This window comes from Crinia signifera, chromosome 3 (assembly GCF_055691185.1).
Source record: "Crinia signifera chromosome 3, ASM5569118v1, whole genome shotgun sequence".
Taxonomy (NCBI): Eukaryota; Metazoa; Chordata; class Amphibia; order Anura; family Myobatrachidae; genus Crinia; species Crinia signifera.
The window spans coordinates 266,287,847-266,432,025 of NC_139219.1; the positions used below are offsets into that span (position 1 = coordinate 266,287,847).

General features: G+C 44.6%; 1 protein-coding gene across 1 annotated transcript; it reads right to left on the minus strand.

Moving 5' to 3' along the window:
• Positions 1-51,579: 51,579 nt before the first annotated feature.
• Positions 51,580-102,896, minus strand: LOC146064480 (phospholipid scramblase 2-like). The gene is made up of 9 exons (XM_083178006.1): positions 102,555-102,896; positions 83,851-83,883; positions 80,269-80,454; positions 68,246-68,394; positions 66,254-66,296; positions 58,681-58,901; positions 57,535-57,696; positions 56,409-56,570; positions 51,580-55,350 (listed from the first exon to the last, which is right to left on the minus strand). Exons 2-9 carry the CDS (start codon positions 83,861-83,863, stop codon positions 55,309-55,311), a joined length of 978 nt encoding a protein of 325 aa, XP_083034132.1. The 5' UTR covers positions 83,864-83,883; positions 102,555-102,896; the 3' UTR covers positions 51,580-55,308.
• Positions 102,897-144,179: the final 41,283 nt, after the last annotated feature.

Below are 144,179 nucleotides of genomic sequence, written 5' to 3' on the forward strand. Positions count from 1 at the left end.
AACCAACACCAAGCAAGGTGTGATCTTACTATGGAGTGTTTTATAATACTCGGTGTGAGGCCGTCAGGTCCTGGGGCTTTATTGGGTTGTAGACTAGATATGGCCTCATTGACTTCCTGTACAGTTATGTCTTTGGTCAGGTTATTGCTTTGTTCTAATGTTAGCTGGGGTAGGGGAAGATTGTCCCAGAATATAGATGCTTGGTTGCTGTCAGAGGAGGGGTGGGATGTGCTATAGAAGTCATTTAAAACTTGGGCTATTTCTTTATTAGTTGTGGTGAGAGTGGAGTCTAGTTTTCGTAGTGGGTGAATTGTGCATGGGGTTCTCTGACCCTGTAACAAGTTAGAGAGTAGTTTAACGTAGGCATCTAACGGTGGGTATATTGTGGATACATAACAGGGAAAATAGGAAGAGGCACACAAGTCAGTGCGCAATTGCTGCTCAACCCCTCATATGGTGCAGTGAGAGCCCATAATCAGTATTTGTCTCATATGAGAGAATGTTGATGGTGATGGGATCAGCGTAATAAGTGGGAGAGTGTTGGCACTTGTATATGTGAGGGGGGGGGGGGAGTGCGGGGGGGGGGGGGAGTTCATTGATACCAGTCTCAGAGATAGAACAGGATGGTGGTATAGATTGCTTCAAAAGAATGGTCAGATCTTGCTTCTCGCAGCAGGTGAGAATAGGATCAGAGGTTACATGAAGTCAGTCGCAGTCAGACATGCGTGTAGGGTCCTCGCTGGCTGTAATGTTTTCCTGTAGGTAGGCTTCTGTATCACGTGGGGATAGAAAGTCCTTAAAAGAGGATCCATCAAACAGTCGAAGACTTGCAGGATATAGGAGTGCAAACTTACGCCCATCTCAGATGAGACCGGCGCAGATAGGTGAGAAATCCTTACTTGCTTTCGCCAGCTCAGCCGAATAGTCCTGAAATATAAGTATTTTGTTTGCCTCCCAGGACAAGGATTTTATTTTGCGAGAGGCCACCAACATTAATTCCTTATGAAGATAGTTCAATGTCTTAAAGATTATTGCACGGGATCTGGCGCCCTCTTGTGTCCTCTGTGGGTCTAGCCTGTGTGCGCGTTCAATGACCAAATCGTTGCACCTGTCTTGTACATTTAATAAGTCTGGGAGAGTGATCCTGATGAAATCATATAATGCTTGACCTTTGACAGTGTCTGGAAGTCCAATCCAACACAAGTTATTACATTTTGACCTGTTCTCCAGGTCCTGGATTTTGTTTTGTAGCTGGCTAATGACCTTTGTATGGTCCTCAGAGACAAGTTTAATTTCTGCCACTTCTGCAGATGTCTCCCCAACCCTATGTTCAGTTTCTAACATGCGCTGCTGGAGCTGTGCGATTTGTTTATTGATAGTAGCAGTCTGCTCCCTCATGAGGGGGGACATGGCTGCCCACACAGCTATAATGAGTGCCCAATATGTGACTGGGGCTTGTGGATCGGGGGTAGAGGATTCACTATGGGGCTTGTGTGGGGTGCCAGGATAAGTGGATTTTACTTGCAGCCCTTCACTCTCTCCGGCGTCATCCTCATCCATTCTCCATACACCGCGGGTGTCCAGGAGTGTGGCAGCATGTGGGGTGAGCCATTTGTAGAGGCACAATTCCTTTTAAAAGGTTAGATGGAGCTGATCCTCCTAGCCGCCTCTCATAAGACCGCCGGAACCGGAAGTCCAACCTTTGAAATCTTATAGGACCACTGGCAATATGTAGCATGAAATTTCTATTAAGATTTAGATTTGCAACCTGTGTCTCTCTTAAATCTGTCTGTGCTTTTATTTATTCTCAATTTATACTTTTTTGTTATAAATTATAGAGTGCAATAGAATATGCTAATGCTGTATGAATTAATAAATAGATGAAAATAAATACGGTTGATAAGGTCCAGCCTGGGGTTTAATCCTTTTTTCTGATAAAGGGCAGTATTCAATGAGAAAAATGATCCGTGTTTTATGGAGAATTTTTGCTTTTTTCGCCTTGGACGGAGCATTTTGCTCTCCAAAAGTGAACCACCCTATTCAATGTGAAATATTCGCCGTCTTTCTAAGTGATTTTCGCCGTCTCTCTCCGTGTAGAAATTCTCCATCTTTTCATGGAGAGCTGGAATGTGAATTTTTAATCTAAAAGGTTTTTTTTTTTTAATTTTGGTGTAAAAAAATCAGTTTTTTTTTTCTGTGAAGGGACATGTTATTTTTATTCATGTGCTTATAGCACATGAATATATATTTAATAAAAAAAAAAATATTTTTTTTAATTATTATTTTTTTTTTACACAGAGGGCGCTCGAGCCGCTCATTAGATATTCATATATTCACATTCGTTAATATGCACGTTCGGGTGCAGTGAATACTGGGTCCCCTGCTGGCTATAGGGGGGGGCAGCCTGTGCTGCCTGGGTCCCGGGGGGCCCCCTACCCTCCACATATGTTCTGGGGCATCCAGGGAGACTTTAATCTCCCTGGATGCCACCGTCCCACGGCTCCCTGTCAGCTCCCTGCCGCGGACGCTCGTCCGCTGCAGGGGTTAAGACTCGCCGCGAGTGGCGGCGAGTCTTAAATACATTGAATAGTGGGAGCAGGAGGCTCCGGAACACGGAGAGTGCATGGCGAGAGAAAAAATCTCTCGCCATGCACGGAGAATTTTCTTCATTGAATACTGCCCAAAGAATCTGTTCTATTCCTTTCCTGCATGCTTCTGACATTGGTATATATTCAATGGATGCCTGATTCTTCTGAAATTATTTTGCCGGAATGGATCCAGCATCCACTACTCAATGCAGGGGCCAGATCCAACGTCAGATTTGGTCGCTGATTGATGCTCACCTGGCCGGCGCAGGGACCAGGTGAGCATGGCGGCGAGAGGCAGCTGGAGCCGGGACGGAGACTGGACGGAGCCGGGTGAGCTGCTCTCACCCGGCCCAGCGGTGGGTGGGTAAAGGAGTCGGTGGGTGGGTAAAAGAGACAGTAAGAGGGTGTGGGCAGCAGCGGGAAGGTGCGGGCAGCACTGTGTAAGCTGCTGCTCCTCACCCAGCCCCATCCTCCCTGCCTCAATCCAGCATTTTTTTATGTCAGATTGTGGTTGACAGAAATATAGCCAAAATATTTCGGTCTTGGCTGTGGTTCCATCAAAAGAAGGTGGATTAGTGGCTATTCCGTCAATCCACCTGGTTTTCGGCAGGTCTAAACATTTCGACCTGCTGAAAAAAACAGCTAGCATTGAACAGACCAGAACCCCTTCCAATCTATTTATGTTGAAAACTGACGTCTTTGATATGCATTAAATATACCCCATTGAGTCCAGTGCATTTCACAGATATCTGCAGATTTTCACCATGGTATTCATGTGCTCATGGGTTTAGAGTTAAAGATGATCTGTGCAATGACAGTTCTGACTTTTCCTGAAATGGGCTTCTCTGGGCGCTGACAGGGAATGTTATGGGCAGTGGTGGTGACAGTTCTGCTTGGTAAAATGAAGGGCATTGCCAATGGGGGCAGGCATGGCCAGATTTCCTTTATAAGAAAAGACAAATAACAGCTTGTGCAGTCGTAAAGCGTATGGGACACCGGTGTCTAATCCAGCAGGTGGCGGGGTGCGTTTGTGTTCACACTACCCTACAGACGAAGAGAGAGGATAGACTGCTGCTGAATCTGCCTCTATCTTCCCAGCTCAGCACACAGCACTGAGGCAATATTTACTATGCCTTGAAAAGAGATGTAAGGGATAGTGATAAACAACCAGGCAATTGGCTCCTAATTGCCATTTTCAACCACAGCCAGAAATGTGTCAGTTAGGAGCTGATTGGCTGGTACTTTATCACTTTCCATTTGATCACTTTTCAAACATGGTACATCTGGACCTGAGCAAAGTGTGCTGGTCTGGAAGAGAGTCTACTGCAGAGGCAGTTAGTTTTCTCACTCTCTGCCTAGCTCTCTGCAATGGGGAGGGCATTAGTAAGATCTGGGCCCCCACTGGGCCCCTCCATATGGCTTGGGCCCAGGTAAAGCCTACCTGTGCTGTGAGAGCTGCTGGCCATGTTCCCTGTCCCCTCTGACTGCCTGAATAGACTTGAATATTACCAGTAACGCAGGACAGTGCTGGTCATGGCTGGGAAGCAGGACAGTCCCCAAAAAAACAAAAAACTGGACTGTCCCGCAAATATCAGGACAGTTGGGAGGTATGTCTATACTTAGGTTTTAGTCATGATTAGGGGTGAGCAGGTTCGAAACTCCAAGATTCAAGCCCCCCGAACTTCATGTTCCGAGGCAGGATCCAAACCTGGTTCAGGCTTTCCCACCAGACTCGGATCCCAGGACAAGGCAAAACTTGTTGGATTCTCCCAGGTTTTGGATCCTATATAAATCCCAGCTGATCTGGGCAATCTTCACTCCAGCATTGGAGACCGTGCAGATTGTGTCTGTCTGTGGGTGGTGACATCGGGTGGGTCCTTGCTGTGTCTGCTCTGCTCCATCATGGCCTGTCTGTCCTATAATTGGGTGCTGCCTGTATGCCCTATAATTGGGTATTCCCTGTCTGTGAAATAATTGGGTGCTGTCTGTCTGCCGTAAATTACAGGGCTGTAACTAAAAAAAATGAAATTACAATGAAGACACACTGGAGTATGATACAGATATTGTAGTATATGGGAGCTCACCCTGCTATAGTTAGCCACCACCCTGCCAGAGTATAATCCAGCCCACTGCAGATGAAAAATAGAGATTATGAGAAATAATTAGCAGGTCTTGGACACTTGTATTAAATATACCCCTTAAGCCAGTGGTGTAAGTTCATCCCAGTTGCCCGGAGGCAAGATAAATATTGGTGCCCCACCCCAACACACACACTATCTTATATAAACATACAGTATGTATGTACTGTATGTATGTATGTATGTTATGGATATTATGTTTAGAATAGAGTGTGACATCTATGGTCCTGTTAGGAGGGGAGTCAGCCACAGAATCAATATTGATGGCTTTCAATTAACTGATTCAAACTCACAGAGAGGAGAGGTGCCCCCTTGGGAGCAGGAGCCCGGCGGCAGATGACTCCATTGCCTCCCAGAGTTCTGCCTCTGCCTTAAGCTGTTCTATTCTCAAACATACCATGGAACCCAAAACCAGCATTGCTCAGGGTTGCCTACCTTTGAAAATTCATTTCAGGGAGAAAAGTAAAATGCATGGGACGGGCTTTTGTTGTCAGGGGGCGGACCTTGTATCACCATGGGGGCGGTCCTTGCATCACCAGGGGATGGGCTGGAAGTCATCAGGGGGTGGGTCATGTGTCATAAGGGGGCAGGCCATGACAAGGGGGTGGGCCATGCATTGCCAGCTGCTCATTTTGGTGTGTGTGTGTGTGTGAGTGCAATACAAAATGTACTAATCATAAGTTTGGATGCATGTTATATGTCATCAGTGCTGTCCAGTGTCCCAGACTAGGGACAAGAGTACAGAAGCCAGTGGTAGCAGGGTGGCTGGGAGACACCTCCTCCCTCCTCCCCTGCTCAGGACGGAGCAGCCAGCCAGGCACTAGTGTATGAGTGTGTGCTGCTGGCTGAGTGAGTGAGTGACGTTCCTGCACATACTGTATCTGTGGGAGTGTGCCCTGCACCTGGGAGAAATGCAGAGAGTGAATTCCTTGCCCTGGCTCCTGTGTGTGACGGCGGGTGAGAGAAGTACTTCTTACCCCGGTAAATACATGAAGTTCTTCTTGCCCTGCAGTCCCGTCTGCGGCATCATCGCGCTGGCAGTGTGATCTAGCGCATGCGCAGTATGCATGGTGGAAGATCAAGTTGCAGCTGCTGGAGAAAAGGGTCCTCTCCCGTCAGTCCGTGAGATGTCCCAGGATTCTGGGAGTCTCACGCACATTCCTGGAGAGTCAGCAACCCTGGCATTGCTGTGTCATAGATTCACATAGCCTAAAGAAGAACTTTCCTAGTATTTATTTTTACATATGATTTCCTGAAAAGTTCTGGGAAACACTACCACCTGCTGGATTACCAGACAAGTACATCAGAGGTACAGTAAAAGCAAATAGAATTTGATAAATAATTTAGAGATTATCTGCTCACTAAGACAAGTGTGGTTTGGATTTGCAGCTGGTAATGAGAAAACGGCTGACCAACTGTATTTTAAATATTATTTAATTATGTGTACTATTAGCGCTCTGTCCCTTGTGCGTGTAAAATTATGGATTGCAATGAGATGTAAAATAGAAGATTTTTTACTTCATAACAATGCTTAAAAATGTGTACATACAGGCTGTTCTGTAATACATAAAAATAACATACTGGATACGTTCCCAACGTTTCGAGGCGGTGTGTTGGGAATGTATCCAGTCTCCTGGTGATTATTTGTTATTTGAGATGAGTGCCGCCGTGATCAAGCCCAAAATACCCTGAGCTCCTCTCAGGTCATTTATACACGGGGGGCACCGCATCATCTGTTCAACACAGCCAGCACATCTGTCGGAGTGCCACCCCACCATACCTATATATATGTATATATATATATATATATATATATTCACAGTGTCCCTTGTTACAGAGAAACCAGCACCAGTCCAAGTAAATTCAATCCATTTTAATCTTTTCCAAAAGATATCATATCCTCATAGCAACGAGGTAGTAGTAGACACCCAACAGGCTATACATTACATAATCCGCCAGACATGAAACATCATCCTCGACGGCCGTTTCGGTGCTATGCAGCACCTTCATCAAGAGGGGTCATTCAAAGCATGCATTGAGGACAGGTATTTAAATAGGGTCTCAACATTAGCACTCACCTGTTGTAATCAGCGCCGCTCACCGTCATGATCCACCTATTCTCCCGCCTCTCAGCCTCACGCCGTCAGTTCGGAATCGCCGCACCGGAAGTGACGCCAGAAACGGAACCAAAGTGCCGGCCAGAGTGCAGGGGAAGGAAGAAAGGTTCCATCAGCCCGGAAGTGCGCGTCATCGATAACAGGGTTGCCATGGTGACCTAAAGCAACAACATTTGAATATGTTGCGCGCACCATATTGACAAATCTAAATATAAAAATACAATTACAAACATGAAAATATATATATATAATGACGATCTTCAAATAAATGAAAACAGGAGGCGGCACTCAAATCAAACGTGATGAACTTGTATTAAATCATAGTGGTAAAAACGATGTCAGTTTGCATGGTCGACAGTTTCGGAGCAACACGCCCCTTCCTCAAGACCACTGACACATCAACTTAAACAACAGCAAACAAAAAGTAAGGTGCAAAAAAAGAAGAAGAAGAAGAAAGAAAGAAGAAAGAAAAACCTTACTTTTTGTTTGCTGTTGTTTAAGTTGATGTGTCAGTGGTCTTGAGGAAGGGGCGTGTTGCTCCGAAACTGTCGACCATGCAAACTGACATCGTTTTTACCACTATGATTTAATACAAGTTCATCACGTTTGATTTGAGTGCCGCCTCCTGTTTTCATTTATTTGAAGATCGTCATTATATACTTATTTTGTGGAAGGCACCTCATTATTTACTTTGCTGGATGCTCTAAGTGCCGGTCCTCACGACCCCTATATATATATATATATATATATATATATATATATATATATATATATATATATATATATATATATATATATATATATATATATATATATATATATATATAAATATCCAAGTAAGTAAAGCAGCACTCCATTCATATAAAAGAGTGCTTTCATAGCGGATACAGCTATTAAGGTGCCCATACATGTACTGATTACCCGGTACTTTTTGTGCTAAAATAGCATCGTTGTGCATGCATTGTGCATGCGATGCGATGCTATTTTAGCACAAAAAGTACCGGATAATTGGTACGTGTATGGGCACCTTTAAAGCACTATTTTATAAGGATGTGCCGCTTTGCTTACTTGGATGTACAAATTTTCAAGAAGGCACCCACACAGTTGCTGGTCTAAGGGAGTTTGCCAGACAGAATTGCTTTTGTTTAGTGCATCCCACCCAATGTTCCCTCTAATTTTACGAAGCCTGTGTGCGACAAAAGATTTTGGCTGTGCAACTTTGGGAGGAAATTAAAATTTTTGTGCGTCACTTATATATAACTGGAAAATGACGTTCAGCATTTGTGTTAACTTTACTTCAAAATGATATTAAACATTTAAACATTCAAAATACAGCACACAATGTAGTTAATGGGTGAAACACACATTAATTGAGTCCACAACTGCAAAAAGGGACCACTGCTGCTTTGTGCGCTCTGTTGTAATGTCTGTGCGCACGCTCGTTGAGGTGTGTGCGCGCGCACGTGCGCACAGCTTAGAGGGAACACTGATCCCACCCTATATATAAGATACTGCACTTCCTAATTAGGAAATGAGTGCAATATGACTAACTTAATTCAAATCACCATATAGATTTCTAAAGAGCAACTTTATATTTATTGTTGCTAATACGACACATTAATACACAGATACACAGCTACAAACCACATGAATAATATACATAACACGAACACATGATTCTAATTATGAAAACAAGTAGCCACCTGTAAAGAAATTTTATTCCAGATCACTATATATTCTTACTTGTCACCAAAATAAATAAAAATAGACTGAAGAAGTAAAAATCACGATAAAATGTACTGAGTTCCCAGTATGGATTTGTTTCCTTTGACATCAAGACCAATGGCAAGAATATTATGAATTAATGTATTCTTTGTAATTAGAGGACAGGTTCTCAAATTCTGTCCTCAGGACCCCACACAGTACATGTTTTGCAGGTTTCCTAACAGAATCACAAGTAAAATAATTAACTCCACCTGTGTTGTTTTTTTTAAGTGTCAGTGAGTAATGAGTGCACCTGTGCTCCTGCCGGGTCACCTGGAAAACATGAACTGTGTGGGGTCCTAAAGGACCGAGTTTGAGAACCCATGAATTAGAGGAATCCAGAAGGCTGAACTGCGGCACCAGTTTTGTTTATAACAATATAGTAACTGAAAGTGTATAATAACATCTCTTGGTTAGATGTAGGATGCCAAGGTTTCTTCTTTCCAGGGAGGGAAGAGTTAATGAACCAGATTTGCGGAGACTAGGTCTATGCGTGTTTGGTTGAGCACCGAAGCCTGCTTGTCGGCTGCCCCTATTCAGAGGCTCCATCTTGGGCCAGACATGAGCACTCAACACAGGATGATGGCCGTAATGCAGGATCATGCTGGACTTCAAAACAACAGCTGAACGCAAACTACTCAGAGAGGTGGAGTTAACCTACCTAATATCAAATATTACAATTTGGCATGTATCCTTCGTTTTGCTGTAGATTGGATTGCTAATACTAACATTTTTACGGATGTTTCTTTAGACTCCCAACTCTCCCATCCCCTTTCCCTCAGCTATATTCTACACGCTAAACCATCCCACCTAAAGTCAGCCCAATACGATAACCTCCTCTTATCATCCACGATCTACGCATGGAGACGCGCTAGGAAATCATTACACCTACAGTGTTATCACTCCCTATCCCTACCACTTGTCGGCAGTCTGGAATTCCAGAATGGCGAAACCTCCTCCCCTTTCACCACCTGGCGTTCCCAGGGCATTCTGGCATTACGACATTTACTAAACACCCTACATACCCCGTTAACCTTTGACGAAGCTGTATCACGTTATCACCTGTTGCCACACCATAAATTTGCATACTTCCAAGCAACACACTACTTGCAATCCATACTCACCAAATTGCAGCCCCAAGATATCACAAATCCCCTTGATTCCGTCATCCGCACCTGCACACACTCCATATCCACATTATACGCACGCATACGTCCCGAATTGGACCCTGACTCGGACATCCAGGGACTTCACAAATGGTCATCGCAGACCACGACTCTAGAGCCTGAAAACATTTTAGACACATTCTTATCCAACCTCAAACTTATTCCGGCTAGTTCCTATCAGGAAATGTCTTACAAAATTTTACATAGGGCTTACTTCTCCCCTAAGCGCTGCCACCTGATGGGCACCGCTGACTCTTCTGACTGCCCCAAATGTCACTCCCACGATGCTGACTTATTTCACTGCTTATGGTCCTGCCCACATATCCAAACTTTTTGGAACACCCTACACAACTTTGCCACCTCTTCATTGAAACAGTTTTTTCAATGTAATGAGGCATGGGCGTTGTTTGGATACGTTGCAGACCAATCCTCTGTCCCAAAGCACGACAAAAAACTCCTGGTGATCCTATCTGCTGTCGGCAGAAAAGCCATCCTGCAGCAGTGGATACACACCGCAGCCCCCTCCCTAGAGATGGCGACATCTAGGCTGCTCTTCCTATTTACCATGGATTGGCTAGAGACGTCTCTTAATAAGGAATCTTTGACCGCAACCCTATTCCAATGTTGGGATAAATACATCCAAATCGTACAATCTAGGACCAAATCGGCAATTCAACTGTGCTTCCAGTCCACCTCATGGCATAACCTACAACTCCTCCAGAATAAGACCCCTGTCACCATTTAGACGCCATATCTCCTGAGACCCCCCCTCCATGTGCACTCTTACTCCATACTCTGTTCCCACTTTTTTCTTTCTCTCCCATGTATTCTCTGCTGGATGGCTGGATCGGTCCATGGATGGGTAGATGGCCTGGGGCTAGAGGCGGGCTGTTATTTGTTTATTTGTTTAGTTAGTTATTTGGATATTTTGAAGTCAATATCTATTAGGTACTACCGAATTAGTATTGATATCATTTTTGGGGCTTGCTTTCTGATCTGAATGCTAAGGCTTTACTAATTATTCTTAGCAACTTTCTTTTTTTTATAAACTACTGCTCAATTTACTGTTCACCACTACCGAAGTTGCCAGGTCAGGCTCCTTGTACCATCTCTTTCATTACCTATAATATGTTAATTATTTTTGGAAAATTTTGAAAATTGTGAATTGACCCTCATAAAATACTGTCATGTTCCTAATCCTGATGTCTGTAACAATGGTGATATATGAGGCTCAATAAAATATATTTTGGAAAAAAAAAAAAACAACAGCAGGGCGGCGGACGGATTAGCCTCACATCTGCCTGACACGTTTCATTGAAAAAGCCCCCAGTGGAGCGAAACGCCTCAGTGGTCATCACATACACGCTGTGGATCCAAGTCACTGTCCACCTATTGATTTCCAGGAGGCTTCATCTTCATACCTCCAAACATGACCCTCTCCAGGAGGGACACAGTGCTCTGCTCCTGCACTTCCCTCTTAATGCATGATTACATCCCATTGGTCATTCAAACCTTCCAGGCAGATGTGAGGCTAATGCATCAACCACCTGGCTGTTGTTTTGGAGTCAAGCCCGATCCTGCACTACGGCCGCTGTCCTGTGATGAGTGCTCATGGCTGGCCCAAGACTGAGAGCCTCAAAATAGTGGCACCTGATGATCAGGTTTTGGTGCTCAATGAACACACCGGGACCTGGTCCCTGCAAAGTTGTTTCATGAACTCTTTCCTCCCTGGATAGAAGAAACCTTAGAATCCTACATCTAACAAAGACACGTTATTATACACTTTCAGTTACTATATTGTTATAAACATAACTGGTGCCGCTGTTCAAACAGCCTTCTAGATTCCTCTAATTACAAAGGATACAATTATTCATAATACTGTTGCCATCAGGCATGATATCAAAGTATACAAATCCATACTGGGAACATGGTAACTTTTATCATGATATTTACTTCTTCAGTCTATTTTTAGTGATCTGGAATTAATTTTCCTTATAGGGGGCTACTCGTTTTTATAATTAGAATCATGTGTTTGTGTTATGTATATTATTCATGTGGTTTCTAACTGTGTAAACGTGTATTCACTTATTACCAACAATCAATATAAAGTTGCTTTTTAGAAATCTATATTGTGATTTGAATTAATTCAGCCATATTGCACACATGTACTAATTCGGAAGCGCAGTATCTCACATATCTGGCCAAATGTCATAGGGGGAGAGTTTCAAAAAGTGAGATATTTTGGGAGACTTTTCCCATTTTTCTAAAGCCCCAAATCTCTCACTTCCTGAAACTCTCACCCTATTACATTTAGACCATAGTCTTGTTCCAAAATTGAACAATATTCTGGAGAGATACTTAAAATTATAGAAATAAAGGATACAAATTGACTCTTACTACTAAGCTGAGTCACACTCACTTGAACAATATTTGAGCAAATCGCGGGCCTGGTGATTTTCAGTATATCATCCCCATTTTCATTCTGAATTTTTTTTTAACATTTTGTGTGGGCAATGTAGGCCATGGGAACTCCAGAAGGTGTCCGCATTTCTACCTATATAAAACAAAACCTATAGATCTAAAGCATTTTATTAATTGCAGTTTGTAGTTTAACTATCAAAGCTTGGAGAGAGTATTAACCAATCAGCTACTAACTGTAATTTTCAAACTTAGCTGGTTGCAAGGCAGTTAGGGGCATATTTAAGTCTCTTCTGTACCCTCCCCCTCCTCCCCCACCGGCTACCATCAGTGCACAAGAACTTGCCTCCTACTTTAAGGACAAAATTGATAACATCCGAGATGAAATGGTATGCTCCACAACCTCTAACCCTCTTTCTTTCCCACCTGAACCCTCTGGCACTTTCTCTTCATTTGAGCCCACAAATGAAAAGGAAGTATCCGCACTCTTCTTATCCTCTTACTCTACTACCTCTCCTCTCGATCCTATACCTGCGCAAGTCATTAAAAATCTATCTCCTTGTATTATTCCAACCTTAACTAAAATCTGCAATCTCTCTCTTACTACTGGTACTTTTCCTTCTCTGCTCAAACATGCAGTGATAACTCCTATTCTAAAAAAACAGAATTCTGACCCTAACTCTCTCTCTAACTATCGTCCTATATCTCAGCTCCCATGCCTCTCCAAGCTACTGGAGAGACTTGTCTACACTCGCACTCACAAACTTTCTTAACTCTAACACCCTATTAGACCCGCTTCAGTCAGGCTTTCGCTCTCAACACTCCACTGAGACAGCACTGACTAAAGTGGTGAATAATCTGGTAACGGCTAAGTCTAAAGGCCATTACTCACTACTTATTTTTCTTGATCTTTCTGCTGCATTTTACACTGTCGATCACTTTCTTCTCTTACAAACACTACACTCCCTAGGTCTTAATGATACAGCCCTTTCCTGGTTCACATCTTATCTATTTGATCGCTCTTTCAGTGTTCGCTTCTCTAACTCTACTTCCTCTTCATTACCTCTGTCAGTCGGAGTTCCGCAAGGTTCAGTCTTAGGTCCTCTGCTTTTCTCAATCTATACCTCCTCTCTTGGCAAACTAATCAGCTCTTTCGGATTTCAGTATCACTTGTATGCTGATGATACTCAAATGTATCTATCAACCCCAGAGTTGTCACCAGTGGTTTTGGGTCGAGTCTCTGATTGTCTCTCTGCCATCTCATCTTGGATGTCTTGTCGCAAACTCAAACTCAATATTTCCAAAATGGAATTACTTATATTCCCACCAACTAAGAACAGTTACCATCCTGACATCTCCATCGCTGTTGACAACTCAATAATCCACCCTACCCCACAAAATACGACCCTATCTCACGCAAGACACTACCAAATCTCTTATCCATGCACTCATTATATCCCGCATTGATAATTGCAATAGTCTCCTAACTGGTCTTCCCAAGAACAGACTCTCACCACTGCAATCAATTTTAAATGCTGCTGCTAGGCTGATCTTCCTTGCAAGACGCTCATCGTCTGCTGATCCGCTCTTCCAGTCCCTCCATTGGTTGCCTGTATATTACCGTATTCAATAAAACACTTCTGCTTGCATATAAAGCTATTAACCATACTGCACCAGCATATATCTCTGCACTTATCACAAAATATCTCACATCTTGACCACTACGCTCTACACAAGATCTGCGTCTCTCTTCTGCATGGATCACTAGCTCCCATTCACTATTACAGGACTTTCATCGGGCATTCCTATGGAATGCCCTTCCACGCACATTAAGACTCTCCACCAGTCTCCAAACTTTCAATTGTTCCCTGAAAACTCACCTCTTCAGACAAGCCTATCACATTTAAGTTTTACATGCATAACCCTCCGAGGCACTTATGTATTATATAGCTTCCCTTCTGGACTTGTAACTGCTATGCTATTACTGGTGCCTGTCCTTGTGTTTCCCCCCTATATCTCTATAGATTGTAAGCTTGCAGCAGGGCCCTCCTACCTCCAAGTCTGTCTGTTGTTGCCCAGTTTGTCTTATCACTGTCTACTATTGTAAAGCGCAACGGAATCTGCTGCGCTATATAAGAAACTGTAAATAAATAAATAAATAAATAAATATTGGTTGCCTTTGATACTGTTCACTCTTCACTTTATCTATCACCAAGCTTTGATACATATCTTCCATGGTGTTCCGGTGACAACTGTGTTATCCAGAGCTCACTCTGATGGCTTGTATAAAAAATAGAATTCAATGAAATACTAAAGATACGATAAGATACACTTTATTGTCATTCAAAAAAACAATTATAATCAAGGTCACAAAATAATTATAGGTTGACAATTTTGATTGAAATCAACAATTGCAGATGAAAAATAGGCTGTTTTTTACCTGGGATGTTCTTGCCTTGATACACTTAAACCGTCTGTTTGATGGAAGGAATTAATTCATGAATAGTGGAGCACTGCTGGGATACAAAGCTTGTATTGTACACGTACGTTTCCATGTACTCACCAGACCAGTAGTTGTGAACTGTATGGTAGTAGAGTCTAGAAACAGTTGAGGAACTAGGATGGCTGCCAGAACCTTGTCTTATCTCACTCAGTCCAAACAGAGGATACTAGAATGCATCATTAAAGTGATAAAGTTGAGCTGGATTTAGCACTTGTCCACTCTATGTTACCTCGTAAGAATATCAAAAAGCAAAGTAGATTGTATTCGCACTACGTCTTTTTTCGGGCATAGGCACAGACCTACAAAGTGTTAGACAAAGGGGGATATCCAACTAGTAGCAGTAATTTACTTCTGAAATGGATTTGTGGTCGACTTTCCTATTAGCCCCTATACTGGCAAGCTTACAGTATCCCGAGATGCCAGAATATATTGGGAATTATTCTGTGTAGGTATGGCACAAACACTAAAAAATGTATATATAAACACTAATTAATTCCCCCTGCATTGCTGGTTTAGGCCCTGCTGGGCCCTTTTACAAGCCTGGTCTTGAATCATTTGTACGCCTTCCCCCTCTCAGCTGCAAATTCTTTGGAACTGGTGACAGTAGCTTCATTGAATGAAATGCTTCTCAGCACTGTAGCAACAGGTTGCTCTAGGAGTCTCTTAGCTGATAGATAAAGATTAAAAAGGAACATGGGGGCAGATGTATGAACCAGCATTAAGTGCAGAAATGCACTTAATCCTGGTTAACTGGGGGGGATTACAATTTCCCTAATGCATTACTAGCGCACCTAACGTCCGCTAGTGACAGCCTGCCGAGTTACGCTCGGCGGGGCTGTCCCCTGCAATCCCCCCCAGTGTTTAGCGGCTGCTTTGCCATCTCAGGGCTACCGTTGTCCTATCCCCCACTGTGGGGACAACGCTTACCCTGCCTCTGGCTCGGGCTGCGCTGGAAATCTCGCAGTTTTAGCGAGATCTCGCACATGCCCAGACAGACAGCAGGGGGGAGGAAAGCACAATGCGCATGCGCAGGACGCCGGGGGAGCCGATAAGGAGAGCCGTTAACACTAGGCATAACGGCTCTCCTTATCGGCTTGCAGGGGGTTAATACATTAGCAAATAACAGGTGCCCGCTTCTCCTCGTTATGCAGGAGAAGCGGGACCCGTTATTTGAGAAGCGCTAAGGGGGGGTTAGTACATCTCACCATAGCATCTTCAGTAAAAAATGATATACTAAACATCCTGTAGATAAAAGCATGGTCCAATAAAACTTCACTAAAAAGAAGTATCTCCTTAAATTGGGCCAGATGTATCAAGCTTCAAAAAGTGATAAAGTGGAGATTGATAATCAACCAGCCAATCAGCTCCTGACTGTCATTTTTCAAACCCAGTCTGTAGCGTGACAGTTAGGAGCTGATTGGGTGGTTATTTATCACTCTCCACTTTATCACTTTTTTAAGCTTGATACATCTGGCCCTAAATCACTATCCCTAATTCCTAAGAACATATGCACCCACATAACCAATTGGATCCTATTACATAAATCCTCCTGCAGTTTTTGGACGGGTACACACAAATATTGGAACATTAGGGTATTATTTGTTGGCTCCTATAGGCATGGGTTTCCAACCATTGTGACAGTTACCACAACTCAACTCCTTAGCCCCCTACCCACTAGGTGACCCTGGTCACAGCCAAAATAGTTAATAAAATCGGCCTCTATTGATTGTACACAATGAATGATATCGGTAAACAATATTGTTCAGTGATGTCTCTGGGACCCGCTGAACAAGTGGGTTGTTGGCTATAAAGTGTCACTGACTGGGCTGGTGAATCCACCCTGGGTGAATGATCTGGTACTGAAAGATTGGCTGGCGTAAATGTAGCTGGCTGAATGTATTGCCTACTCATAGACGGAACCCTAAAGGTGTTGGGTCAACTTCCAATCGGAGGCGCGGAGTAGGAAGGCCCAAATATGGCCTAAATAATGAAACAAAAGGTAGCACTTCTCGGCAAAACTGAAGAGGGCCCTCTTGGCGTAATAACGGTAACAAAGTATAGTACTTCTTGGCAAAACTGAAGAAAGCCCATTTGGTGTAACAAAGGATAGCACTTCTTGGCAAAACTGATGATTGCCCACTTGGCGTAATAGTGGTAACAAAGGATAGCACTTCATGGCAAAACTGAGGACGGCCCATTTGGCATATTCTGAGGTTCAGGATCGGCTGCTGGAGACGGGGCAAAAACCCAGGAGGTGAGGCTGATGCAGGGGATTCTGGTACATGCAGGGGATTCTGGGAAGTTGTTCCAGCAACAGGAAGCTCCAGGTCCAGGAGCTTTATACCTCCTGCAGGGTTGCAATTAGCTCAAACGGCTACCAGAGGTCATAAGAAAGCATGGAATTCAAATCCCTGCCAGACTCAGGCAAGATTGCGGCACCCATACCCGGAGCCGGCAGCAGATGCACGGGACCCACGGAGAGACGCCGCAGCCTCCATGCTACCAGCCGAGGACTCACCGCTGAAGCAGCAGAGGGAGCGAAGACGCCGGACAGGTAAGTATGGGAGAGGACCCCTGCGGTGGGCCATGACATAAAGCCAAATTGACGTGCATGTTCAGTCAATGGCCGGGTCATTAACAAAGAGCTGGAGTGTGCATTGTTAATGATATGGAGTATACACACTAGAAGATATAGTAAAAGAAAGGAATTTCTGAGTGATATCTTTTACTATATCCTCTAGTGTGTATGGGGCTTATGTGTACAGTATATGGCGGGGGGATCTTTTCGGTAAACTTTGTGCTAGGATAGTGAGTTCCTTCCATCCATTAATTCATATTTCAACATCTACATTGGGGGAAAGGAAAGAAATTATAACAGTGATGTCATAGATCTACCAAACAAATATATCCACTCAGCCAACCAACCCTTCAAACCTCTTTCCAAGATATTTATTTGACAGACCACATGACATTTTTCAATCATTTACTGTCCAGTCCCTCTATTCCTAGGCAAACTGAGGTTTTAGACAGGCCTCCTACTTCTCTATCCCTTTAGCTGTAATAATCATTGGTAGGCCATCTCAATAGGTCACTAGTTCAGATTATCCATAATTTGATGCACTGTGGGATTCAACATTCTGCCCACTCTCTATTCAGCTCTAGCATCCAGTAGCCATTTACAACCACAGCACTTGCCTTTAGACCCAGTGTGTTATCCGCTAGTCCACTCTGTGGGCCTGATTCAGTACTGCACGCTAAGCAGTGACAAATTTCCCATTAGGCACGTGAGGCACTTGAATGCATGTGATAGTACTATCAGCCTGAAATGTACCAGTAACTGCAAATTGTTTCCACTGTACTGCACCAGGTTCCATCTTGAATAGAGTGTACATGGATAGAACATGCAATTATCGCCCCTGCAAGTTGTCCTACTTAGTATGTATACATAATAAAAATAAAAATGTTACAGTTGGTGGCTTTTTTATTATTCTATTAAGTAGCTGCATTATCAGAGAAAGGCTACTAGGCGTCAGTCCATATTTAAGTTGTAATTGGTTAAAAGACATCACTCGCCCCAAAATAATGGGTTACCCCATTTGGGTAGCCAATCCGTGCGTAATGTAGAGCATTGGAAGATTTTACAGGCATATCATATGCCACATAAGTGTCCCTGAAATGAAGGTGAATTGTGATGTGTTTTGGGATTTTGGCTTTAGGGGTGTGAAGCAGGGCGCCCGGGGAAAAGGGGTAAAATATAGCACAATCCAATTTATATACTGTGAAATTACTAGATTCCAGTAGCCAGTCCATGGCATACCTGATTAGCAGCGCTTTGCTATAAAGATTTAAATTTGGGAATCCCAGGCTGCCCTCAGATTTGGGCATCTGGAGTTTGGACATAGATATTCTAGGCTTTCTAGACTTCCATATAAATTTTGTACATCATTTCATCAGTACAGCTATATCTTTCAAGGTGAGTTTGACCGGTAGTAGCTGCATTAAATATGTAAGCCTGGGGAAAAGGATAGATTTCACAATTTCAACTCGACCTAGTAATGACAGGGGTAAATCATGCCAAGTTTCTATAGATTGTTTGAGTTTCGCGATAGCTGCCGTGAAGTTAAGTGCGTAAAGTAGTTTGGGTTTATTTGGAACTTGTATTCCTAGGTATTTAATATGGGTGGGTTTAATTTGTATTGATCTGAGTTCAGGGGTAGAGGCAAAGCACAGGGTGGCCCCATTTATTGACAGAAATTCTGATTTGTTGACAATTTTATATCCTGAAAAGCTACCAAACTGGGCTATAATCTGAAGGGCTATGGGGATAGAATGTTTTGGGTGGGAAAAGAAGAGCAGTATGTCATCTACGAATAGAGCTACCTGCATGTCCACGCCCCCTACCGCAATCCCCTGATATAACGGGGATTCTCTCAGGGCCACTGCCAAGGGTTCTAATGCTAGTGCCAATAGGAGCGGGGACATGGGGCACCCCTGCCTCGTTCCCCGCAGAATCGGGAACGGGTCAGAGGTATTCCCATTGCAGAGAATTTGTGAGGAGTAGCCCATACATAGGGTTTTAAGCCATTCTATAAATGTGGTTGGGAAGCCAAATTTGCCTAGGGTGTGGAATAAGTGCCCCCAATGCACCATGTTGTCAAAGGCTTTTTCAGCATCTAATGAGAGTATGGCTTTAGGCGTGTTTGACATGGCGCATAGGGAATCACAGACCACTGACAGCACTCTCCTGATATTTGTTACTGGTTGTCGGCCTGCCACAAAACTGGTCTGGTTTTCATGTACCAGTGACGGAACAAGGGGCTTGAGTCTCTCCACCAGGATTTTAGTCAATATCTTATAATCAAGATTGAGAAGGGATATGGGTCGGTATGAGGCAGGATCCGACCGAGTTTGGGTAGGACTCTGATGTTAGCCATGTTGAAGCAAGAGGGGACTACGGAATTTTTTAGCATGGAGTTGAAAACCAACACCAAGCAAGGTGTGATCTTACTATGGAGTGTTTTATAATACTCGGTGTGAGGCCGTCAGGTCCTGGGGCTTTATTGGGTTGTAGACTAGATATGGCCTCATTGACTTCCTGTACAGTTATGTCTTTGGTTAGGTTATTGCTTTGTTCTAATGTTAGCTGGGGTAGGGGAAGATTGTCCCAGAATATAGATGCTTGGTTGCTGTCAGAGGAGGGGTGGGATGTGCTATAGAAGTCATTTAAAACTTGGGCTATTTCTTTATTAGTTGTGGTGAGAGTGGAGTCTAGTTTTCGTAGTGGGTGAATTGTGCATGGGGTTCTCTGACCCTGTAACAAGTTAGAGAGTAGTTTAACGTAGGCATCTAACGGTGGGTATATTGTGGATACATAACAGGGAAAATAGGAAGAGGCACACAAGTCAGTGCGCAATTGCTGCTCAACCCTTCATATGGTGCAGTGAGAGCCCATAGTCAGTATTTGTCTCATATGAGAGAATGTTGATGGTGATGGGATCAGCGTAATAAGTGGGAGAGTGTTGGCACTTGTATATGTGAGGGGAGGGGGGGGGGAGTGCGGGGGGGGGGGGAGTTCATTGATACCAGTCTCAGAGATAGAAACAGGATGGTGGTATAGATTGCTTCAAAAGAATGGTCAGATCTTGCTTCTCGCAGCAGGTGAAAATAGGATCAGAGGTTACATGAAGTCAGTCGCAGTCAGACATGCGTGTAGGGTCCTCGCTGGCTGTAATGTTTTCCTGTAGGTAGGCTTCTGTATCACGTGGGGATAGAAAGTCCTTAAAAGAGGATCCATCAAACAGTCGAAGACTTGCAGGATATAGGAGTGCAAACTTACGCCCATCTCAGATGAGACCGGCGCAGATAGGTGAGAAATCCTTACTTGCTTTCGCCAGCTCAGCCGAATAGTCCTGAAATATAAATATTTTGTTTGCCTCCCAGGACAAGGATTTTATTTTGCGAGAGGCCACCAACATTAATTCCTTATGAAGATAGTTCAATGTCTTAAAGATTATTGCACGGGATCTGGCGCCCTGTTGTGTCCTCTGTGGGTCTAGCCTGTGTGCGCGTTCAATGACCAAATCGTTGCACCTGTCTTGTACATTTAATAAGTCTGGGAGAGTGATCCTGATGAAATCATATAATGCTTGACCTTTGACAGTGTCTGGAAGTCCAATCAAACACAAGTTATTACATTTTGACCTGTTCTCCAGGTCCTGGATTTTGTTTTGTAGCTGGCTAATGACCTTTGTATGGTCCTCAGAGACAAGTTTAATTTCTGCCACTTCTGCAGATGTCTCCCCAACCCTATGTTCAGTTTTTATCATGCGCTACTGGAGCTGTGCGATTTGTTTATTGATAGTAGCAGTCTTCTCCCTCATGAGGGGAGACATGGCTGCCCACACAGCTATAATGAGTGCCCAATATGTGACTGGGGCTTGTGGATCGGGGGTAGAGGATTCACTATGGGGCTTGTGTGGGGTGCCAGGATAAGTGGATTTTACTTGCAGCCCTTCACTCTCTCCGGCGTCATCCTCATCCATTCTCCATACACCGCGGGTGTCCAGGAGTGTGGCAGCATGTGGGGTGAGCCATTTGTAGAGGCGCAATTCCTTTTAAAAGGTTAGATGGAGCTGATCCTCCTAGCCGCCTCTCATAAGACCGCCGGAACCGGAAGTCCAACCTTTGAAATCTTATAGGACCACTGGCAATATGTAGCATGAAATTTCTATTAAGATTTAGATTTGCAACCTGTGTCTCTCTTAAATCTGTCTGTGCTTTTATTCATTCTCAATTTATACTTTTTGTTATAAATTATAGAGTGCAATAGAATATGCTAATGCTGTATGAATTAATAAATAGATGAAAATAAATACGGTTGATAAGGTCCAGCCTGGGGTGGAATCCTTTTTTCTGATAAAGGGCAGTATTCAATGAGAAAAATTATCCGTGTTTTATGGAGAATTTTTGCTTTTTTCGCCTTGGACGGAGCATTTTGCTCTCCAAAAGTGAACCACCCTATTCAATGTGAAATATTCGCCGTCTTTCTAAGTGATTTTCGCCATCTCTCTCCGTGTAGAAATTCTCCACCTTTTGATGGAGAGCTGGAATGTGAACTTTTAATTTAAAAGGGTTTTTTTTTTTTTTTTTTTGGTGGAAAAAAATCAGGTTTTTTTTTCTGTGAAGGGGCATGTTATTTTTATTCATGTGCTTATAGCACAAGAATATATATTTAATAAAAAAATATATATTTTTTTTAATTATTATTATTTTTTTTTTTTACACAGAGGGTGCTCGAGCCGCTCATTAGATATTCATATATTCACTGCACCCGATCGTTAATATGCACGTTCGGGTGCAGTGAATACTGGGTGCCCCGCTGGCTATAGGGTGGGGCAGCCTGTGCTGCCTGGGTCCCGGGGGGGCCCCCTACCCTCCACATATGTTCTGGGGCATCCAGGGAGACTTTAATCTCCCTGGATGCCACCGTCCCACAGCTCCCTGTCAGCTCCCTGCCGCGGACGCTCGTCCGCTGCAGGGGTTAAGACTCGCCGCGAGTGGCGGCGAGTCTTAAATACATTGAATAGTGGGAGCAGGAGGCTCCGGAACACGGAGAGTGCATGGCGAGAGAAAAAATCTCTCGCCATGCACGGAGAATTTTCTTCATTGAATACTGCCCAAAGAATCTGTTCTATTCCTTTCCTGCATGCTTCTGACATTGGTATATATTCAATGGATGCCTGATTCTTCTGAAATTATTTTGCCGGAATGGATCCAGCATCCACTACTCAATGCAGGGGCCAGATCCAACGTCAGATTTGGTCGCTGATTGATGCTCACCTGGCCGGCGCAGGGACCAGGTGAGCATGGCGGCGAGAGGCAGCTGGAGTCGGGACGGAGACTGGACGGAGCCGGGTGAGCTGCTCTCACCCGGCCCAGCGGTGGGTGGGTAAAGGAGTCGGTGGGTGGGTAAAAGAGACAGTAAGAGGGTGTGGGCAGCAGCGGGAAGGTGCGGGCAGCACTGTGTAAGCTGCTGCTGCTCACCCAGCCCCATCCTCCCTGCCTCAATCCAGCATCTTTTTATGTCAGATTGTGGTTGACAGAAATATAGCCAAAATATTTCGGTCTTGGCTGTGGTTCCATCAAAAGAAGGTGGATTAGTGGCTATTCCGTCAATCCACCTGGTTTTCGGCAGGTCTAAACATTTCGACCTGCTGAAAAAAACAGCTAGCATTGAACAGACGGACCAGAACCCCTTCCAATCTATTTATGTTGAAAACTGACGTCTTTGATATGCATTAAATATACCCCATTGAGTCCAGTGCATTTCACAGATATCTGCAGATTTTCAGCATGGTATTCATGTGCTCATGGGTTTAGAGTTAAAGATGATCTGTGCAATGACAGTTCTGACTTTTCCTGAAATGGGCTTCTCTGGGCGCTGACAGGGAATGTTATGGGCAGTGGTGGTGACAGTTCTGCTTGGTAAAATGAAGGGCATTGCCAATGGGGGCAGGCATGGCCAGATTTCCTTTATAAGAAAAGACAAATAACAGCTTGTGCAGTCGTAAAGCGGATGGGACACCGGTGTCTAATCCAGCAGGTGGCGGGGTGCGTTTGTGTTCACACTACCCTACAGACGAAGAGAGAGGATAGACTGCTGCTGAATCTGCCTCTATCTTCCCAGCTCAGCACACAGCACTGAGGCAATATTTACTATGCCTTGAAAAGAGATGTAAGGGATAGTGATAAACAACCAGGCAATTGGCTCCTAATTGCCATTTTCAACCACAGCCAGAAATGTGTCAGTTAGGAGCTGATTGGCTGGTACTTTATCACTTTCCATTTGATCACTTTTCAAACATGGTACATCTGGACCTGAGCAAAGTGTGCTGGTCTGGAAGAGAGTCTACTGCAGAGGCAGTTAGTTTTCTTACTCTCTGCCTAGCTCTCTGCAATGGGGAGGGCATTAGTAAGATCTGGGCCCCTCCATATGGCTTGGGCCCAGGTAAAGCCTACCTGTGCTGTGAGAGCTGCTGCCCATGTTCCCTGTCCCCTCTGACTGCCTGAATAGACTTGAATATTACCAGTAACGCAGGACAGTGCTGGTCATGGCTGGGAAGCAGGACAGTCCCCAAAAAAACAAAAAACTGGACTGTCCCGCAAATATCAGGACAGTTGGGAGGTATGTCTATACTTAGGTTTTAGTCATGATTAGGGGTGAGCAGGTTCGAAACTCCAAGATTCAAGCCCCCCGAACTTCTTGTTCCGAGGCAGGATCCAAACCTGGTTCAGGCTTTCCCACCAGACTCGGATCCCAGGACAAGGCAAAACTTGTTGGATTCTCCCAGGTTTTGGATCCTATATAAATCCCAGCTGATCTGGGCAATCTTCACTCCAGCATTGGAGACCGTGCAGATTGTGTCTGTCTGTGGGTGGTGACATCGGGTGGGTCCTTGCTGTGTCTGCTCTGCTCCATCATGGCCTGTCTGTCCTATAATTGGGTGCTGCCTGTATGCCCTATAATTCGATATTCCCTGTCTGTGAAATAATTGGGTGCTGTCTGTCTGCCGTAAATTACAGGGCTGTAATAAAAAAAAATGAAATTACAATGAAGACACACTGGAGTATGATACAGATATTGTGGTATATGGGAGCTCACCCTGCTATAGTTAGCCACCACCCTGCCAGAGTATAATCCAGCCCACTGCAGATGAAAAATAGAGATTATGAGAAATAATTAGCAGGTCTTGGACACTTGTATTAAATATACCCCTTAAGCCAGTGGTGTAAGTTCATCCCAGTTGCCCGGAGGCAAGATAAATATTGGTGCCCCACCCCAACACACACACTATCTTATATAAACATACAGTATGTATGTACTGTATGTATGTATGTATGTTATGGATATTATGTTTAGAATAGAGTGTGACATCTATGGTCCTGTTAGGAGGGGAGTCAGCCACAGAATCAATATTGATGGCTTTCAATTAACTGATTCAAACTCACAGAGAGGAGAGGTGCCCCCTTGGGAGCAGGAGCCCCGCGGCAGATGACTCCATTGCCTCCCAGAGTTCTGCCTCTGCCTTAAGCTGTTCTATTCTCAAACATACCATGGAACCCAAAACCAGCATTGCTCAGGGTTGCCTACCTTTGAAAATTCATTTCAGGGAGAAAAGTAAAATGCATGGGACGGGCTTTTGTTGTCAGGGGGCGGACCTTGTGTCACCATGGGGGCGGTCCTTGCATCACCAGGGGATGGGCTGGAAGTCATCAGGGGGTGGGTCATGTGTCATAAGGGGGCAGGCCATGACAAGGGGGTGGGCCATGCATTGCCAGCTGCTCATTTTGGTGTGTGTGTGTGTGTGAGTGCAATACAAAATGTACTAATCATAAGTTTGGATGCATGTTATATGTCATCAGTGCAGTCCAGTGTCCCAGACTAGGGACAAGAGTACAGAAGCCAGTGGTAGCAGGGTGGCTGGGAGACACCTCCTCCCTCCTCCCCTGCTCAGGACGGAGCAGCCAGCCAGGCACTAGTGTATGAGTGTGTGCTGCTGGCTGAGTGAGTGAGTGACGTTCCTGCACATACTGTATCTGTGGGAGTGTGCCCTGCACCTGGGAGAAATGCAGAGAGTGAATTCCTTGCCCTGGCTCCTGTGTGTGACAGTGGGTGAGAGAAGTACTTCTCACCCCGGTAAATACATGAAGTTCTTCTTGCCCTGCAGTCCCGTCTGCGGCATCATCGCGCTGGCAGTGTGATCTAGCGCATGCGCAGTATGCATCGTGGAAGATCAAGTTGCAGCTGCTGGAGAAAAGGGTCCTCTCCCGTGAGTCCGTGAGATGTCCCAGGATTCTGGGAGTCTCACGCACATTCCTGGAGAGTCAGCAACCCTGGCATTGCTGTGTAATAGATTCACATAGCCTAAAGAAGAACTTTCCTAGTATTTATTTTTACATATGATTTCCTGAAAAGTTCTGGGAAACACTACCACCTGCTGGATTACCAGACAAGTACATCAGAGGTACAGTAAAAGCAAATAGAATTTGATAAATAATTTAGAGATTATCTGCTCACTAAGACAAGTGTGGTTTGGATTTGCAGCTGGTAATGAGAAAACGGCTGACCAACTGTATTTTAAATATTATTTAATTATGTGTACTATTAGCGCTCTGTCCCTTGTGCGTGTAAAATTATGGATTGCAATGAGATGTAAAATAGAAGATTTTTTACTTCATAACAATGCTTAAAAATGTGTACATACAGGCTGTTCTGTAATACATAAAAATAACATACTGGATACATTCCCAACGTTTCGAGGCGGTGTGTTGGGAATGTACCCAGTCTCCTGGTGATTATTTGTTATTTGAGATGAGTGCCGCCGTGATCAAGCCCAAAATACCCTGAGCTCCTCTCAGGTCATTTATACACGGGGGGCACCGCATCATCTGTTCAACACAGCCAGCACATCTGTCGGAGTGCCACCCCACCATACCTATATATATGTGTATATATATATATATATATATATATATATATATAAATATCCAAGTAAGTAAAGCAGCACTCCATTCATATAAAAGAGTGCTTTCATAGCGGATACAGCTATTAAGGTGCCCATACATGTACTGATTACCCGGTACTTTTTGTGCTAAAATAGCATCGTTGTGCATGCAATGCGATGCTATTTTAGCACAAAAAGTACCGGATAATTGGTACGTGTATGGGCACCTTTAAAGCACTATTTTATAAGGATGTGCCGCTTTGCTTACTTGGATGTACAAATTTTCAAGAAGGCACCCACACAGTTGCTGGTCTAAGGGAGTTTGCCAGACAGTATTGCTTTTGTTTAGTGCATCCCACCCTATATATAAGATACTGCACTTCCTAATTAGGAAATGAGTGCAATATGACTAACTTAATTCAAATCACCATATAGATTTCTAAAGAGCAACTTTATATTTATTGTTGCTAATACGACACATTAATACACAGATACACAGATACACAGCTACAAACCACATGAATAATATACATAACACGAACACATGATTCTAATTATGAAAACAAGTAGCCACCTGTAAAGAAATTTTATTCCAGATCACTATATATTCTTACTTGTCACCAAAATAAATAAAAATAGACTGAAGAAGTAAAAATCACGATAAAATGTACTGAGTTCCCAGTATGGATTTGTTTCCTTTGACATCAAGACCAATGGCAAGAATATTATGAATTAATGTATTCTTTGTAATTAGAGGACAGGTTCTCAAATTCTGTCCTCAGGACCCCACACAGTGCATGTTTTGCAGGTTTCCTCACAGAATCACAAGTAAAATAATTAACTCCACCTGTGTTTTTTTTTTTTAAGTGTCAGTGAGTAATGAGTGCACCTGTGCTCCTGCCGGGTCACCTGGAAAACATGAACTGTGTGGGGTCCTAAAGGACCGAGTTTGAGAACCCATGAATTAGAGGAATCCAGAAGGCTGAACTGCGGCACCAGTTTTGTTTATAACAATATAGTAACTGAAAGTGTATAATAACATCTCTTGGTTAGATGTAGGATGCCAAGGTTTCTTCTTTCCAGGGAGGGAAGAGTTAATGAACCAGCTTTGCGGAGACTAGGTCTATGCGTGTTTGGTTGAGCACCGAAGCCTGCTTGTCGGCTGCCCCTATTCAGAGGCTCCATCTTGGGCCAGACATAAGCACTCAACACAGGATGATGGCCGTAATGCAGGATCATGCTGGACTTCAAAACAACAGCTGAACGCAAACTACTCAGAGAGGTGGAGTTAACCTACCTAATATCAAACATTACAATTTGGCCTGTATCCTTCGTTTTGCTGTAGATTGGATTGCTAATACTAACATTTTTACGGATGTTACTTTAGACTCCCAGCTCTCCCATCCCCTTTCCCTCAGCTATATTCTACACGCTAAACCATCCCACCTAAAGTCAGCCCAATACGATAACCTCCTCTTATCATCCACGATCTACGCATGGAGACGCGCTAGGAAATCATTACACCTACAGTGTTATCACTCCCTATCCCTACCACTTGTCGGCAATCTAGAATTCCAGAATGGCGAAACCTCCTCCCCTTTCACCACCTGGCGTTCCCAGGGCATTCTGGCATTACGACATTTACTAAACACCCTACATACCCCGTTAACCTTTGACGAAGCTGTATCACGTTATCACCTGTTGCCACACCATAAATTTGCATACTTCCAAGCAACACACTACTTGCAATCCATACTCACCAAATTGCAGCCCCAAGATATCACAAATCCCCTTGATTCCGTCATCCGCACCTGCACACACTCCATATCCACATTATACGCACGCATACGTCCCGAATTGGACCCTGACTCGGACATCCAGGGACTTCACAAATGGTCATCGCAGACCACGACTCTAGAGCCTGAAAACATTTTAGACACATTCTTATCCAACCTCAAACTTATTCCGGCTAGTTCCTATCAGGAAATGTCTTACAAAATTTTACATAGGGCTTACTTCTCCCCTAAGCGCTGCCACCTGATGGGCACCGCTGTCTCTTCTGACTGCCCCAAATGTCACTCCCACGATGCTGACTTATTTCACTGCTTATGGTCCTGCCCACATATCCAAACTTTTTGGAACACCCTACACAACTTTGCCACCTCTTCATTGAAACTGTTTTTTCAATGTAATGAGGCATGGGCGTTGTTTGGATACGTTGCAGACCAATCCTCTGTCCCAAAGCACGTCAAAAAAACTCCTGGTGATCCTATCTGCTGTCGGCAGAAAAGCCATCCTGCAGCAGTGGATACACACCGCAGCCCCCTCCCTAGAGATGGCGACATCTAGGCTGCTCTTCCTATTTACCATGGATTGGCTAGAGACGTCTCTTCATAAGGAATCTTTGACCGCAACCCTATTCCAATGTTGGGATAAATACATCCAAATCTTACAATCTAGGACCAAATCGGCAATTCAACTGTGCTTCCAGTCCACCTCATGGCATAACCTACAACTCCTCCAGAATAAGACCCCTGTCACCATTTAGACGCCATATCTCCTGAGACCCCCCCTCCATGTGCACTCTTACTCCATACTCTGTTCCCACTTTTTTCTTTCTCTCCCATGTATTCTCTGCTGGATGGCTGGATCGGTCCATGGATGGGTAGATGGCCTGGGGCTAGAGGCGGGCTGTTATTTGTTTATTTGTTTAGTTAGTTATTTGGATATTTTGAAGTCAATATCTATTAGGTACTACCGAATTAGTATTGATATCATTTTTGGGGCTTGCATTCTGATCTGAATGCTAAGGCTTTACTAATTATTCTTAGCAACTTCCTTTTTTTATAAACTACTGCTCAATTTACTGTTCACCACTACCGAAGTTGCCATGTCAGGCTCCTTGTACCATCTCTTTCATTACCTATAATATGTTAATTATTTTTGGAAAATTTTGAAAATTGTGAATTGACCCTCATAAAATACTGTCATGTTCCTAATCCTGATGTCTGTAACAATGGTGATATATGAGGCTCAATAAAATATATTTTGGAAAAGAAAAAAACAACAGCTGGGCGGCGGACGGATTAGCCTCACATCTGCCTGACACGTTTCATTGAAAAAGCCCCCAGTGGAGCGAAACGCCTCAGTGGTCATCACATTCACGCTGTGGATCCAAGTCACTGTCCACCTATTGATTTCCAGGAGGCTTCATCTTCATACCTCCAAACATGACCCTCTCCAGGAGGGACACAGTGCTCTGCTCCTGCACTTCCCTCTTAATGCATGATTACATCCCATTGGTCATTCAAACCTTCCAGGCAGATGTGAGGCTAATGCATCAACCACCTGGCTGTTGTTTTGGAGTCAAGCCCGATTCTGCACTACGGCCGCTGTCCTGTGATGAGTGCTCATGGCTGGCCCAAGACTGAGAGCCTCAAAATAGTGGCACCTGATGATCAGGTTTTGGTGCTCAATGAACACACCGGGACCTGGTCCCTGCAAAGTTGTTTCATGAACTCTTTCCTCCCTGGATAGAAGAAACCTTAGAATCCTACATCTAACAAAGACACGTTATTATACACTTTCAGTTACTATATTGTTATAAACATAACTGGTGCCGCTGTTCAAACAGCCTTCTAGATTCCTCTAATTACAAAGAATACAATTATTCATAATACTGTTGCCATCAGGCATGATATCAAAGGATACAAATCCATACTGGGAACTTGGTAACTTTTATCATGATATTTACTTCTTCAGTCTATTTTTAGTGATCTGGAATTAATTTTCCTTATAGGGGGCTACTCGTTTTTATAATTAGAATCATGTGTTTGTGTTATGTATATTATTCATGTGGTTTCTAACTGTGTATACGTGTATTCACTTATTACCAACAATCAATATAAAGTTGCTTTTTAGAAATCTATATTGTGATTTGAATTAAATCAGCCATATTGCACACATGTACTAATTCGGAAGCGCAGTATCTCACATATCTGGCCAAATGTCATAGGGGGAGAGTTTCAAAAAGTGAGATATTTTGGGAGACTTTTCCCATTTTTCTAAAGCCCCAAATCTCTCACTTTCTGAAACTCTCACCCTATTACATTTAGACCATAGTCTTGTTCCAAAATTGAACAATATTCTGGAGAGATACTTAAAATTATAGAAATAAAGGATACAAATTGACTCTTACTACTAAGCTGAGTCACACTCACTTGAACAATATTTGAGCAAATCGCGGGCCTGGTGATTTTCAGTATATCATCCCCATTTTCATTCTGAATTTTTTTTGAACATTTTGTGTGGGCAATGTAGGCCATGGGAACTCCAGAAGGTGTCCGCATTTCTACCTATATAAAACAAAACCTATAGATCTAAAGCATTTTATTAATTGCAGTTTGTAGTTTAACTATCAAAGCTTGGACAGAGTATTAACCAATCAGCTACTAACTGTAATTTTCAAACTTAGCTGGTTGCAAGGCAGTTAGGGGCATATTTAAGTCTCTTCTGTACCCTCCCCCTCCTCCCCCACCGGCTACCATCAGTGCACAAGAACTTGCCTCCTACTTTAAGGACAAAATTGATAACATCCGAGATGAAATGGTATGCTCCACAACCTCTAACCCTCTTTCTTTCCCACCTGAACCCTCTGGCACTTTCTCTTCATTTGAGCCCACAAATGAAAAGGAAGTATCCGCACTCTTCTTATCCTCTTACTCTACTACCTCTCCTCTCGATCCTATACCTGCGCAAGTCATTAAAAATCTATCTCCTGTTATTATTCCAACCTTAACTAAAATCTGCAATCTCTCTCTTACTACTGGTACTTTTCCTTCTCTGCTCAAACATGCAGTGATAACTCCTATTCTAAAAAAAACAGAATTTTGACCCTAACTCTCTCTCTAACTATCGTCCTATATCTCAGCTCCCATGCCTCTCCAAGCTACTGGAGAGACTTGTCTACACTCGCCTCACAAACTTTCTTAACTCTAACACCCTATTAGACCCGCTTCAGTCAGGCTTTCGCTCTCAACACTCCACTGAGACAGCACTGACTAAAGTGGTGAATAATCTGGTAACGGCTAAGTCTAAAGGCCATTACTCACTACTTATTTTTCTTGATCTTTCTGCTGCATTTGACACTGTCGATCACTTTCTTCTCTTACAAATACTACACTCCCTAGGTCTTAATGATACAGCCCTTTCCTGGTTCACATCTTATCTATTTGATCGCTCTTTCAGTGTTCGCTTCTCTAACTCTACTTCCTCTTCATTACCTCTGTCAGTCGGAGTTCCGCAAGGTTCAGTCTTAGGTCCTCTGCTTTTCTCAATCTATACCTCCTCTCTTGGCAAACTAATCAGCTCTTTCGGATTTCAGTATCACTTGTATGCTGATGATACTCAAATGTATCTATCAACCCCAGAGTTGTCACCAGTGGTTTTGGGTCGAGAGTCTGATTGTCTCTCTGCCATCTCATCTTGGATGTCTTGTCGCAAACTCAAACTCAATATTTCCAAAATGGAATTACTTATATTCCCACCAACTAAGAACAGTTACCATCCTGACATCTCCATCGCTGTTGACAACTCAATAATCCAACTGGTCTTCCCAAGAACAGACTCTCACCACTGCAATCAATTTTAAATGCTGCTGCTAGGCTGATCTTCCTTGCAAGACGCTCATCGTCTGCTGATCTGCTGATCCGCTCTGCCAGTCCCTCCATTGGTTGCCTGTATATTACCGTATTCAATAAAACACTTCTGCTTGCATATAAAGCTATTAACCATACTGCACCAGCATATATCTCTGCACTTATCACAAAATATCTCCCATCTCGACCACTACGCTCTACACAAGATCTGCGTCTCTCTTCTGCATGGATCACTAGCTCCCATTCACTATTACAGGACTTTCATCGGGCATTCCTATGGAATGCCCTTCCACGCACATTAAGACTCTCCACCAGTCTCCAAACTTTCAATTGTTCCCTGAAAACTCACCTCTTCAGACAAGCCTATCACATTTAAGTTTTACATGCATAACCCTCTGAGGCACTTATGTATTATATAGCTTCCCTTCTGGACTTGTAACTGCTATGCTATTACTGGTGCCTGTCCTTGTGTTTCCCCCCTATATCTCTATAGATTGTAAGCTTGCAGCAGGGCCCTCCTACCTCCAAGCCTGTCTGTTGTTGCCCAGTTTGTCTTATCACTGTCTACTATTGTAAAGCGCAACGGAATCTGCTGCGCTATATAAGAAACTGTAAATAAATAAATAAATAAATATTGGTTGCCTTTGATACTGTACATATCCTCTTTGATCTCTCTTCACTTTATCTATCACCAAGCTTTGATACATATCTTCCATGGTGTTCCGGTGACAACTGTGTTATCCAGAGCTCACTCTGATGGCTTGTATAAAAAATAGAATTCAATGAAATACTAAAGATACGATAAGATGCACTTTATTGTCATTCTAAAAAACAATTATAATCAAGGTCACAAAATAATTATAGGTTGACAATTTTGATTGAAATCAACAATTGCAGATGGAAAATAGGCTGTTTTTTACCTGGGATGTTCTTGCCTTGATACACTTAAACCGTCTGTTTGATGGAAGGAAGGAAAATATGTTATAATAAGGATGATAACAATCTTGGACAGTACAGTTTTTCTTTTCCGATGACAGTTCTGAATATAAATTTCCTCAATGGACAGCAGTTTACTCCTTATAATACATGCGGCGTTATGTACCACCAGCTCGAATTGCTTGCCACTCTCCCTTAGTACTATTTCCATACCAGACAACAATACAATATGTCCAGCGGCGTAACTATAGCACCGCAGCCCCCGCCACCGCGGGGGGGGGGGGGGTGCTGTGCATGTGGGGGCGCCGGGGGCTGCGGTGCTATAGTTAAACCCCCCCCCCAATCCCCCGCAAACTTACCTATCTCGCTGGTCCCGGTGGCTCCGTTCTTCTGCTGAGGACCACCACAAAATGGGCGCCCCATATAGCACACAGTTCTCTGAAACTGTCTGCTGTATGGGGGCGGCCATTTTGTGGTGGTCCTCAGCAGAAGAACGGAGCCGCCGGGACCAGCGCGATAGGTAAGGCTGTGGGGGATTGAGGGGGGGTTTGCATGGGCGGCGGGGCAGCGCGGCGGGGTGGGGGGTGGTAGGGGTGCTTGGCGGGGCGGCAGGGGGGCGCCCAAAACGTAGCTACGCCACTGAATATGTCAAAATACTAAGAAAAAATAACCGCTGCTGAGCCTTCTTTGCCATAGCTGTAATATTAGAGGACCACATAAGATCATCCAAAATAATTATTCCTAACAATTTAAAATCCATAACACTTGTTACTACCAACCCATTAATATATAAAGGCAACAGCTCTATGTTACTTTGCCGTCTAAAATCAATAATGATCTCCTTGGTTTTGGCCAAGTTTAAAACTAGGTTATAGGTTGTTTGCATCACTCCATTTAACTAACCTATCCACCTCTTCTTGATGTGCCCTTTCCTCACCATCCGAGATAAGGCCCACCACAGTAGTATCATCCGCAAACGAATTATCTGATTTGTATCTGTCTGCGAATATCAATCATAAGTAAATAAATAGAATAAAAGGGGGCTTAAAACACATCCCTGTGAGGTACCCGTACTAATCCTGGTTACAGGAGACATCAGACCCCCTAATATAAGCTGTTGGGGTCTATTAATCAAAATATCCAAGATCCAATTATATTGAGTTGCCAAAAAACCTAAATTACACAGTTCAATTAATAATGTATTCAGGAGAATAGTATTAAATGCTAAGTTATAGTCAATAAAGAGCAATCTAACATATGTGTAAGGCGTATCTAAATGAGTAAGGGAAGAATGAATCATGGACAGCAAAGCATCCTCAGTTAACCTTTTTGGCTTAAAGGCAAATTGGTACTTGTGTAGTTTCATGGTGCCATGCTACTTCCGGGTTCTATGCTCGGCACAAACTATCTAAAATAAATTACTTAACTCCATGCCAACATGGATAGTTCATACCCCTACTATCCATGTTGGCATGGAGTTGATTTGATTTTGATTTAGATAGAGTGGCTCCGCAGTGTGGAGCGAGTGAAGCGAGCCCCGCAAGGCTCACTGGCGCCGTGAAACTACACAAGTACCAGCAAATCGATTGTTATCAAAGCCATCTGGTAATTGGCTTTTAATATGTGTTAAAATAATCCTCTCAAAGCATTTTATTATAAGGGGCAATGGGTCTAAAATCATTAAGACTCTCCACTTTAGTTTTTTTCAGACTAGGAACAACTGTGATAAATGTAAACTTATATTTTGACAAAGGAGAAAAAGGCTGTATAGGGGAACGCACTGAAAGTTAAAACGTAACTTTTATTGGTTATATATTTTTTAAAATGCCTTATATCATAGTATGGGGCGGCATATAAACAGCAAAAAATATTGGAAAGATTAAAAATACATACAAGTTACACACAGAATAGGTGATGAGACAAAAGATAAAGAAATAAGTGTTTCTAAAATACACAGATGTTGGTTAGGGAGGAAAACTGTAATATAGTAGAGATTGGATCTCTATCTAATTATAACTCCTAGTATTGTGTATCCAGGTATTCTTCGGAGGGAGATATCACAGGGAGTATGATATTAAATCTTATGGATACAGAGTAAATTTTAATCTCAGTATTGAGAGTGATGTTTGGCTTAATGGCAACTGCCCGATGTTAGTGTAGACTGTATAGGATATATATTTCTGGTCAATGACCACTTTCACCTAATCGATTGATTCATTGCCCCTGATGAAGTCCTAAGGGACGAAAAGCGTCGGGCCGCGGATCTGTACTGTATGTGCCACTTTTGGAAAACCCAAAACTGTGAATTAAATCTTATTGCTGGATAAACCTCCAATAAATGTACACTTGTTTTTACAAATTTTCATTGATTTATTATATGTACAGCCACTAAGTGGTATTTTTAGTATAGCGCACCTCTATTCTCTCTATCTCTTTCCCACTTGTGCCTTTACTAACAGCGAGGTACTATAGAGGTGCTGCTCCTTTAAGCGCATTATTGGGGCCACTACTTCTCTCTCTCTCTCTCTCTCTCTCTCTCTCTCTATATATATATATATATATATATATATATATATATATATATATATATATATATATATATTTATTTATTTATTTAACCCCTTCCCGACATTTGACGTACATTTACGTCATGGTCGGGATGTACTTCCCGACACATGACGTAAATGTACGTCATGACTTCAAAGTGTCACCGCGTCTAGAGACGCGGTGACAGAGGGACGATGTCTGCTGTCCCTGACAGCAGACATCTTCCCTCATTGCCCAGGGGGGGCAGCGATGCCCCCCGCCGTGGGCGATCGCTGCGATTGGCTGTTCAAACGTGAACAGCCAAAAGCAGCGTTTACTGTGCTATGAGTCAAAATTTTTACTCTGCTGCCCCCTAGTGTCCAAAAAAATTAAAGGCGGTTGAAATAATGATGTATTAATAAAGTTTAGATATGGTCTATGTTAGTTATTAACTATTTTGAGTGGTATGATTATTTGTCTCACAAGCAGGTAAATGGGTAACAGGACGGCACTCCAATGATGAAGCTTTCGTCGGTGCCAGGTCATAAATAGAAATGCAGAACACTTACCCCCCCGTAGAAGGATGAAGACCAGCACTCGGACGCAGGTAAAGGTGAAGAAAAAAACGTGTTTATTCCATAAGTACAGGTGATAGCAACACGGGCTGTCCCGACAGCCGTTTCAACTGGGCATCAACCAGGGGTGACAACTGGTTGATGCCCAGTTGAAACGGCTGTCGGGACAGCCCGTGTTGCTATCACCTGTACTTATGGAATAAACACGTTTTTTTCTTCACCTTTACCTGCGTCCGAGTGCTGGTCTTCATCCTTCTACGGGGGGGTAAGTGTTCTGTCTCACAAGCAGAAAATGTAACATTTTGCAAATTGCAAAATGTTCCATTTTTTTACGACATTTTGGTATTTTTCACAAAAAAAAAAAAAACTGTATCGACCAAAATTTAGCACTAACTTAAAGTACTATGTGTCACGAGAAAATAATCTCAAAATCACTGGGATAAGTAAAAGCAAAAAAAAAGTTATCCCCACTTAAGTGATACCTGTCAGATTTGAAAAAAAGTCCTCTGTCAGGAAGGCAAAAACATGCTGCGTCGGTAAGGGGTTAACTTAAAAAAAATGTAAACAAACAGTACAATATTTATACAGCATTTTACTGTTATGTATAATTCTTAACTATGTTATTGTAAATTAGCACAATAGAACAAAAGTACCTGGCTTAGGTATTGCAGTCCTGGTGAAGAGCTGGGGTGTGGCGCTGCTGGAGGTGTCCATGGAGATACAGTTGCACTACAGCTTGGCTGAGTTTGCTGAACTTGAACATTTTGTTGTTCTGTGTAAGTGAGACACAATCTCGGCAGTTAGAAATTACAGACATGAATAATGACTTCCCGTTAATGTGGCTCAGGGGATTGCCATATATAATTTCTTATTTTAGCTTTCTGCACCTCTTGTGACTAAGCTAATAAAAGGATAGAGCTACAGTACATAAAAGGAGTAAGTTTTAAAATCTGGATCCAACACAGGCTTACAAAGGTACTTATCACTTTCAAAATAAAATTAGATCATACCTTACATAGGATAAATGGGAAACATTTAACAAGACCAGTACAGTTTAATAAATGTTGCTCATTATGGGCCTGATTCAGGGCCACATTGCATGCTAGAAGGTAGCCACTGATTTCTGCTGGTTTATAGAGTTGAATGAATATGGATACGAGATGATTCTCTTTCTTGCAGAAGGCTTCATAAGCCAAGTGTTACCCTTGCTTTAAATATACATGCCAATCATTATTTGTACAGTATATAGTTTAAAACAATCATGTGTTCATCATGTTGAGATTACATGCCGATAAGTCATTGTGTATACAAGCAAAAAGTCATGCCAAGATCAGATCCGGATGTCGGACGGTCTGCACATAGGATTAATCATGTGCAGCCGTCCGGGGGAGTGACAGGAGCAGGCTGGGGGCGGGGTTCGGTCCTGGGTACCTGTAGGTACAGGCTGTAATCTGTATTGTGCACTGGGAGAGCCTCAGCCTCTTCAGATGCAGCGGCGCTGCGTAAGGCAGTGTCGGGAGCGGGGACCGCAGATGCAGAGAGACCGGGTGCGCGGCGGGAGAATAGAAACCATCCTATTCAAAAGACTGGGCAGCCGCTGATTGGCTGAGTTCTCAGCCAATCAGCGGCCGCCCAGTCCTTTGAATGGGATTTCTTTCTATTCTCGCGCCGCGCACCCGGTCTCTCTGCATCTGCGGTCCCCGCTCCTGACCCTGCCTGCCACAGCGCCGCTACATCTGAAGAGGCTGAGGCTCTCCCAGTGCACGATACAGATTACAGCCTGCACCTACAGGTACCCAGGACCGGACCCCGCCCCCAGCCTGCTCCTGTCACTCCCCCGGCCGGTCCCCACTCCCATCCTGCCGCTCCCCCCCCCCCCCCCCCACCTGCAGCTCCCCGGATTTTTCATGTGATAAATCGCAACCGATTTATCACATGTAAAATATGGCACATCAAGTGCCAAATGTTATCAAGCTCCCCCGGGGAGCTGCCGGGGAAGCTCAGGGTAAATCGGGGTAAATCAAGTCGCCCTAGTGTATGGGGGCCTTTATATATTTAGCCAGATCTATCACTCATCCCCTGTGTATATAACGTTCCCGCCCAGCGGGATACACAAACCCGCCCCCCTAGGGAAAAGACCAGTGTTCTATGTGTATAACATTCCTGCCCAGTGTTATACACATACCCGCCCCCCCCGCCCCACGATTCACGGCACCCCTGCGCCCCCCCTCCCATGATTTGCGCACCCCCGAGCCCCCCTCCCGCGATTTGCGGACCCAAGCCCCCTCCCGCGATTCACGGCACCCCCCACGGACCCCCTCCCACGATTCACGGGCCCCCCGCGATTCACAGCACCCCCTCCCGCAATTCGCCACGCCCCCTCCCACTATTCGCCGCCACGCCCCCCCTCCTGCGATTTGCGAACCCCAGCCCCTCCCGCGATTCGCACCCCCCTCACACAATTCTAGCCCCCCTGCGGTTCGCGTCCCCCGCGATTTGTGGACCCCTGCCCCCTTCTGTGTCGTGACCTCCGCCAGTGGGGAGCCGCTGACCCAAAAACACCCTACTATACTATTGCACACACACACCTAAACAACCACCTTTTTAATTAAACAAAACAATACACACCCCCTTCCAAACATATGCTCTCTATTTAACACATTTCACCTATAACTCAAGTTGCAATACAGGGCATCTTTCGTACAATTCTAACCATATTTCTCACAATACAAACGTTCACAAATTAAGGGGGCTCAGCCCCTTACAACGGTGTGAATCACCTTGTATACTATACATACCTTAATCTGATAGCTGGCTAATGCCAGTAATTCAGCACTCACACAAATGCAATCTTAGAAGACTGAAACTTTATATACAGAAATGAGATGCCAATAAATTAGAGGATAACAAATGAAAGAATGCTTATACAGGGAAGTAGGATATATATTTACAATGAACATTGCTTTAAAGGATAAAGAGACCATGGAAACGCATAATACTTTACACAGTACGCAAGGATTTTGCTTTGTGGTTATATATCTATAAAAACAAACATGGAGACTGTAGCATGACTCATCACACCAGTGCATGTATATACAGATTGTGTGTATAGTGTATAGTACATAGCAATGGCCAGATACGTACCGCCTCTCTGTACGGGCCGTTTGGCTGGCCTCCCTGTTGCCGGTCTCCTCCTTACACTCACCCCATCCCCAGCCTGACACCTCTGCTGCAGGCATCACATAGCTGGCCCCACCCACCTGACATCACTCCACTCCGCTCTACCGGGCGGCATGGGGGCGTGGCTAAGGAAGCAGGACATCGACCAGGCTGATGTGAATAGTATAGGTCATGAAAGGGCTGCTACAGGCTCAGCTGCAGAGAGCTTCTCTGCCTGTGAAGCAGGTCTTTTCTGCTTATGCAGGTGGTGGCTCCCGTACCTGCCTGTCCGTGCAGCAGCATCCCAAACCTGGCGCTCCCAGCAGACAATGCTGGCACAGTGCATATTGAATGCATTGGGTCCCCGCTCATTAGATATGTACAGGTCGGGGACCCGCTCAGCGCTCGCTGCAGCCTGGGCAGTGGTGCCCACCACAGACCCCGCTCCCCCAAGCTGCTGCAGGGTCTGCCACATAGTAGCTACACCACTGGATTTGTTGTATTGGCTTAATAGGTCAAGTTTTTCAAAGCATCTTATTCTAATTTATTCATGTATTTGAGAATGCATAATATAGACATATACATAGACGTTAATATATTCTACGTTATATCTCCCAACATTGAGAGATGACAAATCTAGAAGGAAGCAATGACTTCAGCATAATGTGGGCCCCTGTTGGTCATGCATACACAATGGAGTGTCCAAAGTTTGGCTTATCAAAGCTGCTGCTTTTCAGCAGTTCAGCCTACAGGATTTAAAAGGTCAACAATATAATATGCAAATCTCTCCTGGTTTTGTATTTGCCACTGCCCTTTTAAATCCCTCAGTGAGAACCACCAGCCAGCATCTGTTTTAAAATTTGCAGTAAATATAACTCCAGGATTTTGCTACACACAGGCGGTACTATATCTGCCTCTGCTGTGTGCAACAAGCTAAATATCTCTTAAATTGAAACAAATGTGTCCACTACTGGACAGTAAGGCATTCCCCTCAAAATGGGACTGTCCTGACAAAATTGGGATGGTTGAGAGGTATGGCTATGTCTTGATCTGTTGTCCTATATTTAGATCAGGGAATGTTATCATTATTGTGAGGTTGTAGGGGAAGTGCAGACTTCAAGGCTTAGATCCAACACAGTGTTTGCAAATTCCCATAGCAGCATAAATAACTTCAGTTTTTACCCATTCACTAATATATTGTATATATTGGTACAAACTCTAACCAGCATGGTATATTATATTTCATCATTAGCTTTCTAAAATTAGCAATTAAAACTAAAAGTCAACATTGGCAGACCCTCCAGTACAATTGGCCACCCTCAGTGAGTACAATGACTTCAGATTGGAAGTTCTCTCTACTAATCCCTTACTGGAGAGGCAGTCCCAGGGTGTCTCTACTAATCCCTTACTGGAAAGACAGCCCCAGAGTGTCTCTAGTAATCCTTTACTGGAGAGGCAGTCCCAGGGTGTCTCTACTAATGCCTTACTGGAGAGGCAGTCCCAGGGTGTCTCTACTAATGCCTTACTGGAGAGGCAGTCCCAGGGTGTCTCTACTAATCCCTTACTGGAGAGACAGTCCCAGGGTGTCTCTACTAATCCCTTACTGGAGAGGCAGTCCCAGGGTGTCTCTACTAATCCTTTACTGGAGAGGCAGTCCCAGGGTGTCTCTACTAATCCTTTACTGGAGAGACAGTCCCAGGGTGTCTCTACTAATCCCTTACTGGAGAGGCAGTCCCAGGGTGTCTCTACTAATCCTTTACTGGAGAGGCAGTCCCAGGGTGTCTCTACTAATGCCTTACTGGAGAGGCAGTCCCAGGGTGTCTCTACTAATCCCTTACTGGAGAGGCAGTCCCAGGGTGTCTCTACTAAAATTGTAGACAAATTTAGAATATTAAAGTCCATGAAAATTGATTAAAACACCTATGTAGTAGGGGTGAGCACTGGGTATTTTTTTGTGTTTTGGATCTGGATCACTTTGTTTTGGATCTGTATTGGTTTTGCCAAAACCACCCATGTGGGATTTGGTTCTGACTTTTTAAAAAAAATCATAAAAACATCAAACCAATCCCCAAGTGTATCAGATGAGGCAGCCATGTTGGGTACACTACAAAGTTTACACTGTGGGAGGTGAGCCACACAAGGACCCAATGCAGATATAGGAAAGCGGGTGCTTGTGTAGTAGTATGATATACGCTGCACAGACAAATCCACGTGAAGCACATCCTGCCCAAAGAGGAAGCAAGGCAACCATCTTGGGTGCCCTGCGTAGGTAGGTCACCACTGGCAGGGTGTACAGTCTATGGAGGTACACATAACAGTAATATCTTGGGGGAGGGGCAGAAGTACACTGTTGTAAATATTTTAATAGTTAGGAGGGTGTGAGAAAGTGGGGAGCACATTCAACTACACTGGACATGTTGCTACGTAGGCTGGCCCTGGTACTTCCCCCAAGGGACGTCGGAGCCGGTGGAGCACATGCTCCAGGCGCCGAAAGATCACATGGCACCAGAGCCATGCACCGACGGCTCTCCCACCAGGTCCCCCGCCCTGCTCCCTGCACTGTCCTCCGACGCCTCAAAGTCTCCGCTGGACAGAACTACCACCGGTCCCTGTTGCAGCAGTGGACCATCATGCAGACAGGGAGCACAGCCGCTCGCAGGGAGTGGAGGAGGGGGAGCTTCACACGCGGGAAGCAGGGGAGGGTTAGCCGCACACACAGGAAGCAGGGCGGGGAGGGGAGCCGCGCACTTGGTGAGTGGACGGAGCTGCAGTGCCGGGACCCAGAGGCTGTCAGCCCTTATCAGGACTCAGGAGAGCCTTCACTGCGGCTATTGGAGCAGGAGGCGAGAACGGCACTGGTAAGAATTAAACTTGCGTCCTCTCCTCCTCGCCACTTCCCCTGTCACATCACCCCCTCTCTCTCAGGCACCTTAATCCCCATCACCTCATTCCATCACCTCACTCTGTCACCGTAACCCCTCTCACCATGCCTCCTGTCACTTTACACCCTCTCATCATGCTTCCCATCACCTCACCCCATCACAACATCCCCTGTCACATCACCTCAACCCCATCACCTCACCCCCTCTCTCACCCTATCACTTCACCCTGTCACCTCATTCCCTTTCACCATGCTCCCCATCAAACCTCACTCTATCCCCTCACCCCTAGAGCTCTCACCTTACCCTGTCACCTCACCCCCTGTAACTATACGGTCACCTCTCTCCCTGTGACCTTACACCCTCTCTTTTATAGCCCTTGCTGGTCCCTGGTCTACCCCCTCCCTCTGCAAAAGGTACCTGTAGTAATTGAGTGTGGTGGGGGGGGGGGGGGGGGGACATGCCCTTGCTCTGGGCATCGGGACTTGTAGCTACACCACTGCTTCCCCCCACTGCTCCATGCTCACCATGAAGGGTAGGCTTGGGAACATCCCTGATGTTCTCAGCTGGAGGGGTGGTGGGCCTAGTCCAGGTGTTCTTATGGCAAAGGTGAGGAGAAGCCACATAATGATCTAGAATTTTGTGCTTGTAATGCAGTCCTTCTATAGTAATCTTGGTTTGTTGTTTGCCTCCTGGTTTCCTTTGGTTTAATGCAGGGCTCAACAAATACCTGGCACCAGGTTGCCATGGTTACCAGATTCTGCTTCCTGGCGACCAGATTTTTTTTTTTTGCAAAGCTAATTTTTATTGGGTTTTCAAGGGAAAAATAATCAAACTGAGGACAATGTGTATGGTAAAAAGAAGAGCAAAAATTGCCTATATGTAAATACACATGGTACAACATTCTGTATAAAAAAAATAGTACGAATGAAACTTATTCACACATAAAAGTCTAGATATAAATAAAGATGTCTTGTTATTTGTCAAACAGGGAAGAGAGAGCAAAGCCGGAGAAAGAAAAGAAACAGAAAGCAGGAAAGAGAAGGGCCCCCTAATTACCAATAACATAGACATAAAAGAAAACTGTTTTTGTAAAGCGCAAACAATAAATTAAAGTAAGGCTTTATAGTGTTCCGACTCCTTGAAGGACAACAAGGGCAGCCAGATTTTTTTTTTGTAGGGAGGGAGAAAGCAGAATCTGGTAACGGGCAGGCCCAGACCCCCCACTCCCCCTCCTGCTAGCCTGGAAGTCAGCTCAGCAGCAGCACCTCTCCCCCTCCTAACTGGCCAGCGGCAGCACAGGATCCGGTGCCTGACCCCTGCTCTCTCTCTCTTGCTGGAAGTCAGGCAGCAGCAGCGTCAGCATCGGTGGCCGACCCACCCTCTCGCCCTCCTAACTGACCACTGGCGGCGTAGGCTCAAGTGCCTGACCCCTCCTCTCTCCCTCTCCTGTTGGGAGTCAGGTAGTAGCGTGGATAGCGATGCCCGACCCCCCCCCCCCTCTCCCCCTCCTAACTGACCAGCAGCGGTGCAGGCTACAGTGCCCAACCCCCTCTCTCCCTCTACTGCTGGTAGTCAGGCAGCAGCGCCTGAGCACCCTCTCCCCCTCCTAACTGACCAGCACCGTCCCCTCTCCCTCCTGCTGGAAGTCAGCTCAGCAGCAAGGGCAGCGGTGCCTGCCCCCCCTCTCCCCCTCCTAATTGACCAGCGGCCATGCAGGCACCAGCGCCACCTCTCCCAGCAGACCTGCCTGATAGCCTGGCAGGTTCAGTGCAGCCTGTTGACACTAGTGCTATTGTAGGCCTCCCTATACTGTATGCTGGTTCTGCACAAGGTCTAGTCACCAGGTGCGTGGCAGCCAGTGGTCTGGCACAGGAGTCAGCGGTGTGTGGCAGCCAGTAGCCAGAGTAAATCGTGGCTGGAGAAATATGGGAGCCTGTCCCTACTTTTATACACAGGCTTCCCTGCAGTTGTCTTTCAGTAGCCAGCACTGTACCAATACTGTACCACTGTCTGTGGCCTGGCACAGTAACAAAGCAATGGAGGCAGGGCACTGTGGGGGTGTGGGGTGGAATCAGCCTGCTGGATGGTGGCACAGTGCTAAATGTATAACATGGCTTATCTGTGTAACGTATAAAGTTCCCTTAGATGGTATCATGTTCTTCCACCTAACCACCTGTCGTCCCCTCATCCTGTCACCCAGCCCTCTGTCACATGTCAATTGACCCTTTCAACCTCACCCACTCTCCTCCCGTCACCTCCCCCCCTAGCTCATCTGACCCCCTCTCACCTCACCCCTTCCTGTCACCTCAACCCCTCTCAGTGGTGTAGGAACTGTAATGGTAGTGGCCAAACCCCCCTCCTTGCTTTTATTTGTGGGTTAGTTATGCTGCCTATACACATACATGGTACGTTTTGTACCATGCACTAGCGCTGGTGAGAGAGAGAAACTGAGCCGGCAAGGCGTTGCATGCTCCTGTGTGTTCCATGGTACAAAAAGTATGTGCAGCACAGATTATATTGCATCTAATTCATAATGCATTCTGCTGTAGCAATTCTCATGCATTTTAAACTGGATCCGTTGCAATCCGCACAGTGCGCATCACACCGTGTATGGGCACCGTCAGCATGTCTGGCTCCTATACTTTCCTCCTGGCTCCTAGATTTTTTTAAAAATTGTCAAGCCCTGGTTTAATGTCCATATAACATTGCTATTAAAGTAAAGCGGATCCTTTCTAATTAGACCCTTCATATACTAGACTCACAGCATCCTAAGACTAGCGTCCAAACCTATACTGAATAAATAAGGTTACAGAAACACGTGTCCATCCTGATTACTACCCCACCTAGTAAACCTCCCCATGCAGCAAAAAGGTAAAACCAATCAATCAAATAGAAGGTTAATAACACGATCCCTATAGTCAGGGCCGGATTTGAGGCACAGGCCTAGGGGCAGCACCTATAATGGGCGGCAGCTGACAAGCCCCCCCCCCCCTGCACCCGTTCAAGTTTTTTTTTTCAATATAGTAATACGGGCAGTCCTGCACTCCCCTCTTCAGCACCGCAGACACAGACAGAGGCAGTATATTGAGTCGCCCCCTCCAGCACTGCCCCAGTCCCATGCTCATCTTGCAGTGCGGTCCCAGTGTACTCCCGCCAGCAGCACCTTCCCGCACTCCCCCTGCCTTCAGCACCGCAGCGGAAGTCAAGATCCATGTCCATGCTCCCTCCGCCGGCGCTGGTGAGAGGGAGCTACCAGAGCCAGCGAGCCGCGGTCCTAATGTACTCCAGCGGCGTCACTTCAGTCCTGCACTCCTCCCTCCAGCATCGCACGCGCCGTTCCATGCTCCCCCACCAGCGCTGGTGAGAGAGAGAAACTGAGCCGGCGAAGGAAGGCCCGGTGACCCTGAGCGACCCCAGCGACCCTGTGCTGCCATGGCTTTCAGGTACAACGTAGTGCGACCAATACTACTGTGTACTGTGGGGGGGATCGGTGGCATGGGATATTAAGAAGAATAAGGTGTTCCAAACCCCTGTGTGCTCTCATCTTCCTCCTCTGTCTCCCCCAAGTCCTCTTCTCTATTTTTCACTCCTCACATACCTGTCTCTCATCTCTGCTGTGCTCTCTCCACCTGCCCTACCTCTCTCTAACTCTTTCTCTCTTCTCTTGTCTCCTCTCTTTCCCTCTATCTACCCCCATCTCTCCCCCAGCCCCCCTCATGCCTAATAAGGGGGGGCGGCCAAAAGAGTTGTGCCTAGGGGCGGCTTGACCCCTAAATCCGCCCCTGCCTATAGTTCAGTTTTTAACATAGCACAAATATAAAACCACATGAACACCTTTTTACAGTTTGTCCCATGCAATATAAATCACTACTGTGATATAAAAAAACAGCAGTTCACATAACTACCTAATATAATATCAGTACAAACAGCTACGAGTCTGCAGTCTGAACAAGGTTACCGGTTAATCTGTCAATTCATAATCGATATCCATTGAAGTTATAACAAATAAAATGCCAGTATAACATTGCTATTGATTTAAAGGTGGCCCTTTCTAACTAGACCCTTCATATAATAGACCCCCTAGCATCCTAAAGGACTAGCGTCCAAACCTAATTCTGAGCTGAAAGGTAGATATATTGTTTAAATCTATAACAATTATTATAAATCCCCATCTTGCTGGTTGTAAATGAAGAATTGATTCATAGTTTTCAAAGCTGAATGGTGGAGCCCACTTTGTGACAGCACAAAGTCTATCGGCCGGACTTCCGACCAGGTTATTTGACCTTCATTGTGCTCTCATGACAAGAACAGTATTCAATGGGTATAATAAGAGCAATAGCAATGCAGCTGTTGCCACTTGCACATTCTCTCTGAGATTTTGAGTTCAGAAAAGTAGTATATTATGTCATGTGTTGATATGAATTTTATAGACAACTTTATCATACAGTGCTTTTTATGATGAATAACCACTAGAGGGAGCGAAGAATATTAACAAAAAACAAAAACAAACAAACAAAAAAAAACCACTATAACAGAAACTCCTGCTAATACTGGTAAGCCCTCTCGAAGCAAAAGCTTCAAAAGGTAATCTACTACTTTCTGTGTTTGTGCATGTGTGAGAAAGAGATTAAGTTTCACTCTCAGCCAGCAGATAGTAGTGTTTCAGAGATGCACAGATTATATATATATATATATATATATATATATATATATATATATATATATATATATATATATATATATATATATATACACACACACACACACACACACACACACACACACACATAACCATATATATACACATATAGTCCATAATGCTGGCACTCACATCGGAGTGAAATAATTTGCTGGGGTGACAAAACAAAGTATAAGGCTTGCAAGAAGTCTACTGGATGTATAGTAACAATAAGCAGAGTCACTCACCAGTCTCAGCGTTATGCAAGGAGTGGCAGAAAAACAGGCATCGACGTTTTGACACACACACTACTCAAAAAAATAAAAGAGAACACTAACATAACATCCTAGATCTGAATTAATGAAATATTCTTATTAAATACTTTGTTCTTTACATAGTTGAATGTGCTGACAACAAAATCACACAAAAATTATCAATGGAAATCAAATTTATTAACCCATGGAGGTCTGGATTTGGAGTCACACTCAAAATTAAAGTGGAAAAACACACTACATGCTGATCCAACTTTAATGTAATGTCTAATGTCCTTAAAACAAGTCAAAATGAGGCTCAGTAGTGAGTGGCCTCCACGTGCCTGTATGACCTCCTCTTTACAATGCCTGGGCATGCTTTTGATGAGGTGGCAGATGGTCTCCTTATGGATCTCCTCCCAGATCTGGACTACAGCATCCACCAACTGCTGGACAGTCTGTGGTGCAACGTGGCATTGGTGGATGGAGAGACACATGATGTCCCAGATGTGCTCAATTGGATTTAGGTCTAGGGAACGGGTGGGCCAGTCCATAGCATCAATGCCTTTGTCTTGCTGGAACTGCTGACACACTCCAGCCACATAAGTTCTAGCATTGTCTTGCATTAGGAGGAACCCAGGGCCAACTGCACCAGCATATGGTCTTACAAGGGGGCTGAGGATCTCATCTCGGTACCTAATGGCAGTCAGGCTACCCCTGGCGAGCACATGGAGGGCTGTGCGGCCCCCAAAGAAATGCCACCCCACACCATTACTGACCAACTGCCAAACCGGTCATGCCGGAGGTTGTTGTAGACAGCAGAACGTTCTCCTTGGCGTCTCCAGACTCTGTCACGTCTGTCATATGCGCAGTGTGAACCTGCTTTAATCTGTGAAGAGCACAGGGCGCCAATGGCAAATTTGCCAATCTTGTAGTTCTCATTCAAATGCCAAATGTCCAGCATGGTGTTGGGTTGTAAGTACAACCCCCACCTGTGGATGTCGGACCCTTATACCACCCTCATGGAGTCTGTTTCTGACCGTTTGCATTGACACCTGCACATTTGTGGCCTGCTGGAGGTCATTTTGCAGGGCTCTGGCAATGCTCCTCCTTGTACAAAGGTGGAGGTAGTAGGCCTGCTGCTGGGTTGTTGCCCTCCTACGGCCTCCTCCACGTCTCCTGATGTACTGGCCTGTCTCCTGGTAGCGCCTCCATTCTCTGGACACTACGTTGACAGACACAGCAAACCTTCTTGCCACAGCTCGCATTGATGTGCCTTCCAGGATGAGCTGCACTACCTGAGCCACTTGTGTGGGTTGTAGACTCCGTCTCATGCTACCACAAGAGAGAAAGCACCGCCAGCTTTCAAAAAAGTGACCAAAACAGCAACCAGAAGGCATAGGAGCTAAGAAGTGGTCTGTGGTCACCACCTGCAGAACTACAACTTTATTGGGGGTGTCTTGCTAACTGCCTATAATTTCCACCTGTTTTCTATTACATTTGCACAACAGCATGCAAAATTGATTGTCAATCAGTGTTGCTTCTCAGGGCCGCCGACAGGGGGGTGCCATGGGTACAGCTGTCCCTGGCCTCTGGAGGGGCTCGGGCAGCTGCCCACAGTGGCATGCCCCCCTGTGAATGCCTTCCCCACCCGGCAGACCCCAGTCAGGCACGCACAATACACAATGCAGCATGCACAGCGTCGAGCCTAGGACACATAGGTCCAGAGCTCTGCAGGCTGTACTGTGCAGTGTGCGCTCCGGACCATGAAGGAGGGAGACAGAGATGCCACCACCGCTGCTGCTGGTAAGTAATAGGGGCAGGGGCATGTGGGTGCGGGCGGAGGGTGGTGCTGTGCCGCTGGGGGCCCGGACTGAAGGTCAGTCTCGGACCCCAACATTTCTAGCGGCGGGCCTGTTCCTTTTAAGTGGACAGTTTGATTTCACAGAAGTGTGATTGATTTGGAGTTACATTGTGTTATTTAAGTGTTCCCTTTATATTTTTGAGCAGTATATCTATATCTGCTACTGCAGTTGTTGAGCCTGCATTCAAAGTGATTATATTGCTTCTATTAGTGGATATTTATATAGACATTGGTGGTTCTTGTTATTATTAATGACATTTTTCATTATTACTTCTGCCCACCAGCCGGTCCCTGACAAACACCCACAGATGCTCTCCGGTCCACACGGTCCCGGTCCAGCTTTGCCTTCAGTAGAAACTGTGTCTACCTGGGAAAAACCACGGAACACAGTAAAGTGGAGACCCGACAAAATCTCAGGTAAAAGAATTTTGTTGGAAAAGTGGTATAGGACATCTCTCACCTGCCTCTAGATACTGCCTGCTGCACTATGCACATTGCATACATACAGTTCACTAATTAACTGCAAAAATAAAAATTGTATAATCTCTAGTGCATAATTCTGTAATGGAGCAATGTTATCTGTCTCCAGATTGTGGTTAAGAATTTGTGTGTCTACAGCTATTTAACGTTACCCACAGAGTCAGAACAGCTACTGTAGGTCAATAAGTACTGTATGTCACATTCATTTTACTGCCCAATCTCACTTTAAGACTACTGCATTCCCAATTATCCCTCATGCATGCCTAATGTTAGGGAGGGAAAGGATACATGGGGACAATGTGCACTTGGGTGAAAGTGGTGGCTACAGTCAAGTCGTACCAGAGGTGGAAGAGCCTGAGGAACCTGGATGGAAAAAAATACATTGTATAGTAATGAATTATCTTATTACTATAAAAGTGTTGCACCACTGCCTCCACTTCATGCACTGAACTGCTGTTACTACTTTAAGTTAGTAATAAATATATTGCTAATATCCTCAGGCCCATAACTGTGTGCCAGCCCAACCTATGCAGCCACCACCCATTAGGGTGGAAAGGCTAATGCGCCACTTCACTTCTACACCGCTCTGAGTGCGCCAAGAACACACTGGAGCACTGAAACCGGCTGTTTGGAACCCTACTAGAGAGACAGCAAATGTTCTGGTCCCAGGGTGCACGGCCCTGTATGACAGCACTGGCCACAACACTCTCCTTAAGCCCCTACTCTAAAGGTTTATATACATTAGCATTCAAAGTTTACTCAAAATAAATCACCCCCTTACAACCATACCAGTTCCGACATGCTGGGGGCTTTTGAAGTAACTCCCTAACACATGCAGTAGAGGCAGGCGCCTTCACGGTGTGCAGCATAAACATGGAGCTGTGCGGGTTATCTAGCACTAGAAAACAAGCGGGAATACTATAGTTAGAATGTATGTAAAAATGTGTCCATTTTCATCCTACATTTTCACCTGCCGCATACATATGCATTGTGACTAATCACACCCCACGGGTCTTAAGGCCTAATTAAGAACCGATGGCAGTGGGCAAAACCATGTTAGTTACAGGTGGCGCAAATGTTACATTTGTTTCTGCACAGGGTCAATATTGTCTGCTTTATTCTTACACTGCAATTTAGACCAGTTTAAAAACACACCCCACCCAAATATAACTATCCCTGCACAGGTTACATCTGCCTAACCTACAGTGTACATGGTTTATATATACTTATATCCCTTTCATGTCGCACCTAATGACCAGGTTCATGACGGTTTGACCTGGTAATTGGTGCGATGTGAAAGGGGTTACTGGGTCCCGCACACCAATAGCAACATGGCAATACAAACGGTAAAAAAGAAGGGTTCTTATTGGTTCGTTGCTTTGCAGTGTGACCGGGTTCACACATACGAGGCCGTGTCTGTTCACACATACGAGGCCGTGCTTGGAGCAGCGCCAGCTTTAAGCGCTGCCCCCCCCCCCTACACACACACTTCCCCAATGATACTCCACCCCCGCATGATGTCAGCAAACCGGAAAAGCGATGTGAACAAAACAAAATGCAGGGTCACACTGGGACTGAACCGTTTCAAAGTCCCGGTGCGACTTTGCATTTGCTGTCTGAAAGTGGTATTAACCTCTTGAGTAGTATGCCCAGAGATTTTCCGGGCTCAGCTGCACTGCCTCAGCGCGCGGTCCAGGAAAATCTCTGGGCATACCACAAATATACAATAGGTACGTGCCAGTGGTGTCCAGGTGTGCACCAATGGCGCAGCACCTCTAGTGCCCACCCCCTGCCACAAACCTTGTCCCCCCCCTCCCCATCACCTTTGCTCCGGCGATCGGTACGCCGGAGCTCCCCTTGACCCGCTCGCCAGCCAGCCGCCAGTCACGCATTTTACAGTGACTTCCGCGGCAGACTCGGGAGCGCTCAGACACCCGAGTCCTCCCGAGCCGCCGCGATCATCCCCCAGCCTGCCGCCTACGTCACTGCTCAATGCGACAGGCGGCCGGCTAAGGCAGCAGCGGCAACTCTGGCGAACTAATGCCGTTGCAGAGGCGAGGGAGGGGTGCTTACAAATTCCTGTGGTGGGTTTTGCTGGGGCAGGATAAAACTGCCCTGGTAGGTTTGTCCTGCCCCAGCAAAACCCACCACTCAAGGGGTTAATCAACCTACTGGCTCTCAATAAAAATAAGGTCTGAAACAATCTGTTAAGTGTCAACTGTAAAACAATAATCTGTTGAAGGGCTAAATGCTGCAAGATCTTCTAGAAGGCACAAAACCGCTTTCATATTTGCTCATTATATAACAATCTTTGAATTTGTTGCAACTACTTCTCTAAAAAGGACCTTAAGAGAGAAAATACCCAAAACAGAATGAATAGGCATATACATTTATTTAGATATTTGTACAATATAGTAACTTGCATATACATGTATGAGAATGTTGTACCTGTTAGACTATAAGCAGTGACAAAAGTAGAAAATTATATAAGCAGTGACAAAAGTAGAAAATTATATAATTGGTCAATAAGCTGATGAATTCAGTGCTGATGCAATGTTCTGCAGTTAGGCACTTTGTGATCAAAGTGTTAAGGCTTAAAAGTGATTTAGTAAGACCGTGCTTACATGGATAGCGGCCAGGCATGGTCAGTAGGTTGCGGCCTGCAACCAAATGTTTGATTTGCAACATCTTTGTAAAATCAAACAAACATTCTGGAAGGGGCATATAAAAGGATTTTAAGGATCTTTGAAACAGATAACATATGTAAAAGAATATAGAATGGTGTATTTCTGTACTATTTACAACACAGACGATACAAAGGAGGAAAATTATCTATGTAGGGATTTGCAAAAGAGACAAGAATTGTGCACATTAAGAACTCTGAAGGTGTGTACACATATACACACAGAGCAAGAGACTACAAATCCAACAACATGTCAGAAAATCACATTACTACAACACATAAGTAATAGCACTCAGGGACCATGACACAAAATCAATTCCAAGTGCACTGAATCAATAATTCAAAGCATTACATCCATTGTATCAGGGTTCAGAACAGCTTACACATACACATATTAAGTATCCCACATTAGTCTACCCAAGTGAAACTGGAGTGAAGTACCTCTGGGTACTGCAGGGGACTAGGATGGCCCACAAAAGCAGGCAGACTGATCAGCAGATGACAGGTCACTTTAGAGATTCAGGCCACATTTAGACCCCCTTACATTACTACATGATTGATCATGCTCCTGAGACCCATTGTGTGTGTGTGTGTGTGTGTGTGTGTGTGTGTGTGTGTGTGTGTGTGTGTGTGTGTGGGGCTTAATTTTGAGTGCTGTATGTGTATTGCATGCATGTATAAAATATGGCCTTCCAGCTGTTGTGAAACTACAAGTCCCATCATGCCTTGCCACAGCTTTGCCATTAGGGAATGCTAAAAGTATGGCAAAGCATGCTGGGATGAGTAGTTTTATAACAGCTGGAGGGCCACAGTTTGGACATGCCTGGTGTACTGCGTCTTGTGTCATTAGGACACAGACGTTTTAATCTGTCCATCTGATTGAGGTCACTGCAGACAGCATGTCATGAGCTGTACATGGCAAGTTGATATCTATGGTCATCCCAGCTATGGTACCCAGGGGATGCAGTTAAAATCCCGGCGGTCGGGATCCCGGCGTTCAGAATCCCGACCGCCAAAATCCTGACACTTTCTCCCTCCGTGGGTGTCCACGACATCCCTGGAGGGAGAATAAATTAGCGTGCCGAGCGTAGCGAGGCACCGGGCCCGCTGCGTGGTGAGTGCAGCGAGCCCGCAAGGGGGGGGGCGATCCACGTACCCCCCTTGTCGGGATTTCGAACGCCGGGATCCCGACCGCTGGGATTTTATACTGAATCCGTACCCAGAGGTATGTCACATGAGCGGAGTTTGTCCAATGTACGTGTGCTATTAAATGTTGGAATGTTAAAAAGTAAGCTGGTTTTATACGCTGATGAGAAAGTATTGAAATGCTGGATCATCACACTTGAAATTGTTTTACCACAGTGCTGGTACTAGAGTATCCTTCCTTCTGGTGAAATATAGAAGTATATACATACAAACAAATGTAAATGCAATTATACAAGCTAAACCAGTAGTTCCCAAACTCTTTTGAATCGGGGTGCCCTAGATAAATCAGAACATTTTTCATGGCACCCGAGGCCGAAAGTTTCTTATTGAGAATTTTATAAAAAAAATTAAAAAAAATTGTTTATAGGTTATCCTTAGGTTCCGTTATATGTCTAGGAATGAAATTGCTGCTATTTGTTACGATAGTAAGCCACAAGCACTGGTTTTTACATGTTACATTGACCATATATATTTTGCAGGTACACAATCATTTGTTGGTTATGATATGTATAATTGCTAGTACGCAATGTGTATATTACAGGATTTAAAAACTTGATACAAATTTTGAAAATAGAAAAACAACATTCAAAACCAATGTATTTAAAACATTGGATTATACAGTAGCCGATGGAGCAGTATATTTAGGCTATAAACAATATGATATAAAACAAAAACGACGATACCATAAGGCAGACAGAATGTTTTTGATATTGGTGAATGATTTGACTGTTCTATCCTCACGCACTCATATGCAGGCTTTTTTTACTGGTATTAAAAATAAAACACTTTTGAAATGCACCATTTAGAAAATGCCCTTACATAGTCCTTAGCATCAACACCAAGTCAAATTCTACTACATATTGCATCATTTTAACTGAAACGACATGGCAGTAGGCAAGGCTATGACATTAATCACTATAAACAGGAGTGGGGGTAAGGAAGAAAAGAAAAAAAAAAAAAAAAAAACAGCATTCACTCTAGGTCACAGTAGATTCCATTTAGAACGCTAAGGAGAGACCAGAAAATATAGCTGCCAACTTACATTTATAGATCACCTGGGTTTTTAGATTTGTCTAACTGGCAAGCAATCGCTATCTTTTTCTGCAACAAATCGGTAGAGAATACATAGGGGGTTTATTTACAAAAGCATCAGTTTGTATAATCCAGAGTTGACGATCGCGTTTCTGCCGGATATTTCAAAAAGGTCAATGATTTTACTAGCAAGGCACTGCTTGTAAAAAGCTTTGCTATTTTAAATCTTGTGCGTAAGCACCACCAGAAGCACCGGGTTTTATAAGCCGGCTTTGTAAATAAACCCCATCCTCCTCGCAGACTGGTCCATAAATGTTTTTTTTTTTTCCTTCACATACCAGATTTTTACGAGGATAGCCTCGGAGAAGGCTACCTACTGCAAGGCAGTCTGCGGTCAAGAATACATATGTAAAACATTGGGCAGTAAACGTATGGTCTTTGGACATTGCATGAGTTTGGCACAATTCTCTCAGAAAATGAGGCCACCGGTGTTTTTAAATGCCTTTATCTTAAGTTGTACATTCATTAATCTTGGCTGTTTTAAAAGGAGGTAGTTTTGACTTAAATGTGATTAGCTATTAAATATTCATCATGCAAACAGAAAGAATCATATAGATACTTATGGCAGCTTACATTTGCTTTAGAGGATATACCATTTGCGTAAAAGTTGCAGGCCTTAAGGACCTGATTTTAAGTGGAGTGTAAAGCAAGAAAAGGAGTGTGAATACATCTGCACCCTGACTGCATGAATTAAAAGTATTTGCACCCTTTGCAGTGCATGGTTACTAACTTTCCCTTTCCACTTGACTCTCATATTAGAACGAGACTCAAGTCATTGGCCATAGAATTCCCTGTGACGGCCAACATCCAATGACAGTAGTAGTACAGCAATGGGAGGAAGATTAGGGCCATGCAGCAGGGAGTACAGAATGTGCTACAAACAAACTGGTGTTCTAGAAATATAAGATTATAAACCTAAAAGGAAAACCATTCATTCATACTAGAGTATCTGTACATGGCAGACTAGAGAAACTTTTATGTAATTATACAGAAGATCTACTACAATGTATAACTAATTTTTTATTTTAAACTCTGATATTTTTAAAATATAAAAAATAAAATAAAAAACGGAACTGGTTCCTGCAATCTGCTGGCGTGCTTCAACATCCATCTTCAGGATTCTAATTTTTATTATTTCCATGGTCTTCGAAAAACATGAAATCCTGTTTGATACAAAAAAAATAATTGTTAAAACATTAGCAGATTTTTTTTATTGCTGAATAAATTCTACTTTCACAATTAGGGGTCGATCCTATTACACCCGAAGGGTGCAGATGCGCCCGGTGTTTGCGAATTGTCACAACACCAGGCGCACTTTATGGCGGGCAGAATTCGCTGAAAACTTCTCGCATAACTATAGAGGTGCGAGCAATTTTCACCTAATTCAACCCTGCGAAGGGTGCGAGTTAGGGTTAATCCTGTGCAGTTTTTCAGCGTTAAAAAACGGCACCCGAACGGGAACTCGCACCCTCTGAGTGTGCAAAACACTTAAGCCCATTAGATGAAAATCATAAAAAATAATCGCTCAGATGGCCCCCTCTGTGCAATAATCTTTTTCTATCTCCTCCAGTGTGTACACGCAATATTGTTTACTATGTGAGCTCCCAACGTATGGTGGACAAGCGAGATTCAAAGCTCTAAGCCTTCTCACATTAAAATCAATGTAGTATCCCATTTTTTCAAAGCAAGTTATGGCCTAATATTTTGCCATTTATACAGTAAGAAATTTTGGAATGATCAAGTGAATCCGTAAAATCACCTTGCATTCAATACATTAAGATACATAAAATGCCCATACAAAAAATGCCCATACCCTTCTAATTTTTGGGAGATCACCAAATATTCTGACAGCAAACGCTGCAGCTTGTCTGGCCTCCCACTGTCAGTAACACTGATGAAATCTCTACATCTCACCTTGCTGTCTTCACACATGCAATGATTTTGATACCACAAAAAGATACAATGTGCTAAACAGATGACACTACATTTTTGAATTGTAATATATATATATATATATATATATATATATATATATATATATATATATATATATATATATATATATATATATATATATATATACATACATACATACATATATATATATACATACATATATATACACACACACACACACACACACACACACACACACTGTACTGTACTGTACAGAATGTTTCCTTGTTAAACGAACAGATCAAGAAAGCTTATGAAAACTTACAATGAGAAAGCAGGCACCAAGAATGACAGCTTTGATTTTCACATCAAGGTCCATGGGAAACTGTACGCCAAAGTTATCGGCATCTGTAAAACTTTCCTTTATAAGTCCAGTCCATTGCTTGGAAATCCTCCCAATAACAGAAGTCTCATCCAGGGATTTCAGCTACATAGAGGAAAAAAGTAAAAAAAAAAAAGTAAAAAAAAAAAAAAAAAAAAAAGTTTAAAATGTACAGGATAGATCGTAAACTCCCATAATGTGATTCTTCTGTTGCCATAACATTATTTTTTTAACCATTATTTATTGTAGATAGAAAACACATTCTGCAGCGCTTTACAGAGAATATTTTGGCAAAACACAAACACATCTGTCTCTGCACCAGTTGAGCTGCAGTAACAATCTATGGGGTAGATGTACGAGACAGTGATAAGGAAGGAGTGGCCCATGGCAACCAATCAGCTGCTTAGTATAATTTTAGGTTATGCAAATGCTAGATGCTACTTCAGTGCTGATTGGTTACCATGTGCCACATCTCCTCTGGCTTCTCTTCTACCCCTATATTCCATAACACATACTCAGACACGGTTTTTAGATTGCAGGAGGAACCAGAAGAATGTCCATGAGAACATAGGGAAAACAGACTAGGCGGACACATGCAGTTATGTCACTGGTGAAAATGAAACCAGAGGCAGCCATGCTAACCACTGTGCCCTCCATGCTGCCACCACACAAGAGCAGCCCTAGAGCTAACAATTGTTCATGGGTACATGAGAGAAGGGTAACGATATGAAAAAATAAATAAATAAATAAATATAAATATATATATATACACACACACACACACACACACACACATACACACACACACACACACACACACACACACCACTATTAGCTCCAAAGTCCTGCATAATATTAATTCTCATCCAATGTGGAAGTTTAGCCACAGATATGTTAAATAACAGATATCCGCCTTACTAAAGTTGAGGTATTGTGTTAATACACGTTATGCTCCAACAACTCTGTGAAAGGTTGCAAGGCTGTGGTCTGTAATTATTATCTGTTTTAGCAGGTTTAGTTTTGGCAGTTCTTTAACACCCTTCACCAACTGAGAAAAGTTTTTACACACCTCAAAGTTCACATCTGAGCAGCAGCTACATGGTATACAGGGCCCCTGGATCTTCAGCACGTTTTCCTCTTGCTCATTCTGAATAGTAAATTTAGGCAGACATGGGTGCCAGTTCTGCACTACGTAGCCGATTGTTGTCCCAGGAGGAGCCTGCACTTCAAGCTGCGTACAAAGCACACCACAAATTATTACACAAAAATATTGTTCTTGAAAAGGCAAATAAACCTGAGGCTATAATACAAGGCTGGAGTACAGTCCATACTATAGCAGTCCATTTTCTCAGATTAGTATATTTTCTACAGTATACTTTATGTAATAAAATAAATAATAATTAAAGAAGACTGCTGCTAAAATGTAGGTGTGAGGCAGTTTCAAAATAAAATAAAAAAAAATAAAAAACTAGATGAAATTCTGTGCCTATGCCAAGCATTCATTCCTTTACTTCAAATATAAGGGGTCTATGTTATAACCCTTGTGAGAGAAAGTGGAGAGATTTTTAAAACACAGCCTGTAACACCGCATTTAGGAGCGGATGAGCTGGTACTTTATTTCTGTCCACTTTATCTATCTCCAAAGCTTAGTTAATAGACCCCTAGGTTCGCTATGACATTTCCATTGAAGTTTATTAACATTTATTTACAGTGCAACAAGGCTTATTTTCTTCCGATTCCAATGGATCAGGCCAAGAAATGAAACTGCCCAAATCGCAGGATTTTTAGGTCGGATGGGATTGCGCGGTCCTGTGCACATTGGATCAGAGTTGGAGGTCGGAACTGCAGAACATAAGAGGAGTCAGAAACTGACCCATCAACCATACATTGCTGGTGCTTTTTAGAAACCTTGATGTATTGCAACCAATCAGGTTTATAGTGGGAAGGCGTCGGGCAGTAAAAAGGTGCCCCCCGTGCTTTGCATTCTTCGGAGAACCAGCTGCGGTGGCAACGAGCAGATGATTTCAAAACGCTCATTCAAATGAATGGGCAGCCTCTGATTGGCTGAAGCTCTTAGCCAATCAGCAGCTGCCCATTTATTTGGCCATTACATTTTCCCGCCAGTTCCCCTGGGGCACTTTCTACATGCGATAAATTTAAACACAAAAAAAAAAAAAACCTGTTCTGGAAGATATCCAAAAACAAGAACACTTACCTTCTGTAGGCAGCAAGGGCAACAACACGAGGAACATCTGTAGGGTCGGAGCAGCCTGATTATTTCTCGGCCAGTGTTATCAATAATTGTAATTGAAAAGGATCGAGCAGACCCACAGAAATTTCGAGTACAGCAATCATTTTCCTCGGCAGCAAAGTAAACCCTTTGGCCCATGCTGTTCTTTATTTCATATTTGTTGTTGGTTTCGAAGCCAGTCAAAACTTAAAAAGTAAAATACATACATTATATACAAACAAGCTCAACATGACATAACATTTTATTGTTAAACTCAATTATAGGCGTATCCGTGAAATAATTATATGAATACGATATGTTTATAGAATAGAGCAGTGGTTCCCAATCCTGGTCCTCAAGTACTCACAATAGTGCAGGTTTTCCAGGTCACCCAGCAGGTGCAGTCATTCAGACCCATTTTAAAAGATCCACAGGTGGAGCTAATTATGTCACTTGTGATTCTATGTGGAGACCTGGAAAACATGCACTGTTGGGGGTACTTGAGGACCAGGGTTGGGAACCACTGGAATCGAGTTTCTAAACCAATCACCACTCAGTGGGCCAGATTCTCTAAGCTTCAAAAGTTATAAAATGGAGAGTGATAAACAGCCAGCCAATCAGCTCCTGTCTGACATTTTTCAAACACAGTCTGACATAGCAGGTAGGAGCTGATTGGCTGGCTGTTTATCCATCTCCAATTTATTACTTTTGAAGCATAGAGAATCTAGCCCTGTATCTGCTACAGAGTAGTCCTAAGCTGGGTATCCTACATATTATTCAATTATCGTGTTGAACAGATAATAATTAGCTTATTGGCATCATAGGGGAAAATTTGTTTGTTACCTGCGCACCGAGTATATACCTATGTTTTAGACTGTGCTGCTAAATTACAGGGCTGTTCAACTTTTGAATTGTTTTTGGGGGCTTATGCGCTGGACGTCTTATGAGTGAGCAGATGGGTGTATTAATGTTGTTAGCCTTTTTACTAGGTGTAATTGAATCTGTCTAATTCTGTTGCACATAATGTTTGCAACCGTGTCAGTATGGGTACAGTGCTTGTGTAGTGTTGCAATTAAAAGGATACAAGTAGGGAGTGGTTTCTAAAATATATGTATCAAAGCACTCTGGACAATGTATAATTGAAGTCAGAGAAGTCAGAATAGAAAATACATAAATGATGCCTAGGTGACAGCAATACCATTAAAATTGATTTTATTTATTCTTAGAACATATGGTGAATAATAATCATTGCAAGATTTGATTGGCTCAATTTGGGTATATATATATAAAAAAATTATACAATATAAAAAAAAAAATCTTACTTCATTAAATAAAGCATTAAAGAAAGCTAATTAAGCAGATTGCAGCTGATAATGGGAGTGGCTGATTGTCTGATTTTTTATTGGCATCATAGTTTGATAGTGTGCATGCAGCATTGAGAGAATGTAAACTGTTCCTGCAGTGCTCAGAAGGGGAGGACACAGCATGTGCTGCATATGCTGCAGTGTTCCCGACCTCTCAATCCAGTAAAGGAGATCAAAAGATTAATCTGTGTATACTGGTTCTTACTGGTCTGATAACTGCTCAGAGCATTTATCCCTTGTGTACCCAGCTTACTCTGCACATCCCTAGAAACGGGACACTCCGCAATATAATTCCTTTTCTGTCCACTTTTAGACATCTATAGCTGGAGCTGTATTCTAGGAATGCTAAGCATCTAGAGTGGAAACCTCCCCCTCTGCCAGTACAGTCCATGTTTTCAAGGATACACAACTTGAGCACGGCCGATTCAACTAAATTGACTGAGATACCAAGTCACCTGTGCTCAAGCATCAATCTACTTAAAACATGACTACATAGCCAGAGTTTTGGATCCTCTAGAGCAGAGTTTCCCAAACTCTGGCTAATTTGATGGGACATGGATAGGGCGCATGGAAATCACACATTCATTGTGCATATTTAAAGGGCACAAAAACACAAAGTAAAGCAGTACAGGAGCCTCCGATGAAAGGAATGTGCTCCCTCCCTGAAAGGCCAGCTGGAATAACAGAGCACATACTGTAGGTATTCATCCTTGTGGCCAAATCAGTGTTCCACAGAGTAAGGGCGTTCCTAGATAGTGTTTATTTGTGCCTGGTGAAAGAAACCAGAGCCTAGGCAGGGTGATATATAACAGGAGTTTCCTATGCTTCGTATCAAACAGGATTGTTACTTTGGTAGAGCAAGCACTACCTATTCTATTTGCGAAGTGTTGAAGAGATAAAGTCCCTGTCATGTTACAGGCTGTGTTCGATAATTACAGGAGCTGGTTGGTTGGGACAAAATCTTGGACAGGGTTACAGTGGATGGAGATCTAGTAGATAGACTCCTACACTTGGTACTACATCTGGCAGGAGAGACCTAGCTATAATGTACTGCCAAAGTCCTCCTGCATTGGGGAAGTACTGTTCAACCATTGCTTTTTAGGGCTTGTTTACACAGCACAGTTGATAGCATTATTACTTCACGATACTGAAGTCATAAATTCAATTCTCAAACAGGGCAATATCGGTGCAGTTAGTATGGGATTTATGGGAGTTTCCTCATTAGGTTGACAGTGTCTATGTCGTCACTTAATAAGTTGACCACAATTGGTTGACACTAAAAAGACTGACATGCTTTAGGTTGATATTGACAAAAGGTTGACATGAGTTTTTCATGACATATGTTTTTTAAACTGACTTGTTCTTACTTCTCCATCCCAGTGGGCATAGAGGGAGAATAAACTAGTGTGCCGAGCGCAGTGCGCCTTGCGAGGACGCAGTATACTTACATGATGCCCTTGTTGTCATAGACACACACAGGTAATATGTCGACATGGGAAAAGGTTGACATGATTTTTTGTCGACCAATAGTGGTCAACCTAGACACTGTTACATAGTAATTAAGGCTGAAAAAAAGAAGTTAAGGCCCCCATACACTATGCGATTTTCGGGCGATTTCACCCAATTTCTGCCCTTTTGGCCGATAAATCGGGTGAAATCGGCCGAAAATTGCATGTGTTTGACATCAGATCTGATCTGGTGCGCGGTCCCGTGCACATCAGATCCAATCAGGGCGTCGGACCTGCAGAACATAAGATGTATCGGAATCTAAACCCATCATGGGCATATCGCGGGTGCTTTTGCACCCCATGATGTATCAGATCCGATACATCTATATGTTTGCACCCTCCTCCCACCCCCCGGCAGTACTTGTGTGACCGGAAACGGCTGCCGGAGAGAAGCCGCTGCTGTGTCCTGTCAGGCTGTCACAAATGTAGTGACAGCACTGAGCCGCGGTAAAAGAAGAAGTGCTCCGTCACCTCTGGGCTGAGCTCCGGCAGTGTACGGCACCTGATTGCCTGCGCGGGTCTCTGTAGACTGCAGTGTTAGAAGAATTTAACACACGGGAGTCCACAGAGAGCCGCGCAGACACCGCACGCTGCTGGAACTCAGCCCGGAGGTGACGGAGCACTTCTTTTTATTCAAATACAGTAAGATACCCCAGAGTTAGTGTAATTATAGAGTTGACAAAGGGGAGAATGGGATTGGGTGACAACCGTAACGCCTCCCTGCAGTGACCTGTGCCACTGTGGAACTCTCTGTGCCTGTCCCATGTATGACACACAGTAAATGGTACAGAGAGAATGGAAGCAGCACAGCTGGAATGGTCTGTACTTCAGAACAGTGGACGGACTACAGCGACTTTTGCCACTGCGGATATGGTTGTGACCAGAGCCTTTTATATGACAGCTGACACAGAAAATGGTGCAGAGAGATGCACACAGAGAGCTCCACAGCAGCCAAAGTTTCTGCAGGTCATACCTACCTTCCCGGTCTCAGAAGGGTGGGAAAGTCTCCCCAGACCCCTGCATCCAACCTTAGCAAGCAGAAACAAATTCCAGGCGATCGCAGTACCTCAGGGAGGTGACGGGGCTAAAATGACGCAAAACACTAATTTTCAGAAAATTTTAGCCCCGTTCCCTCTCTGTAGTCCCACAAATATATCGGCATTTGGCTAAAATGGGGGCCGGCTTTGATGACATAAGTGCCCTTCCCCCTGAACAGCACATCAGAGTCTCCTCTCAGGGCCTCTCCCAGAAAGAGGCACAAGAATGTAAGCAAGTATGTTGCAGGTAATTGGTCAATCCGGTATTCTGACCTTCACGTAATCCCAGGAAGAATGCCTTGCTCATATAGCTCACAATCTACCAGGGATATGTAGGTCGACAAAATAGGATAAAAAGGCAAAGACTGCAGAGAAAAAAAAAAAAGATACCCCAGGGTGCAGGGGATGCAGCTGGGGGGCCCAAGGTCCCAGCAGGCAGTCCCCTGCACCCTAGATCACTGTCCCGTGCTCCCTTTCAGGCTATGAGTCTGCAGGGGTAGTGTGCAGGCCAGAAGTTGTGAGATGCTGCCAAAAGGGAGAAGCAGAGGTAGTCCCGGAGCCTGCTCCAGGGGGACCCGAGATGGCCAATTGGAGACACGGCGCGGAGGAGGAAACGAGTCACCCGGCGGTGCCCATAGGCGGGGAACCCGGTGGGAGGAAGAAACAAGGCACCCGGCACTCGTGGGCGGGGAACTCGGGGTGCGGAGGATCTAACAAGGCACCCAGCGCCGGGAGGAGAGAGAGCAAATGACCCAGCCGCCACTGTCAGATGTATACAGGTAATTCATTTGTATTAGGAGGACACACACACACACAGTCCCTGTCTGCCTGTCACAACCCTTTCAAACCCCTACTCTCTCTCTCTCTCCCTTCTCCCCCCTCTCCATTCTTCCCGTCCCTCCCCCTTTCCCTTCATCCCCTATCCCACCACTCCTTTCTTCCACCTCATCTCCCTGCTCCACTGTCCTCCCCCCTCCCCATCCTATCTCCGCTCTCTATCTTTACCCTCCCTCTCTTCCCCATCCCTATCCTCTCTTTATCCCCGTACACATGGGGTGATTTAAGCCCATATTGCAGAAGATACGGTTGCTCAGGGCAACGGTCACTAAGAGTGTGCTCCAGTGACCAACTGTGCGACACGTGGCTTTCAAATTCAGCGTGTCTCGTTTGTTGCTGCGATTTGGTCGCTGAGCAATATTAAGTAAAAATCGCACATCTACAAAATCGTTCCATCTATATGGAACTTATCTCTATTGCCCTGCTCTCTCTTTCTCCTCTATCTCTCTGTGCTGTGTGATGGGTCCTTCACAGATCCCTCTCAGCATGCGCATGAGTGACTCCCGGGTCTCAGACCTGGAAGTTCAGGGACAGTGCTGCATAGCAAAGGACAGTTCTTATTGCAAGAGCTGTCCTTTGCATTACTAACTGTTAGTACATATGCGATTAGTAAGAATGCGGTGGCCAGCGGAGAGGTGCGGCGGATGTTAGAGCATCCCACCCGCTATCCCTGACACCCTCATTCGCTTACTGATTCCCTGTGTATTGTAGTATATATGTGATTACCAGCACAATGTATTTTTGACAGATTACCAGAAAATCCTGTGTTAAAAAACAGGGGATGTGGGCTCATAGGGACAGCCTAGGATCAGGGACTCTGCTGATGGCTCAGGGCCGCTAGGCCGTGTGGCGTTGTAAATCACATGACACTGCGTCAGATAAATCACATGTGATTTATCTGACGCAAATTGGATGTATAAAACGGCACATCAAGTGTAAAATTGTTTGTAGGCCTCCTGGGAAGCTGGTGGGGAAGTTCAAGGGAAATCAGATGCAATTTACAGGTCAGATAAATCTTACTAGTGTATGGGGGCCTTAAGTCCATCGAGTTCAACCTATCTGACTTGTAACTACTGACTTGAGTAAAGGCCCCCATACACTATGCGATTTTGGTCCGATTTCATCCGATTTCGGCACTTGGTGCCGATAATCGGATGAAATCGGCCCAAAATCGTATGTGTGTGATATCTGATCCGATCCGATGCGCGGTCCCGTGCGCATCGGACCGGATCAGGGAGGTCGGACGTCTGTACATACGATCACGTCCGACCTCCCTGTATGCATATGCCTGCCACCTGACAGGCATATGCATGCAGACACCGGGCGGGCAGCGGGTCCCTGAGCACCGGCTGACTGACCTGGCCGGGCAGCGGCGGCCAGCGGTGGTGGGGGCGGGCGGCGGGTGCGGTGAGCGCTGCTGACCTGGCCGGGCAGTGTACTTACACATAGCAGCAGCGGGGACGGGCAGCGCAGTGGCGGCTATTATATTTTTAAAATACTTGTCAAATGACCGGCCGCTCTCTGATTGGCTGAGAGCTCTCCGGCCAATCAGAGAGCGGCCGGTCATTTGACAAGTATTTTCAAAATATAATAGCCGCCACTGCGCTGCCCGTCCCTGCTATGTGTAAGTACACTGCCCGGCCAGGTCAGCAGCGCTCACCGCACCCGCCGCCCGCCCCCACCACCACCGCTGGCCGCCCCCACCACCACCGCTGGCCGCCCCCACCACCACCGCTGGCCGCCCCCACCACCACCGCTGGCCGCCCCCACCACTCCTCACCGCACCCGCCGCCCGCCCCCACCACCACCGCCGCTGCCCGCCCCCACTACTGCCGCTGCCCGCCCCCACTACTCCTCACCGCCCTGCAGCTCCCCGTTTTTTTTTTTAACATGGGATAAATCGCATGCGATTTATCCCATGTAAAAAATGGCACATCAAGTGCCAAATTGTATGTGAGCCTCCCGGGGAGCTGCCGGGCGGCTCGCAGGTAAATTGGGTCCGACTTGTCCCTAGGACAAGTCGGCCTAATGTATGGGGGCCTTAAGTCATTTCTATAGGATTCCCTTAGTGGCCAAAAATGTATCCAGTTTTGATTTAAATTTATTGACAGTAGTTGCCGTTACCACCCCCACCGGCAATGAGTTCCAGAATTTTACTGCCCTAATGGTGAAGAATCCTCTTAATTCAGTACATAATTTATTTTCCTCAAGCCTCCGTACATGCCCGTATGTCCTAAGTATTAGTGTCCTGTTAGTGAACAAATCTCCCAGTTCCATATGATTCCCAATCCTGTATTTGAACATACTAATCATATCACCTCTCAACCTCTGTTTCCCCAGTGAAAACATATTCAGCCTGGTTAACCTATCTATGTATACTAATGATTCAAGACCTTTTACTAGCTTAGTCGCCCTTCTCTGTACTTGTTCCAATTCATTTATGTCCTTTTTAAAAGGTGCGGTGCCCAGTATTGAACTTTTTTTGTTTTTAGAATCCAATTTGACATACCATTTTTTTTTGTGTGTGGAACGAAATTGGTGTGGATAATTGCATCAACAGTGTCTAGGTTGACCACTATGGCAGCATGTATAGTATGTTTTAGTGCGTGTAGGCTGGGGCGTTTAGACCAAGATCCAGTGGAGCAGGGCCAGATATCAACGACAGCGTTGCATAAATTGGTGGCACAATCTAAGTATATAAAATTAGTGCAAAACCGAAATACATCAAAACTAACTTTAGGGATGCATTTTTTCCTTACCAATTCAAAAAAAAATAATAATAAATAAATAAAAAAAAAGTACTGTAACATACCTTCTAACAGCTCCACTTGTTGATGAACAAGAAGTTGATCTATCTGCCGTAAAAATGAGAGCATACAATAATTATGCACAATTGGGCACAAGGTAATAAAAAAAAAAAAAAAAATTATATATATATATATATATATATATATATATATATATATATATATATATATATATATATATATATATATATATATATATATATATATATATATATATATATATATATATATAATTATATTAGTAATAATAATCTACATCTGGACAAAGCATGTAGCAATGTGTGTGGGATACATGGGATTATTATTTATGTAAAGAAGAAAATACTTCCTACTTTTGCACGTAGCACACAAATACCGGGCACCTAATGTTTACACTAAATCTTATGCCAAGTACACACCTGGAATCTGCTAATGGACAGAAGTGTCTACACAATTTCTTGAACTAAAAAAATTAAAGACATCAGATTTTGAGCAGGCACATTTAAAATTCTCACACGGACTTTATGGGTCATATGCGGCTTATGCAAATTCATTTTATTAATAGGCTGGATTGCAGCAGCTTTTCTATTAAGACAAGCTGCCATGTGTAGTTCCACAGTAGTTAGAGTGCTGCATGGTGCCTGCCCCTGGGCTACACAAGAGTCATGTGGGATGATACAGGTGCCTGGCAAAGCTTGCAGCACATCATTCAGATAACACAATGTCACTGTACGCATTACTAAACTGATATGATAAACTAGAGATATCAAGTGTTTATAAAAAGACCTTCTTCAATTTGAGTTGTTGTAATTTAAACAAGCTTATTTTTAGTCTTTTCAACCAAATAAAAATACATTCTTAATGCCACAGACAATCTGCCCAGGGTGTTGCTCTTAGATTCTCCAGTGTAGGGTCATATTCAATGAGCATATCTTGTTCTAACAAGTAAGAGACCCAGAGCTATTCAATTAGAAACCTGTGATCAAGCTGCGAGTACCCATTATTACTGCGCACACCTGAAGTGTACAAACAAAAATTAGCATTAGCGGATGTTTCGGCTGCTCCCGAGGAAGAGCACACATCTGTAAATGAAAAAGCTCTGGGTACGTCACCTGAGGGATGGGGTCTTGAAAAAAGAAAATGGTTGAAATAATAATGGGAAGAAAATGGACAGAGAAAGCCAAACCATGTAGATCACAAGTCTTCAACCTGTGGCCCCCCAGATGTTGTGGAACTACATGTCCCAGCATGCCCTGACAGTTTTGGCATGCTCTTATAGGAAAAAAATGTGGCAATGCATGTTGGAACATGTAGTTTCACAACATCTGGAGGGCCACAGGTTGAAGTCCCATGATGTAGATAGTACAATCAGCATTTGTTTCCCAAAACCAGTTCTCTGTAAAAGTCCTCTCGCAAAAGACCTATTTAAACATCCCAAAAGCTAGCACAACTTTCAGGAACATCTACAGAAGTTTATCAAGTTATTCTTCAATAACAAAGGGCCAGATATACTAAGCTTGAAAAGTGATAAAGCGGAGAGTGATCAAACCGCCAATTATTTTATTTACAGTTTCCGTTCCACTTTACAATTGGAAAACCGTGATTAAACAAACTGGGTAGAAACAAACCGACAGAGGTAGGAGGACCCTGCTTGCAGGCTTACCCAATCAGCTCCTAACTGCCACAGGGTGTATTTGAAAAATGATAGGGAGGAGCTGATTGGTTGGTGGTTTATCACTCTCCATTGAATCACTTTTCAAGGCTTAGTACATCAAGTTAGTAGAGCAATACAGTGGAGCCAAAGCTTTGCCGTTAATACTAGGAAGAGATCCTTATTTATTAGCATTCTATTCTGCAAACACCCCCTCCCTCAACTCAATTTGAATCTCCAACAATTCATTATAATAAAAATAAAGTTTGTAATAAAAAAAAAAACACACATTTTGGATACCTCCTGTAGAGTAAAAACAACAAAAAATTACCTAAAAGGGCATCAGGTCTATTAGGACATTTGTTACCTGAGACAAATATTCTAATCCTGGTGGACAGTTTGGGTTGGTTGGAGGTGCTGGCATCCATGCAGATGGAGGACCACCTGGACCCATTGGCTGGTTTTGAACCGGTGGGTTTCCTCCATACGGCCCATAGTTTGGTTGACCCGGTGGACCTGTTGTATGAAACCAGAGTAAGTTCTATGTACTATTTATAGCCAAACAAAATAGAACTCATCTAATGACAACAGTTCTACGGGATATCGTCACTAGGTCATTAGGTCATCATGGTCATTAGGTCGATATGGGGTTTTTCACTTTCTTTTTTGAAACAGGCATTATTTCATGCCCTACCATCCACTGGGGCATGGTGGGAAAATAAAATAGTGTGCAGAGTGTAGCGAGGCACCGAGACTGGAGCATGGCGCACTATTTTTGTGTCCATGTCAACCTAATGCTTGGTGACATATGCTGTCTGTCCATTGATTCATACCCAGTTCTACATAGGATAACACGTCAGCTGGATACTATAGATCAGTGACTGCTAACCTTGACACTCCAGCTGTTGTTGAACTACACATCCCAGTATGCTCTGCATCAGATTCAGCATGGCCAAATAGTAAAACTGTAGCAGGGCATGCTGGGATGTGTAGTTCAACAACAGCTGGAGTGTCAAGGTTAGCCATCACTGCTAAAGATCTATCAAATATTTTACATTGTGAGCATAGTAGCTATTAGGAAGTGATTGGCAATCTGAAGCCTCATATAAATGGAACTTGACAAGTGCCCTTCAGCTGGTCCCGTATTCCCGAATAGCACACTGTGGCAGAGCATGCTGGGATGTAGTTGCACAACAGCTGGTAGGCCGGAATATTGAGCACCGATAGGCTAGTTGGTATATCCTGAAAAGCTTGCAAAATAAATTGCAAGAAACTAAATGTTTTAGAAAACCCTGTTTTAAATAAATAAGTGTTCTTCATAAGCTAACTTCATTTGGTTAGAGCTAGACCTTAAGCTGGCCATACATCTACAGATCGATTGTCAGATTGGGCTGGTTGGAACGAAACCCTGGTAATGGAGGAGAGCAAATAACAGTTGACCATTTGCTTTGAAATGCTGGAAAACTGCCAAAAATGGTCATTCAGATATTACCAGGATTTTGTTCCAACCAGCCCAATCTGACAATCGATCTGTAGATGTATGGCCACCTTAACCTTTAGTTTTATAATCCAGGTGCTATGAACAAAACAAATCTGCATAGAAGACCATTTTCTCTGAAGGATCTTGAGAAACGAGATCTGCTGTATTGATTTAACATTACAAAATATAACACCTTGAGCATAACCCTGTGAGTGCCAAGTGAATTCGTCAAAATAAATGTGAAAATTGGCAAGCAAACATTTTTATTCATCAAAATGACCTGTAATGTTTACCTTGCATAGGTTTTTTTATTTGAATTCATAGAACAATTGTGAGTCTGGCATTTTGCCGATATTTTGAACATCTTCGATGTTGGCACGCAAAGGGTTAAAGAACTAAAAACATGAAAGTAAAATTCCATTGCTCAAAAAAAAAATGTGCCCCAGCATTGTTTCTTCTATTTTGCTTTCCTAAATCTTGTTAAATATTTGACAACTGAAATGTGAATTATATGGACAAGATGAAAAAATAGGCAAGCTGACCGAAAAAAGAAAAAAAAAAAATTCAGCAAAATACTATCCCAATAACATCCAAATAACAGAGCTTCTACAGTGTTTAGGTAGTCAGTCAATAGGTTGACGCATATGGTCAACATGCATTAAGCCAACAAGTACAAAAAGGTAGGCAGGTGAAAGGACAACTCTTTCAGGCTTTCCTAACATTACCTTGATTTACTAACATTTCCTGGATTCCCAAGTTTGGCGAGAGTATACATGTCTACTGATGGTGATTACATATTACCAAAACATAAAGCAGCAATCATTTCCACTTCAAAATCAAACTAGCTTTGCAGTGTAAATGTTTGCCACTTTAAAAAAACGCCATCCTTGTTGTCAACCTATTGACATGTCCCACAAAATCGCATGCGATTTTATAGGGTGTGCGATGCCATGACATTAGCTATACCATAATATCATTGTATGACATACAATGAAGTTTTAGCCCCCCCCCCACTGTCAACAACACCCCGAAGCGTGGCGAGCGGCGGCAGAACGCGTCCTCCAACCTTTTCATTCTCCCACTATCCACGTCGGCATGGAGTTGATTTTATATAGTGTGGCGAGCGTAGCAAGCCACCGAGCCCGAAGCGTAGCGAGTTCCGCAAGGGGACGTGGATTACTTCACATGTATTCTGCGTCCACTCGCCATGCTTTGGGCTCAGTGGCTCGATGCGCTTCCATGCCGATGTGGATAGTGGGGTAATCAAAAACGTCGGCGGACGCGTTCCGCTGCACTCGCCACGCTTCGGGGTGGCGTTGATAGTGGGGGGGGGAAGCCCTAAAATATCATTGTAGGTCATACAATCATTTTATATTATAGGTAATGTCATGGCATCGCACACCCTATAAAATCGCATGCGATTGCATGCAATTTTGCGGCAGGTGCGATGCCCCGGGGCTGAGAGAGCAGTGAATAAATTACATAGGAAAATCGCATGGCACTAAAATGGCCCATGCGATGTGATTTTCCTACGCAGAATAGCCCACTAAGCAAATTGCTTAGTGGGTGCCGTGATAATAAGCAAGTACCCCTAATTTAACTTAATTGTTTAAAAAATGGCCTTACATTGCTGAGTGTCTAGGGGCCATAGCGATAGCAATGTGTGGCCCCATGCGTCAATATCGCCCAGCGATAAATATCCTGCACGGTGAATATTAAAATCGGTCAGGGCCAGTGTTCTCACTGGGGAACACCGACGCTGATAGCGTTGTGTGCTGAGCGATCTAGCATCGTTTAAACCACTCATAAGCACAACCCTAAGTGTGTAGGCCCTGTTACAGTCAGTCTTCATTTATAATATATACAGTTTAAGGAAAGGATGGCTAATCACCGTGCAGCCATCAGGGCAGCCATTAAACATGGCACCAGTGACCAACCAGTCGCGAGACATTGTGTCCAAAAAGGACACAGTGTGGCCAGTATACGGTCAAAAATCATTGACCATATACCTGTCTCCATAAGGGGAGGCAATCGCAGTAAACGTCTTCTACAATCAGAGTGTAAGTGGATATATAGACTTGAGACGTTGGCTCCCAAAGGGCTTAATGAGCATACAGGTTTACACTGTTTTTTATGATATTCATGTAGAACATTATTATCCTAAATTTGGCTAGGCAATGTGCAAGACACATCCTCCCTGGGATAATAGAGTGACAAATGTGTACAAAATTATATGGTTAAAAGTTGAATTAAGTACTATTCTAATTATAAAGTAAAGATATCCAGAAATGAAATTCACAAAGTATGCCTTTTTAATTATGTATTGTCTATTGTCTAATGCTGTATATATGTATGGATTCTTTGCACTAGAGCACTTGCACTTTAAAATGTTTTTTATCATGTTGATATGTACAGCACTTAAACTACGTTTTTATACATAACTTTTTGCACATTAGCACTAGCACTTTAAGAATAGTGACGCATAATGCTCCCCGTCCAGTGAGCCCTGACAGCACGGAGTAGTAGCGTGGTGAGTTGCTTAGCAACGCCCTCATCGAGGTGCGCGGCGGGTGACGTCACACGCTGGGACTCACACGCTGGAGGAGAACGGACGGGTGAACAGGAGCGCGCCGTTACACAGGTGAGAAAAGGATGTCTATACTTTGTACTTGATTAATTGGAGGAGGTGTCACGTTTAGGTATATATACCCTTCATTGTACACTAGTGGGTTATCCCTGAGGACGAGCCAGGAGGCTCGAAACAATTGTTGGATGTAACACTTGCATTTTCTGCAATAAAGCACTATTGAAAAGGATCTCTGAGTGACGCCCTGCTTTATTCTAAAGCGTTTGGACTGTATATTTGGGGTTGACTCCCCTGGGAAGGCACCGGAGCGGCATCATTGTTACACAGTTGGAGTGCCGGGTTCCATATCCTGCTGTATAGCTGCATCGACCACTTGGTGAGTCCTATAGCAGCTGACCAAGGCACCTGTAATTCCTGTGAATTAAGCATACCTGCAGTGGATCCTCCAGCATACGGAGTAAAGATCATTTCATCGGCTATATCGCTTTGTGTGTATGCAACAGGCCTGATATGGAGCCCACCGAACCGGGAGTGAGTTTTGCAAACATCGATACTGGTGATTTCTTCAGTTATTCTGAAGCAGAGGCAGACTCCATTGTAAAGGCTGGGAGCTCGCAGGCTCAAACTGGATCGGTGGACAATGATGTCTTATATAAAGACTGGTATTTTCTTAAAAAACGAGAACTGGACTATGCTTTTCATGCTTCTACACTATCGGAGTATTACAAGGAGAAACAGATACCCCGGGGCTTCCGGGTAAAGAATACTCCAACGATAGGACGGCAAAATCCCACTTTTTGCAAGAAGTGGGTAAGTATATTGAATAAATGTGCCATGGACTTGGTTCTTTTGGTTATCGATGAATCCACCAAAGAATTAAGTAACATCAGGTCCAAGTTGAAAAACTTTGAGACCACACACAAACCTGTGCTTATACAAGATGAAGGCATAGATTGGTGTGATAAATTAGACAAACAGATTGACCAATACCGTAGAGAGTTACTCAAATTTAAGCGTGAGAAGCGTAGAAAAGTACAACTTGACTACGAACAGAACAATGTGTATAGCTGGCTTAGTACAGCGAGACCCCAATATGACCGCAGACCTGCACCCCCCCAACGCAGAGGCAGACGACACTTTACTGACTATGAGGGTACAAGCACCTCAGCAAGTGAGACAGATACACCAAGGTCCTCCTCCCAGGCGCCCCCTTTAGGGGTCAATACCAGGGCAGCAAAAAAGCCCCCCCTAAACGCACAAGGCGCAGCCAACAAAACCAAAGGCAAGGGAGGACGCAAAGGAAAGTAAAATCTAAGGAACTAGTAATCAACATATCCAGCAGCCCTCTAACATCAGCAGAAATTGAAATATTAGCAAAAGGTTTATCCTATGTACCCAGTACAAAGCATGATGGGTTCCAATGGAGTGTTGATTGCTATAAATTTGGGAGGACATTACGACTTAAGGAACACTTTGCCAAACAAGAGACATCGACACAAGTGTCGACTGCTGTGACCACCAAAATTCCTTATCAACTGCGTAAAATTAAACCTAAATCTGTCTATGATCCAGCGTCAAACAATGCCTCTATTCGGACTTTTATGAGAGTCATGGAACAGGCAGAAAAATTGACTGATGATGATAATATACAACCCTATCACAATTTGTCCAAATCTGAACATAGGACATTACAAGATTTACGCAAACGGACAGATATTATTATTCGCAATGCAGATAAGGGTGGGGCAGTGGTTGTGCAGGATCTCAATGTATATGTACAAGAATGTATGAGACAATTGCAGGATGTTGCCCTATATCAATTGTTGGATGCTGATCCCACAGTAAAATTTAAAACTGAAATAGATGGTATTTTGTCTGCTGCCGTGAATGATGGTTCTATCACTAATGAATTGGCTTCGGCTCTAAGGGTGGATTATCCGTTGGTACCGATTTACTACACACTTCCTAAGATACATAAGAATTTACAGAACCCCCCTGGCAGGCCAATTATTTCCGCCAGGGGATCGTTGTACCAACCCATTTCCACTTACTTAGATGCTGTGTTGAATCCATGTATACAATTAACTGAATCCTACTTGAAAGATACTAATATGTTAATTAATTGTTTACAACAATTAGGTACTTTACCGTGTGATGTCATCATGTGCAGTGCCGACGTGACAAGTCTGTACACGTGTATCCCCCATGAGGAGGGGATCGCGGCTGTGCAGACTTTGATCACCTCGAGCATTGGATACAAGGGTCCCCCGATAGAGTTATTTCTGAAATTGTTGAATTTAGTCCTGTCCAGAAATTATTTTTTATTTGATGGCAAGATGTATTTACAACTATCAGGCTGTGCGATGGGGTCCAATGTGGCCCCATCGTATGCCAACGCCTACATGTGCCAGGTAGAAAAAGCCCTTTTCCAGCATGGGCCCAATGCCAGCAAGGTACTGATGTACCACAGATATATAGATGATCTTCTGATTTTCTGGACAGGAACTGAAGAAGAACTAAAAACACTATTTATGGAACATAATATGACAACAAGTCCAGTTAAGTTTACTTATGTTATAAGTAAAGATGAAATCAACTTTCTGGATGTAAAAATCAAACAGGAGTTGGGGACCATATCCACATCAATATACATAAAAGACACTGATCGAAATACAATTCTAAAACATGATAGTTTCCATCCTATACCACTACGTAAAGGCCTGCCATATTCACAAATGTTGAGATTAAAAAGAATAACTAGTGACCCATCACAATTAATTGCAGATTTGGAGAAAATGGTTGATAGATTCCTCCAGAGGGGGTACCCCAGGAAGGAATTGATTAAAGCTAGAGATAGGGTAATGGCTATCCCTAGATCCAAATTACTTGAAAAAAATCCCATTGCAACTGATACCAGCAAAAACAAACTACCGTGGGTAAACAGATATTCAACATCAAGTAATTTGATGACCAAACACATCAAAAGATTTTGGCCAACAATTACCACTGACAAAGATCTTAAGCCCCTGCAAAATACTAAAATTATGCCCGCATACACTAGAGATAGTAACCTAAAAGATCTATTGGTGAAATTAGATGTAACGGAATTAACTAAAGCTACGGCACCCACTCACTTTCTGACACGTCCGGCTGGATGTTACAGATGTGTAGGGTGCACGACCTGTAGTGCCATGCTTACAGGGAATTATATAGCACATCCTTACACAGGTAAAAAATTACCAATAAAATACTCTGTCACATGTTCTACTAAATTCGTGGTCTATGTTCTGTCTTGTCCATGTGGTCTTTACTACGTGGGCAAGACAGAGACACAGTTTAAGGAAAGGATGGCTAATCACCGTGCAGCCATCAGGGCAGCCATTAAACATGGCACCAGTGACCAACCAGTCGCGAGACATTGTGTCCAAAAAGGACACAGTGTGGCCAGTATACGGTCAAAAATCATTGACCATATACCTGTCTCCATAAGGGGAGGCAATCGCAGTAAACGTCTTCTACAATCAGAGTGTAAGTGGATATATAGACTTGAGACGTTGGCTCCCAAAGGGCTTAATGAGCATACAGGTTTACACTGTTTTTTATGATATTCATGTAGAACATTATTATCCTAAATTTGGCTAGGCAATGTGCAAGACACATCCTCCCTGGGATAATAGAGTGACAAATGTGTACAAAATTATATGGTTAAAAGTTGAATTAAGTACTATTCTAATTATAAAGTAAAGATATCCAGAAATGAAATTCACAAAGTATGCCTTTTTAATTATGTATTGTCTATTGTCTAATGCTGTATATATGTATGGATTCTTTGCACTAGAGCACTTGCACTTTAAAATGTTTTTTATCATGTTGATATGTACAGCACTTAAACTACGTTTTTATACATAACTTTTTGCACATTAGCACTAGCACTTTAAGAATAGTGACGCATAATGCTCCCCGTCCAGTGAGCCCTGACAGCACGGAGTAGTAGCGTGGTGAGTTGCTTAGCAACGCCCTCATCGAGGTGCGCGGCGGGTGACGTCACACGCTGGGACTCACACGCTGGAGGAGAACGGACGGGTGAACAGGAGCGCGCCGTTACACAGGTGAGAAAAGGATGTCTATACTTTGTACTTGATTAATTGGAGGAGGTGTCACGTTTAGGTATATATACCCTTCATTGTACACTAGTGGGTTATCCCTGAGGACGAGCCAGGAGGCTCGAAACAATTGTTGGATGTAACACTTGCATTTTCTGCAATAAAGCACTATTGAAAAGGATCTCTGAGTGACGCCCTGCTTTATTCTAAAGCGTTTGGACTGTATATTTGGGGTTGACTCCCCTGGGAAGGCACCGGAGCGGCATCATTGTTACACAGTTGGAGTGCCGGGTTCCATATCCTGCTATATATATATATATATATATATATATATATATATATATATATATATATATATATATATATATATATATATATATATATATACACATATACACATATATATACATATACACACAATTTCCTATATTTGTTTTTCAAAATAAGTGGGTGGAGAAGAGCGAAAGGGGTTTCGGGAAAAAAGAGCCTTCAAGCTACACTCTTCTATAAACGAAACCTAACTGCACTCAAATTTGTATCCATTAGCTCCCTCCAGCTCAGTGAAAGATTATCTGCCCATTAAATAATCTTCCTGTAGTCATTATCTAGCAAAACCACAGTACCATTAGTCATAAAAGAAGGCCATTACATAACACCCAGATCTAGTCTTTTAATGTTCTCTAGAACAGGCATACATACAAAATAGATACCGCCAGGAAATATCTGCACAACGTAAGGAACATTATACAGTAGATAACATCTACTTACCATTTTCACCACACATTTTGTAGAGCTTTACATTTTACACAACATTGCTTACATTCATCTAAATGCTTATACTTCAAAACTGGTAAAAAAATACACCTTAGAGAGAAAGAGTAATTAAAGCAAAATATTTGCAGTGCTAATGCAGATGTGCCCCGCTACAGCTTTGCCATGCTCATTTGTATCGCTGCTGGGTCCCATAGGAATCTGGGGAGAAATGTAATAGGATGAGAGAATCAGAAAGTGAGAGATTTGGTAAAAAAAAGTCCAGTTTTTTTAAAGCGGCAATCATTTACACTGCAAAAATCAAGCTGGTTTTGCCATATAAATGATTGCCGCTTTAAAAAAACTGGCGTTTTCTTACCAAATCTCTCATTTTCTGAATCTCTCATCCTATTAAATTTCACCCCTTAAGTCAATACAATATGAATAAAAGGTGCCCATACACGTTGCGATATGTGTGCTGTTCGTTTTGAACTTCATTTGTGCCGTGCGATTTTGGCACTAGTAGGGGGATGCGATGTACTGTGCGTCGCAATGCGATTTTAGCCTTTTTTTTTATGAGTTTATAGTTACCTAATGGACATCGCATCGCATGTACAACAAAACTGACTTTTTGTGCTATACAATATTGTACCCGCGGGGACGCGCATCGCATCCCCGCAGGTACACGTTGCGATTTTAACCGATGCGTTTTGAACTTTAAAAGTTCAAAACGCATGTTAAAATCGCAACGTGTATGGGCACCTTAAGGAAGGAGCTTCCGGAGGTATTCAATTGACTGTGCTGTTAATTTGGAGAAAGTGATGGTCTTTCAACTCTACAGGAACAGGAGCGATCGGCTACATAATTATAGTATCAGAGGTTATTGTGATCTATTATACAAAAAAAGGGTAACATTTTTCCAAAGATATTTTTCTTGTATGTAATATCCTTGTTATGTACAACTTCAAAGCATACCTATTAAACAGCAATTTACAGTGTATATATATTTTCCTGGTACGTGCGAGTACACTCAGTTGTCTTTTCTTATGCATACTTAATGTGCCATATATGCATCAAGTATTATTAATTTTGACAGCAGGGTGGCTTATCTGCCAACATCAGATATTATGGTCTAGTCCGTATTCACAGGAATACATTCCGCAATTTTTCACAAGTAATAACCTAGATACTTGTGTGGTTTTTCCTAATTACAGTTTATAGCAGCACAATTTTTTTTTTAATTTTTTTTATAAGATGTCTCCAGTAGTAGTGCAAAAGAAATCCTCTGGTCATGTTTAAATGCACAAACCGTGAACATTCCCCACACTCAGGGTAGGGGATGAAAATTGTGTGTCGTGGGGACCCCGAAATTTATAAAGCTGGGTCTAACCACATATGCTTTTGAGCTATCCCCTACTACAATGCCTCAGTGGAGCAGTAGAAATAGTTATTGAAGTAATAGAAAAAGGGTGCCATAGAGAGAGGACTAGCAGGGGAGGGGCTAGCATGGGAGAGAGATAAAGTTGAGAAAAAAGGGGATGGCAAGAGTGAAAGGAAAGAGGCATTGAGGTGACGTGACGGGGTGAGAGTTGAGAAGAGAAAGAAAAGTGGATGGGGTGGGAGAGCTGAAGAGGGGACAAGGTCACTGGGTGAGGTGGAAAGAGGGGGTGGTTGCAGCTTCAGCCAGGAAATAGCGGCTGCTCACCAGGCAGAACATCAGGCTTCTCTACGGTGTCTGTGGCAGTCCACTGAGATGTTCGGCTCAGCAATGATCGTAGCACATGGCTCACAGAATCTGGCTGCTGGGCCCGACCACGGTGGACACGAGAGGGAAAATTAAGTCAGTTTTCCCTCCAAACTTCACTGTAGCAAAGCACATTCCTGGGGCACCCGATGATTTTTTTCCCAGGTCCCCAATTTGGAGTAAAATACATGCTATAGCACATATTTCCCATCACTGCAAATAGCTCCAGGACCACCTTCCCAGCACTATTAACAGTGTGCTAAATAGAGGCTGTGGTAGCATAAGCACACTAGCCCCATTGAAGTGGATGAGGGGTATGCCATATTTTTACAGGAATTGTATGCAGTAATGCATATAACATAATATGTTTGCAAGGTGTAGAATTGCAACAGAGTAGCTAAAAAGGTGGTAGCAATTATATTTTATTTTTTTGGAGGGAGGGACCGCCAGTCTGGCTGTCTGCTGCCAGAGTGACTTTTTACCAGGACTGATAACATTAGGAGTAACTGCTGGTCACAGCCCCATCTAGAGGGTGAAAGTTGCATAGTCTGTGAATCACCAATTTCCTTATAAACTGAGTGACAGAAACGAGACACTCTATAGGAAGCCTTATAGTTAGCGAGTCATTGATTGTCATCTCTAGAGAAGAGAAGCTACAGTCAATTAAATTTGAATTTTGCCAAGATAATTTGGATGTATACAAATACACATTAGGTGCTATGTTATTGAAGTATCACTTGAACATTTTCTAGTAAGCCTAGAGAAATTAAAGTACAGTAATACAGTCCATCAGCCAAAACGGTTTGATATTCAGCCAATGATCTTAGAATAAGGGCCCAAACATGTGCACCACCGCAGGTTGACTAGTCAAACCGCACAGACTAATCAGACCCAAGTTTGTCCCAGTCACCCGGAGGAAAAGTTGAAACTTGGTGCCACCCTCCTCTTCAGACTCACAATATTAAGCAGTCTGCTGCATGAATCAGCATCACATCTAATAGTCCAGCAGTGGTGGGTGCACGGCCGCTTGCTCCAGCACAAGCTGAGCAGTACCAGGGCTCCTGGGACAAAGCCAAGTAACTCTGCAGCAGGTGAGATACAAAGCTCCATTGAAAGAGCTACGGTCACACTTGGATCCTACTGTGATCCAGCAGGTGCCCCTTTAGTGCTTGGCGTCTCCATTGTCTCAGAGTTATGCCCCTGCTACACATTATACTGCAGTATAATTTAGAGTATTTATTCATTTTGTGACTATATTAATTGTGGTTATATAAATGTAGGAAAGTTGTAAACAATGAGCCGTCAAATATAATGTTTGTGAAAGACGGAGTTCTGAGGCTAGTTCATCTAAATAACCATTTGTTAACACCCAGCATGAAACCCTTCTCTTCCAAGGCGGTGGAGTGCGGGCAGGGGAAGGTGGAGGAGCAGTCGAGCAACCTGGATCGCTGAGGCAAGCTACCAGCTGTACCCAGCTTTAGGTTTAAAAATAATTCAGGTTAACAAGTATATCGCAAAAGAAAATTCAACTCATCCTTGCATACAATTTACTTACACACTGCAAAATGGCAAAGCAATGAAAGATTATTTTATCACCAAAAAAAACTCACATCTATGAACTTAACCGTTCTGCAATGAAATGTAATTTGTGCAAAATTGTACAATAAGGTCACTCATCTTTATTTATAATCCTATAAAAATGCAATCCTGTGTATCAAAAGCTTACCTTGGTATGGTCCTTGTGGGGCTGGGGCATAACCATAAGGAGCAGGCCCACCTGCAGGTGGGTACCCAGGAGCTGGGTAATTGGTAGGTGGATATCCTGCACCAGGATACCCTGGAGCATATGCAGCTTGGTTCATTGCTGGAGGGTAATTTGGCCCAGCACTTGGGTCATATGCAGGCTTACCATCTGATTGAACAAAAGAAGATGACAAAGTCAGGTCACATTGATATAGGTCAACAAGCCCCTGTTGAACTTTTCCATATGAAGCAACACATAAAGAGAAGTATGCACTAACATGCGCACCCCCCCCCCCCCCTGCCCCACAGAAAATTATTCCTAATCGCATATGCTCTGAGACCCGGGAGTCCCTATGCGCATGCATAGAGCGCACCAACGGAGGGGGGGGGGGGGGGGGGGGCGGCAATGATTACAGTTTCTAGTCACGATTAGATCGCATTACATTTTTGTGATTAAATCGCATTAACAATCTGGTTGCCAAGGTGGATTGAATGCTTATTGCCTGAAGGGGTTCCAAGCTCATTGCCAAAGGTTACTAGCTCATTGCCAGGGGTTTCATGCGCCTTCCCAGGGGTTTTACCTGCTCATTGCCAGAGCATTATTAGAGGTTGCAGGGCAACAGAGCTCCTGGAATCGGCACTTCCTGGTAGCGCTGGGCGCACTGCACTCCACTGACAGACACTGAAGCACCGCTAGCATATGTCTCCTTTACAGCGGCAGCCATTTTTGGAAGGGCGCAGGGTCTCAGACTGCATGTTGACAGAGACTCTGCACCCCCCTGCAGTGCATTTTCCCCCGCTAGCCCAATCTCCCGGCACAGCAAGTGAGGTAGGAGAGGGAGCCGGTGGCACGCCCTCTCTTCCCCCGGTCCAGAGTGAGGGGGGAGTACAGTGAGTGGGGACCCGGCTTGCAGTGAATATTAATTACTTATGCAGCCATCAGTGCCACTATCCCCAGCAGTCTATAGTTACATGGGTACACATGTCCATAGTTACAACCACATTTCTGAGGACACTAATAACACTTTAATGTATTTGTACAGTTTGGGAATTGCTTGTCTAGTGAATTGTTATCTAGAGGATATTTGGTACTGGGGACACAGTAAGTCGATCAACTGTCTAAATCCCACTGTATTAGTGGCATATATTGGATGCATGTCTAACATCAGCATAGTTGTTATGGCCTCAGTAATTGCTTTGCAATTGGGTGACTGTCATACGTCATCTTTCTTGAAAAGGATTGCGGAACAGGCAATTGTTTTGCTAAAGTACTACAAGTGGTCTTCCTGCTCCCCTTCTGGGATGAATATCGACTCCCAGCAGCAACAGCTGTGGGCGTAGCACTCAAGGATATTCCGGTGGCATCCTGGATGGGAGAGGAGTCAGTCATGTCTATGACATTGACGAGGGTGTTGGTAGTGTAGATTGCAGGTGCTTGGATACAGCAGAGAAAAACATAGCTAGATGTCGCTGGACTAGTCACGTTCTTAGCCAAAGTTTCTGAATTTGACAATGACTTTTGATGAATCTGCTACAAGTAACATAAAAGGGAGGATGTTCCTAGGACCTAGGTGGTAATTTCCTTACCCTTACTTACTATGGCTTTTCAAAGGCTACATATGGCTTGACAGATTTGGATAGAAATAACTCCACACAGGTGGCAGAATTTTAGGCCTTTTGCCGAGGAATGACAATGGGTTTTCATCCCATGGGCAACAACTGGTACCTTATTAGACAAGCCTCATCATCAGAATACTCATCATCAACACTGTCATTCGCAAAAGCCACACCTAATATTGTCCTCAGCCTGATGAACTTTTACATGACATCCTTCATCTCAATATCAGCAAGTTGTCTGATGCTGCTCCTCCTAACACTCCCAGAGGAAGGGTAACAGGTGGAAGTAGCCTCCAATTCCTGTACAGTATTGGAAAGGTCAGGCTTATACAGCGCAACCGCAGACACATTTGGACTCTCCTTGGGGATTGGTGATCTGTCTGTATGCACAGTTGGGCCCTGTGCCTTAAATATACAACAAGTTTACTCTTACTACTACTGCCAATTTTAAGTTTCTCTGTAGGTAAATGTCCATTAGATTTTTTTTTTTTAACTTTCCCACCGAAAAATTTATTTGCTTTGACATGTCCCAACTTCATCCCTCTATGCCCATGAGCAAAGGCCACTGACTGACTTGTACCATCATGACGACTGGCAGTAGCTGCAGCACTGGTATGTGCTTCCTGCTCTCCTCTCAAATGATCCCCCTCCATCTATTACGGTATAAACCAGCCAGCAGTCAGTCACAGTACCATATACACGGTTGGGGCAGCAGTGATAGTACAGGATGCCCAGTGAGGGTTATGGCCAGCAGAGATGGTAACTGATGAACAGCAGGGTTATGGCCAGCAGACACAGTGCAGTCTACACAGTAGGATCACGATGGTTAGCAGATGCAGTGGGGTCCAGTAAAGAAAGCAAATGCAGAGCATGCAGCCAACAGGCTTGCATCCCGTATAATAGTGCCTAGCCCTTATATGGGATCTAAGTCTTGAGAGAATAAGATGCCGGAAAGACCGCGTTTGGCCACACCCTGGTATCAGAGTCTGGTGGGAAAACCTGATGCCGGATTCTAGGGGGTTTACACACGCTTCGATTTTGACATGTTTTTGATTCAATTTTGCTTATAGAAGCAAAATTGACTTGAAATTGAATGCTTTTTAAAGATGCTTTCGATTAGATGCGTGCTCCCGTATTCTTTATATCGAAAAGAAAAATAGATTGTGCAGGCAAGAAAATATCAAATTTGAGCCAGTAAATTGAATGTGTAAACTGTGGCTTGAATGTACATTTAATTCGATATTGAAATCAATATTGAATGCAAAAGTACAGATCCAATGCCAAATCTAATGGCAAAAAAAAGTTCCGTTAGCTACAGTCACATATTACTATGAACATGGCATGAGTTTGCACACATGCGCCATAGTCTCGGGCACACTAATTGCACCAGCAAAGTTGAGCACTGATACATCTATAGACCCAGTCTATAGCTCTCCAGCTATATAATGCTGCAAGGTGGGGCAGGGTCATGAAATAGGTCCTTGTGCTCACTCCCCACCTCATGTCATTTTCATAGTGATAAACCACACTTAAGCCCTGGAAAGAAAAAGCCCCACTGCCCAGACTCAGACAGCAGGGGAGGGGGGGGGGGACAACGAAGCCCCTTGCGGGCTCAATGCATTGAGGTCACGGTGGCTGGCTACCTATTCTTCCTCTATGGGGTCACAAGGGAGAATAGCGGTGGCTGTCGAGACCCTGAGTTTCGGGGGTTTCTAACAGTCGGGATTCCAACATCTGTGTAATGGTTGTCGGAATCCCGACTGTCTGTCAGCCATCCTGCACCCTGCCAGCACATTAAGCCAACAGTCCATGTGAAAACACAATGTAAAAACCATACAAAACTGGTAAAAATAAATAGATTTAAAGAAGGTTTTGAAAATGAGAATTGCAGGATATTTACCAGATATTTTATTTCAATAACTAACATGTCATAAAATAACATAGTTACCATTCATTTCCATTGTCTTGGAAGCTGAGAAACCTGTAAAACATAATAAAATAAATAAAAAACACTGCAAGATCTAATTAAGCAAGTGACCATACAACCTTCTATCCTTCCTAATCTGTCACCATTGGAGCTCTCCTGGGTTACTGTAACTACCTAGAGAGATGTGCACTGATGCTTTTGTGTATGGAGACGTAGAAGAAAAACAGACCATTGTTCCTGCTAGTTACCCAACGTAATCAACCCAACTAAATTCAAAATATCCAATACTACAGCGTCATTCATTTGTTACTCATTCCAAAAACAGAAAAAAAAAACACTTTACAGCTGCACACAGCTGAGACCTTTTCATATTTTTGTGGATTAAGGGCAGGGGGAAAGCCACTCAGGGTGTATGCACTGTGCGGCTTTCCCCCAAGCGATGAATGCGATCATCACTGTCCATACGCGCTAGGCATAGTCGCCCAATGTGAATGGACCATAATAGGTAACTAAACCTTTCTCCTCCCTAAATTACAGGCTTCTGCATACATCAAGTGAAAACCAGTAGTATTTAAACAGCTGAATGTTCTGTTTTCCATGAAGTCCAGAGAACACACCTTAGGTATAAAAAGCATGCAATGCGGCTTCTAAAACCTTGCACTGAAAGACCGATTGTCAGAATGCTACTCCTATTAGATTTCCTGCTTCTTCAAACAAAAAACACACGCACAAGGTCTTGTCCTGCTTTCTGTTTACACCTGCCTGCATACAACCGACTGAAAACCGTGCAGCCTCTCAAAATACATTTAGTGTGAAATGTTAAAATTCATCTAACTAAAGTTTATGTGGGAGTGGTAGAATTGACACTAATGGAACATCCAACCCCATTTCATTTATTCTAGTAATTTGTGGAAACTTAATATCCATTAAAAAACATTTCTCACCAACCTAGCACCCATTCACAGCATAAGAAGAGCTGGTGCTTCAAGACGATCCCTAAGCACTGGCTCGGGATCAGTCGGTGATAACTTGCTGGCCATACACTAGACCAACCATCCAACTAGTTGGTTGGTTGGACTGAAAATCTGGTACTGTATGGGGGCAAATGCCAATAAGCAATTTGCTCACAAACTGAGAATGGACAAAAACATTCAGAGAAATTGTGTAACCAAATAGGTCCAACTACAGTACATTCTCTGAGAGACAGTTGTTGTCCATTTTCAGATTTGTGAAACAAATGACTTACCGTATTTATCGGCGTATAACACGCACAGGCGTATAACACGCACCTTCATTTTAAAAGGGAAATCTCAGGAAAAAAAGTTAAATTTCTAAATAAAAACTTATTTTTTTTTACAGACGCTGCTGTAGCCAGGGAGGAAGGAGTCACTGTGCAGGGAGGAGCTTTAACCCCTTGGGTGGTGGGTTGTGCTGGGGCAGGACAAACCTACCAGGGCAGGTTTATCCTGCCCCAGCAAAACCCACCACAGAAGGTTAGAAGCAGCCCGCCCCCCCCCCCTCGCCTCCGCTCCGGCGTTAGTACGCCGGAGCTTCCCTGCTGCCTCTCTCCCCCTTCCTAGCCGCCTGTCACATTTAGCAGTGACGTCGGCGGCAGGCTGGGGGATGTTCGCGGCTCGGGAGGACTCGGGTGCCTGAGCGCTTCCGAGTCCCCCCGAGCCTGGCCGACATTACCCGAGCCTGCCGCCGACGTCACTGTAAAGTGACAGGCGGGCCGGGGGGATCGGGGAAGCTCCGATCGCCGGAGCACAGGGACAGGGGGGGGGGGCTGGAGCTGATCGGAGGTGTGGGGTAGAGGTGCTGCGCCAGTGGTGCACACCTGGACACCACTGGCGCGCACCTATTATATGAAATTACCGCCGTATAGCACGCATATCGGCGTATAACACGCACCCATCTTTTCCCCCTGTTTTCAGGGGGAAAAAAGTGCGTGTTATACGCCGATAAATACGGTAATTACAAAGATTTTTATTCCACCCAACCAACTAGAATCCTGCAATTTTTTTATCAATTGCTGGGTGTAAGCAAGTTGATTAAACGGAAGCCGGCGTTTGGGGTGGTAAGCAGTTTTCTGGGAGTGTCAGGGAAAATGCAGGAGTGCACAGGTGTTTAAGGGAGAAGGCCTCTCACGTCAGCTCCGGCCCTGATCCGACTGGTTCTACTGCAGCCGCCAAATCCTTGGCTACACAGACTGCACACACAGTGGGAGTATCATTCAAGCGTGATCGGCTTGCAAATGGATTTGCAGCTATTCATTGATCTAGACAGCTTTCACAAGCCGTACTAAGCCATTTGCAGGCTTGCACAGGGCGGGATTTCACTGTCTGGGCGGCGTATACCTGATTGCATGGCTCTACAAATTAGCAGCAGTGTGATCAGGTCTGAATAACCTCATACCCACCAACTGTACTGATTTAGACGGTACAGTACTAAAAACCGGTAGTCTGTACCGGCTAAATCTCCCTGTACCGATTCTTTTTCTCTATCCCGTCCACACACACTACAACAAGGAGTGTATATCTCTGGCCTCTTAGCAGCCACATGCCTGCAGCTCGCCTACACCTTTTTTTTGTGAGCACTGACTGGATAAGCCACCGTCATCACTTGTGCAAGGTCGCTGATTGGCCGTGCCGCCGCAGGGTCCTTGGTTCAGGCAGTGCTTGCAGTCCCTCCCCGCAGGCGGCTGCGTGTGTGAGAGCAGCAGCTGCATGGAGAAGTGGTAGAGAGGGGAGCAGCATCAGGTAGGGACCGCACCGTGATCAGAGAGGATAATTCTAAATTGGCAAAACTGTCCATCAAAAGGATAAGAAAGGGGATGTGGCCACGCTCCTTCACCCATGACTAAGCCTCTTTTCTGAAGTTGTACTGATTTCTGCATTTTAAATGTTGGAGGGTATGTAACCTCTAAATGTGAAAAAAAAAAAAAAGGGGGGGGGGGAGGGAATCTCTATGCTATTTACTTTAGAATTTTGTTTTCAATGGGGATAGGGCTGGTTATCTATGGTAAGTTTCATTAGAGCCTACTAAACAAGGATCAAAGACTTTTGGGTCAAATGTAATAGGTGTCAGTGTCTTTTTGGCGGGGCAAAGTTGCACCGTCTCATTCATCTAAAAAAGGTGCAAAACTCGCCAAATGTAACAGCCTGCACATTTTTGCGTTTGAGGCAATTACAAGTATGTGCAAGAATTTGAGCCCAGTGCATGTTCTTTAAATGCAGGGGAACCCTAAACAGATTTTCACTGTATTTTTAGGATCAGGGCTGGCTGAAGCAGTCGGTTGCTGGCTATACTTTTGAAGGTGTTGGAAGCACAGTGTATTAAACTGATATGTGCAGGCTTCTCCGAACATGCTGCTGAGGAAGTTGTCAATTTTGGTCAGTGGTTAAAAAAAAAAAAAAAAAAGTATAAGTATAATAATAAAAAAGAGGTCTTCTGCGGCTGTGTCCGAGACCTGGCACAGCCAGAGAGTTTTTTTTTACACTGCAGCTATGGTGTATGAGGAAATCTGTAGGCTGTAAGTTTAGTAAAAGTTATGAGAGCAAAACTAAAATATTTAAGAAAATTCAAGTATCAATAGTTATTGTGGTAAACGTATTGGCTTCACGTATACAAACGCAATAAAATACTTATGTGAAACAAAGTCATATATGAACACCACAATGAAAACATCTACAAAAACAATACTACCCAATAATTCAGTAGAACACTGGGCACCAAGTAAAACCATGATGTGGAAAAATCACTGATGAATACCACCAAAGCATACGAAAACACCCAAGCAGCATGCACAGGGGCCAACTCAAAGGTAGGCACTAACTGCACCACTATGTTCGATGAATAGGCCGCAGATTTGGAGTTTTGGGTAAAAAAATAAATAAAAAAAAATGCCCACTGCAGACTTCTGTGATCTACTGTGTTCGATCATCATCTGTGCGACCCATGGCCATGTGTGTAACCCATGGGGGTAACTCGGGATCAGTGAAATCACATTGCTGAAGCCAGTGAAGTTGCATCCACTGGCTTCAGCATGCCCCCGCTAGCCCAATCTCCCGGCACAGCAAGTGAGGTAGGAGAGGGAGCCGGTGGCACGCCCTCTCTTCCCCCGGTCCAGAGTGAGGGGGGAGTACAGCGAGTGGGGACCCGGCTTGCAGTGAATATTAATTACTTATGCAGCCATCAGTGCCACTATCCCCAGCAGTCTATAGTTACATGGGTACACATGTCCATAGTTACAACCACATTTCTGAGGACACTAATAGCACTTTAATGTATTTGTACAGTTTGGGAATTGCTTGTCTAGTGAATTGTTATCTAGAGGATATTTGGTACTGGGGACACAGTAAGTCGATCAACTGTCTAAATCCCACTGTATTAGTGGCATATATTGGATGCATGTCTAACACCAGCATAGTTTTTATGGCCTCAGTAATTGCTTTGCAATTGGGTGACTGTCATACGTCATCTTCCTTGAAAAGGATTGCGGAACAGGCAATTGTTTTGTCTTCTGGAGACGTAGAAGAAAAACAGACCATTGTTCCTGCTAGTTACCCAATGTAATCAACCCAACTAAATTCAAAATATCCAATACTACAGCGTCATTCATTTGTTACTCATTCCAAAAACAGAAAAAAAAACACTTTACAGCTGCACACAGCTGAGACCTTTTCATATTTTTGTGGATTAAGGGCAGGGGGAAAGCCACTCAGGGTGTATGCACTGTGCGGCTTTCCCCCAAGCGATGAATGCGATCATCACTGTCCATACGCGCTAGGCATAGTCGCCCAATGTGAATGGACCATAATAGGTAACTAAACCTTTCTCCTCCCTAAATTACAGGCTTCTGCATACATCAAGTGAAAACCAGTAGTATTTAAACAGCTGAATGTTCTGTTTTCCATGAAGTCCAGAGAACACACCTTAGGTATAAAAAGCATGCAATGCGGCTTCTAAAACCTTGCACTGAAAGACCGATTGTCAGAATGCTACTCCTATTAGATTTCCTGCTTCTTCAAACAAAAAACACACGCACAAGGTCTTGTCCTGCTTTCTGTTTACACCTGCCTGCATACAACCGACTGAAAACCGTGCAGCCTCTCAAAATACATTTAGTGTGAAATGTTAAAATTCATCTAACTAAAGTTTATGTGGGAGTGGTAGAATTGACACTAATGGAACATCCAACCCCATTTCATTTATTCTAGTAATTTGTGGAAACTTAATATCCATTAAAAAACATTTCTCACCAACCTAGCACCCATTCACAGCATAAGAAGAGCTGGTGCTTCAAGACGATCCCTAAGCACTGGCTCGGGATCAGTCGGTGATAACTTGCTGGCCATACACTAGACCAACCATCCAACTAGTTGGTTGGTTGGACTGAAAATCTGGTACTGTATGGGGGCAAATGCCAATAAGCAATTTGCTCACAAACTGAGAATGGACAAAAACATTCAGAGAAATTGTGTAACCAAATAGGTCCAACTACAGTACATTCTCTGAGAGACAGTTGTTGTCCATTTTCAGATTTGTGAAACAAATGACTTACCGTATTTATCGGCGTATAACACGCACAGGCGTATAACACGCACCTTCATTTTAAAAGGGAAATCTCAGGAAAAAAAGTTAAATTTCTAAATAAAAACTTATTTTTTTTTACAGACGCTGCTGTAGCCAGGGAGGAAGGAGTCACTGTGCAGGGAGGAGCTTTAACCCCTTGGGTGGTGGGTTGTGCTGGGGCAGGACAAACCTACCAGGGCAGGTTTATCCTGCCCCAGCAAAACCCACCACAGAAGGTTAGAAGCAGCCCGCCCCCCCCCTCGCCTCCGCTCCGGCGTTAGTACGCCGGAGCTTCCCTGCTGCCTCTCTCCCCCTTCCTAGCCGCCTGTCACATTTAGCAGTGACGTCGGCGGCAGGCTGGGGGATGTTCGCGGCTCGGGAGGACTCGGGTGCCTGAGCGCTTCCGAGTCCCCCCGAGCCTGGCCGACATTACCCGAGCCTGCCGCCGACGTCACTGTAAAGTGACAGGCGGGCCGGGGGGATCGGGGAAGCTCCGATCGCCGGAGCACAGGGACAGGGGGGGGGGGCTGGAGCTGATCGGAGGTGTGGGGTAGAGGTGCTGCGCCAGTGGTGCACACCTGGACACCACTGGCGCGCACCTATTATATGAAATTACCGCCGTATAGCACGCATATCGGCGTATAACACGCACCCATCTTTTCCCCCTGTTTTCAGGGGGAAAAAAGTGCGTGTTATACGCCGATAAATACGGTAATTACAAAGATTTTTATTCCACCCAACCAACTAGAATCCTGCAATTTTTTTATCAATTGCTGGGTGTAAGCAAGTTGATTAAACGGAAGCCGGCGTTTGGGGTGGTAAGCAGTTTTCTGGGAGTGTCAGGGAAAATGCAGGAGTGCACAGGTGTTTAAGGGAGAAGGCCTCTCACGTCAGCTCCGGCCCTGATCCGACTGGTTCTACTGCAGCCGCCAAATCCTTGGCTACACAGACTGCACACACACTGGGAGTATCATTCAAGCGTGATCGGCTTGCAAATGGATTTGCAGCTATTCATTGATCTAGACAGCTTTCACAAGCCGTACTAAGCCATTTGCAGGCTTGCACAGGGCGGGATTTCACTGTCTGGGCGGCGTATACCTGATTGCATGGCTCTACAATTTAGCAGCAGTGTGATCAGGTCTGAATAACCTCATACCCACCAACTGTACTGATTTAGACGGTACAGTACTAAAAACCGGTAGTCTGTACCGGCTAAATCTCCCTGTACCGATTCTTTTTCTCTATCCCGTCCACACACACTACAACAAGGAGTGTATATCTCTGGCCTCTTAGCAGCCACATGCCTGCAGCTCGCCTACACCTTTTTTTTGTGAGCACTGACTGGATAAGCCACCGTCATCACTTGTGCAAGGTCGCTGATTGGCCGTGCCGCCGCAGGGTCCTTGGTTCAGGCAGTGCTTGCAGTCCCTCCCCGCAGGCGGCTGCGTGTGTGAGAGCAGCAGCTGCATGGAGAAGTGGTAGAGAGGGGAGCAGCATCAGGTAGGGACCGCACCGTGATCAGAGAGGATAATTCTAAATTGGCAAAACTGTCCATCAAAAGGATAAGAAAGGGGATGTGGCCACGCTCCTTCACCCATGACTAAGCCTCTTTTCTGAAGTTGTACTGATTTCTGCATTTTAAATGTTGGAGGGTATGTAACCTCTAAATGTGAAAAAAAAAAAGGGGGGGGGGAGGGAATCTCTATGCTATTTACTTTAGAATTTTGTTTTCAATGGGGATAGGGCTGGTTATCTATGGTAAGTTTCATTAGAGCCTACTAAACAAGGATCAAAGACTTTTGGGTCAAATGTAATAGGTGTCAGTGTCTTTTTGGCGGGGCAAAGTTGCACCGTCTCATTCATCTAAAAAAGGTGCAAAACTCGCCAAATGTAACAGCCTGCACATTTTTGCGTTTGAGGCAATTACAAGTATGTGCAAGAATTTGAGCCCAGTGCATGTTCTTTAAATGCAGGGGAACCCTAAACAGATTTTCACTGTATTTTTAGGATCAGGGCTGGCTGAAGCAGTCGGTTGCTGGCTATACTTTTGAAGGTGTTGGAAGCACAGTGTATTAAACTGATATGTGCAGGCTTCTCCGAACATGCTGCTGAGGAAGTTGTCAATTTTGGTCAGTGGTTAAAAAAAAAAAAAAAAAAAAAAGTATAAGTATAATAATAAAAAAGAGGTCTTCTGCGGCTGTGTCCGAGACCTGGCACAGCCAGAGAGTTTTTTTTTACACTGCAGCTATGGTGTATGAGGAAATCTGTAGGCTGTAAGTTTAGTAAAAGTTATGAGAGCAAAACTAAAATATTTAAGAAAATTCAAGTATCAATAGTTATTGTGGTAAACGTATTGGCTCCACGTATACAAACGCAATAAAATACTTATGTGAAACAAAGTCATATATGAACACCACAATGAAAACATCTACAAAAACAATACTACCCAATAATTCAGTAGAACACTGGGCACCAAGTAAAACCATGATGTGGAAAAATCACTGATGAATACCACCAAAGCATACGAAAACACCCAAGCAGCATGCACAGGGGCCAACTCAAAGGTAGGCACTAACTGCACCACTATGTTCGATGAATAGGCCGCAGATTTGGAGTTTTGGGTAAAAAAATAAATAAAAAAAAATGCCCACTGCAGACTTCTGTGATCTACTGTGTTCGATCATCATCTGTGCGACCCATGGCCATGTGTGTAACCCATGGGGGTAACTCGGGATCAGTGAAATCACATTGCTGAAGCCAGTGAAGTTGCATCCACTGGCTTCAGCATGCCCAGAAAACAGGGCAGACATGCCAGATTATTGCTGGTTACCTACCCCCAAATGCCAGCAGTCTCACAATCAGCGGTGTAGCTAGGTGCCATGCTGCCCGGAGCAAGGGCATATTTCGCGCCCCCCCCCCCCCCCCATGGTAATGAATTGGGGGCGTGGCTAACATGTGGTGGCATGTTACATTTGAAGAATCTGCTGCGGTATATAAGAAACTGTAACGGAATCTGCTGCGCTATATAAGACACTGTAACGGTATCTGCTGCGCTATATAAGACACTGTAACGGAATCTGCTGCGCTATATAAGACACTATAACAGAATCTGCTGCGCTATATAAGACACTATAACAGAATCTGCTGTGCTATATAAGACACTAACGGAATCTGCTGCGGTATATAAGACACTGTAACGGAATCTGCTGCGCTATATAAGACGCTGTAACGGAATCTGATGCGCTATATAAGACGCTGTAACGGAATCTGCTGCGCTATATAAGACGCTGTAACGGAATCTGCTGCGCTATATAAGACGCTGTAACGGAATCTGCTGCTCTATATAAGACGCTGTAACGGAATCTGCTGCGCTATATAAGACACTGTAACGGAATCTGCTGCGCTATATAAGACGCTGTAACGGAATCTGCTGCGCTATATAAGACGCTGTAACGGAATCTGCTGCGCTATATAAGACGCTGTAACGGAATCTGCTGCGCTATATAAGACGCTGTAACGGAATCTGCTGCTCTATATAAGACACTGTAACGGAATCTGCTGCGCTATATAAGACACTGTAACAGAATCTGCTGCGCTATATAAGACACTGTAACAGAATCTGCTGCGCTATATAAGATAAGATCTGTAAATAAATAAATATATATATATATATATATATATATATATATATATATATATATATATATATATATATATATATACACATACATACAGATAAAGATATACTGTATACTGTACAGCACAGCAGGGCGGCAGCAGAAGCCAGAGAGATTCACTCTCCCCCTCCCCTCCCCCAGGCCCCACGAATCCTCCAAACCCCAATTACTAAGTTTATTAACATCATTAATTAGCTTTAAAAAATAAATAAAAGAAATCCACCTTGAATGATAACAGAGCACAGCAGGGCCGGGTGGCACGGGCGGCAGCAAAATACCTTCTCCTCCTCCAGGCTACAGCCAGCGCTTGGGAAGGCTGATGACGCTGCTGTAGCCAGGGAGGAGGGAGTGAGTCACTCTGCGAGTGACAGGTGACTCCGGGAGGAGTCTGGGGTGCTGCTTCGCTGCGCTGCCCGGAAGCCGGTCCGAGCAGCAGCAATTTAGAGAGGAGTGAGGACAGCCGCCCGGACAGTGCGCTTGGTGGCAGGGACTGCCGGGCGACCAGGTCAGGAGGCAGGCGCCGGACAAGGCAGGCGCCGCGCACGCTGCCCGCCGTTAATACTTTTAAGTATGATACTTGTGCGCTAGCATTCCCTGCGATCATTTGCGGAGGGGGGGCGGGCCGGCGGCGCCATTAGACCAATCGGCGCCCGGAGCATGAGCTCCGGTGGATCCGCCCTCCCTACGCCTCTGCTCACAATCAGGCTGCAGTATCTGCAAACGTGCTGTGTGACTATTGCGCATGCACACGTTTCAGCTCGCAGCCTCCTAAGGTGGAGGGCTTACATTTGTTATAAGTCGACACTTTGTGCACCCATAAAAACCAATTGAATTCCCCATAATGTCTGTGTGTGCGTGTACATGTGGTAGGGAATATAGATTGTAAACTCCAATGGGGCAGGGACTGAAGTGAATGTTCAAAAATATTCTCTGTAAAGCGCTGCGAAATCTGTGCGCTATATAAGAAACTGCTGATAAATAAATAAGGTACTTGTGTATTATCTGGGTGCCCGATTTTTTTCATTGCACGTTAAATAATTACGCGATTGGACACGATTTTTAATCGCACAGGCACCCAGATGCCTGATTCCTATGTTAAATGCCCCCCCAGACTATAGATTGTAAACTCCAATGGGGCAGGGACTGAAGTGAATGTTCAAAAATATTCTCTGTAAAGCGCTGCGAAATCTGTGCGCTATATAAGAAACTGCTGATAAATAAATAAGGTACTTGTGTATTATCTGGGTGCCCGATTTTTTTCATTGCACGTTAAATAATTACGCGATTGGACACGATTTTTAATCGCACAGGCACCCAGATGCCTGATTCCTATATTAAATGCCCCCCCAGACTCGATTTTTGATTGTACACCCACCCTGAGGGGTGATAACTATGTTAAATGGCCCCCCATTGTTAACGCCACCCCACTATCAACGCCAACCCGAAGCGCAGCGAGCCCGCGAGGGCCGGCGGTATGCGCCCTCCGACCTTTTCATACCCCACTATCCACGTCGGCGTGGAGTTGATTTTATATAGTGTGGCGAGAGCAGCGAGCCACCGAGCCCGAAGCGTGGCGAGCGCCACACTTCAGGCTCGGGGCTCACTATATAAAATCAACTCCACGCCAACGTGGATAGTGGGGGTATGAAAAGGTCGGAGGACGCGTACCGCCGCTCGCCACGCTTCGGTTGGCGTTGATACTGGGGTGGCGTTAACAATGGGGGGGGGGGGGCATTTCACATGTAATCACCCATCAGGGTGGGTGTACAATTAAAAATCGGATATGGTGGTGTATTAAACATTGTAATCAGGCATCAGGGTGCCTGTACGATGTAATATCGGGTATAATCGCGTCGCATGGCACTAGTTAAGGCATGCGATTTTAAAATTGTACACTCCTCCCGGGAAAGTCTCAAAATCGGGTCCAATCGCATGCCTTAACTAGTGGCATGCGATGCGATATATCGGGCGCCCAGATAATACACAAGTACCATAATAAATAAATAAAAAGTCATAATAAAAGAAATTCTAATGAGCAATATGGAGACTTTGTATTCTTTATAAAAAAAAACTTTGCATAGAATATGAATCAGGTCATTACATAGCCACAACCTTTGCGGTGTTCTAGAAGTCACAAGCAGAGTAACAAAGGTATTTTGCTGGGAAAAAAAACAAAACATAAAACCATTCCCCCTTGAAACTTTGGACACGGACTAACATTATAATAGTTAATCATCAACAGTAGTTACCATTAATAAACAGATCGATAGTTTACGGACATTATTGTAGAATTAACAACCACCAAAGGTCAATCTATTAGGGTTGCTTCAAGAGATAGCCAAGATATGAACCCAAAACGAGACTGTACGTGTACGGCTATCGATGAGTGAGAGCTATCAACACCATTGTGTTTTGCCAAATAAAACATGGGAATGTCATTGTTTCCTGCTAGTTTGTGCACAGGAAGAAAGGATATGCTGATTCAATATTTATATTCCAAGTCTGCAAATATTTTTTTCTTGCCTATTATTGTTAGAAAAAGAAAACATTTAAATGTAGGTTCCTTTTAAGCACTATGGGCCAGATGGGTGCCAGACGGGTTCCCGACAGTTGGGATTCCGTCAGTCGTTTACCCGACGTCGGGATCCCGACTGTCAAAACGGCGACAGCTGGGTGCCCGACAGCCACCCGCTATTTTCCCTCGTGGGGGTCCACGACCCCCATAGAGGGAGAATAGAATAGGTGGCTCGCATAGCGAGCCACCGTGCCCACAGCGTGGCGAGCGCAGTGAGCCCGCAAGCGGCTTTTTTGTGCTCGCCATGCTGTCGGACTCCGGGCAGTTGGGATCCACCTATTCTATGACTTCGGGAGCTGTCCGGAGTCCCGTACCACACCCGGGCCATGCACAATATATGTTTCATGATCAGCTCAAGGGAAAATTGTTCACCAATATCTTTCATATCTGTATGGGCCTTTATCAGGTCCTGTGCAACTTTGCTAGCATTAGGCATCTTTTTTTCAAAATTGCATTATAGGTGCATACACACTAAACTTTAATTTAGCTTCTGCGCATAAGCATTATGTGCAGACTCCATTTGCAAACGGACTCGGCAACTTGTATAGTCACCGGCCCATTCACACAGAGAAGTGCGGGCGGGGGTGTGAGGCTGTGGGCACAGGCTGGGCTGCCCCCTGCGTCATGGCTGAATTACCATTGGAACGCCCATGAAACGCTGGGCGTTCCCATGGTGTTTCATATATGACGCAAGGTGCAGGGGTTGGGTGGCCGACGTCACATGACGCCAGCCACCCGTCTGGTCTTCAAGGAAATGGCCACAAATATAAGTCAGTCTCCACTGACTTATATTTGGGTGGCCAGTTGTAATCATTCCATGGTTGGCGACAATTGAATGATTACACAGTAAATCGGTTAGCAAGCGGCGGGCATTTGGGCAGTGTATAGTTGTTTTGCAAAGCTGCAAAATTTGCAGCTTTGGGAGTCCACCAGAATGACCCCAACTGAATGATATCACTAACGAACAACCTAGATAGACTCTATAGCTTTTGCGAAAGATATCAGAAAATCGACAAATATATAAAAAATATATAAGTTAGTACCTGGCATTTCCAGGACAATACTGTACTACATTCTAAAGACACTGACTCAGCAAACTCCTGTTTAAACATTACCAAATGCCAACATTGTACACCAGTTGGCAGAATCTTCTATTTAATCTCTACTAAATCTGCTTCCCAGAAACAAGAGAAAAGTTAGTCAGAGATTATCTATTTTCTTTATAATCTGTGTAATATGAGGTCATTTAAATAGGCTTAAGTAAGTGAATAAACAAACATTGTGGGCCTTGAAGTTACAGTATTACATACCCTCCAACTGTACCGATTTCCAACAGCCACTCCACTAGTTCGCAGTGGCTGCGCTGGTCGGATCGGGCCCCATGGTGGTGTAAAGAGGAAATTCTGGCAGCACCCATTCCCAGTGGTGCCTTGCATCTCCCGGCAGCCAGCGCGCTTCCAACCGCGTCATTAGGACCTGCTCCCGCAGGGCTGTCTATGTCCATGATGCAGTAAAGTACGCCCGACGCATGCGCCGTTGAGATAAATTATCCGGAAGCCTGAGGCTGTGCAATGCAGTGCAGCAGCAGCAGGGCCGCGCCTGTGGCGGTATTATGAGCCGCTGGATGAAGCGCAGCAGTGTCAGGCTCAACTGAGTTCAAACTGGGGTACACAAGTTATTTCTACATTTAAAATGAATGTTATCCTTTTGCCCATGGTGTCTGATCCCACATATATGTAAAATAACTGACATATTAACAAATTTAATTTGTTCCATATTTACAGAAAAAGGAAAGGGGGTGTGACCACACCCCGTTTGCCCATGGCCACTCCCCATTCCCAATGTGTACCGATTTCTGCCCTTCCAATGATATAGGGTATGGTATTATCTGCTGAAAGTTTAAAAAAAAATATTTAATAATTTTCATTTTGATGCAGGTTTCCCCAGATGTCAGTGTGCATTATTAGTCTACAGAAAGACAGAAACAGTACTTTGCAATAATTAATGCTGTGGGTAATCTGGTTTATCAGTCATTCCAGAGTTTAGTTTACATGGTTCACAAAGGTTTCATATTCCCTTCCCTCCCTTGATTTCCATTTCCAAACAGATTTCCAGGAAGAGTTTAAATATAGCTTATTTGCAAATGGCATGTAAAATAGTGATGGAGGCACTAAACCAAAGATGCACTTGACTTCAAAAAGTGATAAAATGGAGAGTAATGAATAGCCAGCCAATCAGTTCCTACCTGCCATGTCACAGACTGTGTTTGAAAAATGCCAGGCAGGAGCTGATTGGATGGTGGTTTATCACCCTCCATTTTATCACTTTTGAAGCTTAGTGCATCTGGCCCAGAGAGATAAAGTACCAGTGACAAACTAAATTAACTAGGGCTAGGCACTTGGGCTAAGACAATTCCTCTGGAAGCAGCAGTCTATCTAGGGAATACTCAACTGTTGCACCAAAGAACCGAATAAATAATGTAGATTATGCTACAAGAGGAATTACATTCAAAATCAACTTTACTAAATCTATACACATACAAATTCAAAGTTTGTATCTGCTACTGGCCTGTAACGTAAAATAGATACAATTCATAAAAAAGCACTTACGAATAATACATAATAGATAGCAGCATAAACTCATTAGTACCAGTCCTCTAATAAATTAAGCCATGCAGTGCTAACTGGTTATATCAAGCAACATACGAAAGATAAAAAGGGCAATATTTACAAAGCCTTGAAAAGGGATAAACCACCAACCAATCAGCACCTATCTGTCATTTTTCTAACACAGCCTGTGACATGGCAGTTATGAGCCGATTGGCTGGTGGTTTATCTCTACATTTTATTACTTTTCAAGCTTAGTACATTTGGCCCAAAAAATGAGGGGGGGGGGGGGGGGGGGGGGGAGGGGGACAGTGTCACATATTGGAAGGTCCCGGGCAACTCAAAGGGGGTTGGTAGAAGAAGTCACAGCAGTGGATGGGGAGCTTTTTGGACTAGATCACATTGCATCAAGGTCAAAACGCATGCGATGTGCTAAGCTGAGTGTTATCTGAACTAGGCGCGGTGCGTTCCAGTCCAAAAAAGCATGTGCAGAAATTCCTTTTATACTATGCAATGTCATATGTGCAGAAGCGAGCATCAATATGCTCAGTGCGTGGGCACCTTTACTCAATTGTCTTGCATGGACCTTCCATTTTGCTGGGCGATAGCGACGCCGTGGATCACTATTGCCCGTAGGGGAAAAGCCCTGTACACACTGGGTAACCCTGGCTAACTTGCTAGGCAATTCTGATTACCTAGTCAAAATTGCCTATCACATTGTGCCATGTATTCAATGGGTGTACCCAATGGTTTTTGAAAGCTGTGACAGTGAGCAGTGCTGCCTGCTCGCTTTCACAGCTCGCAGTGTTAGTATTCAACTGACCCCCTGCACGGGATGCAGTTACAATCCCGGCGGTCGGGATCCCGGCGTTCAGAATCCCGACGCCGGAATCCCGACACATTCTCCCTCCGTGGGTGTCCACGACACCCCTGGAGGGAGAATAAATTAGTGTGCCGAGCGTAGCGAGGCACCGGGCCCGCTGCGTGGCGAGCCCGCAAGGGGGGGGGGGGCGATACACGTCCCCCCCTTGTCGGCATTTCGGCTGCCGGGATTCTGAACGCCAGGATTCAATACTGAATCCCCCTGCACACACCATTTCCCCCTTGCTAGGTTTTTGGAGCGAGGGGAAAAACGCCCTGTGCAGCCACTAAAACAGCAAGACTCATGGCTAAATGCAGAGGGCTCCCTGCATTAGTGGCGAGCCTTGCTGTTTGGGGGGGGGGGGGGGAATCCTCACTGTCCTCTGACAGCGAGGATTTCCCAGGCGCGTTGAATAGGGTGAGCGGCCGGTGCAGAGGTTAAATGCTGAGGATCGCTTGTTTTCCACAATCCCCTCGCCAGCCACATTGTATATGACCAAAAGTGGATTTTGTTATCAGCTGCAGGGAATATCAGAAGATGCAGCTAAAGATCTGTTGGGCTCGGGTATTTGTGTATTTGGTAATTGTGGTGTTCAGGCGCATTTGGATGCTTTGATATTTGGTCACTTTGGCGTGTTTGCGCAGAGAATTATTTTGGGAGTTGGTGCGTTTGGGCCTGTTCACGCGCTCAGGGGCACATTTGGATGCTCGGATATTCGTGCGCTGCAGGGTATTTTGGAGCTTGGATGCGTTTGCGTGCTTCGGTACTAGTGTATTCAATTGTGTTACAATACTCAAGTATTGGGGCACTCAGGCGTGCTCGATTGTTTGGGTTTCCAGGATGATCGACTGGAGGAAACAGACTTTTCTGAAAGATATATTCTCGTGTGTACACTCAATATCACATCATTAACAAACCCCCCTCCCTCGTCCAGCATGTTCGGACGAGGGAGGTCCTGCAGCTTCAGTACGGACATAGCTCACGTTGGACCCGAAAACAGTATCAGCCGGGTCCCTGCTGCCGCCGATATTGGTGTCTGCGGGGTCACCTAGTGTGTATGGTGCTTCTGCACGCAGTACAAATCTAATCATCGCCAGTGTCAGATTGCTCAGCACACATCGCTGTGTTCTGGGCGATCTGTGCTTAACTAGGTCGCTCAACACACTGCTCCAGTCGCTCCGTGTGTACGGGGCATAAGGTATTGTCAGACGATTCCAAAACCGGTGATCAATGAAGATGCCAGATCACAAGTCAGACCAATTCAGGTGTATGAAGCAACTGATATGCCAAAGATTGGAAGAGTGTGTCTGGTGACCTAACCCTTTGATCAGATGAAGATAGGAGATATGCAGCAAAATTTACATTGTGTGGGGTCTCCAGTAGTGTATATAGATGGAGACTTGCCTAGGCTCTGATGTACAAAAGACAATTGTTGTTCCCTTTTATCTGGGTTACACCCCAGATAACCAAAAATGCTAAAAGACAATGGTGTGCTATGGTTAAACACATGTGCACATACCAAGTATATTCCTTCACAAACCTGTAGAATGATCTTGTGCAAATAGCACTAGAAATATATACACAGCATTGTAGGTAGACCCTGGAAGGTGGCACGCTATTGCACCCCAAAAAGGCACCTTTTTAATCACCTCTTTTGGTCTTAGCATGAGAAATAAGGTAATGACCTGGACTTCCTGCATTTAAATATCCTCAGAGGTGAAGAACACTTACAAAATGGGGGAAAGGAAGTTAAGCAGATCAGAAGGAAGATTCCACATATGATAGTGCTGTTACATGGAGCGTATAACAATATATTGCATGGTTGTATGACGGAGCATGTAGTGTGTATGGCCATGTCATATTGTCACACTGCGTCACTGTTCATGTGTGTACCTAGCTTAAGAGTGCTCAACCTCGGAAACTACAAATAGTGATGTATACCCAAGACACTATGCTCGCACCAAGGTACCTTAGCAATGTCACTCAATTTATGTCGCAGAATGATTGACAGTTGAGAGGAGTTTGGGGTATTGGGCAATGGAAGCAATAATGCAGGCTTGTCAGAACTGTGTGTGGGGTGTGTCTCAGCCTACATCTGCGATCCCAGGGCTGGCAAACGGAAATCTTGGAGCCTAGTACATTGATATCTCTGGCATACCTCCCAACATGACCCTCTTCAGGAGGGACACAATGCTCTGCTCCTGGACTTTCCTCTGAATGTATAATTACCCTCACCTGTGTTGAACAGGTAAATTGCTAAGAAAGGTGTTTCAACACAGGTGATGGCAATTATAAATTAAGAGAAAAGTGCAGGAGCAGAGCATTGTGTCCCTCCTGGAGAGGGTCATGTTGGGAGGTATGCTCTGGGGCCACACCCACCATTGCATATTGAACTCAACGCTTCCCAAGGAAGTAGAAGGGTGGTCAGCATGCAGTTTTCATTAGTATAAAAGGCTGGGGGATGGTAGTGCAGAGGAGCAATGATTAGTTCCAAATGTTCAGAGCAGTGTGTGCTACTTGGAAGCTGGCAGACACACCTCTTGGTTTATAGCATGGTGCACATTTACCTTCTGTGTGTAAACAAAAGTTAAATTGCCTATATACAGAGTTCAATGACCAGATTCATTTATTTGCATTGCTTTATGCAAGACATGTACTACCTAACCTTTTGCAGTGTGTACGAGCTAATGACCCAGACATTAATCTACAGCATTACGATAGATAGATAGATAGATAGATAGATACACACACACATACACACAGCTGTGTACTATATATCATAAATAAGTATGTGCCACAAACACTCAAGCTAATAATAATAATTCAGAAATATATCAATCAGCAGTTCACAGACAGGAAATGGAGACATCGCCTGGAATAACAGATCTGAGGCAAAAACCATAATGCAATTACCCACACAAAGCAAACACCACCCATCCCCGATACACGACTTCTCAGATAGACACAGCAGCACATATGCAGAGGGAGAAACATGCTACATTTAAGGGCTTCCAGATAGGAACAGTTACTTATATCAGCTATGTAGCCAGAACATAGGATATTAAATTACATGCAGCAGGAAAGTTTCTTATTTAACAGTAACCATCAGCTTGCCAAGAGGGTGTACACACAGGGCTGGTTGTTTGGGTTTTATCAATTACAACTATGTTTCTACAGGGTGTGAGGAGTGATGCAATAAAACGATTACAACATACAGACTATAAAAGACCACATGCATATCTATTAAGGCGGGATGCACTAATACCATTAATATTTATGTGCGTATGTAGCATTAGTTACGACCCGTACTGCTGTGCAATGTAACAACTCAGGAGTACTAATGCAACAGATAAGATATGCATGTACAATGTGATATGTTGCACAGCGGAGTGTGTATGTTCACAGTGGAACCCAAAGGCTCGGATACTCGCCTGGTGTGTGGTGCCCGTACAGTGACAGCAGCGATGCCTCCTCAGTCTGCTCTGAGCGCTTACTCTCCTGGGTTTCGTATCCTCTAGTACCCTGTGTGTACAGAACCACCGCTGCCGCCTGTGTGCTCGTTTGTGGTTACAGGTTTCTAGAGCGTCACAGAGAGGGAGGGGGCTGGCTGATCATAACAAAGGCATAAGGTCGGGAAGGAGGAGGCGGCCACTTTCTGAGAAGTCCGTCACATTCACTCTTATTACAGCAGTCTGGGGGTTATTGGGAAATCTGTCCAGGAATTTCTAACATGAGATGTGAGAGGGGCTGGCCTCATTGTGAGCAGCGAGGGGAGGCTGAAGGGGGGCTGCTAGTACTTCTCAGTCTACTCTACACAGATCTTGCTTTCTTCAGGAACACATCTACATATAAATGCAATACCTCCCAACATGACCCTCCCCAGGATTTGCATAATGCTCTATTCCTGGACTACCTCTTACCTTCCCATCACCTGTGTTGAAACACCATTCTTGTTAATTGACCTGTAAAAAAGGTGATGGTAATCATGTTAAAAGGGAAGTCCAGGAACAGAGCATTTTGTCCCTCCTGGAATGGGTGATGTGGGTAGGTGTGTAAATGAGTAGCACTGATCGCACACTTGCATCGAGGACACGGATTTAGTGCCCAGAAATAATAAGTGTTAAGCTGCCCATGAACGGTTCGTTCCCGGACCGTCCGTTCTGTACTATGAGATGCGCGCTCCCGCGCATCTCATCGAGCGGTACAAAAAGTATGTGCTGCACATACTTTTTGTACTAGCTGTTCATCGCATCGCATTGCATGCACACTGCATGCACAAGAATGCAAAAAGAAGATAGTAGCGCTAAACAATATCAGATAAAAAATAAGCAGGGTTTATTACACACAATAAAAAAGCACAAGAAATGAATGATAATATGCATATGCAATGGGCTAGGCACCTAGTACGCTAGTATTGGTCCATTCCTAGTACACCGCCAAATAATTGGTTCCAATATAGTGTCCAGAGTTGAAAAGTGGGTATAGTTACCGCAGGGAAGTAAAGCAGCTCCACAAACCATCCCACCACAGGCGCCTAATAGGTTGGCACCACAACCACCTTTTTACACTGCATGCACAAGGCATGCGATGCGATGTGTACTATTTAAGTCCCGAACGGATCGGTTAAACGGACTGTGTATGGGCACCTTTATTGCCAATCTGCACTAAAGACCCTCCCAGGTGGGCTCTGCTGCTGGAGTTACACCAGCTATGGGCTTCTCTTCGCAGCGCAGCTGTGTAAGGGGTGCCGGACGGGATCCCGAAAGTCATTAACCCGACGTCGGGATCCCGACTGTTAAAACACAGACGGCCGTGTTCCCGACGGCCGTCGGCTATTTTCCCTCACGGGGTCCACTACCCCCATAGAGGGAGAATAGAATAGGTGGCGAGCGCAGCGAGCCCGCAAGTGGCTTTGTTGCGCTGGCCACGCTGTCTGAGACCAGGCAGTCTGGATCCCGATGTCGGGATAATGACTGTCGGGATCCCAATAGTGTACATATTCTTCAGTGCTTTAAAGATTATGGGTTTGATACTGACATGATCGCACAGCTGCTAGTTTGCAGAGCCCAGTGGTCAGTTATCTTCAGTTATCTTCTGCTCCACTAGAGATGGGGTGGGGAACCTTTTTTGTGCTAAGGGCCATTTTTATTGTGAAAAAAAATCCTTCAGGGGCCATATGTAAAAATTTGTAAAATTTCTCTTACAAATTGTCCTGCTGCAGCCGTCCCACGCTCTGGCGGCTGCCTCTGAATAGGACTGACAGTCTGCAGCTGCTGTTGATTAAGAGGAGTCTCGCGAGAACTACCGACCTCTCGCGATAATTCCCCTGTACTTGACTCCCGGCATAGCCGCCGGGCGGGTGGGCCACTGAGACTGGCTATGGGGCCCGCATACGGCCCCCGGGCCTGAGGTTCCCCATCACTGCACTAGAGTGAAATCCCAACCCATACAAGCATGCAAATTGCTTACCACAGATTGCAAAAATATTGCAGGCCTGCTAATAGCTGCAAATCCATTCACATGCTGCTCACCATTGTATGATGTTCCCAGTGTGTGCAGTCTAAGCCTGATTTTGGTTTATACGCTTCCCCGCTCATTTGCGGCTGTGGGAACGGAAAAATTCACAGCGTTGTGTGTGGACCAGATTAAGGTCCACTGTGCATAGCCCAGGACTTATTTGTGTGTTGCAATAGAAAGAGTCTGTTTGGGGTCGGAACTGATGGACAGTTACCACCAGGGCTATTTTTCAGCAGGCTCCAGCAGGAACTGAGGCCATTATTCTAGTTCACTCTTTCTGACAAAATATTTCTTAGATGGACAAAACCATGTGCACTGCAGGTGAGGCAGGTGAGGCAGGTGTTAGTTGTGCAGAGATAATTATATTTGGGTGGGGTTTTACTTTAAAGTGAGATCTATATTGCAGTGTAAAAATAAAGCAGCCAGTATTTACCCTGCACAGAAACAAAACGACTCACCCAAATCTAATTCTCTCTGCACATTTTAAATCTGCCCCCCTGCAGTGCACATGATTTTGTCAAGGGCTATTTTTCAGTAGGCTCCAGCAGGAACTGAGGCCCTTATTCTAGTTCACTCTTTCTGACAAAATCTTTCTTAGATGGACAAAACCATGTGCACTGCAGGGGGGCAGATTTAAAATGTGAGAGAATTAGATTTGGGTGAGTTATAACTTATTTTGTTTCGTGCTAGGATCTTCCGCTCGAGGGTCACCCTCTTTGGGATGCCTGATGATGAGGTACTTACTAGGTACAGGTTACCCCCACATGTTATTCTAGAGACTCTCTCTTTAATTGAGAGTGATCTAGAAGCTCATCACAGGCTCAAGACAGCAATACCGCCACTCACCCAGGTGTTGCATTTCTGCGTCTCAGATTCATTCCAGCAAGTAGTGGCAGTACTTGCTGAGATATCCCAGCCTGCTTTCAGCAGAATCCTGAGACGTGTGATGTCTGCCATATTTAGGCGCAAGGGGCACTTCATGGCCATGTGTTTTGCCCAAGATACCCTTGATAGGAGTAAGCTGGCATTTCAACAACTTGTTGGCTTCCCTAATGTGATAGGGGATGTGGATGGGACGCATGTTCCATTTGTGCCCCCATCACGGAGCGAAAAGATCTATCGGAACAGGAAGATGTTCCACTCGCACAATGTGATGTGGTATGTGACCCATCCATGGTAATTCTTACCTTTAATTTGAACTTTCCCGGAAGTGCCCATTACTTTCATGTTATCTGACAAACCGGGATCTGGCAAAGACTCCAAGAGTTGGAAGGCCGTGATGCGTGGATTCTGGGTGACTCCGGTTACCCCTGCACGCCCTGGCTGCTTACTCCTTACAGTTCCCTAACACCGGGCTCACAGGAGTCAAACAATGGGGCGCATGTCGCCACCAGGCAAGTGGTGGAGTGCACGATTGGCCTGCTAAAGGGCCATTTTCTGGTGCTCCATCGCACTGGTGGTGATCTGCAATATTCCCCTGAAATGGTGGCAAGGATTGTGGGGGGGTGTTGTTTCCTGTACACCATCGCTGTGTGGAGTAATGTCTCTTTTGGCGAGTGGGAAGTAACATCATCTGAGCCGCAAGACATTGCCCTGCGCCCATACTGCACCCCAGAAACCATCTGGGGATACCAAGTGCGGGACTGTGTGGTGGCACGCTACTTCAGGTATCTGTGTGAATGATCAACATACCCTATAAAAAATATAACAACAACATGAAGTCATAAATATTATGAAGTGTTATTTGAAGTGTTATCAATAAAGTTAATACCAAATATGAATGTAAACAACCAATCAGAGACCAGCATTAAGAATATATGTCACTGCATTTGTTTAATGTGCCATTGCTAATATATCTACCCAGAGGGCAGCACCTTTTACAGAGCCAGAGCTGTTTGCCCTGGTGGCGGTCATGGAGAGAAGGCTGGGGCGGGCGGGCCCCTATATATCAAATGTAGATAAGGGGCGGACGGCCCCCTATATATCAAATGTAGATAAGTGGAGGCCCGCCACAGAATTTGTGCAATTACTGGTGTGCGGAGGACCGTGGCGCAGCTTGAGCGCCGGTGGTCTGACTTGAGGAGGCGCCAGCCGGACCTCCTCCAGCACCTGAGGCACCTAATTAGACGCTGTGAGTATTTTTGCATTAATCACATAATCTGCGTTTATGGCTAATTATTGCATGCGTTTGATCTTATTTGGCGAAGTTAGGGCTAATGTTAGCATTTGTCTGAGTTTTATACGGGGAAAGTGAGTGTGAGTGTGTGTGTGAGTATGAGTAGGGTCTTTTTTGTGTGTAAACATTTACAGGTAACCTCTGCATGCTAGTTTAAATAGAGAAATGTCTATTGGTTTTTAACTTGAAACTAAAATATTTTTTCCCTTTTTTATGCAAATGTCCATAGATTCCACCTTCCACACCAACTCTTCAAAATCACCAAATATACACAGTAAGACAACTTGGCCACATTCAACGTCAAAAGGCAGACAAAGATGAAGAGGAGGCCCACTCCCAATCCCCAACCCGTTCCCAATCCCCAACCCGATCCCAATCCCCAACCCGATCCCAATCCCCAACTCGATCCCAAACCCCAACCCAATCCCCAACCCGATCCCAATCCCCAACACACATCCAAAGCCCTACCCGCATCCAAACCCCTACCCGCATCCAAAGCCCTACCCCCATCCAAAGCCCTACCTGCATCCAAAGCCCTACCCTCTCCCTGCCTTGACCACCCACCTACCCTACCCACCAGCCAATCCCCACTCCCCCAACCAAACTACCCTCCACCCACCACCCAGCCTGCAGGAATGGGTGCAGAAGATGGGGAGAGTGGTAAGTACACAATATGCCTCATGTATTTGAAATGCTGTATTTGGTATGTATTGTTAATGAGACGTAATTTAGGGGGTTATTCTAGTCCATTCTTTCTGACAAAATCCTTCTTAGATGGACAAAACCATGTGCACTGCAGGTGGGGCAGATGTAACTTGTGCAGAGAGAATTAGATTTGGGTGGGGGTTTTCTTCAAAGTGAGATCTATATTGAAGTGTAAAATCATGCAGTCAGTATTTTCCCTGCACAGAAACAAAATAACTCACCCAAATCTAATTCTCTCTGCCCCCCTGCAGTGCACATGGTTTTGTACATCTAAGAAGGATTTTGTCAGAAAGAATGAACTAGAATAAACCCCTTAGTATGGAGGCCATTGTTCACACAATATTTGTGTCTAAGACCCATGAAACACCATTTTGTGCGGTTCAGCCACAAATATTAGGTGAGGCCCATGTGAGATGTGAGTGTGCAGCATGAATCTCACATGCCTGCTGCTACCCCCCTCTACCACTAGCACCACCATCCCTCATAGGTTGGTATGTAGTTAGCAAACCAGGGCGATGTATTAACATTGTTTAGGGCAAGTTCACATTCCTGCCCTATTACCATTCTGAAATGGCAAGAGGCCATTGTAAGGGAGAGCTACGGGATTGAAGTGGGGGTTGGCCAGTGTGGTGCAAGGAGAGGCACACCTTACCCCCAATTACATTGACATACTGTATAGTTGACCTTATCAGTACATTGGTTACTGCAAATGGTTGTCTATTTTGACAGAGGCACAAGGCTAGGGCGGCTTTTGCAACATATATTTGTAGTAGTGTGTTATGTTAAGTGAAATAGGTAGATACTGTATAGACATGTGTGATTGATATAAAGTGAAGGGTAATGAATACATGTTGGTGAATGTGTGGGTGGTGGTGTGTGTGTGTTTTGTGTAAAATGGGTTAAGGTAATGTGTGACCGGCATAAATGTGACCGTCACAATTAATGCATAAATGTCTACATTGTTAGCAGCACACATTGGTTTAGCAAACAAATGTATATTTAGGCACACATTATAGTCCAAATCAGACATTGTGTTGTGCAATGCTATCATAGATAAGTGATAAAGGCAGTGGTCTGATTCAAATAAATTAACAACAGGTTATATGTCCTAATGCCCATTGCACATAAAGCCGCATGCCATAATGCCAATAACACATAAGGCCACACACCGTAATGCCCATTACACATTGTGCTACACGCCGTGATGCCAGTTACACATTTTGCAGCACACCATGATGCCCATTACATATTTGAAGCATGTGCCACTTACCTACATGCTCATTGCTAGGGGGGTGTTGCTCAATGCCAGGGGCTTCATGCTGGATACCAAGGGGCTTCATGCTGGATACCCAGGGGCTTCCCGAGGGCCGCAACCGGTGTCCTTAACTCAGGGGGCTTAACTAGGCCGGGTGACATGGTCTCTGTGAGCCCTGAAGGAAGGGGGTTATAGTGTAGAAGGGGTGGAAATCAGTGGCAGGGTGCTCACAGTGCTGTTGCAGCGGGTTCGTGCGGGCATCTGGTCGGCCGGTAGTTGATGGCTGCTCGTGGTGGGCAGGTAACTGGTGGGCAGGAGACGGAGTGCCACATAAGCAGCTATAACAGCCAGGCAGAGAGCTGCGTGCTGCCCGGCTGTATACTGAAAGCAGGTCTGCGCGGCTATTTTGAATTCTCCCGCTGGACCGAGAGACAGTAGGAGCTTGTGGCCGGCAGCCAATAAGAAGCCCCCATTGCTGCTCATTATTGGCTGCCGGACCAACAGCTCCTATTGGCTCGCGGTCCAGCAGTAGCATTAAGAATAGCCGCGGACGGTGGCGCATACCTGCTTCCAGTATATAGCCGGGCAGCATGCAGCTCTCTGCAGTCACAGCTGCTTCAAGTAACTTGTGAGCCTCCGCAGCGCTTCTTAGCCACCGGTTCTGCAGAACCGATCATATATTAGGAAACGGTTCTGCAGAACTGGTGCGAACTGGCTGAATCCCACCACTGGATAAAGGGGTAGATTTATTAAGATAGGGGAAGTGAAAAAGTGTCTGATTTTTACGTCCGGCCAATCAGCTCCTACCTGTCATTTTTCAAACCAAGCCTGTAACTTCACAGTTTGGAGCTGATTGGCCGGTGATAAAAACCAGACACTTTATCACTTCACCGAGCTTAGTAAATCGGCCCCAAAGTTCAGACACGTACAGGGCTACATATGTATTGAAATGTAGTAATATTTAAGAGACAGCATTGCATGGCACAATATTTGATTACTCTGAAACTACATTAATTAATGTATTAAGCATAATGTTTAATATAAATATGAAATAATGTGTACACAACTGTGGCATTTAATACAAAATGGGTGGGTTAAAATCTTTATATTGTAGTGGTGGAAATCTCATTGCAATGTTGAAAATTGATGCACACATAAACACAGGTATAGCTGTCAAAGTGGGAAATTCTATGGAATACACTTTAATGTGGTAAGGGTTAATGTAAATTGCAATTTGTGTGTAGAAACATTCAATTGAATGTAATTGAAAGTAATAGAGACCATAAAGTTGTGGTAATTGTTTAATGGGTTTGAAGCATGAGTTCCGTGCGGATCTGTGCTTTGCTGTGAAAGAAACCAACAGAGGGCGTTCGGTGGGCTGTGTGGCCAGTCGGACGGTGAAAGACCGTGCAAACTTGTTGAGTTCCGTCCGTACACGGTAGTGTTGAAGCAGACCAACGCCACTCCCTCTTGTGGTAGTCCGTCCGCACGAATGCGGTGCACTTGCAAGCGTGTCTTCGCTCACCGTATGGATGTGCAGTGTGTTCAGTCCGATCCGAACGAACGCACATCCGAACGAGTGAACTAGAATAAGAGCCAATGTGTAATGGGCATCAAGGTGTGGGGCGTAATATGTAATGGGCATCACTTTGTGGGGCATATTATGTAATTGGCATCACGGTGTTGGGTATAATGTGTTATTGGCATCAAGGTGTTGGGTATAATGTGTTATTGGCATCAAGGTGACCAGCATAATGTGTCATTGGCATTACAGATAAACAGTGTATAATGATTTAAGTAGCCTGTCATTGTTTGGGCTTGATTTGTGAGGCGTACTAGGTCACTGTGTGGGCCTTTATGTTTATGTCACTGTGTGGCCTTCAGCCCGCCAACTTAAGCGCAGGAGGACAACGACCATTCCTGCGGTATCCAATGTCTGGTCATGCTGGTTGCAAAAGTGAGGTGTAAGGTAATTATTTTCCTGCTAGTCCACACACATTATAACTAGGCTTCACCCCTTATATTAAACCACACCACTTTTGCGGCTTCTTCACTACCAAATTATGTATGGGGGGGGCATTTTTATTAATTCGCACTGGGAGATAAATTGTCTAGAAACGACAAACTGTCACACAGGGCCATCTTAACAGCATTATGGGCCCACGGGCAAATCAGTGCAGTGGGGCCCCTACCTAAGCAACCGCTCACAGAAATGTCAATTATCTAAACAACTCAGATACTGTAGAATGGAACAGCATGACATTTTAATGGCAACGTGCAACGTTTAAATACAACCGTATGACAATACAAGTGTATTAAAACAACGTTGCACATTATTAAATGCACTTCTCCAAATTGCTATAGAAATATCTATATAGGTGTGTGCATGTGTGTAATATATATGTATACAGTATATATAGCTTGCTTGCTGCCTGGCACTCTCCCAACTGTTGCATAGACCCTGGTGCCCTCCGGAACAAATGTTTATCCGATGTGTAATACAGCTGGCGGCAATCAGAGGAACTTTTTTCACAAAAGTGTATTAGGGCATAAGAAATGCCTGGACGAAATACACCGTAGGATACTAAAAGAATTGAGTTCTGTCATAGCACTACCATTATATCTGATACTAGCTGACCCGCCCGGCGTTGCCCGGGAAACCCTTGGGGTTTCTTTATTTCCAAAATTGCTGAAAAATGTAATCTTACAATATGCTGTGCCAAAGACCTAAGATTGTAATTTGTTATAGATTCCACCATAATGTTAGAATGTGTTTGCATTGATACTCAATGACGGCAATGAAATCAGGTGTGGTGTTGTTGTTTGAAACACAACGCTCCTGAGTTGATAACTTGTATGTGTTGATGAATTCCACATCCACTCCTGAGATTTAGCACCTACTGTATGACATATCCTCCAACATCTGAGGGTCAGAAATCGGTACAAAATCAGAAAGGGACGTGGCCACACCTCCATTTCTATACTTTCAAATTGTACAGTTTCTAGGGTGTGTAATTACAGGCGCTGAGTGCGAAGGGACCGGGGTGGGCGTTACTTACCCCGCCATAATTAATTAAAAATTCACTGCTCCCTGCCACTGCCACTCCCCTCACTGAACCTGCAGCAGTCTCTGAGGTCTGGGGATCTGTAAAGCACATGCACCGGGCATCTCTACCAAACAGTGGGGCAGCCCCTGAGTGTGGGAGCAGATCCACGGGCCTGGCCACATGATGTCATGACGCGACGCACGCTACCCGCACCACTGTAATGCCCCACTAGGAATGGGTGCAATGGGCCAAACTCTTCCCTACACCCGCCGAGCCAATCCACTGATCCAGCCATCACAATCATCAATGGGTGCATTGATAAGGTTTGAGTGTAAGAAGTTGAAGAATAAGACTGAGAAAAAGAATTGCCATGTTAAAAAGTGTACAATTTACTCAATAAATTGTGAAAAAAATGTAAGTGTACATAGAAGTACAATCAAGAAATGAAAGTAGGATTAAAAACTGATAATTGTTTGGATGGGGTGGGTTGTGAAACAAATCTATAGGTGGGGGTATGGATATTGTGGGCATAATTGGTGTTTGTTACACCTACATGGGGCCCTCAATTGACAGGATTTTCACTACAGTGTCACGGTCACATTGTCACCATAGGGGGATTCCCAATTGGGGTCCAGGTGGTCTTTTAGGGACCCTTTACAATCCTGTAGGTCTCTTCTCCTTGAGCTTACGGTCTCCCTTAATGATAGTCAATCACTGAGGGAGACCATAGGCTCCAGGAGAAGAGACCAACGGAATTGTAAAGGGGTCCCTAAAAGACAACCTGAACCCCAATTGGAAATCCCCCTACGGTTACACTGTAGTGAAAATTTCTCATCATCTGGGTACCCCCTGTAGGTGTACCAAACACCAATTATGCCCACAATATCCATACCCCCTCCACCTATAGATTTGTTTCGCAACCCACCGCCATCCAAACAATTATCAGTTTGAATCATAATTTTTTTTTTAATCCTACTTTCATTTCTTGATTGTACTTCTATGTACACATATTTTTTTTCACGATTTATTGAGTAAATTGTACACTATAACATGACAAATCTTCATCTCAGTCTTATTCTTCAACTTCTTATGTAGGGTACACACCAGGACGACCACCGTCGTATACGACTGATAGACGACCATGGAACGATTTCCCTTGGACTTCCCGGGAGCTCCCAGGCAGTCCCCAGCAAACGATTAGCAAAAATTGTGGTTTTTTTGCGGAACGATCTAGATCCGATCCCGATGCGCCCGCGATGGTCGTTAAGACGGTCGGATCGCTGGTTTTTATTTTTTTGCAAGAACACATGCGACCGTCGTCAGATTGGCCTTTGAAATTTGAATGAAGGGGCTGGACTAGCAGAGGGGGATAGGAATAGCAGCAGCCATTTTAAACCAGTGTATTTCTGCTTTGTTACTAGTGAGGCTTGGTTTATACCTGCTGAATGCTGGACATAGCTATTTACACATTACTTTGTTTTGCCTGCCATTACAAAGTGTCTTTTAACCCTGCACTATGGAGAATGCAGTGATGGGTAGTCACCAGCAACAGTACCTGCTATATTATGCAGTGCTGAAACTCAGGCGTCAGAGAGCCCAGCGCAGGAGAGAAAGATCATGCTGGACAAAGCAGTGGCTACTTCAGCGTCAGACTCGTTCGCACATGCCACTGCTCAGGGACATCAGGGAAAATAACCCAGACGATTTTCGTAACTTCTTGAGGATGGATGATGCCACATTCCAGGAATTGCTGCGTCTGGTGACTCCCCACATCGAGAAGCAGGATACCAAGTATCGCATGGCTATCCCTGCTGAGGAACGGCTGGTGGTGACCCTGAGGTTTCTGGCGACAGGACGGTCTCTTGCTGACCTAAAGTTTGGATCCCTCATCTCCCCGCAAGCTTTGGGCCTCATCATCCCGGAGACCTGCAAAGCCATTGTGAAGGTGCTGCAGTACCAGTATTGCAAGGTAAGGATGAAAAATACACCGTACACTTTATTGTGCAAACAAAATATTTTTATTTATAATTTAGGCCTAGGACAGAAACAGGTTTTTTAGGCCTTTCATATGTAAAACATGTAAAATAGTAAATAGATTTATTGTGTCAACACAAATATATTATAATACCATATATAAAAGATATTGTACAAAAACACACACTATATATAAACATTTAAGTATGTATGACCCAGTTTAAACTTTCCCAATAAGTACGGGCTACTGTGTGGCAGAGGATGTCTGCCGCAGATATGTAAAGGCTGCGGCCCACATGGCGCATGGCGCAGATGCAATGGTCCCGGCCCCTTTGATGTGCGCCATACGACATGTGAGCAGTGGCCATCACATACCTGCAGCACAGTACCCCATACTATTGGCAAAGACAAAAGGGCAATAAATGGAGTTTGCTCTCCAGATTGAGGAGAATCCTGTTCTCCCTCTGGTAATGCAGGTACAGGTAGCAGCATATACGTAGAAAAAAAAGACACTCTGGTAACTTATGAAACAGGCCCTTGTGTGGCAGAGGATGTCTGCTGCAGATATGTAAAGGCTGCGGCCCACATGGCGCATGGCGCAGATGCAATGGTCCCGGCCCCATTGATGTGTGCCATACGCCATGTGAGCAGTGGCCATCACATACCTGAAGCTGAGTCCATGTCGATGGTAAATGATAAAATAGCCTATTTTTTAAGACAGATCCTCAAAAACAGGAGACTCTGGATCTTCTATCAGTAAAGAACTGTAGAATTGACGGTACTGGGGGGGTTGAGAAGGCTGTGTAGGTGTTGACTGGGTATGTGTTGGAATTGTGCTCGACTGGCCTGGTATGGTGGCAGGCGGAGTAGGCACTGGAGATTCTAATGACAGTGGTGTGTCTGGTGCACTACCCATGCCAACTATTTTAGTGCCACTGTTGAGATACCCTAAACTGCCATTATACACCAACTCCATGCATAACTTTTCAAAAGTAAGTTGCTGGTCCGGAGCCATGTTACGAACACACTCTGCCACATAAGTGAAGTAGTTGTCATGTTTGTCCGGGTTTCTTTGCAGGACTCGCTGTGCCCGCATCATAAATTCTTCGTGTGCTGCTGCTTCTCCTTTTTTTCCTTTGCCACGCATTTTTTTGGCACGGGGGAGTGGTGGAGTGGGTTCCAGGGTGGGTGGCGGAGTGCGTGCCGGAGTAGGAGCTTTGCTCGATGTGCATGCATTATCAGATAGGACAGATAGGTCTGGGGTTGCAGGTGGGTAGTCACCAAGCTGTAAAAAAATTGAACATGTTTACTAATCAATTCTATTTACTTCTGATTTCAGTTCCCTACCAGCGTGAATGAATGGAAAGTCATCGCAGAGGAGTTTGAACAGCGATGGAACTTTCCAAATTGCGGTGGAGCCATTGATGGCAAACATGTCCGCATAGCCCAGCCTATATTGGGCTAGGGCTATCCTACTACTTTAATTACAAGGGCTATTTTAGCATTGTACTAATGGCTGTTGTTAATGCGAACTATGAGTTTATCTTCCTGGATGTAGGAAGGAATGGCCGTGCATCGGATGGTGGCACTTTCAAGGACACAAAGTTCTACGAAAGGCTCATAGCGAACACCCTTCACTTGCCATCTGTCCAGGAAACTAAACAGGGGCTTAACTTTGTTTTTGTGGCAGACGAGGCTTTTGGCCTGCAGGAGCATGTCATGAAGCCATATGCGCAAAGGGGCCTGAACCATGACAAAAGGATCTTCAACTACAGGCTATCCAGGGCACGGCATGTTGTGGAAAATGCTTTTGGCATCCTGGCTAGCCGGTTTCGCATTTTCCACACTGCCATTAACCTGAGGGTGGACAAAATTGACTGGGTTGTCATGGCGTGCTGTGTCCTGCACAATTTGCTCTGCAGAAAAGCCACACAGCAAAGGGCTACAGGCACAGCACTCCAAGAAGACCAAGATCTGCCAGAGGAGGTAGTGCAGATATCCTCCTTGCAAACCCCAACACAACACTTCACAGGGAGTGCACGAGCCAAACAGGTGAGGGAAGAGTACATGGCCTACTTTAATGGGGAGGGGGCTGTGGATTGGCAGGAGGAATCAATTAGATAGCCCAACAAATAGACTCACCGATACAGACTGCGAATTCTCCTCCTCCTGCGCCGTGACTTCTTGGTTTTCCTGTTCGACCATCAGGACTACTCCTGTCCTCATCGACTCCTGGCTGAGGGTGAACGTCAACCTGTCATAGTACCAGAGCGATGTTTGATACATCTCGTCGACTCCAGCACCAGACTTCTTTGCAGCCTCCATCTTCTTGTGTTCCTTTAAGAACACCGTGCGCAGATTCTGGATGCGTTTCCGCACCCATTCTACATTGGCCTCTGGGTGAAATGGGAGACTGTAGCAAGACAAGTCCTCCAAGGCTTGGGTTCTTTTCATTTTGTTCGAATACTCTTTTGATTTTGTTCGCCACAGGCATTCATGGGAACGATATTTCTCAATAAACCCTTCTAAAAATTCTTGTTCCTTTGCGTTGGACATTGGGACTGTAAAAAGATAAAACCATTTTAGTTGTTATAGTTATATACATGTTTTGTTTCATATTTAAATTTTTATAGTTATAGTTATATCCATGTTTTGTTTCATATTTAAATTTTTATAGTTATAGTTACCAGTTTACCTATGTTTTAAGTATTTAAAATGTTAATAAACTTTTATGAAAACCACTATACATTTTATTGTGCAGATTGCTATTCACACACACACAGGTGAATGGGGCCTAGCAGAGAGGAGTGCATGGAATACTGCAATGGTGGACAATGGTTATATGTATATATCTATATATACACAAACACAGGTGAATGGGGCCTAGCAGAGAGGAGTGCATGGAATACTGCAATGGTGGACAATGGTTATATGTATATATCTATATATACACAAACACAGGTGAATGGGGCCTAGCAGAGAGGAGTGCATGGAATACTGCAATGGTGGAAAATGGTTATATGTATATATCTATATATACACAAACACAGGTGAATGGGGCCTAGCAGAGAGGAGTGCATGAAATACTGCAATGGTGGACAATGGTTATATGTATATATCTATATATACACAAACACAGGTGAATGGGGCCTAGCAGAGAGGAGTGCATGGAATACTGCAATGGTGGACAATGGTTATATGTATATATCTATATATACACAAACACAGGTGAATGGGGCCTAGCAGAGAGGAGTGCATGGAATACTGCAATGGTGGACAATGGTTATATGTATATATCTATATATACACAAACACAGGTGAATGGGGCCTAGCAGAGAGGAGTGCATGGAATACTGCAATGGTGGACAATGGTTATATATATATATATATACACATGGGGCCCACCCGAGCAAACAGTGACATGGTCGGGTGCACGGTTGCCAAACCAGTGCTCTATACACACTATATACATTGGTGGCAACAGTGGGCATGCATAGGAGAGCATTGGGAGTGCAAACATACCAGGTTGTTGTTCTGGGAGATGAGACAAGAAGGAGAGTCCAACTGCTGCGCCAGCACTGTTTGCTATGTGGAAAAACATGGCGCCGGGGGAGTGTTTAGGAAATGCCACTCAAATAGGCTGGATCAAACGACGGACGCACCGACGGACGGACGACGGAGGCGGCAAAAAACACTCACGATCTGCATGCGATTGACGGTTGGTCGGCCTGGGATTGCCGGATCCTACCTGCAGCACGTAGGACCAAAGATGCGACCAAACGAGTGGCGTGTATGCGCATCGGATCGGAATTGTATCAAATAAATGACAAAAAACACACAAAAGTACATACAATCTGCATACAACCAGTCGGAATTGGATCTAAATTGACAGAATCATGCCCTAGTCCTCCTGGTGTGTACCCAGCATTACACTCATAACATTCAAACAAATGCATGCAGCGCTCATGCCCATCGACCAAACATTATCTATGAACCAAAAGAGTCTGGGAAACCCTTAAGGAAGAGCAGTGCCTGATATCCAACTGACTAACAGGGTGAGTGCAGTGTACCCACTTTGTATTGATCAATGGGTGCATTGGCCAGGACAAAGATTTCTCAGTGCAACTGGAGGACTGGAGAGATGGATATGGGGAACAAAGTAGAAATGGTACATTAGGTACAGTTTTTATTTGCCGGTACAGACTGTTAAATAAACGGCAAATTATTTTTTATGTGTTCTGTGTGTTTGTGTGTGTTGTACTGTTTTTGTGTGTGTGTTGTAATGTATGTGGTTTTGTGTGTTATATTGTATGTATCTGTCCAATGCTTAAGTGTGTGAGGTGTGCTATGTATATACAGTATGTGTGTGTTGTGTCTTTGTGTATCTGTGCAAAGTTTAAATGTGTGTTTTGTGTGTGTTGTACTGTTTTTTGGGTGTGTGTGGTGAATGTGGGTGTGTGTTGTGCTGTTAGAGGTATGTTATGTGTGTGTATCTGTGCAATGTTTAAGTGTGTGTTCTGTGTATTGTACTGTTTTTGGGTGTGTGTTGTAGTGAATGTTGGTGTGTGTTGTACTGTGAGTTGTGTGTTATGTGTGTGTGTGTTGTGTTGTGTATATATCTGCCGAATGTGTAAGTTTGTGAGGTGCGCTACGTATATATGCGTGTGTAGTGTGCTGTGCATATCCTGGCAATGTTTAAGTGTGTGTGTTCTCAGTGGCGTAGCTTGGTTTGGGGCGCCCCCCCGCCGTTAATGGGGGGGGCGCCCCCCCCGCCGGCCTCCCCACCCCCGCTGTTAATGGGGGGGCGCCTCCCCCCCTCCCCACCCCGGCCGCTGGTGCCACCCCCCCCCCCCTCATCGCTGCAGGCTTACCTGTCTGCGCGTCCCGGCTCCCCTCCTGGCTTCAATTAATAATCCTATGCAGACGGACCACGATAAAATGGCCGCCCCCATACCGCAAATAATTTCAGAGAACTGTCTGCTTTATGGGGCGGCCATTTTATTGTGGTCCGTCTCCATAGAATTGATTGAAGCCAGGAGTTGTGTGTTTGTTGTACTGTTTTTGAGTGTGTGTTGCATGCGATTTCCCTTGAACTACCCGGCAGCTTCCCGTGAGTCCAGCCTATCAGATTCTGTACTTGAGTGCTTATTTCGCATCAGATATATTGCATGCAATTTATCAACTCGTGACCAATTGCATGCAATTTATCTTACTGCATACAATTGTATCATAAAAGAGAGGGTTGATGAGGGAAGTCTGCACTAGGTGGGGTTAGATAATTTTAGAGTGATTTAGAGGTATGCATAGTGGATTGGGGATATGACTGACTACAATTAGAGAATAGCTTCTAAGGTTATCATTACAAACAAGCTTCTGCCGCTGGCCTTGGCTTGATTAATGTAATGGTCAGTGGTGCACCCCCCGAGTTTATTATAAGTTTAACAAGTAAAACAAAAAGGAAAAGAAACTCGGGTGGGGTGCACTCTTAATACCCCAATCTCAAAGTTGCTCAATAAAGATACGTTTAAGATTTTAATGCATTTTTTATTGTGATTTTTTATATATTTGCTGAGTGTTTATATTAATGACCAAAATTAATAATTACTTTAAATTTAATCTGTCCTGGCGATTTATTAACTATTTACAGGAATTAATCTGATTGGTATGCGTAAATATACATTTAATTATGAGAGCTGACCATCATATATCCTTAGTGCCTTTAACCAAGAGGCATTGTCGGTGTAGTCTCAATTAATTTTGAGATAAGGATTATAATCATTGATCAGCGTAACTCAAAATTTCAGAAAGAGCAGAAAAATAATAACTTTCTTATATACACATACACATATCAAAAATTATGGTAGATCTTTATTGCATCTAAGTGTGTATGCTTGTGTGTGAGCCACACCAGAGGCAATTTGTGATATTCGCTTTGGGCCCCTGTTGCTGTGATATGGGTAGGGGATAGAAGTACTCACATGCCCTATGATTAAATTATAAACACAGGTGTGCTATTAACCAGTGTTATCTTAGTTTAACAGCATTCCAAGACAGCACTTTTGGATTACAGCTAGGGCAATTAACCTGTTAACCTCTCTGCTCACAAAATATAAAACTTGCTACAATGTGTGGCAGCAGGTCTGCCACATAGTTGATTTGTTGCCATTTCAAGCCACAGAGCAAATGTAGTAATAACTGCACTATAAATGACAGCCAAGGGAGAAATTAAAATTAAAAATTAAAATTGTACATATGTAAATAATACCATAATTTTTTATATGTGTATGTGTATATAAGAAAGTTATTATTTTTCTGCTCTTTCTGAAATTTTGAGTTACGCTGATCAATGATTATAATCCTTATCTCAAAATTAATACACCGACAATGCCTCTTGGTTAAAGGCACTAAAGATATATGATGGTCAGCTCTCATAATTAAATGTATTTTTACGCATACCAATCAGATTAATTCCTGTAAATAGTTAATAAATCTCCAGGACAGATTAAATTTAAAGTAATTATTAATTTTGGTCATTAATATAAACACTCAGCAAATATATATAAACACGTATCAAATAAATGACAAAAAACACACAAAAGTACATACAATCTGCATACAACCAGTCGGAATTGGATCTAAATTGACAGAATCATGCCCTAGTCGTCCTGGTGTGTACCCAGCATTACACTCATAACATTCAAACAAATGCATGCAGCGCTCATGCCCATCGACCAAACATTATCTATGAACCAAAAGAGTCTGGGAAACCCTTAAGGAAGAGCAGTGCCTGATATCCAACTGACTAACAGGGTGAGTGCAGTGTACCCACTTTGTATTGATCAATGGGTGCATTGGCCAGGACAAAGATTTCTCAGTGCAACTGGAGGACTGGAGAGATGGATATGGGGAACAAAGTAGAAATGGTACATTAGGTACAGTTTTTATTTGCCGGTACAGACTGTTAAATAAACGGCAAATTATTTTTTATGTGTTCTGTGTGTTTGTGTGTGTTGTACTGTTTTTGTGTGTGTGTTGTAATGTATGTGGTTTTGTGTGTTATATTGTATGTATCTGTCCAATGCTTAAGTGTGTGAGGTGTGCTATGTATATACAGTATGTGTGTGTTGTGTCTTTGTGTATCTGTGCAAAGTTTAAATGTGTGTTTTGTGTGTGTTGTACTGTTTTTTGGGTGTGTGTGGTGAATGTGGGTGTGTGTTGTGCTGTTAGAGGTATGTTATGTGTGTGTATCTGTGCAATGTTTAAGTGTGTGTTCTGTGTATTGTACTGTTTTTGGGTGTGTGTTGTAGTGAATGTTGGTGTGTGTTGTACTGTGAGTTGTGTGTTATGTGTGTGTGTGTTGTGTTGTGTGTATATCTGCCGAATGTGTAAGTTTGTGAGGTGCGCTACGTATATATGCGTGTGTAGTGTGCTGTGCATATCCTGGCAATGTTTAAGTGTGTGTGTTCTCAGTGGCGTAGCTTGGTATGGGGCGCCCCCCCACCGTTAATGGGGGGGGCGCCCCCCCCCCGCCGACCTCCCCACCCCCGCCGTTAATGGGGGGCGCCTCCCCCCCTCCCCACCCCGGCCGCTGGTGCCACCCCCCCCCCCCTCATCGCTGCAGGCTTACCTGTCTGCGCGTCCCGGCTCCCCTCCTGGCTTCAATTAATAATCCTATGCAGACGGACCACGATAAAATGGCCGCCCCCATACCGCAAATAATTTCAGAGAACTGTCTGCTTTATGGGGCGGCCATTTTATTGTGGTCCGTCTCCATAGAATTGATTGAAGCCAGGAGTTGTGTGTTTGTTGTACTGTTTTTGAGTGTGTGTTGCATGCGATTTCCCTTGAACTACCCGGCAGCTTCCCGTGAGTCCTGCCTATCAGATTCTGTACTTGAGTGCTTATTTCGCATCAGATATATTGCATGCAATTTATCAACTCGTGACCAATTGCATGCAATTTATCTTACTGCATACAATTGTATCATAAAAGAGAGGGTTGATGAGGGAAGTCTGCACTAGGTGGGGTTAGATAATTTTAGAGTGATTTAGAGGTATGCATAGTGGATTGGGGATATGACTGACTACAATTAGAGAATAACTTCTAAGGTTATCATTACAAACAAGCTTCTGCCGCTGGCCTTGGCTTGATTAATGTAATGGTCAGTGGTGCACCCCCCGAGTTTATTATAAGTTTAACAAGTAAAACAAAAAGGAAAAGAAACTCGGGTGGGGTGCACTCTTAATACCCCAATCTCAAAGTTGCTCAATAAAGATACGTTTAAGATTTTAATGCATTTTTTATTGTGATTTTTTATATATTTGCTGAGTGTTTATATTAATGACCAAAATTAATAATTACTTTAAATTTAATCTGTCCTGGCGATTTATTAACTATTTACAGGAATTAATCTGATTGGTATGCGTAAATATACATTTAATTATGAGAGCTGACCATCATATATCCTTAGTGCCTTTAACCAAGAGGCATTGTCGGTGTAGTCTCAATTAATTTTGAGATAAGGATTATAATCATTGATCAGCGTAACTCAAAATTTCAGAAAGAGCAGAAAAATAATAACTTTCTTATATACACATACACATATCAAAAATTATGGTAGATCTTTATTGCATCTAAGTGTGTATGCTTGTGTGTGAGCCACACCAGAGGCAATTTGTGATATTCGCTTTGGGCCCCTGTTGCTGTGATATGGGTAGGGGATAGAAGTACTCACATGCCCTATGATTAAATTATAAACACAGGTGTGCTATTAACCAGTGTTATCTTAGTTTAACAGCATTCCAAGACAGCACTTTTGGATTACAGCTAGGGCAATTAACCTGTTAACCTCTCTGCTCACAAAATATAAAACTTGCTACAATGTGTGGCAGCAGGTCTGCCACATAGTTGATTTGTTGCCATTTCAAGCCACAGAGCAAATGTAGTAATAACTGCACTATAAATGACAGCCAAGGGAGAAATTAAAATTAAAAATTAAAATTGTACATATGTAAATAATACCATAATTTTTTATATGTGTATGTGTATATAAGAAAGTTATTATTTTTCTGCTCTTTCTGAAATTTTGAGTTACGCTGATCAATGATTATAATCCTTATCTCAAAATTAATACACCGACAATGCCTCTTGGTTAAAGGCACTAAAGATATATGATGGTCAGCTCTCATAATTAAATGTATATTTACGCATACCAATCAGATTAATTCCTGTAAATAGTTAATAAATCGCCAGGACAGATTAAATTTAAAGTAATTATTAATTTTGGTCATTAATATAAACACTCAGCAAATATATAAAAAATCACAATAAAAAATGCATTAAAATCTTAAAAGTATCTTTATTGAGCAACTTTGAGATTGGGGTATTAAGAGTGCACCCCTCCCGAGTTTCTTTTCCTTTTTGTTTTTCTTGTACAATTGTATCATACAATTTATCTGATGGGCAGTACTACAGGGTGCTATGGGGGCTGTACTACAGGGTGCTAGGGGGGCTGGCCTAAATACAATATGGCTATTTAAAGCTATGTAGAAAAGGCGAAATAGTGTAGAAATAGTGTAGCCACTACACTACTGACCCCTCCTCTATACCAGCCACTACGCTACTGACCCCTCCTCTATACCCGCCACTACACTACTGACCCCTCTATACCCGCCACTACACTATGGACCCCTCTATACCTGCCACTACACTACTGACCCCTCCTCTATACCAGCCACTACGCTACTGACCCCTCCTCTATACCAGCCACTACGCTACTGACCCCTCCTCTATACCCACCACTACACTACTGACCCCTCTATACCCGCCACTACACTATGGACCCCTCTATACCCGCCACTACACTACTGACTGCTCTATACCCGCCACAACCCTGACCCCGCTATAACTGCCACTACACTGCTGACCCCTCCTCTATACCCGCCACTAGACTACTGACCCCTCCTCTATACCAGCCACTATGCTACTGACCCCTCCTCTATACCCGCCACTACACTACTGACCCCTCCTCTATACCCGCCACTACACTACTGACCCCTCCTCTATACCCGCCACTACACTACTGACCCCTCTATACCCGCCACTACACTATGGACCCCTCTATACCTGCCACTACACTACTGACCCCTCCTCTATACCAGCCACTACGCTACTGACCCCTCCTCTATACCAGCCACTACGCTACTGACCCCTCCTCTATACCCACCACTACACTACTGACCCCTCTATACCCGCCACTACACTATGGACCCCTCTATATCCGCCACTACACTACTGACTGCTCTATACCCGCCACAACCCTGACCCCGCTATAACTGCCACTACACTGCTGACCCCTCCTCTATACCCGCCACTAGACTACTGACCCCTCCTCTATACCAGCCACTATGCTACTGACCCCTCCTCTATACCCGCCACTACACTACTGACCCCTCCTCTATACCCGCCACTACACTACTGACCCCTCCTCTATACCAGCCACTATGCTATTGACCCCTCCTCTACACCCGCCACTACACTACTGACCTCTCTATACCCGCCACTACTCTATGGACCCCTCTATACCCGCCACTACACTACTGACCCCTCCTCTATACCCGCCACTACACTACTGACCCCTCCTCTATACCAGCCACCATGCTACTGACCCCTCCTCTATACCCGCCACTACACTACTGACCCCTCTATACCCGCAACTACACTATGGACCCCTCTATACCCGCCACTACACTACTGACTCCTCCTCTATTCCTGACACTACACTACTGACCCCTCCTCTATACCCGCCACTACACTATGGACCCCTCTATACCCGCCACTACACTACTGACTCCTCTATACCCGCCACAATACTACTGACCCTCTATAACTGCCACTACACTACTGACCCCTCCTCTATACCCGCCACTACACTACTGACCCCTCCTCTATACCCGCCACTACACTACTGACCCCTCCTCTATACCCGCCACTACACTACTGACCCCTCCTCTATACCAGCCACTATGCTATTGACCCCTCCTCTACACCCGCCACTACACTACTGACCTCTCTATACCCGCCACTACTCTATGGACCCCTCTATACCCGCCACTACACTACTGACCCCTCCTCTATACCCGCCACTACACTACTGACCCCTCCTCTATACCAGCCACCATGCTACTGACCCCTCCTCTATACCCGCCACTACACTACTGACCCCTCTATACCCGCAACTACACTATGGACCTCTCTATACCCGCCACTACACTACTGACTCCTCCTCTATTCCTGACACTACACTACTGACCCCTCCTCTATACCCGCCACTACACTATGGACCCCTCTATACCCGCCACTACACTACTGACTCCTCTATACCCGCCACAATACTACTGACCCTCTATAACTGCCACTACACTACTGACCCCTCCTCTATACCCGCCACTAGACTACTGACCCCTCCTCTATACCAGCCACTATGCTACTGACCCCTCCTCTATATCCGCCACTACACTACTGACCCCTCCTCTATACCCGCCACTACACTACTGACCCCCCCTCTATACCAGCCACTATGCTACTGACCCCTCCTCTACACCCGACACTACACTAATGACCTCTCTATACCCGCCACTACACTATGGACCCCTCTATACCCGCCACTACACTACTGACCCCTCCTCTATACCCGCCACTACACTACTGACCCCTCCTCTATACCAGCCACCATGCTACTGACCCCTCCTCTATACCCGCCACTACACTACTGACCCCTCTATACCCGCAACTACACTATGGACCCCTCTATACCCGCCACTACACTACTGACTCCTTCTCTATTCCTGACACTACACTACTGACCCCTCCTCTATACCCGCCACTACACTACTGACCCCTCCTCTATACCAGCCACTATGCTACTGACCCCTCCTCTACACCCGCCACTACACTACTGACCTCTCTATACCCGCCACTACACTATGGACCCCTCTATACCCGCCACTACACTACTGACCCCTCCTCTATACCCGCCACTACACTACTGACCCCTCCTCTATACCAGCCACCATGCTACTGACCCCTCCTCTATACCCGCCACTACACTACTGACCCCTCTATACCCGCAACTACACTATGGACCCCTCTATACCTGCCACTACACTACTGACTCCTCCTCTATTCCTGACACTACACTACTGACCCCTCCTCTATACCTGCCACAACACTACTGACCCCTCTATAACCGGCACTACACTACTGACCCCTCCTTTATACACGCCACTACACTACTAAACTATTATATCGTAGCCATAGCTCCGTATACACCGGCCAAAGTACAGCTGGCTACAAGGGACTGTGAGCAGACCGGCACAGCAGCATCGGGTGCCGCGGAAACGTGCTGAGGCGTCTCTAGTCCTGCGACTCACTGTACGGAGACGGAGCTTTGGGGACATCAGCTAAGCTACAGCCACCTGCATACTGCAGGCAACAGCCGCCAGCCCCTGCCTAGCCTCCCCCATTCAGTCCTTCCCAGTCACTCACAATCAGTGGTTGCTTGGAATATAGCTCCACTGCTGCTGCTATAGACATCCTTTGGAATTTATACATTTCTAATAGCCCCGCTAAACGCACAGGACTATACAAGTGTTGTGGATATAAAAAACAATAAATCGCCCTGTGTGTGCACAGTATATTCTAGAGTTAACCCTTTCTCCCACCTGAAGTGCCTGTGTTGCTATCCATGAAAGTTGAATGGGATACAAAGATTTGCAAGAGACTCATAAACTCTGACCGCCACTGGTGAGAACTGTCTATATTAGTGATACTAGTTTCTTAAAAGAAATACATGTGAAGGATGTGGTTCGTTTTATCGAATGACATTAGGTCGAATGTCATTTGGTCGACCCCACTAGGTCGAATGTGTAAAAAGGTCGACATGGGTTTATGTCGAACTTCCGACTATGTCGACTGCCATTAGGTCGACTGGGGTTAGGTCGAATTGCTCTTTTTGGGGTTTTTTTGGCCGAAATGTCAACAGTGTCGACATGGACACTGTTGACATAGTGAATCGGACCCTCGCATCGCTCGCTTCGCTCGCGATGCGTCGGGCACGGTGGCTCGCTTCGCTCGCCACAGCTTTAATAACCTCCTCCACGCCCTAGTCGGCACATGTCGGCACCAAAAAAACCCCAAAAAGAGCAATTCGACCTAACCCCAGTCGACCTAATGGCAGTCGACATAGTCGGAAGTTCGACATAAACCCATGTCGACCTTTTTACACATTCGACCTAGTGGGGTCGACCAAATGACATTCGACCTAATGTCATTCGATAAAACGACCGTATCCCCATGTGAAACATTATTTTCAAACTGCTTATTAGAATTACTGTGTCCTACAGATGTCAATGCTAAATGATATATTTTATCTACTGACTGCTCTATACCCGCCACAACCCTGACCCCGCTATAACTGCCACTACACTGCTGACCCCTCCTCTATACCCGCCACTAGACTACTGACCCCTCCTCTATACCAGCCACTATGCTACTGACCCCTCCTCTATACCCGCCACTACACTACTGACCCCTCCTCTATACCCGCCACTACACTACTGACCCCTCCTCTATACCCGCCACTACACTACTGACCCCTCTATACCCGCCACTACACTATGGACCCCTCTATACCTGCCACTACACTACTGACCCCTCCTCTATACCAGCCACTACGCTACTGACCCCTCCTCTATACCAGCCACTACGCTACTGACCCCTCCTCTATACCCACCACTACACTACTGACCCCTCTATACCCGCCACTACACTATGGACCCCTCTATACCCGCCACTACACTACTGACTGCTCTATACCCGCCACAACCCTGACCCCGCTATAACTGCCACTACACTGCTGACCCCTCCTCTATACCCGCCACTAGACTACTGACCCCTCCTCTATACCAGCCACTATGCTACTGACCCCTCCTCTATACCCGCCACTACACTACTGACCCCTCCTCTATACCAGCCACTATGCTACTGACCCCTCCTCTATACCCGCCACTACACTACCCCATTCAGTCCTTCCCAGTCACTCACAATCAGTGGTTGCTTGGAATATAGCTCCACTGCTGCTGCTATAGACATCCTTTGGAATTTATACATTTCTAATAGCCCCGCTAAACGCACAGGACTATACAAGTGTTGTGGATATAAAAAACAATAAATCGCCCTGTGTGTGCACAGTATATTCTAGAGTTAACCCTTTCTCCCACCTGAAGTGCCTGTGTTGCTATCCATGAAAGTTGAATGGGATACAAAGATTTGCAAGAGACTCATAAACTCTGACCGCCACTGGTGAGAACTGTCTATATTAGTGATACTAGTTTCTTAAAAGAAATACATGTGAAGGATGTGGTTCGTTTTATCGAATGACATTAGGTCGAATGTCATTTGGTCGACCCCACTAGGTCGAATGTGTAAAAAGGTCGACATGGGTTTATGTCGAACTTCCGACTATGTCGACTGCCATTAGGTCGACTGGGGTTAGGTCGAATTGCTCTTTTTGGTTTTTTTTTGGCCGAAATGTCAACAGTGTCGACATGGACACTGTTGACATAGTGAATCGGACCCTCGCATCGCTCGCTTCGCTCGCGATGCTTCGGGCACGGTGGCTCGCTTCGCTCGCCACAGCTTTAATAACCTCCTCCACGCCCTAGTCGGCACATGTCGGCACCAAAAAAAACCCCAAAAGAGCAATTCGACCTAACCCCAGTCGACCTAATGGCAGTCGACATAGTCGGAAGTTCGCCATAAACCCATGTCGACCTTTTTACACATTCGACCTAGTGTGGTCGACCAAATGACATTCGACCTAATGTCATTCGATAAAACGACCGTATCCCCATGTGAAACATTATTTTCAAACTGCTTATTAGAATTACTGTGTCCTACAGATGTCAATGCTAAATGATATATTTTATCTACTGACTGCTCTATACCCGCCACAACCCTGACCCCGCTATAACTGCCACTACACTGCTGACCCCTCCTCTATACCCGCCACTAGACTACTGACCCCTCCTCTTTACCAGCCACTATGCTACTGACCCCTCCTCTATACCCGCCACTACACTACTGACCCCTCCTCTATACCCGCCACTACACTACTGACCCCTCCTCTATACCCGCCACTACACTACTGACCCCTCTATACCCGCCACTACACTATGGACCCCTCTATACCTGCCACTACACTACTGACCCCTCCTCTATACCAGCCACTACGCTACTGACCCCTCCTCTATACCAGCCACTACGCTACTGACCCCTCCTCTATACCCACCACTACACTACTGACCCCTCTATACCCGCCACTACACTATGGACCCCTCTATACCCGCCACTACACTACTGACTGCTCTATACCCGCCACAACCCTGACCCCGCTATAACTGCCACTACACTGCTGACCCCTCCTCTATACCCGCCACTAGACTACTGACCCCTCCTCTATACCAGCCACTATGCTACTGACCCCTCCTCTATACCCGCCACTACACTACTGACCCCTCCTCTATACCCGCCACTACACTACTGACCCCTCCTCTATACCAGCCACTATGCTACTGACCCCTCCTCTATACCCGCCACTACACTACCCCATTCAGTCCTTCCCGGTCACTCACAATCAGTGGTTGCTTGGAATATAGCTCCACTGCTGCTGCTATAGACATCCTTTGGAATTTATACATTTCTAATAGCCCCGCTAAACGCACAGGACTATACAAGTGTTGTGGATATAAAAAACAATAAATCGCCCTGTGTGTGCACAGTATATTCTAGAGTTAACCCTTTCTCCCACCTGAAGTGCCTGTGTTGCTATCCATGAAAGTTGAATGGGATACAAAGATTTGCAAGAGACTCATAAACTCTGACCGCCACTGGTGAGAACTGTCTATATTAGTGATACTAGTTTCTTAAAAGAAATACATGTGAAGGATGTGGTTCGTTTTATCGAATGACATTAGGTCGAATGTCATTTGGTCGACCCCACTAGGTCGAATGTGTAAAAAGGTCGACATGGGTTTATGTCGAACTTCCGACTATGTCGACTGCCATTAGGTCGACTGGGGTTAGGTCGAAATGCTCTTTTTGGGTTTTTTTTGGCCGAAATGTCAACAGTGTTGACATGGACACTGTTGACATAGTGAATCGGACCCTCGCATCGCTTGCTTCGCTCGCGATGCTTCGGGCACGGTGGCTCGCTTCGCTCGCCACAGCTTTAATAACCTCCTCCACGCCCTAGTCGGCACATGTCGGCACCAAAAAAAACCCAAAAAGAGCAATTCGACCTAACCCCAGTCGACCTAATGGCAGTCGACATAGTCGGAAGTTCGACATAAACCCATGTCAACCTTTTTACACATTCGACCTAGTGGGGTCGACCAAATGACATTCGACCTAATGTCATTCGATAAAACGACCGTATCCCCATGTGAAACATTATTTTCAAACTGCTTATTAGAATTACTGTGTCCTACAGATGTCAATGCTAAATGATATATTTTATATCTAATGTTTTTTATGTGTTATTAATAAACATTACACTTGTGCTCTCTTTTCTTTTATGATGATTTGTACTATATAGTGAACTGCCTCCCTGCACTGAACTGGCACTCCCTGCTCTGAACAAAAAATGTTTACACTGCGCTGAATTCCGTTGATGGAAGGGTGATGTTTTGAAAAAATAGAGAGGAAAATGAAGAAAAGAGCTGCTATGTTTTAGTAGTGGATTTAAATAAGAGCACTAGAAATAGGGAAGAAAGATGATATAAAGTATATAAAAGAACAAATAAGTGCAGACTTGAAAATAAATATAGTATTTGTGGTAAAGAAAATAAATGAATGGACAAATGGGATTTTTTTTTTTTGATTGTGTTGGAATGAAATAAAAATTTAATTAAACTGAAGACAATGGTATTGAAAATGGAAGAAGGTTATTACAAAATGCAAATAAATGAATGAATTAAAAATAAATAAATAATTATAATGAATGTGACACCTGTGGAAATAAATGGGTTAAAATATTTACAGCTCCTTTGTGGAGAGTTTGGGGACCGCAGTGCTCTGAAGCTGTCCCTACCTACAGTTTTTGATGGGGAGGTGTTTCTGTCAATTGTCCATGCAGGCTGGAGAGTGCTCCGTCACTGCTGTTGTGATGGTGGTTTGCAGCGTGGGAGCTGCCGTCTGTTTGGGAGCAGCAGCATTTTTTTACACAAACATGCAGTTCTGGCTCAAAATTTTTCATTTTCACAAGGAATGAAGGAGACAAAGCACCCCAAAATCTGTGCCCCAATTTCTCCCGAGTACGGCAATGCCTCACATGTGACCAAAAAATACCAGTTGGGCGCATGGCAGGACTCAGAAGGGAAGGAGTGATTTTTGGATTTGGCAGCACAGATTTTGGTGGAATGAATGGTGGGTGCCATGTTGCATTAGCAAGACTCCCAAAGCACCAATACAGTGGAACCCCCCCACAAGTCACCCCATTTTGCAAAGTACACCCCTCAGGGAATTCATCTAGGGGTATAGTGTACATTTCAAACCCCCAGGGGTTTCACCAATTTTGATACAACTGGGCAGTGAAAATGAAAAATTACATTTTTTTACACAAAAATGCAGTTCTGGCTCAAAATTTTTCATTTTCACAAGGAATGAAGGAGACAAAGCACCCCAAAATCTGTGCCCCAATTTCTCCCGAGTACGGCAATGCCTCACATGTGACCAAAAAATACCAGTTGGGCGCATGGCAGGACTCAGAAGGGAAGGAGTGATTTTTGGATTTTGCAGCACAGATTTTGGTGGAATAAATGGTGGGTGCTATGTTGCACCAATACAGTGGAACCCCCCCACAAGTCACCCCATTTTGCAAACTACACCCCTCAGGGAATTCATCTAGGGGTATAGTGTACATTTCAAACCCCCAGGGGTTTCACCAATTTTGATACAACTGGGCAGTGAAAATGAAAAATTACATTTTTTTACACAAAAATGCAGTTCTGGCTCAAAATTTTTCATTTTCACAAGGAATGAAGGAGACAAAGCACCCCAAAATCTGTGCCCCAATTTCTCCCGAGTACGGCAATGCCTCACATGTGACCAAAAAATACCAGTTGGGCGCATGGCAGGACTCAGAAGGGAAGGAGTGATTTTTGGATTTGGCAGCACAGATTTTGGTGGAATGAATAGTGGGTGCCATGTTGCATTAGCAAGACTCCCAAAGCACCAATACAGTGGAACCCCCCCACAAGTCACCCCATTTTGCAAACTACACCCCTCAGGGAATTCATCTAGGGGTATAGTGTACATTTCAAACCCCCAGGGGTTTCACCAATTTTGATACAACTGGGCAGTGAAAATGAAAAATTACATTTTTTTACACAAAAATGCAGTTCTGGCTCAAAATTTTTCATTTTCACAAGGAATGAAGGAGACAAAGCACCCCAAAATCTGTGCCCCAATTTCTCCCGAGTACGGCAATGCCTCACATGTGACCAAAAAATACCAGTTGGGCGCATGGCAGGACTCAGAAGGGAAGGAGTGATTTTTGGATTTGGCAGCACAGATTTTGGTGGAATGAATGGTGGGTGCCATGTTGCATTATCAAGACTCCCAAAGCACCAATACAGTGGAACCCCCCCACAAGTCACCCCATTTTGCAAACTACACCCCTCAGGGAATTCATCTAGGGGTATAGTGTACATTTCAAACCCCCAGGGGTTTCACCAATTTTGGTACAACTGGGCAGTGAAAATGAAAAATTACATTTTTTTACACAAAAATGCAGTTCTGGCTCAAAATTTTTCATTTTCACAAGGAATGAAGGAGACAAAGCACCCCAAAATCTGTGCCCCAATTTCTCCTGAGTACGGCAATGCCTCACATGTGACCAAAAAATACCAGTTGGGCGCATGGCAGGACTCAGAAGGGAAGGAGTGATTTTTGGATTTGGCAGCACAGATTTTGGTGGAATAAATGGTGGGTGCTATGTTGCACCAATACAGTGGAACCCCCCCACAAGTCACCCCATTTTGCAAAGTACACCCCTCAGGGAATTCATCTAGGGGTATAGTGTACATTTCAAACCCCCAGGGGTTTCACCAATTTTGATACAACTGGGCAGTGAAAATGAAAAATTACATTTTTTTACACAAAAATGCAGTTCTGGCTCAAAATTTTTCATTTTCACAAGGAATGAAGGAGACAAAGCACCCCAAAATCTGTGCCCCAATTTCTCCCGAGTACGGCAATGCCTCACATGAGAACAAAAAATACCAGTTGGGTGCATGGCAGGACTCAGAAGGGAAGGAGTAATTTTTGGATTTTGCAGCTCAGATTCTGGTGGAATGAATAGTGGGTGCTATGTGGCATTAGCAAGACCCCCGATGGACGGTGAAATGATGAACCTAATAATCTATCGATGTGTGGTATATTTTAAAACACTCCTTTATACATAGGCCGGGTTTGTCGGGGCAAGTTTCACAGTGGAAAATAGTTTCCTTTCTTATTCCCTTTTTATAGCAAACTTTGCACCTTTTTTGTGTCCTGCCCTTTCTTGCAGTGGAGGGGATTTCGTTGGGAAAATGCTGCCCTGGTACAATACGGGGGCCAGTACTAGAAGTACTGGGGCCCTCTGCCTGCTGGTTCCCAAATATTAGGCCCTTTATGACTTCCTCTTGAAAGTGCATAAATGTCCCCCTCTGGCCGGTAGAACGGAATAGCACGTAAGCGTTATACAGTGCCATCTGGATGATATACACAGCCAGCTTCTTGTACCAGATATTTGTTTTCCGCAGGGCACTGTACGGCTTCAGTACCTGATCTGAAAGATCCACTCCGCCCATGTACTTATTGTAATCTAGGATACAATTTGGTTTTGAGGTGTGGGTACTGGTACCTCGTACAGGGACGGAGGTGGTACTGTCTCCGTGAATTGTTGTCAGTATAAGGACATCCCTCTTGTCCTTATATTTGACCAACAACATATTTTCGGTGCATATTCCCCTGCTTTCACCCCTTCTCATTACTTGGGCAATGTGCGTTTTTGGGAGGCCTCTTTGGTTCTTGCGCACAGTACCGCAAGCTGCTGTACCTCTTGAACCAAGGGCCTTAAACAGGGGGATGCTGGTGTAAAAGTTATCCACATAGAGGTGATAACCTTTATCCAGGAAGGGGTGCACTAAATCCCAGACAATTTTGCCACTAACACCTACGAGGGAGGGGGGGCATTCTGGCGGTTCAATTCTTGAATCCTTCCCTTCATATACCCTAAACTTGTGGGTGTACCCTGTGGTGCTTTCACACAGCTTATACATTTTTATGCCATACCTTGCCCTCTTACTGGGAAGGTACTGGCGGAATTTAACCCTTCCTTTAAAATGTATAAGGGACTCGTCGATGCTAATACATTTATCAGGGATGTACAGCTCTGCAAATTTGGCACTGAAATGATCAATGACCGGCCTGACTTTGAATAGCCTGTCAAAGGTGGGATCATCTCTGGGTGGGCACTGTGCATTATCGGTGTAATGTATAAATTTATGGATTGCCTCAAAACGAGTCCGAGTCATGGCCATACGGTAAAATGGGGTGCTGTACAGAACATCTGTACTCCAATATTGCCTAATTTGTGGCTTTTTTACTATGCCCATATGAAACACCAGACCCCAAAACGTCATCATCTCTACTGCATCTACAGGGGTCCACCTAGCAAATGATGACGTGGGGTTTTGAGCAATAAACTGCTGGGCATATAAATTAGTTTGGTCCACCATTAAATTTATAAAATCATCAGAGAAAAATAATTTGAAAAAGTCAATTTCTCTGAGACCTGTGGAATCAAATTGGATTCCTGGCATGGCCAAAAACTCAGGAACCTGGGGCTCAAAATTGTCTGGTGGTGGGGTCCATACGAGATCAATTATTGGGGGGGGGGTCTCAGCTGCTCTACGGGGGCGTCTTTGAGGGGGTCCCTCATCACCAGAGGAGGAAGAGGAGCTTAAGACGAATCCTTCAAATTCCCCGCTTGCCTCACTGGCTGTGTCAGAATCAGAAGCAAGCATGGCATATGCCTCCTCCACTGAATACATTCTTCTGGATGACTGGGATGACATTTGGGATGACATTTGGGATGACATTTTTATTTTTGTGTTACTGGTAGTGAAATGTTTCAACACGTGTATAGTGTAGGGGGGGGGGTACAAACTTTATTTCAACCCGGGGGGTATGTAGTGTGTTGTGTGTATGTAGTGCAGAAAAAAAAAATACTTTATACAAAAAAAAAAAAATTGAAGGGGTTAAAAAAAAAAAATTGAAGGGGTTAAAAAAAAAAAATTGAAGGGGTTAAAAAAACAAAAAAAAAGGTCCTGCGCCAAAAATTGAGCACAGATGTTGGTCAGTAACGTCTGTCACTGAACAGCGCTCAAAGGCAACAGGAATTTGATCAAAAAAAAAGATCAACCCTGTGCCGAAAAAGCTGATCAGTGATGTACGTCACTGATCAGCGCACAGTGGCCACAGGACACCCACAAAATCACAGTGTGTGTAAAAAAAAAATTAAAAAAAGACCACACAGCACCCACAAAAAAAAAAAAAAGGTGATCAGTGATGCGACACTGATTACCAGTGAGGGGCAGCAGGTGCACAACCTTTGGTGCAACTGGCAGCAACTGACAGGTATATATAAAAAAAAAAACCTCTGCGCCCCCAAAAAGTTGCTGATCACCTCAGATATAGTGATCAGCACAAAAGGCGGGGGTAGCAGACACAAAATATACACTCTCTGTCACTATCTCTCTCTATCTTTTACTATCTATCACTATCTATCACTATCTATCACTATCTATCACTATCTATCACACTGCAGCAGCAGCACTGACAGTTATATGTATAAAAAAAAACCTGCACCCCCAAAAAGGGGGGGTAGCAGACTCAAAATATACACTCTCTATCACTCTCTGTCACTATCTCTCTCTATCTCTCTATCTCTCACTATCTATCACTATCTATCACTATGACACTGCAGCAGCAGCACTGACAGTTATATATATAGAAAAAAAACCTGCACCCCCAAAAAGGGGGGGTAGCAGACACAAATCTCTCTATCTCTCACTATCTCTCACTATCTATCACTATCTCTCACTATCTATCACTATGACACTGCAGCAGCAGCGACAGTTATTTATATATAAAAAACCCCTGCACCCCCAAAAAGGGGGGGTAGCAGACACAAAATATAGCTCTCTCTGTCACTATCTCTCTATCTCTCTCTATCTCTCTCTCTCTCTATCTCTCTATCACACTGCAGCAGCAGCAGGAAGTCTCAGGAAGTCAGATCCAGGAAGCGTCCAGCACGCTACAAGCAGTGATCAAGTGATCAGGTAAGGTATTTGCAAGGATCAGGTAAGTATGAGCAAGGATCAGGTCAGTATCACGGCAGATAGGCACGGTGACCGCTCTGCACGCTACTCCAGACCGGAATGGCGTCTGCAGCGCAGTCACCGGTAGTTTAAATGTCGCGCCTTGGCTGTGATTGGTCCGTGGGTCCCACGGACCAATCACAGCCTTGGGGGCAGGTGGGGTGAGGGTGGGGTGAGGTGTCATCGTCACCGATGACCCCCTCATGCCCCCTGACGCCCGGCGGTGATTGACACCTGTGTTACCAAGCGTCTGATTCGCTGGTAACACAGGAAAACGCTGTGAATGGCTGTTCACACTGAACAGCCAATCACAGCGATCGCCGACGGGGGGGCGGCATCGCAGCCCCCCCTGGGCATGCAGGGACATGTCTGCTGTCAGGGACAGCAGACATCGTCCCTCTGTCACTGCGTCTCGAGACGCAGTGACAGTTTAAAGTCATGACGTATATATACGTCATGTGTCGGGAAGTACTTCCCGGCCATGACGTATATATACGTCAAATGTCGTGAAGGGGTTAAGGCTCAGCATGGGTTCTTCAAAAATAGATCATGTCAGACTGATTTAATTAGCTTCTATGAGGAAGCAAATTCAGGGTTAAGAGATAAAATGTGTAATTGGATTAAAGACTGGTTACACAATCAGGGACAGAAGTGGTGGTAAATGGCCTACATTCCAGCTGGGGTAAGGTCCAAATTGGAGTCCCACAAGGTTCAGTATTGAGACCCACATTGTTTAATATATTCATTAATGATATACAGTAGGAAGTGCCCTAGAGAGTAAAATTGCAATATTTGCGGACAACACTAAATTGAGAAAATAAATTAACTCAGGAGAAGATGTGGATACACTACAAAGTGATTTAATTAAAATGTGGGCGGAAAGGTGGAAAATGCAGTTTAACGTGGATAAACGGGAATAAAAATGAACAAGCTACTTATAGGTAGGTGTGGTATAACACACCGACAGTCTGGATTCCGACAGTCATTAGCCTGACTGCCCAGATTCAGACAGCAGGGGAGCGCAACAAAGCCCCTTGCGGGCTTGCTGCGTTCTCCACGCTATGGGCACAGTGGCTCCCTTATAGGCTAAATGGAGTTGTTATAGGTAATTCTGCTGTAGAGAAGGAATTGAGGGTCATCATAGATAAAAAATTGGGGTAATAGTGCACACTGCTCAAGTGCAGCAGCAAAAGCAAACAGAACACTGGCATGCATTAAAGGGGTATGGATTCAAGGGATGCCAATGTGACAGTGCTTCTTTACAAGGCATTGGTGAGACCACACTTGAAATACTGTGTTCCGCTCTGGGCACCGCACCTTAAAAAGAACATAAATGAATTGAAACAGTTACAGAGAAGGGCGACTAAGCTAGTAAAAGGTCTTGAATCACTAGAATACAAAGATAGGTTAACCAGGCTGAATATGTTTTCATTGGAAAATGGAGGTTGTGAGGTGATTATTTATTTATTTAGTTTATTATACAGCATAGCATACTCTGTTGTGCTTTACAATAGGAGACAGTGATACAACAAACTGGGTATTTACAGACAGTCAAATATGGCAGAAATATAATTAATTCTGTTTTAGAAATATTACGTTTGAGGTGGCAAGATGACATCCAGGATGAAACAGCAGAAAGGCATTCAGAGACACAGTCCAATACAGATGAGGACATGTCCAGGGAGGATAGGTAGAGCTGATACTGAAATCCAAATGAGCTGATTAGTTTGCCAAGAGATGAGGTATAGATTGAGAAAAGCAGAGAACCTAAGACTGAACCCTGAGGTACTCCAACTGAAAGAGGTAGCAAAGAGGAGGTAGAATCAGAGAAATTAACAATACAGGAGTGTTTAGATAGGTAGGATGAGAACCAAGATAGGGATGTGTCCTTAATACCTAGGGATTGTAGTGTTTGCAGTGGCGTAACTATAGAGGGTGCAGGGGATGCAGCTGCTATGGGGCCCGGGGCTTGGGGGGGCCTGTGGACCCAGCAGGCATCCCCTGCACCCTTTTAAATGTGTCTTATTCTAAACAGTTAGTAGTACTGTAGTGTGTGGCTCCGGCTGCGTTTTACCCGGAGCCTCTGACTACAAGGGAAGAAGGAAGTCCTTTCCAGCTGGACCCTGCCCTGGAATCGCTGCGTGGAGGGGAGGGAGAAAGTTCCGCAACTGCTGGCTGCATCCTGCCCTGGGCTTCGTGGAGTGAGGAGGTGCGGATGCCTGGACCCTGCCCTTTAGTCGTTCCGTGAAGGGGTGGGTGGAGCCTGAGGTGCCGCTGTCGGGAACTGCTTCTGTCTGTTTGCACAATGTCATGTAGCTCCTCCATGGAGGGGAGGGAGGAGGTGACTTTGCTGCTGGCTGAATGCTGCCCGGACCTTTCCCTTTATCGGAGGGGAAGTGAAGAGGTGTCGCTGTACGGACCCTGCCTGCAGACAACAGACCCAGGTGATGGTGCGCACCCCCCCCTTCCCCCATATATGCACACCCACACACTTCAGTCTGTATGTCGCCTCCTGCACACCCATCTGTATATTTTGCACCCTCCTTGTCTCTCGCTCCCTTTACCCCCCCCCCTCCACCATAAGTGGCATTGTAGTGATAGTGGTAGGGGGGCCCCTTTGAAATTTTTGCTATGGGGCCCTCACAATTCTAGTTACGCCCCTGAGTGTTTGTACGGGAAGTGTGTGGTCAACAGTGTCAAAAGCAGCAGAGAGATCTAGAAGAATTAGTAGTGATTAGTGGCCTTTAGACTTAGCAGTGACCAGATCATTCACAACTTTAGTCAGTGCTGTCTCTGTGTTAGTCAGTGCTGTCTCTGTGTTAGTCAGTGCTGTCTCTGTTTAATCGCTGTCACAGTTCTCAAAATGGGCAAAACGATGTGCACTGCAGGGAGGGACAGATGTAACATGTGCAGAGAGTTAGATTTGTCTGAGTTATTTTGTTTCTGTGCAGGGCAGTGGCGTGCTGGGCAGGGGGGCAGGGTGTCAGTTGCCCCCCAGGCCAGTACACTGTAACTGTTTAGGGCCCCAAGTCTGTGCTGTACTTGCATATTCCTGTAGCCGGGAGGCATTGCAGTGTCTGCTCTTTGCTACACTGATATCTCTGACAGCCGTTCAGGCAGGGCAGGTGCAGTCAAGTCAGGGACACTCACAGCGCAGCCAGGATGGAGCCTTCAGCTTTCACAACTGCAAGACTTGATTACTGGAACACTGGGGCCAGCCACCAATGAACTGAGCTCCTATACAGGCCGGGCTGGCCCCTCCCCTCCTGTGTCACGATCTCCTACTCTTCTCTCCTCCCGGGCAGCAGCATGCATCCTGCTCCCTCCTTTCTCCACCCTGTACAGGAGCTGCCCCCCTGAGTGAGTGCTATTTGGAAAGAAACATTGGCTGGCTATATAAATCTGGCTTTAGAAATTAGTCAGAATTCAAAGTAAAATTCCATTCATGCAACAGTCATATTTGAACAAGCATCACTGTGATTAGTATACTTCTTTGTCTTAGGTAAATGTACAAATTTCTTTTTAAAATTAGATAGTGACTTAAAATTGACTAGTGACTTGGACATGGTCTGTAACATCTCACCATTTGCTTATCTCAGTTTTATTGCTCACTTTCTCTAGTGGGAGAGGGGCATTGGGTGCGGTCTTAATTACTGAAGGTAGAAACAGCTTTTACAGACCTACTTATTAGAGTATTGGAGGCTGACTATAGAAATCTGGCTTTAGAAATTAGTCAGAATTCTAAGTAGGAATATACAACTGCATACTGTCAGCCTGGACTTAAACTGGACAGAAACTGAAGGAAACTACAATCAACATAAGTGCAACTCTTAACTGCTAAAACCTTGAATATTACTCTTTCTGCTTGCATATGCACTGTCTGTTTTAAAAATGCACAGCTGTACCTCTAATGACTTCACCTCTCCTGCTCTTCCATTGATAATAGGTGTCCCCCAACATTTTATTCTTAGCCCTCTTCTTCTCTATCTCTACATGTCCTCTCTGGGTGAGCTTATTTGCTCACTTAGTGTAACTTCCACTACCACCTCTATGCTGATAATACTAAAATCTACCGATCCTTTCCTGATCTCTCTCCCTCTATCCTCACTCATATATCCAACTGTCTCTCTGCTGTCTACTCTTGGATGACCCAGCACTTTTTTAGACTTAAAATATTAAAGACTAAGCTGACCTCTTCCCACCCTCCTGCATAAAACCTGACAATCTCTCATCCTAACCTGTCTAAGCTCACTTCTTCGCCTTCTGTGTCACCCCAGTCTGTCTAACCCTCCCCTTTAGAATGTAAGCTCTCACAAGCAGGGCCCTCTCTCCTTATGTGCCTTTCTTAGAATATATAAACCTCTGCCACCCTGGTAATTGCTTCAGTGTCCTGTCCCCTGGTGCAACTATCCATATTAACCATGTACTTGTCCTAAACTGTCTTGTACTGTAATTTGTTATGTGTTTTTGATTATAACTATGCTCTGTAAAGCGCTGCAGAATCTGTGTGCGCTATATAAGAAACTGTTAATAAATAAATAAAATAGGGATATGTTACTGGGAGCTGTTGTTTTCTTGTTCATTAAATGTGTTTGTATGTAAAAATACATGTCATTGCTTCATACATATACATGTGGGGAGGGGGCTGTTAACTTTTTTAGTGAGTGTGTGTGGACTACTGTATGTCTGCATGTGAATGTAAAAGTATATGTTTAACTGTTGCATACGTGTGTGTGTGTGTGTGTGGGGGGGGGGGGGGCAGATTGCTGGTATTTTCTTTATTATATGTATGTGTGTCTTTATAAGTGGAAAAATACATCAGTGTTGCATACAGTACATGTCTGTGGTGGTGGGGGCTTGTTGTTTTATTCTTTATTGTGTGTGTGTTTATTTAAGGGCAGTCGGGCAGGGCCTTAGCCCAGACTGACAAGCCGCGGAGGGTGCCACATAATCCCCATACCATCCTTCTGTAACATGGTATTGGCAGTGGCCAGCTAGTCCCAACCTCTGTCCCTCATCTCATACTGCTGCTCTGTCCCATGCCATCCTGGGCATCCATGCTGTGGTTCCAGCCCAGATGCCTTCCTCAGGTCTCCTCCCATTCACTCTCCTAAGGGCTATTTCACACGCTCTGGCAAAAGTATTTGACATCGGCCACAAATCATAGATATATTGAATCATCGATGGTCGATGGCCATCCCTACTTGCTGGGCATTGCCATCTGTAAATGGCATTGCCTTATAGAAGCCTATGGGCTTCTTTTTGCAATATGTACTGAGAGGGATTTAAACGGTCTCCTTCCAGCGCCCCATGCAGCACGTTTATTTGATGCATGTGCAGAAGGATGCAGTGTGTTATGTTCTACTTGCTGGTTTCTGACAGGCGGCATTCTAAGCCCATTCCTTCTAAATAAGCAAACTAGGCCTCCAACATTCTGAATCACATTTTCCATTTAATGCGCTGGTAGAAAAAGTGGAGCCACTTGCTTGTGTTTGCCACCCAGGCTAAAAGTTGCCAGCCAGCCCCTGGTGCAGGGTAAATACTGGCTGCATTATTTTTACACTGCAATTTAGGTTCAACAAACCCCACCCAAACTTAACTCTCTCTGCACATTTTACATCTGCCCCACCTGCAGTGCACATGGTTTTGCCCATTTTGAGAACAAATTTGTACTGCAATCAGATCTGAATAAGGGCCTATGTTAATATGTTGCACACACCCAGCACAGCAGCTAGCAACAAACACCAATGGTGTACACACGACCCACCTGTGCCCTATGCTGTATAATATATATGCAGAGTGGCCACTGCTTACCTGGCTGGGCATGGGTGGGGACTCTGTGGAGCAGCCAGGAGCCAGGGCAGGCCATCAGGAGGAGAGGCAGGAGCTGCTAACTAAGGAGCTGAGAATTCTTTATAGGTCAGGTTGTGTCTTGAAGTCATCACAGTGCATGTGCCGGCCGCCAGGCATTTATGGTAAAGAGCCAGCCCGCGGAGTGATGTTGCGCTTCATATTTGGTGTCACAGAAACATACAGATGCTGGCAGTGTCTGAAGTCCTGACACCTGACAGCCTTTTCTGGTCCCAATACCATCTGCCGGCGGGCAGCAGGTGAGCTTGCGCAAGGCGGCCTCCTCGGTGACCAAACGAGTCAGTGGATGAGTCGTGCAGCAGCACCCAGCGCAGTTGCATGGCTTGTCCGTTTCTAAAAATGGCACTGGACATGGGGCACTGCTGTTGCACCACACTGCTCTGAGAGCAGAGCAGAAGAGAGGAGCAGGCAGGGATCCCGCCTCCTGCCGTTAATTGGTGCAGCAGCCGCGTGACCCCATCACCTACCTCAATTCCAATAATGCTCTGCAGGCGGCATGGTAGGCATCACTGGCAGCATCATGTGGTATGTGCCGGTGCCCTGGGCCCAGTGGTGTAACTACTGTAAGGCAGCCCCAGCGGCCGCTTGGGGGAGCAAGCAGCAGCAGGGTCTGTGTGGGCGCCGGCACCCGATCGACGCACTGACATGCTGCTGCCTGCCGCTGTCCACTGACTGAGCACTGGAGGCGAGTCAGCCGCAGCGCAGGTGGGGCCATGGCAGAGATGTCAAATTCCCCCACTGATTCAATTGACTATACACAGAGCCGGCTATTGGCTACTGTGTACAGGATGGGCGGGCGGATGGGTGTGCTAGGGCGACCTGGGATGCGTCGGAGCCAAGGGAAGCAGCAGTGTATGCTGGTCTCTCTTCCTCTCTCCTGCTTCAGCTTTTCCGTTATGCGTGTGACGTCACCACTTCACACGCTGGAGAGGAGCCCTGGGGTGGCGCCAAAAACTTTTTGGCAGGGGGGAGCAAAATTTATAGTTACGCCACTGCCTGGGCCATTTATGACACATGTGGCTGGTGTGTGTGGTATAGACTGCGATCAGAGCAGTGCCTGGACCTTGCCGATGGGGGGGGGGGGGGGGGGGGGGGGGGGGCAGGCTTTGGGCCCCTAGCATTTTGGGGCCCATGCATCAAGATGGCCCTGCTGTCACTACAATGCCTTTTGGTGGGGAGGGAAGAAAGAGTGAGTGGAGTAAAAGGAAAATAATGTCTTGGGGAAAGAGAGAGAGAAAAAGAGAGAGGAGCAAGAAATACAGGGGTGGTCAGGGAGCGAGAGCTTCATGGAAAAAGATGGAATGAGATAAAGAGAGGAGTGGGAGAGAGAAAGGGCGAGGAGCAAGATAGAGAGGTAGGGGTGCGAGCTGCAATAAGAGAAAATGTCAGGGAGGTAGAGATAAAGATGTAAGCAAGAGAGACTGAGAGTGAGAGGAAGCAAAAGAGGGGCAAGAGAAGGTATGTCAGGGAAAGAGAGAAAGAGAGGGCTGGGGAGACAAAGGGCTTATAGAGGGAGGGAGAGAGTGTCAGGAAGAGAGATATAGTGCCTGTTAGAGTGGGGGGGGGGGGGAAGGTAGAGACGGTCAGAGAGAGGGAGGTGACAGGGGATAAGGAAGGGGGGAACAGTAGAGTGGGGGAGGAGGCAAGTCTCATTCTCACCAACATCAGCAGTGCCAGGTCTCATGTTCACTGGTGCAGGCCTCCCGTTCAGCAGCACCAGCAGGCACCGCAGTAGCAGGTCTCCATATTGGTGCTGGCTGCCATTGGGTCTCCTGCTTCCACCACCACAGTGGTGAGTCTCCTCGTTGAAGCCTGCAGCACTGAGTCTCCTGCTCTCACCGCCACTGACAGAACGTTGACACAGTCGCTGCCAGCATGGCACTATTTAAATAAATAAAAGAAAAAATACAAAAGGTTCAGGGGATTGCCTGCTGGGCCTTGGGACTCCCAAGCTCCTGGGCCCCATAGCAGTTGCATCCCCTGCATCCTCTATCGCCATGCCATCATATGGATACCCACATGCACCC

Bases quoted from the DNA above. Each gene is read 5' to 3' on its own strand.
- LOC146064480 (XM_083178006.1), bottom strand. The intron at 58,902-66,253 runs GTATGTTACAGT...TTACTTTTTAAG, and splicing joins ACAAGTGGAGCTGTTAGAAG to TTTTGACTGGCTTCGAAACC. The intron at 56,571-57,534 runs GTGTGTAAAAAC...TCCTCTATGTAG, and splicing joins GCTCAGATGTGAACTTTGAG to CTGAAATCCCTGGATGAGAC.